This window comes from Canis lupus, chromosome 8 (assembly GCF_048164855.1).
Source record: "Canis lupus baileyi chromosome 8, mCanLup2.hap1, whole genome shotgun sequence".
Lineage (NCBI taxonomy): Eukaryota > Metazoa > Chordata > Mammalia > Carnivora > Canidae > Canis > Canis lupus.
The window spans coordinates 28,202,350-28,346,528 of NC_132845.1; the positions used below are offsets into that span (position 1 = coordinate 28,202,350).

Consider the following 144,179-nt stretch of genomic DNA (forward strand, 5'->3'; position numbering starts at 1 on the left):
CAAAAGTTTATATTTAGAGATCCAAAATTTATGCTTATCCTTAACACACTCGCTCCTCACTGTTGATGCAATGATGGCTGTATCCAATAATTCTCTGCGAACACATTTGTGGTGCACAATTTTATGGTGCATTCTATCTGTTAGAATTGCTCCTCTGATTCTAGTTAATCTTCAGGGGTAATCAAGACTTAGTATTAGACATAATTAAAAAAAAAAAGAACAAATTTACAATCAATGGACTTTTCCAAGTCCTTTACATTACTTTGGTTAATTTTTCCTGATGTTCAAATTAACTGTTTTTATGTCTACAGGAAGCACATGGTTCCATTTCTAGGAGGAGAAGCTCTCTTCCATTTAGGAGTTTTGAACTCATTTAAGGAATCAATACATAGTGGAACAACAGAAAGCGCCGAGGAAGCCATTGCTAGGCAGGCCCCACTAAGATGCCCTAGACATTAGTCTGATTGCTGAAAAAATCCAAGAAGTAAAATCAGTTGGGAACAATTTCATTCTCAAATGAATATCGTTTCTTTGGGGCACTAGTTTTGCTGGATAAAACTTTATTGACAGCTGTTCTCTAACAGTCCACAGTGCAACCAAATGGCTGGGAGAGTACTCAGGTTCATAACCCTTGTCTCTGATTCAATTTCAAAACCAAGTTTCTTGGCTGCTGTTTTGAAACTATGACAAAAGGTCAAATGAATCTCAGCGGTGGTCATGGAAAAATCACAACTCAAAAACAAGACTGAAAAAAAACATCTTGTGGAAATTCAGGAAGCCAGTGCTTTTAGGGGAGAAGTCCCAGCCTGAGGCTTGACGGGTGGATGGCGACCCAGGAGGAATGTGGGGCTGAGGTCTGTGTCACAACAATTTAAGTGCACTCTTGTTCACTGCTTCCTAAGAAAGGCGCCTTGCACCAGCTAGTTGTGAAGATTAGTGGGTAAATGTTTCAGTCAGCAGTAGTTGTGAGCTTCCAGAGCGTTTATGAACATTAACATGACATTGGGACAAAATGCTCTGAATGTTGTAATGTAGAATTTGGCAAGCCATTTAGTGGTTTAGAATGAATTTATTCAGTATCTACTTGTGTTGAGCACCCACTAAGTGCCAGGCATCGTGATACATGTGTGTACAAGGCACCTTCTAGCCTCGTGATGTTTACAGAAGTGCCCTAAGCCTGAAGTTCTTCCTCTAAGATGGTGCTAAAAAGAAACAAGAGGGGCACCTCGGTGGCTTAGTGATTGAGCCTCTGCCTTCAGCTCAGGTCGTGATCCCGCTCCTGGGATCGAGTCCCACATCGGGGGCCCCGCAGGGAGCCTGCTTCTCCCTCTGCCTGTGTCTCTGCCTCTCTCTCTCTGTCTCTCATGAATAAATAAATAGAATATTTTAAAAAGACAAAATATATTTTGTTATGGAAAATTTCAAACATATACAAGTAAAAAATGGTACAGTGGATCTCCCCCCCACCATCTACCGATCATCTAGGTTCAACAATTAGCAGTGTTACTTGATTATGCTATCCCTTTGTTCTATTTTTAAAAAAGTTACCACTAGCATGTATTATTTTTACATTAAAAAAATTAACATAATGAAAGTGATTTGCCCCAGTGCCCTCACAACCACGGGCTTGTTAGTCCAAACTTTAGTCCAGAACCAGGAGAAGGCTTCCTGGGCTAAGGAACATTAGCCAGTCTGCTCCTAAATTCTTTCAGCTGTGTAGCTAGAGGGATGGATAACTTTATCTGGATGCTATAAGACAATCCACAATTTAAAAAGCAACATCAAAGACTGCTCTGTAAGGGGGAATTTAATATGTTTGCTCTCCTCCACCCGTAGCTCCAGTCCATGTTTGTATTAAAGAACAGCTTGATTTCTCCTGCAGCTGATTTTTATCTCTGTATTAAGATTTACTTCATTTCCCAGCAGAGCCCAAAGCTAAGAAAACAGGGCCTTCCTCTTCAAATTGGTGTGTCTTGGGTTACCAGAGAGCTGCTGCCAGATGTGACCCATGGTCATAGCCGTCTGATGCATGTCTCATGACAGAGGTTTAGGGGATCTTCGAAAGTACGTAGATTCCCAGGCCCCCTTTGGGACAGATAGAGCGCTGAATTCTGAGGACTAACAGTGAGGACAACCTGCTCTCTGCGTGCATCCATTCATCTGCTCAACCGTCATTCATCCTACATTCTCGATCCCACCAGGCTCTGTGCCAGAGTTTGGGTTGTAAAGTGGAGCAGCACATGGCTTCTGACCTTCAGAAGCCTCTTAAATCTGGAAGTAAACTTTCAGGATTTATTCTGTTCTCTCTGCCAGGATTGCTCTTTCCTGTCTCGTCTACCTCTTCTTACTCATCATCCTTCAAAATTTAACCACAAGTCACCACGTCTGAGGAAAACACTTGCAATCAAGTGTTTCCTCTGCCAGGAACACCCTTCCTATCTTGTCCACCTATGCTTACTCATCCTGCAGAACTCGGGTCACCAGTACCCATCACCGTAGCCCCGCCTGACCCCTCAGATCCAAGCTGGTTACCGTGCTTATCAGATGGCATTACAGAGTCTTCCCTGTCTGCCCTCCTGTAGGCGGAGCGTTTGATTCTCTGGTTCCTACACAGTGTGTGGCCCATTTATTCACTGAATTAATGCATGATTAATGAATGATGACAGCATAATTTCTCTGAGTGTTATGCCACTTAGGGTGTCATAAGTGACTTCAAAGATAACTTCCGTGGCCATCAGCCCCTCTATCGCTGATTCTCAACCTCTCTGTATTCTTCCAAAACACAAATCTTAACTGAGAGGGCCCAAGGCTTTAAATAACAAGAGCCGATGTGTGTCTGGGGTCTCAGCTTTAAGTAGCTAACATGTATGGCTGGTCCCTTAGAAATAGATATTGATATTAATTTTGAAATCATTGCTTGACCCTTTCCATTTTAAATATTTTAAATATAAGAATTTGATAAAAAAGAAGAATTTGGAATTTACACATGTTGTCATGATATCTGTGTCCTGCTATGAAGTCTTTGGACAGTATGAATCATTGCAGGGCTTTTGTATGATCGCAGAACTCTTAAGAAAGGCTCACTAACCTAAGTCAGGTGAAGGATCATAATGTATAAGCAGTAGACCAGGAGACAGAGAACTTAGCTTCTATTTCCTTTCCAGGCCTTAGTTTTTTCATTTGTAGGAAAAGAAATTGGGTGAGTGCTTTCAAGGGCACTCTTTGGCTTTAAGCTCTAGGATTCTATAAATTAGGAAGCAAATATTTTCAGTAAATTGAAACAGAAAGTGAATTCTCTTAGGTGACTCAGTATCTTCTCTTCTTAAATAGCCATTGAAACACTGGAAAATATTTTGATATTCTTTTTTTCTGTGGCTAATCTTTTCTGTGAATTGAGACATTTACAGGTAACAGGAATGGGGGGAGGAAAGTCATTGTGGGAAATTGTCTTCAAAAGAAAATTCCAATGTCCATTGTTTTTCTGGATTCTTTTTGGCAAAGATATCTTGATTCTAACTGCCATTGCATATTTTGAATTTAATCCAATGGCGGAGGAGATTCCATTCTTATTTATAACTCTTGTGCTGACAGCTCCCCTTATGGGTGGGAACCAGACTTTCTAGAGCCACTCTTGGTGCCTGAGCTTCTGGCATGTGGCAGCCCCAAAGGCTCCTGTGACCCTGCCTGCACCAGGACCATTGTAGGTACCACTGCCTTCCCAGCAATAGGACGGCCACAGAACTTCTTTGTAGTACAGTTCAAGTTTCTGTTTAACATTAATCATTCTGCTAAGTGGAATCAGGTACTACTGGTTGAGAAATATCTTCTCAATTTAGATTTACATCAAATATCAGAATGGGAGAGGTAAGAAGTGACCTCAAAAGAAAAGTAGAATTATAACTACCAAGAGTTATTATATGCTCACCATATGCTAAGTCTTAATTCCTCACACAATATTGTTATATGCCCCATTTTATAAATGAAGAAATTGAGGCCCAGAGAAATTAGTATCTAGTCTAGGATTACACCTTGTACCAAATTGGTGCTCAGATCTAGAATATCTGACTCCATAGTCTGTGCACATAACCGCTATACTATACCCACTTAAGAGCCAGGTGGGATGCAATCAGAACTGGGAGACAGTTTTGAGCAGAATCACTGATGTAAGATTTTTTAATGGATTCCAAAATGATAAAATAAGCTAATCTCCAGCATGTCTCTTGAGTTAGTCACAAGAGATATTTTGGATAATAGAGAAATAGAAGTCTTTGCTAAATAAAGGATCAACTTAAGAAACGTCTACTAGGATACAGGATGCAATTAATTCAGGAGCAATTAAGAAGTGTATTAGTTATGATAGATGACTTCAGCTGTTACAACGAATGCTCCCACATCTCAATGGCTTAGCACAACAAACATTTATTCCTCTCGGTGCAGTGTGGTCAGTGGGCAGGCTCTGCTCCACACAGCCATCCAAGGCAGGATCAGGACTAGAGTGAGGTGAAGAGGGCACTTGCCTCAGGTGCAAAATTTAAGGGTGTGCAAAAAAATGTGGAAATCACTGTAAATAATATTTTAATGCAATATTTAAAAAAATTAATGCAAAAATGCATGATAAAGTATCAAAATTTTAAGTTAAGACAGAATCCAACGGAGCTGGGATGAGGGTGAGGGGATTGAGCTGAGTCACACAGGCTAACTGAAGATGAAAATCCAACTAAAGGTAAAGTGACTTTTACTCAGAAAATGTAGATTCATAGGTGTGAGCAAAACAGAAGGATGCATTGTGCCTAGACTCATAGTAAAGGAAAAAAGAGGGTCCCTAGAGCAGTTAGCTGGGGGTGAGGGGGTGGGGGTCAGGCCAACATTGCATTTTCTCATCAGTCCAGGCAAGAGATGGAGATAGAACATAAGGTTATAGACTGCAGTGAGCTCAGCTTCTGCAGCCCTGAGATCCTAAGGAATTGGGTTTGCCCCTTCAGACTGGGAGCAACAGCTCTTCTACTTGGCCTCCGTTGGTGGCTGCCCTGAAAAAATAGCCCTAAAGAGCCTTTTGTGTAGGGCTCTAAGTGAGGTAGTCACTCTTTCCATGGAAAGCAATGAGGCTGACAATGTACAAATCACTCAGTAACCATTTGAAATTATATTGCTAAGAACCAATCATTAGCTTACATTTCGGGTAATAGTTATACCCAAATGTAAACTCTTAAACTACAGATCTGTTGCCTCAAATGGCTTTTAATGCAGGACCAAAAGACTTCCATTCATTTGAAGCACAGTCTGCTGGTCTAGAGAGAACTTGGTTGTAAAGTGGCATATGCCGGCGGGCGTGGGCCTCAAGAGAGGGTATGCTGCTCCAGACAGGTGCTCTCACCAGCCACGGCCACGTGACTGTATTTCATTTTCTTCATGTTGCTTCTCACACTCTGACATTTCCTTACTTAGTTGTTAACTCCTTTACGTCTGTTCTCACAGCAGACCCAGCACGTGTGAATACAGACGGACCCTGATTTACTAGGGTTGGACTTCATGAGTTTTTGACGTTATAATAGTGCTTAAGTGGTGTGCCCTCAGCAGAAACTATACTCGGAATTTTAACTGTTGATTTTTTCCTTGGCTAGTGATATGTGGTGTAATACTCTCGCACGATGCCGGGTAGGGGCGACCACAGCTCCCGGTCAGCCCCCTGATCCTGAGGGTAAATAGCCAACACACTTAAAACCGTTCTGTACCCATGTAACCGTTCTGTTTTTCATTTTCAGGACAGTATTTAGCGAATTACATGAGACAGTCAACAGTTTATTAAACAATAGGCTCTGTGTGGGGTGATTTTGTCCAACTGGAGGCTAATGTAAGTGTTCTGAGCTTGTTTGAGGTACATTAGGCTAAGCTATGCTGCTCAGTAGGTTAGGAGTATGAAATGCATTTGCACCTTATGATATTCTCAACTTGCAGTGAGTTTATTGGGCCATAACCCCATTATAGGTCGAGGAGGAGCTGTACGAGGAGACCAGGGACCTTGTCTTTCTTGTTTGTCCCAGTACTTTCACACAGAGAAAAGTGCCTGGCACACAGCAGGTGCTCAATAAATGCTGGAAAGAATACATTAGAGCCAATCTATTGGTTCTGCCTGGACTCCTTTGTCTTCAAGAAATTCTATCACGGTGATTAGCACAGAACATACACTTAATACATGACAACCGTAATTATTGTTATTGCGGGGTTACAAATTGCCCCCAAAGGGAAGGATAATGACAGTACCACATTCAAGCTTCTCCTACAATAAAAGAAGCCCAGTTTAGATTATGCCATTATAACAAGTTTTGCATGTATAATAACTCCACTTCAATAAACTCTCATATTTCAAAGCCACACATTTTCTAGGACTTTCTATGATTCTTGATAGACAATGGACATGAAAAGAGTTCTGGAAACAGGTCCCAGGGCAGCTTTTGTAAATATTAAATACTCAACATTAGTGGATCATTTTGCACACACAAGCACACATATATACATATACAGGATAAGTAGATAGATATGCATGTAAATACAGAAATAAAGGTATAACTATAAATGTGTATAAGTTTCCTGAGTCTTATGACTCAACACATGACATTAGCATTCACAGCAGAGTTCTTGCCCATCAATTTCTACATCATCAAGAAGCCCTTATCAGCTAAATGGCTTTGAGTAATTTATGACTCAAATTCAGGCAACTGCCACTGATTCAATATTTTAATGACATATATTGAAATCCATGCATTTCTTCAGAGCACCTGAGTGACCCAGTTAGTTAAGGGATTGACTCTTGGTTTTGTCTCAAGTCATGATCTTGGGGTCGTGAGATTGAGCCCCTCATTGGGTTCCATGCTGAGCGTGGAACTTGCTTAAGATTCTCTCTCTCCCTCTCTTCTGCCCCTCCCCTCACTTGTGCTCTCTCTCTCTCTCTTTCAAAAAAAATACATCTATTTCTTCAAACTGATTACACTGTTAGATATTGGGACATATCACTCTATCTAGTAGCATTACTCATCAGTTGATATGATCGATTTCTAACAATCCACAATAAGTTCATACTGTATTGATTCAGAGCTAATTCTACATTTTAACATTCTCCACATCTTAATATTTTAACATTCCCTACATTTTAACATCTCTGAAATCAAGATGTCTTTATAAGCAACATCTGATAAGTATAGCTATTTTTTTTCTTAAAAGCTGCTATTAAAATAATGGTGTGTCTTCCCATCAATGGCAACTTAGAATCAAGGAAATGTGGTATTTATAAGAAACATGACAGACAGGTTTATAATCTTAACATATTAAGAACTCATAAAAAATGATAACATAACAAAAACAGTAAAATCTTGAGAGATAAATGGGCAAAGGACATGAATCTTCCATCCACCTAAGAAAAATGTTACTAACCAGTACATATAAACAACCTTACCAGAACTCAAATAAATGCCAATGGAAACTACATTTCTGTCTTTCAGATTAGCACAGAATAAATTCTTAAAAATCCAGATCTATTTTGAGTGAGATAGAATGGGTACCCACATCAAATGCTGATGGATAAATTGGTACAAATTTCTGAAAAGCATTTTGGCTGAATATATTAAAATTCTTAAAGTGGTCATACCCTATTTATTCTTCTAGGCATGTTTTACAAGACAGTAATCAGAAAGAGGTAAAAATGTTTTCATGAAGGATAATAAGTGGAAAAAAGTCAAGATTCTAAATTTACAGACTATAAATTCTTACTATTGTCAGAATTCAGGAAAAAATGGTTATAATAAAATATCTTAAGATGTTAATTGGTGATTTTATTCCTGTTCCTTTACACTTGCATGTACTTTACAAAGAAAATGTGTGTTATTTTAATAACCAGAAAAAGATTTAAAAGCAAAAGGAAAAAAAAAATGACCACAGGATATTCTGACAGAATTTCTATTTCTTCCCAAAGGAAGAGAAGGAAATTTGCTTACCATGAAGTTTGTCCTTGTAGGAGACTTACACAGCAAAAATTATGTATGGGGGTCTTTTATGTATTTGTGTGGCATGGTGCACAAGATAAAATATTTTAAGATTTGGTAGATTTAGATGACATAAAAGTCTTGATCTTTGAATTTTAAATTTTGGGGCACACTGTTTTGGAGTTTGTTATTCTTATTATTCGACCCTTTTGAAAAACACTGGCACCTCATTGGTTAAACTTACTCTGTTAAGCATTGTCTTCCTGGATAAGGAAGTTTTCAATGTCCTCGCTGAAGACAGTGTTAGTCAGCTTTTTATTATCTCTTCCAAATAATAGTCGGATACAGTTAGCATCATGTAAATATTTATTTATCCAAAAATCCAACAGAGACTCTATCCTGCAAATTAAGTTATGTAATAAGAACATCGCAAGATTTCTTTTCAGTAGTACTCCTATGTCCAATTCAATACTGTCTGAGAATGGAACTGCATCTCCCAGAGGACTTTGGCTTTTTCTTTTCCTCCCTGCCACTATGGCCTCATCTCTAATCTTGAAATTATAATTTTGTTTACATATTCTTTATATATCAGCAACAAAATATAGCATGGCTTGGCTTATACCTTTGATATCAGAATGAAAACAACCAGTTAAAATTGATACTTAATTTATATATGATATTTCTTCTATATTTTAATAACTTCCTTCTTGTTATATCTATGGTTTGATGTGTTTACAGTTTGGGGATTTTATTTAGATGTGCTGATATAATGGATATCAGGCCCTCAAGTATCTAGTTAGGCTTCGTGGGGCTTGTGGGGTAGATATATTATCAGTATTTAAAGATTTCCTTCACCATCTGAAAGTAGTGTTCCCATCAAATGTTTTTGAAGCCAAGAGGTGAAGAAGCAATTGCCATTAACTTTATGGAGAAAATGTTGAGCCTTCTCACACTCCAAAATAACCTCTCTTGGGCTTTTCTGATACTTTAGGTCACATGTTGTTAATGATCAAACGAAGAATATTGAGAAAAAGCACAAATGCTCACTGACGTCTTTCAAAGCTCTGGTGGCTGGATGCTGAGATGTTGAGTGTAGTTCCTGGAGAACTTGATGGCGCCACTCTTGCTACCAGGAGTGAATGCAGCCTCTAGGAGGACTTTCTGCTGAACAAACCCTGAAAGCTATTTTTCCTTTTGCCTTTTTTTTTCCATATATATCTGTATAGTTTAAGGTGATGACTATCATCCAATGTAAGTTTATTGAGTGTGTGTCTTTAGCCAGAGAGAGTTCTAGACATTGGGATATAGTGAGATACAAGGCATAGCCTTTGCTCCCTGAGTAGAAGGGAAATTGGACACTCTGTGAGCATAGAAGAGAAGGGGGGGGGGAGAGAAGGGGGTTTCCATTAACTGTCTATCCCACAGTAATCTCAGTTTCTCTTCTCCTTACCTCATGTTCTTATTCTCAAACTCTAGCCAAGTGGGTTTCTCATTCAGTGGGTCTAAAGTGAGAGAACTGGAACTAGATTTTTTTAAAAGCTCTCCTTGATAATTCTCATACATGGTCAAGTGTGGGAACCACCCTATGTATAAACAGCAGTAGTGATCTCACATGGAAGTGGGAGATATTGTCAAAAGGCAAAAGACAAATGTTTCTTTGAATCATCTTTCCTCATAACATCTTGCTGCTGTTAGAATTTTGGTTGAGAATATGAAATCATCGATGGTATTATCTCTAATTCTGTTTGTATAGATAAGGCTCTTCTGTTGCTTTTCTGGATGATTCTTGACTTTCATAAATCAGTGAATCCACAGTCAGCTGAAGTTATTTCTTTTGCTCTCATGTGAAATTACCTTCTTAGGAAAATAATGCTGTAATCCGGCTTCTTACTGTTCACCTTGTTGGTGCAACCCTGGAACTCTTCTCTTTAATAGCTCCATAAGTGTGCTATGCTTTCTTGCCTCTGGGCCTTTGCACATGCTATTTCTGTCCCCTTTTATTGGCTCATTCACAGGTATCAGTGTGGAAAGACACTTTTTATACATACAAGGTCTCAAAAGATGTAATCCATGCATCCTGTCATAGAAAGTTATTGGGGTTGAGTAAAACAAAAAAAGAGGAAGACAAGACTTTGGAAACAGCTAGCTAAGGAATAACTGCCAAGAAAGGAAATCCTTCAATGACTCTGTGCTGAGGGATGCAGAAATCCAGAAGGGAGAGCTCTAGGGGAAAGACAGAAAAAAAGAGCTCTTGAATAATAAATAGACAAACATTTGACAGATTTGATGGAGCAATTAGTCACATAGAAAACTTTGCAAATGAAAAAAGAAAGTGAAATAGAAAGTTGTTGATAAAGGAAAATATAATTCTGTGTACTCCTTGACTCAGTAGTGAATAATATTTACATCATCATTGTAATATGGCCATTAACTATTTCTTCTACCACAAATTGTCATGTGGCTTTATTGAAGCAAGAAGAGAGGAGAACTGAGTGTGTGGGCTTTGGTAGTGTAAGGGTGTTAAATCCTCTTTCAATGCAAAATGTCAAAAAGGAAGATATAACCTTGATAAATAAAGAAGTTACTATACATATCAGAAAATAATATGGAAAAAGTACCAGTAGAAATGGCTGTAGGAATTCAAAGTAGTCACCTAAGTCAAGGTAGGGTGGGAGATAGGGCGTTTGTACAGGGAACTATATTGTTGCTGCTTCTGTCAAAGTATTTTATACATTTAGAATATTTGTATCATTGTTGTTTGGGAAGTACCTTTATTGCTTTGACTTAAGCAACTACCACGGGTCTGGCAAAGTGTTTAGCTCTTTAAGAGAAGTCATAAAACATGATTCTGACATCCGAAGAACCTGGGTCACTTGGGAGGATATAAGCTATACTCATATATAAAAAACATTTTAAAGAAAAAGGTGTGGCTAAATCTTAGAAGAGGCACAGGAAGTTTTACATTCAAATTATATGCACCTTAATGTCTGTAAAAGTGTGTAAAGCAAAAAGTGCTGTGGAACTTAATATTTTTTCTCTTACTCTCAGGACAATAAGAATGAATCGCTCTATCGGCTCCTTCCTAAGGGTTTACAAATTTGATCCCATGAAGCCTCACTGAAAGCAGGACCATATTGAAGCACTACCTAAACCCTGCTTTGCAAGTGTAATGGTTGCCTTTGCAGTCTTCCATCTTGGCTCCATGAAAAAAAAAAGAGGAAGAAGAAGAAGGGGAAAGAGAAGGAGAGGAGAAGAAGGAGAAGAAGGAGAGGTTAACTGCTTACTTTGTACCAGTTGACACTTTTTTCTTATAAGATGAACATTGGGTTCCTGTTCCCTTTTGCCCAGTCACTGTCCTAAAGGAAGCTGCAGGGACTACTGACAAAGAACAAAGCAAATAAGAAAATCAAAACAAAAGGATATGAAAAATGGAGGGCAAAAAAGGGAAAAAAGAATACAAATATTATGTTTTCAGATCTTTGGGGGCAGTTTCACCAATGTATTTCTTGCCATTGTTACATGTTTTACTTGGACATCCTGTCACTTCCTCTGTGCCCTTTGCCACAGAAGCATTTGTGAGGAAGGTTAGAATCACTGAAGAAGCTGTTTATGTGGCATGTTCCTTGGGCAAGAGATTGATATTGTGGTCCTCTGAAAAGTGTTAAATTGCAGCTGACATTTAAGCCTACTCAGATTAGAAGGTGTCAAATGTTCCTCTTGAACTAAGGAGAAGGAAGAAATCGATCTCACAGATCCACTAAGGCGTACGCTTTGGATGTTTTTTTCTCAATGAAACTGAGTGTCTCGGGTTTTGAAGCCTAAGAATTATCTGCCTCTTTAGACTAGTAGATTTCGAAGGTAATTCATGCTTATTAAATAGATCTTGGAAAAAAAAGAAATATCCAGAAGAAAGTTACCTGTTCTTAGGATCACACTGTTTAGAGTGGATAACCGTTAATTTTTAAAGTCATATATATATGTCATATTTATGTGAAAAAGAAGTGTCATATTGTGTGCATATGGTTTGCTATCATGCTTTTCTTCCACTGACAATCTGGTCCACTTTTTTTTGGTTCTAGATTAAGTTGCCAAGAATTTGGGGTACATTTCCAGGCCTGCAGGGAACAAGACAAAGCCTTAAAGATACCCAGTTGGTGTTTATCTAGACCTAAAAACCTGTGGGATTCAGTTTCCACCGAGACAAATTATTCTATTGGCTAGTCATTTAATTAAAATAAATAGGACATATATTAAAAAACTTAAAAGTTTGGTGTTTTTTATTTATATGCAACTTTATCTCGGAAAGGTTTATGCTTGTTAAATATTAGATACTCAATATTATTATCCATATCATTAAGCATCTTCATGAAATATTTTAAGTATTTTTATTATGAATATATTTATATGTTATATATGTAACAATATATATAAAACAGAATTTATTAACCATTTTAAGTGTACAATCTGTAGCATTAAGCATATTTACACTGTTGTACAAACATCAACATTATCCATCTTTAGAACCTTTTCATCTTCCCCCAAACTCTGTACAAGAAAAAGCAACTCCCCATTCTCTCTCTCCACGGCCCTGGCAACCCCCAGTCTACTTTTTTTTCTCATGATTTGACTACTCTAGGTATAAGGGAAATCATGCATTGGTCCTTATGGGACTGGCATGTTTCATTTAGCATAATGTTTTCAAGGTTCATCAGCGTCTTGGTATTCTTGGTATATGTCAGAATTTCCCTTTTTAAAGGCTGAATGATATTCCGTATCATGTGTAGGCTGCATTTTATTTTATCCATTCATTTGCTGAATAAAAAAATTAAGTTTATCAATTACTCATGTTTGAACTTTTTCTTCCTTCGGCATCTGTGGCAGACCTGGCCGGTGATGACTGTTTGGGGGCCCCTTCCCGTGGTACAGAGTTGCTGGACCACAGCGCCAAGACAGGAACTCAACTTCCCCATCCCCTTTATGTCCGGGTGGGCTCACTGACTTAGGTATTGCCAACAATATAGGAGAAAATGTGGCTCATCATTTCTGAACTGAGGGGCATGATCTTCTAAATACCTGCTGGCAGCCTGGCACCAGGGCAACTTTGAAACTATGTATGGGTGGCTGAGCCACACAGTGGAAATAGCCTGGGTCCCAGAGTCTCCCCTTTCAGGAGGGTCTCCCTACTAGGAATTACACTGGATTTTGCATGAGTGAGAGTTTTATATTTAATCCACTGAGATTTAGGGGCTGTTTGTCCACCCCATCTAATAGAGATTCTAAGTCCCATCTCACTCAAGATTCTCCCCCCTTTCCAATTCTTCTTTCTCACTATCCGTTGCTGATTATTTCCTCTGCCTTTGCCCCTGCTTTTCAGCTCCTGAGTCACATGTACTCTGCTTCTTGAACGGTGTCTCTATCAACACTTTCCTTCCTAAACACTCTGTTATGATTTAGTTTGAGCAAAGACAGACCGAGGGGTAGGTTAAGCCAGTTGAGAGCCTAGGATGCTAATCTATCAGCAGTGCTTAAAGTCCATTCTCAGGAGAATTCGGCATGGGTTGAAAGGAGTACGTTGAAAAGCCTTTGGAATGAGGGCTGAGACCTTGACAGCAGACGGTCACTAAACTGCCTTAGGAAGCAGGTGGGCTCTGGGTAATGCAGGGCCTTGCATTTGCCGAGTGGCGATTAGCACTGAGCCTCTTCTCTAAGCAAATGTTGAGCAAATATGAGAAAATATCAGTTTGTAGGAGAGGGAAATAATTATCCTACTCAGATTTCCCACATGTCTGAGTCTGGCTCTGAGTTCAGGCCACCAACTTTTCTTGCTATTTCTGGACTATTACATTTGATTCCAAATGTTCCTTCTGCCATTTATCCTCCTCACTGCTGCTGGAGTGATCTTTCTGAAGCACGACTCTGGTCATGTTATCTTTGCTGTAAAGCTCTGAGGCTGCTCATTGCCGAGGGTAGATGTTTTCACAATGGAGCTGGCCCCCCAGCCACCAAGAAGAGAGCAGGAGAGAAAAATCACTTAACCATTCATTGCAGGCGGTGATGTCACCATTCCAAATCATGAGCTCACAACAGAGAACGAGGCTATCGTGGAAGACCTGAATCGGATATGCCTAGCTGTAGCTCATCTCTGTGTCTTTTTTTGCTCAGACTGTCCCTTCTTCCAGAATTCCAGAAGAATATGCACTCATCTTGCTAGTCTCAGCTCGAGGGTTATCTTTTCTATGAAATCTTTCCTGACAAGCCCCTCAACCCGCACTATCTGTTCCTTCCTGTCTTCTCTCCCTCTCCAAATTCAGGCAGTAGTTGGGAGGTAGAAGTTTCTCCCTCTTTAACCAGGGTCCCATGACAGCGTGAGAATAGTTACTGTAACAGCGGCATTTTAAAGGAAGCCATATGTTCTGGACACTGAGGGTGCTTGGCAGCTGCACGGTGCTCCACGCCTTACGCAGCAGAGACATTGTTCATAATTGCTGCCCCTGGACCCTGAGACCCTGGGGTGTGGAGGATGGGCAACAGGCCTGTCTGGTGGGCTAAACACAAGAGTTTGAATGTCTCCTTTGGGCAGAGGAATGCCCATTTATCTTTTCCTCTTCCTGAATCCCCTTCTTCATTGGGGTGCTATCAATCATCCTTTGGTTAGGAAAAATAAATTAAATGTCTTACAGTGAGTTTACCTTGCAATTGGAGCAAAATAGAGGAAGATCATTCTTGTACAGGAAATCTCTTTGCCATTAAAAATGTGACCCAATGACTTATCTGATCTGAAAGTGGTTGGTCTGAAGTTTGTAGCCAAAATGGTTACTTAAAAGATAGTTTGGGCCAGAACACTTGAAGAGCCCCCACCACCTGCTGCCTTTGCTAATGTTTAATAAGTGTCAGGCCAGCAGGCCTGGATCTAGGAGCTCTGGAGATGGAAGGTGAATGCAACTATTAGCATCATTTTGAGTTGCCTGAGTTTAATTCCACTAAACAGTCCTTCTAAAATTGTGGCTTTTTTGAGGATTTCTCACCAAAGAAGATAGCTAGAATAACGCCTGTGCATGGTCTCTGCTTACTTTGGGTTCCACCACTACCTTTGCCCTCTAGCCATACTCCTTTCTTATTAAACAAACAACTGTGCAGCTTGCATGCAGATCTGGTCCTGTGGCCCACTACTGAAAAAAGATGTTTACTCTCTTGCTTGAGTTGAGGGTTTCTGATTTGTTTGCTTTTTGGGAGGTTTTTGGTGGAAGTGGTCAGTACAGATAGCATGGCCAAATGATTCTTCTTTAAAAAAAACAAAAAACAAGAAACAACTTTCTTCTTTTAATAGCAGTTTTCGGTTTACGGTAAAATTGGAAGGAAGGTTCTTAGGGTTTCCATCTCTCTACTTACATTACCCATCTGTTTTTGCATTCTGTCTACTTTATCTGTGAGACCCTTAGCATATTATACTCATAGTTGTATTATACTCATAGTTGTTTTTAAATTCCAGCCTCCCTGCATATCTGAATCTGGCTCAGAAGCTGTCTCTTTAAATTTTGGTTTTGCCTTTTAGTATGCCTTGTAGTTTTTCACGATTGCCAGACATGATGTATCAGGGAAAAGGAGCTGCTATAAACGGGTTTTTAGTAATGTGGTGGTGAAGTGCAAGACGAGGGGAAGCCTATCGTCCTGTGATCAGGCCTCAGTTTTTCAGTGACCTTATACCTCTGGACTGTGAACTTCACAAGTGATCCTCAGTATTTTCTCTCCCCCCTTAGGTGGGACAGGATGGGTAGAGTGGGCTGGGGTTGGGTATCTTCCTTCAACCACATGGAAGGCTAGAGCCGGCTGGAGTTAGATATGTCCCTTTCTTCAGGCCAGGTAGGTTCTGATAATACCCCAGCAGGTTAGGCTCTGGTTAATTAGTTTCGCCTGGGTGTAGGCCTTGTTAAGAAGAACCGAGTGCTGTGGCATATTTCAAAATTGTTCCTTTTCTCACATCCCTGCCTGAAGCAGAAGGGGATCTTTAGTCTTGGAAGGTGATGGAGCTGCTAGAGCTAAATCTTACAATATTGCAGGGCAGTAGTGGTGGCGGTGGGGCATGATTAGGACCCTCTGGCATTTATCACTCCGGGCACTGTCTGCACTGAGCCTTCAGCACTTTGTCACTTACCAGCCCGGTTTTCCAACCCTGGCACTGGTGAGTTTGATCTGGTAAGCCAGGACCCCCTGTGTTTGCTGGTCTGTCCTTCCAAATGTGAGGGCCATAGCTTGCCCTGTGTTCTCCCCTCTTTTATGGATCCAAGAAGACTTGTTGATTTTTTTTTTTTCAGTCTGTTCAGCTTTTAACTTGTCGTTAGGTTACAATGGCAACTTTCAAGCTCCTTATATGCAGAACTGGAAACTGGAACTCCTCCCAAATGGTTCTTTATTTCTACAGAGAAGTCCTTGGGACCTCGCAGGAAAAATCTTATATTTGCAAAATCTCCTTCACCTCTTTTCCTACCATCAGCAAGTTAATTCACCAACATACTGAACATTTTTACCACGGGAATGGGAAATACACCAGGGTATCTGGACTCTTCCCCCTAACTCATACCCTTGAAAAATGGCTGAGTGGATCATAGCACTCTTTTTCTCTGAGCCCTGAATCCTCAACACAAAGCCCAGGAACTACCAGTAGACTAGTAGTAAAACTAGTAAAACCCTTGTTTATTTTTTAAGAAACAAATTAAGACCCTTGTGCTATCCATGCTCCTGGCTACATGCCAGTCACTGAATATACAAAGGAGAAGAGCACATAATCTTCTCATTCGAGGTCACTACACTGTGGTGGATAAAATAAATTTAATAGCCCCTTACCTCCATCCTACCTCTACTGCATTTTGTTGTTGTTGTTGTTGTTTTTAAAGATTTTATTTGTTTATTCATGAGAGATACAGAAAGAGAGGCAGAGACAGAAGCAGGCTCCCTGAGGGAAGCCCGATGTGGGACTTGATCCCAGGACCCCGGGATCACGACTTGAGCCAAAGGCAGATGCTCAGTCACTGGGCCACCCAGGCATCCCATACTTCCTGTTTTTGAGAAATCCATATAATGTGGATAACTTTTACTTTTATGGTGAAAGGTAAAAAAGCTAAGACCCCTTTTTTAATATTCTCAAGTCTTAACCCTCTCTGCTGAAAGGTCTGAGATTGAAATGTGTTAAATTATAAAGTCTCATAATTTGTGTTTGTTTTTCTCCCAATTCTGGTTTAATTACTCCTGGTCTTAAAAAAAAAAAAAATAGTAGGGCTGCATGCTTCAGTAGGAAAAGATTTAAATTTCCTCTTTGTGGCTGGTAAAATAGGCCACCTGCCCCGAATGGGATTTTTTTCCCTTGACACTTACACTGACAGGCAGCCACAAAATTTCCTTCCTCAAAATCCTCAGTTGGTAAATGTTGTGAGTTGGAGCACACAACTGGCAAGTGAAGAGGGACTTGTCCAGTCTTTTGCCCTGCAGTTCTGGAAGTAGAAGTCAGCGAGCCTCTGCTCTGAGATTTCAGAGGCCTGGGAGGGCCCTTCACTCTTCCTGCCCAAATCTGACTACAGTTGCTTTGATGAGGGTGATGAGCTTCTCAGTCAACAATCAGAGATAAAAAAAAAAAAGAAAAGAAAAGAAAAAAAAATAATCAGAGATGAAGCTTGAGAAGCCAGTGATCCCAGAATAAAAGCTTTTGTTTTTACTCTGAGGTGTAAAAGAAGTCAGGAGGCAGAGCAATGAGGAGAAAGTGGGCCAGTGAGGAGAAGGGGAAATGGGGATTTCCCAGCAAGAAGATTCTGAATACGGATGGGATGGGGCTGGGGGGCCGGGTGGGGGTAGAACTTCTGCGGCTCCCTCACTATGTTCACTCAGTTTTGTCTTTCACTAACGCCGAGAAAAGACGCTTGGCAGGGAGATGCCTTGGGTATCTTCCAAGCAACTCCAACACTGAGCCTCTTGTTATCTTCTTGTCCCCATCGCATACAGATTGTTCTTTCCTGCCTAGAAAGGGAGCAGATTCCTGAAGGCTCTTGATAAACCAGGAAAGAACAGAGAGCCTGGGTAATTCAGCTGGTTCCACCCTTTGCTCAGAAAGGCCATTCCTTTGAGCAGCAGGTTCATTTTCTGCTTTCTGAGGAAACTCCATAGCCAAGACAGGAAAATATCCCATACATTTCTTCTGAAATAGAGCATTGTGTGGAATGGTTGACAGCATGCCGGCTTTCTGGGCCATTCTTGGCTGCCATTGGCTAAGGACTCAGGGAGCTGGACGCCTCATTGCTTTTAGGCCACTGCAGTTTCTCTCAGGCCCTGAGGTGCAATGAAAGCTGGCTGCTTCTCTAATTACTTCCTTATGCCCTCCACACCTTTTCAAGGATTAAGGAACCATTTCCTTTCCTAGTTTTAACTCACTTCAGAGTTATTCATTATTTGGTTAGAATAGTGAATGGTTTTCTAGGTTAGGTGGTGTTGGGTTAATGTAGTGTTGTTTCTTAACGTTGGTGTCCAGAAGATACGAGTTCAACTGTAGCTTCTGTAATTTCTTAACTGGACGACCCTCATCCAGTTCATGGCCTCTCTGACTTAGAGTGCCATTGTCTCTACAATGGAAGCATCAATACCTAACTCTTTGGGTGGTGAAAAATAATGGGAACCTATGTGTACTTAGTGTACATACATGACAGTATTATTTCACTGAATGTTCTAATTTTTAAAATGCTACAGCTAAATGGTGAGTAAATGGCTGCCCTAAGGATAAGAAAGACAACAATAATAAGGTATGGAACATTACATTTTGCCACTTTACATACTTTTTAAATTAAATTAAATTAAATTAAATTATTTTCTTAGAAAATTTTTAAAAATTCAATTTAGTTATTATTAGTTTCTGGAGTAGAACTTAGTGATTCATCAGTTGCATATAATACCAGTGCTCATCACATCACGTGCCCTCCTTAATGTCCATCACTCAGTTACCATCCCACCCCCCTCACCTCCAGCAACCTTCAGTTTGTTTCCTAGAGTTAAGAGTCTCTTATGGTTTGCCTCCCTTTCTGTTTTTATCTTATTTCATTTTTCTTTCCCTTCCCCTATGTTCAGCTGTTTTATTTATTAAATTCCACATATGAGTGATATCATATGGTTTTTGCTTTTCTCTGACTTATTTCACTTAGCATAAGACCCTCTAGTTCCATCCACATCATTGCAAATGGCAAGAGTTCATTATTTTTGATGGCCGAGTAATATTCCATTGTATATTTTATTTTTTTATTATTTATTTATTTATTATTTTACCAACCTGGTGAGTTTGGCAAAGCAGATATTTTTTCCTATCAATTTACTGACCTTTATATTTCCTCCCCATGCAATCAGACATGCATCTTAATACATTTTCACACACACTACCTTTTAAAAAAATTCTCCTTTGTCCTCTTTTGTTTGCCATTTCTCAAAGATTACTATCATTCACTATCTTATTCCAGTGTCTTGAAAACCATTATTTCTTACATTTTATCCAATTTGTTTATTTTAAATAGGAGAGTAAATCTGTTCCTTGTTACTCCATCTTTGTTGGAAGCACCACAAGTCCCTGTGACTCAATCTTCCATAGTAAATATTGATCCTTCAGACAAATAGAATGCAGTAGAAATGAACTTCCTGAGAGACAATTTTCCATGGGACTCTTGCATTTCATTATTTCTTCTAAGCAGAAGCACTGACCACATTTGTCCTAGATTAATTTTTTTTTTTGAAATTTAGATAGAGAGATTATGGAGGGGAGGGGAAGAGGGAAAAGGAGAGAGAGAATCTCAAGTCAACACCATGCTGAGCATGGAACCCAATGTTAGGCTCAATCCCATGACCCTGAAATCAGGACCCGAGCCAAAATCAAAAGAAGGACGCTGAACTGACTGTGCCACTCAGGCACCCCCCAGATGAACTTTTGAAGGATATTTGAATAATGAACTGTCTTAGAAGATAGAAGAGTATCTCCTTCTGAAGGAAAGGGCAGGTATGCTTAAGGTCTTGGAAAATAGAGATAGCGCGATAGCGTCTCTCTCCAGAACAAATGACGAGCATGCTTCCTGTCCAGTAAAATCTATTTGGGGTTTTCTAAGCTCAGTGCTCTTCTGAAATACAACCTAGTGTGTAAAAAGTTGCCACTGGCCTTCTTTGCAACACCTGTGGGAATTGGAATTCAAGGAATCAGTGAAAGAAAAATGCTTTTTCTCTGTCTACTGCTGTTGCTACAAGTAATGAACTGTCTTTTGTCTCTGACCCAGGATTTTGGTGCCTCTGTTAGCATCCATGGAACTGTAGCAGGCCAACTTGTTAGCTTGCAAGCAATGTAGAGTCTCCTACCCTTCACAGCTCTTGACAGATAAGATAGAACAGGCTAGGTTAAAAAGCAATCCAACTTCTGTCTTGCTTTCTCCCTTGAGGCAAATGCCTTGGGAGTCCTAAGTCAATATGTTCTGTGTTTGGCTACCTTGAAGCCACTCAGCTGGAAAGATCACCTGGAGTGTCTACATTACATTTGAGTTCCTGAAGGGGCTCCAGCTGTTCCAATCTCCAGCTCACTGAGTCTTCTTAGCCTAGGTACCAGTCACATGAGCAACTAGGGCTTCAGATCATTCTGTATACCAGCCTTTGAGACATACAGCTAAATGAGGCAGGTAGAGTTGTGCCCATAGCCCTGGCTAATTTGCAAATTAGTGGACCAAGAAATGCTGTTGTTATTTTAAACCACTGAATTTTGGGATATTTATTGTGTAAGGCTGGTTAACTAAATCATTGTTTATAGCATCCTTCTTGCTCTTCTGGATAGTGTGCTTTTCCGAAAGATGTTTAAAGAGGTTCTTGTGTAGTAAATTTCTGAGGTCTTATATTCCAGAAAGGATATTTGGTTTTCTGTCTTTTAAATAACACCCTGAGGGGTGCCTAGGTGGCTCAGTTGGTTAAGCAACTGCCTTGGGCTCAGCTCATGATCCCAGGACCGCATCTGGCTTCCTGCTCAGGGGGAAATCTGCTTCTCCCTCTGCTCCTCCTCTTTCTCGTGCTCTTCCTCTCTCTCTTTCTCAAGTAAATAAATAAAATCTTTGAAAATAAATAAATAGGGATTCCTCGGTGGCTCAGAAGTTTGGCGCCTGCCTTCCGCCCAGGGCGCGATCCTGGAGTCGCGGGATCGAGTCCCACGTCGGGCTCCTTGCATGGAGCCTGCTTCTCCCTCTGCCTGTGTCTCCACTTCTCTCTCTATGTGTCTATCATGAATAAATAAATAAATCTTTAAAAAAAAAAAAAGAAAGAAAATAAATAAATAAATAATATCTTGGTTGGTTGTGAAAGTATAAACCTAAAATTCTTTTTCTTCTTAAAAGGATCTATTGTTTTCTTGCACCCAGGTTACTGTTGTAAAATCTGACATTAATTTTATACCTATTTCTTTATGGGTGACCTGTAGTTTGTGTCAGCAATATTGGAGAATTTTTTTGTTCTTTCATTTTTTCACTTTTTTTTTCACATTTTTCACATAGGATGTTTTTTCTTATTTATATCATTTTATACTTTTTGAGCCCTTTCATTTCAAGATTTCAGGCCTTTCTCTAATTCTGAGGAATTCTTGTCTTTATTCCCTCAAATGTTTTACTTTTTGTTGTCTTTCTCTCTTACTCTGTGACTCTCATGTAAATGTTGATTCTTCTAATTCTATCATGTCTCTTACTAAATTTTTAAAAATTATTTTCCACAACTTTACTTCTTCTCAGTGCTCTCATAGATTTCTTCTCATCTTCCAGCTCACTAACTTGTTCTTTATTTTACCATGTATTGAGGCCTTTATTTCGAACCTTATATCTCTATTATAGTATTTAAAATTTTATGTTTCTACTACACTATTTCCATGTGGCTATAACATATAACTGCTTGTTCTTTGTGTTATTAATATCTCTCTCATCGTTTTGAAGATTATTCTAATACTTACCTTAAATCTTTTATCTCTATTTAGGTTATTTATTTATTTATTTATTTTAAAGATTTTATTTATTTATTCATGAGACACACACACACACACACACACACACACACACACAGAGGCAGAGACACAGGCAGAGGGGAGAAGCAGGCTCCATGCAGGGAGCCTGATGTGGGACTTGATCCCGGGACTCCAGGATCAGGCCCTGGGCTGAAGGTGGTGCTAAACCGCTGAGCCACCCAGGTGCCCCAGGTCTTATATTTTCAAAACACAGACCTTCCAATTTGTTTCTTTTTTTTTTTAAGGTCAAAAAATGTATATTTAGATGTATAGCGGGTTGGACTCAGTTTAGGTGATCCCAATTTTGTTGGCAACATCCAAAGCATCATAATCAGGAGCCAGTCGAACATATGCTTTCTTCTCTCCATCAGGCCTGATCAAGGTGTTGACCTTGGCCATATCAATGTCATAGAGCTTCTTCACAGCCTGTTTGATCTGGTGCTTATTGGCCTTGACATCCACAATGAACATGAGTGTGTTGTTGTCTTCTATTTCTTCATGGCTGACTCAGTAGTCAGGGGGAACTTGATGATGGCATAGTGATCAAGCTCGTTTCTCCTGGGGGCATTCTTTCAAGGATATTTGGGCTGCCTTTGGAGACGTATGGTCTTGGGGTCGTGGGAATGTAGGTGACGTAGGGATCTTCTTTCTTTTGTGACTGTGCATGCCTTTCAGCACCGCTTTCTTAGCTTTCAGAGCCTTTGCTTTGGCTTCAGCTTTGGGAGGGGCAGGGGCTTCCTTCTTCGCCTTTGGCGCCATCTTCGTGATAGGGCTCAATTTGTTCCTTAATGTGGGTATTAGATGTCCTACAAGTGTACCCATGAGCTCATATTCTCCTGGGAGTATTAATTAGTTTTCATAGAAAGGCTAAATTCTAGGTTAACTTTGATCTTTGTGGTAAGTTTTAGGAATAGGGGTTGGGTGGGAACATTATCCCAGGAGGTCTAATTGGAAATGTGGGAAAATTAGTTCTTGGAGATGTGGTTCATTCTAGCCAAGCTGACACATTGCAAAGTCACCACAACCTCAGCATACGGAAAGGGAGGAACGGAAAGTGTAGAGGGAACTCTCAGGAGTCTCTGTTCTGTCTGCATCTGTTGTTACTCACTTCTTCTCTAGCTGGGCTCTGGCACTGCCCTATTGTTTCTGGCCAGTAATGCAATGATTTGGCTGATTTTTTTGCTCTGCAGTGGCAATACAGCAAACTGAAGTAGCCCTTCTAATGCAACAAGGGAAGGGAGAAAAGAAGACAACTCCAATTTGTGTCCTCAGCTCTATTCTTAGCCATGTTTTCCAGCTCTCTTCAAGCCTTGAATAATGCTTTTCTACCCTCCCCTCCATGCCCCTCTCCACCTTCATCATCTTCGTTACCTGCAACACAATTGCCTCCCAGCTGGGCCTTTGCCCAGTTCTCACACTAGTGTTTGGCTCCATCCTCATTGTCACATGTGTGGTGACATCAAGGCTGGTGGGGGAAAAGCTAGCAACCCATGTATTTGCTATATCAGCTAGAATTACATATGAAATGTAGATTTTGAAGTTCCTTACAAAAATTATTGAAGTAATATAAAGAAATGATAAAAGAAATCATCGACTTTGTTGGTCATATTGCTTAGTTTTACTGGAGATTTGTTTGTCATAATTCTTTTCTGACAAATCTTTCTGAAGAGAAAGAGGCAAATGAGATCTTGCTTTGAATTATTAGGGTTTTTAAAGAGCTGTGTATTTATGGCCCAGGTTCCAGAGTAGAAATGTATTTAAGGAAAGGTGTTTGTCTCAATTGCTCCTCACGATAATAAGGGAAGGCTATACCATGGCCAACATCTGCTCTTATTATTCTGGAATATTATTCATCTATCCAGTTGTTCCCTTTGGGTCCATAAATTGCAGCAGTATTTCCTTAGAAGCCAAAAGAAAAATAAATCCTTCCTGTATCTTTAGTTTCTAATCTGGTCTTATGACTGGTTAGAATAACTGGCAGCATCTGGTATGGCCAACACATTTCTGTGTGTCTTTGAGATGGATTTTCCAGTGCACTGAACTACTAAGCCACATGAAGTTTAGACAAACAATATGGATGAAATTTTATTCTTATTTGGACATAATAGAATTTAAACTCCCACAAATGACCAAAATTAAATTCTACTATTTAACACAGAATACCAAGATTAATGGTGTCTTAAATTTTTTTTTTTTAATTTTTGAGCAGCTGACAACTCAGTATCTGGATCTTTCTCAGAAATCACAGAGCATGTTGGTCAAATAATTATTACAGAAATTCTCCTAAATCAAGTAAAACGAGAGGGGGAGAAAGAGAGAGAGAAAGGAGAGAGAGAAGAGGAGATGTCAATACTCTTATTTGTAAATGCTCTTATTATGAACTATTTTTGGAAGATAAACCTATTGAGGGCAGGCCAGATACTATGCTCCTTCATTGCCTTATGACACCTGGAAGACTGAATAATCAAGATTGAGAAAAGAACAAGAAAACTATCTTAATACCTTAAACTTCACCAAGAAGTTGCCAGGTAGGAGAGGACAAACGCAGTGACTGATCTTCCTGACAAAATGACAGTGTCTTGACAATGGCTATGAAAGCTTGATGACCCTTAACATCTTGTGGAACAAAGGAGTCAGTAAAACAAGGTGAAAATGTTAAAGGGGGAATATAAGAAACACAAAAGAAAGATGACAAGATGACAAGTTAAACATAATCCACAGAATAAGAAACGTCAGAAGACTCCTCCGCAGTACACCTACAAACACCTGCCCTTTTGTTAATACATAAAAGAGAGCCTCTCGCTGTAACCCCTTCACTTCCTTGGTAGGGGGAATCCAGATGCCTAGGCAGCGTGACATACCTGGTGGAAAAGATCTTATGGGGGCAGCTGTCTGGGCCTTGCATCCAGCAATCTGTATTTTATTTGTTATCCCCAAATCCTGGGGATAACTTTATTGCTCTACTCACAAAGTCTCAAAGGCATTAGTGGATTAAAGTAGACATGTTCACTGAATGATCCATGTATGTGTTGGGGAAGGATGATGGGGGACCTGAAAACTACTCTGAACTAACATTTGAAGAGAGAAGAGAATAATCAGTCACTTGTGATATTCTTTTTTTTAATCACATGAGGTCTGATTGAAAATTTCAGTCTGCAGTCACAGATCTCTGAGGACCTTTGATGTCTGTGACCCGGCAACAGTGGAGTATTCTCTATGTTCCCACATAGTTCACCCATTTGCCTGTCCTTAAATCCACCATAAAGGGACAGGCCTTTTATTCAAGCATTATTTCTATCTAGTGATAAATAATTGTACTAAGGTGAATAAGACAATGGAATACAAAAAAATAGTACGAAAGTTATTCATATCAGTTTTCTAAGAGCAGAACTGCTATTGTTGATGAATGAGGATCGGAGGAAAGGAAATTCCTCAATGAAGAGTTGAAAGAAAGAGATGAGTTTGGAGCGGGAGGGCAGCAATTATCTTAACAAATATTGTTTGTGTAATCATTGTTTTTCATTTTCTGGATATCGGATGCAGAAGATTGAGTTGATGATTTCCTCAATTCACAACATATTATCATCACTGGCTAAAGCAATAAAAGCCTCTTTTATTTAAAAAATTTTCCATTTTATTTCTATTCCTCATTCCCATTCCACTTCCCCGCAGTAACCATTCTAGTATATTGAATGTGTATTTTTCCCCATATGTTCTTGCAAAATGGATATGGCTTTGTGTACATTTAATAATGTATGTTAATAAATAACATCATGTTTTATATTTCTATTTTTTATATGCAGCGCTGTATATTTAAGGTTCACCCATGTCATTTTGTAAAAATTAGTGCCTAGATTCTAACCACCACACAATGTGTACATTTTCCTTATGATAAATTTACTTCATGATATATAATTTTCCCTATGCACTCTCCCAGGTATGTGCACCAGATTTCCTCTGGTTACGTCACCCCAGAGATACTGAAGTCACGACCCTACAGGACCTGTGTGAGAATCTTTTCAGATTCTATAATTCTATTCCAGCAGTAGAATTGCTGGTGTTAAAGTTAGAATATATTTGAAACACTCCTGTTTTTTTGGGGGGGGTACAACTTTTTCTTGCATGTGAGGTTGAATAAATGGGGTGATCAAACATTAAAGGAGATGCCCAAGGTCACTAATAAGAAGTAAACCTTTCTCTTCTGATCTCAGGGATTTTCTCTATTCTTTGCACCACATCTCAGTCCATCCACAAAGTTGTCCTATCTTGACACTAGAGAGTGGGTTAGATTTCCTGTGGGCAACCTAGCCACAGAGCTAGGGTGGTGCTATGGGATATACAAGTTCCCTGTTGGGGACGCCTGGGTGACTCAGCGGTTGAGCATCTGCCTTCAGCTCAGGATGTGATTTCAGATCTGGAATCGAGTCCCACAAGGAGCCTGCTTCTCCCTCTGCCTATGTCTCTGCCTCTCTGTGTTTCTCATGAATAAATAAATAAAAATCTTAAACAAAACCAAACAAAAAAACAAATTCCCTGTTGGCTAATGGCAATGCTAGTGATCTTCTTTAACTGTTTTCTGGTGTACTAGAAATAGTGCCTCTGTGTTAAAATCAGGGACAATCAAATGCATGCAACTTGCTGGCAGAGGTCTTAGAGGTGAATTTCTAAGATGACAGACTTTTGAAGATCTGTTAAGGAAAGGATGGAGAAGCTTTGAATTAGTGCCCCTTGTATGTGAAACATGGAAAGCTTGATACCATGGGTTTGTGGAAAGAGAAACTGGGTTTAAGTCTGCTGGGAAAAGAAAATATTGCAAAACTACCTTGCAATTGCTTTCTCAAGAATATTTTATAAATACTTAATGATAAACAATCTGAGTGTTAACACAATGGTATTTTGCAACTCACTCAATTATACGTATATCATTTTGTTTGTTTTTAATGTTGTTTCACCCAATGCCCACAAATTCTTCTGTTACTGTCACGTGGCAGCCCCAGTGACCACATTGCAATACCTCTCCTATCAATGCGAAGTTCTCAGTCACCAAGAAAGCCTGATACAGTCATTCCAGACATTCTTACACAGACATTTCTGTCTTTTACAGGGGCTTTGAACTTTGATGCTAAATCAGTGTCCTCTTAGAAGAGAGAATGTATTCTATAATTCACAGTGGAAATTTACTCCACCAAGAGCAGTGATTGAATCTCAACTTGGGGTGAGGGAGAGGGAGATCCCTCTTACAGTCTGCTGGGAGGCAGGTGCATGTTTGGGAAGTGGGAAGATTTGAACACTGTAAGCCTTTACCTGGGAGATTCTCATCCCCTCTCCCACCATTTTTGATCCATACAATTACCACATGACCCCATAACATTCAGGGCAATTTCCTCCATGACTTTTTGGACAATCAGCCCCTTATAGACAGTAACAGTGTTATCGTTCACTTGAGCAAATGCCCTTTGCCTGTAAGACGGGCATTAGGACACTGGATTAAGTGATAAGCCATATTAGAATTTTTGAAGAAAAATTCTCTGAGGTTCCCTCTATTGCCATTACATTTTTGTTTTTCAAAAAGTAGCAAAATATATTGGACCATAGCATAGTCCACTGGAAAAACTGAACTAATTTTAGGCCAGAGGCCTGGGTTTTAACTGTGCTCTGTGGTGTATACAGTCTTATTAGTAATATGATCACTCTTTGAGGCTTTAGTTGGACTAGAGAAATGGCAAGATCTTGTCCAGTTCATAAATTATTGAACTACTAAACCTACAGAAAAAGCAAACTACAATGGGAATTTAGAATATTATGACTCTTTTTGCCTTAATTTTCTAATTTTTTGAATCAAGAACAGAAAGTACTGTTTCCTTTCATCTTAACACATTTTTCTTCTGGTTAATCTTCTCCAGAACAAAACTATTAACACATATGGAAGCTCTACACTAAGAAGCAGGCTAGGCACGGATATGTACTTCTGGCCCTGTTGTTGGATAGCCTAAGCAGAGAAGGGAATCTCCTTGAGAAAGACTCTTTGGAGAATAACGGTTTTCATGCATTAGAGATCAGAATTATACAGATTGCTATTCCCTCCATCCTGTAGAGTTGCTGATTCAGTAAATCTGGGATGGAGTCTGAAAATATGCATTTCCAACAAGAGCTCGCCAAGGTGAAGCTGACGTTGCCGGTCAGGGACCACCTTTGAAGAACCACTGTTATAGAACATCATTTGCCCAGTGTTGAGGCAGTGATCTGAATCTCTCCATGTCAGCCTCACCCTTTATGGGTTGAGATGATGCCTCAACCTTCTGTTTTGGATTCTAGAAGATTCTGTTTTCCAACAATAATCACCACACACACACACACACACACACACACACACACACACTCCAGCAAGACAGAAAATGGAGAACAGGGCAAACACATATGGTCACTCAATTTCTCTCTTCTTCACTTCATGACCCAAACTGTAGACAGTCTGGTTCCTATAATTGGTCTAAAATAATAAAAAGATTGATATATTTTGAATGATACACCATCACTTTTCAGCAGAATCCAATAGAGAAAGAGCACCAGAGTTCAGATATGATTTCCCTTTCTCTCTGGAGTAGCTGATATTTATCCAGTATTTTCTGATTACCATGAAATTTGTTATTCACTCTCCTGTAATAGCTCATGTAACCCTTGAGATAATCCCACTGGGTAGGTGATATTTTTATCTCCATTTTATAGATGGGGAAGCTACCATTTGGAGAAGCAAAGTGATTCACCCGAGGTTGCTCAAAAAAGAAGCGGTGGAATTAGTGTGCTGTACTCTACTGCCTCCAACTGTAGAATCCTGGAAAACCATGACACACATTCTTTGCTGTTTACGTCCTGTAAAATGGGCCTATCTCCCAGGGGTAATGGGGAGATGAATAACATAATAGACTTACTAAGTGCAACAGAGAAAGGATGTGGTTACCAAATATTAACTTTTGAAATATTTTAGATGTTACTTTCTTTTTCCACACAAATCAAATGCTATGTTGAGTAAGTTTATTATTATCTGTTTTACTCTTTTGGCATGTCTGGTCCTTAAAGAATTAGTTTTATGCCCTTTCCTTCAAAATGGTCATGCATTTTGGGGCACTTGGGTGGCATCATGGGTGAGGTGTCCGACTCTTGATTTCTGCTTGGGTCATGATCTATGTCATGGGTGGTGGGATTGAGCTCGCATAGAGTTCCTGCTCAGCAGGAGTTGGCTTGGAGATTCTTTCCCTTGGCCCTTCCTCCAACTCGCACACAAGATTTCTCATAAATAAATAAATAAATAAATAAATAAATAAATAAATAAATAAAATCTTTTTTAAAATGGTCATGCATTCCCTTTCTCTTGCTGACATTCAAAGAAACTACTCAAAAATTATTTTATTTCTCATGTGTGACCTTAAAGGCAGATGTTTTGGTGCCATCAGCAATTGGCGTAAAGAGAACTCTCTTAGGATTTGAGTTCCAGCCCGGGCTCTGCTGCTACTCACCGTGATTCTGACAGTCTTTGAATCCTGCATTTACGTCTGATGGGGTTGGGTTTGATCAGAGGGACTCGAGTTTTGCTCACCATAGTGTAGGATGGTGGATTTTCACATTCACAGACCCAGGTTTGAGTGAAACCTGTTAATGCTTCACAAGGATGCAAACCAAACGCGGTTGCAGACACTCGTTTTCTAATTGCAACAACTAGAATAATTAGCCCATGTTGGTTATCTTACTCACCCTGTCATAGATAAGATAGACCAAAAGTTATGAGCAATCTAAGGCAAGCTGACGGTAATCACACCTCTTTACTCCTAATCAGGAAAGCACGTCGGAATGCAAGCATGATGTATTACCTGAAATCTAATCTATTTTTTAAAGAATAAATCATTTCCACATGGCAACACATTATTATTAATGATCAATTATTGGTGATAGAATTCACACCTGATCACTATCTCTTTGGTTGAGAACCATGGGATTAGATGATTTTCAGACCTCTTCCAAAACAAACATGTCATTTATAGTCTTGGAACTTTTATCCAATAGACCTTCACAGTGGTCTTTCCGGATTCACTGCTTTGAAGATGAGTTACATGGCACAATTACTTCTAAGTTGTGTCCAGTTTGCTGAAAGAAAAAAAAAGGTGTTGTAGCAGTTCCTTGAAAAGACAGCCCTGAGAGGAAAATAAAATTGCTGCCTGAATCACTTCTCCTGCAGAATCCTGAAAGTCATGGAAAATGTCAGGTTGACTGGTGCCTGCTGGCTTCTGAAGATTCCTGTCATCTGACGCATGGCCTCAGCCCTGGAATAGAGGAAATAATGGAGCCCACTGACCTTAGGTGCCCAAATCTCCCAATGGGAAATCTTTTAGGTCCAACCTGTCTGCTTTTACTTTTATATTCAGCGTTTCTCCTCACTTATTTATTTATGCGCTTTGGGATTCATTTATTTTCCCTTTGGGATTCCTTAAAGACTGCCTAGGGAATTTTTAGAAAACATTTTAATCTCCATAAGGACAATGCAATATTTGTGTTACAATTTCCCTTTTAAACATTCTAATCACTTAGTATTTACCCTATTTATCCTGGCACAAAGTCTTCAAAAACAGGATATTCTCCTTAAGTCCCATTTTAACTATAATGTGGCAAATCACAAGCAAGCTTTTCTAATTTTTTTATATGGGAGTCTTGGAATTTCCACAGCTTACGTTCTGAGCCAAAAAAAATAGAGAAATTGAAAGCAGGGAATTTTTGAATTCAGCTGATTTACTTCACATTACTTTTTTGCAGATACATTTGTTTAACAGGGCTGTGAATTTTCAGTGTGATTTGGAAATGGAAAGTTTTATGAAATCAGAGGAAAAAGTGGTAAAAATAGTGTGCGTCTGACAATACCAATCTCAGGAAAAGGTGATGCCAAAGTTATTTACAAGGCTGCCCTGGACAGCTACTGGTACAGGAAGACCAAAAAAGGGCTGGGGTTGAGTTGAATTGAAACTTTTGAAAGTAGGCACTGTGCTAGAGTAAAAATAACACCAAACATAAAATCAGGAAGCTTAAGTGCCAGCCCTGGTTTTCCTATTACCTAGCTGTGTGCCTTCAAGCAGATCAGCTAACTTCTCTGACCCTCAGTTTTCTTTTACGTCTAATGAGAAAAAAAAATAGTTGTCCTGCATGTTTAGAATTGTCAGGAGGCTCACATGGGACAAAGTATATTGAATTTTAGAAATTATAGGGGTTGCCTGTGTGGCTCAGTCGGTTAGGTGGCTGCCTTTGGCTCAGGTCATGATCTTGGGATCCTAGGATCGAGCCCCATGTCAGGCTCCCTGCTCAGCAGAGAGTATGCTTCTCCCTCTGTTCCCCTTTCCCACTTGCTTAACAGTTCTTTAACTCTCAATATGACTCTGTCTTATTGTTCCTACGTAGGATGTTCCAGACTCACCCTCACCTCCTGTGCCCCTCTTTTGCACCATTGTCCTCGTCTGGCAAACTCCCAACTGGTTTAACCAGCATTATACTTTTGTAGAACCTGCACTGCTCTAGCTTAGCTGGCTGGGGCAAAAGCAGTGACTTCTTAAGATATTTATTTAGGTGTGTGACTTCTTAAGATATTTATTTCACACTATTTTCCACATTTAAGGCTACTAACAATATTTAAAAATATGTGTATATGTATACTGAAGAAAGGGGAAAGAAGAAGAGAAACTTCTGAAAGAAATTCACTGTTATTCAAATGGTTTGTACTTCTACTTGGTGTTTGCTTTCCTTCCCTGCTGATCGTTTCTTTGTCTCCTTACTCTAGAATGGAAACTCCATGAAAGTAGGGATATCATTGGCTTCATCACCACTGTATTCCTGGCACCTAGAACCGTGCTTGGCACATAAGACACTCAATAAATATTCATTTTGTAGAAAAAGAAAAAATATTCATTTTGTCACCAACCTTAGCTGTGGAGGGGAAATAGACATGCCCATGTTCAGGGATACAAATACAAACATAGGGAAATGAGTAAATCCTAGAGCCTGGAGCCTCAGCCGAAAGCAGAAAGTCTATCCAAAGCATAAAAAAGCAATAGCAATGACCTAAAACCATGAAGTAACATTTCTATGAAGTTTCTGCAAAGGAATATGTGCTTTGCAAGATGACCAGTGTTGGTTTGCTGTGAGTCATTCTGCCTAGAGCCTGACCAATATTTGGCCACCAGATATTTGGCCAATTTATCGGTGGTTCCTTAGTTAGTTATTCTTAGCTGAGAAATCATAATGATGAAAGGGAAGGACTTTGAGACTACCTGTCCTGCCCCATTCTTCTTTGCAGGTGAAAAAACTTGGACCTTAAAAGTTAAGACTGTGGTCCTAGATTACCTTTTTATTTACAGAAGAGAAGCAAGAATCCAGTTGTCTCTCCTCCTGACTACTTTTTTCTTCACAGTACTCTGTAAATGTCCAAATGTCTTTCAAACAGTTCAACAGTGCAGTGCTGTGCTACAGTTTTTGAAATGGCACTGGGTTCCAAAAGAAAATTTTATGTGTTATTTATGAATATTGGAACTTTAATTTAGCACAGAAATTTAAAATATTTCAAAGGGAGATTTCCAAAGGTATTATGCTTTGGGGGAAAGGTATTCATGTTCTAGTTAAATGGCAGAAAAAATTTTATTTGTTTTCCATACAAAACTCTGATCATTGGAAGTTAAGAGATCATCCCCAAATTAAATAGTTAATAGATCTAACACATTTTAGAGTTATTTCTCTCTTATATTTGTCTCTTTTATCTTTCCCATGTGTTTATTTGTCCCTATTTACCACAATCTCATAAAATGTCCTCTCCAAGCCTCCTCTCACAATGTAAACAGATGTTTTGCAATCATTCCAGAATGAGAGGAACCCTGAATATTTTCATCTCCTCATTCCTTAGTGTTGGCCATGTTGCAAGTGAAGAATGGAGTTGGATTCATTTGGGGCCAGGAGATGTGGTGGGCTGGTCTCACAGGCTGGCTGCCAAGGAAATCCCCTTTAGGGCTGACTGGAAGCAGTCATACGAACATGGGTGGGAACTGTGTTTTGATGCTCAGGGGCTCCATTAATTTTTTTAAAGGTTTTATTTATTGATTTGAGGGACTGAGCACGCACATGTGTGGGGGGAGGGGCAGAGAGAGAGGGATAAGCAGGCTCCCCATTGAGCAGGGAAACCAATGTAGAGTTCCATCCCAGAATCCTGGGATTATGACCTGAGCTGAAGGCAGAAGCTAAAACGACTGAGCTACCCAGGTGCCCCTAATTTTTTTTCTAAGTTCTGACAAGCATCAAAGAGAATTCCTCTTTTAACATTAGATCTTGGGCCTCTAGGAGAGAATCTGGATAAAGTGTTCCTGTATGTCCTGAATGTCTACTCATTCCCCTCCTTCTTGTACACTTGCAGCAGAAGGTGTGTTTAAACTTCAAAAATGGCTCTGAAAGTAGTATTGAGAAGCTTATACTCATCAGCTTGGGAAGAAGTGGGCACAGTCTCCTGGATCACCTGTCATATTCATTGTGTCAAACTGCAGTTAAACTCAGGAGCTTCTGGGTCCTCTAAGTGACAATGTCAAGGGGAAGGTATGTCTTTCAACCAACAGCAAGACTGAGGTGCCTTGGTGTGGTGCAGCGAGTAGAGCACTGAGGGTGAGGAGAGCCGGGTTTAAGACTCAGCCCACTGTCTATGTGATCTTGGTCACTAAACTCTGAGCCTCAGCTTTCTGATCAACACTGTGAAGACAAAAGAGCCACCTCACTCCTCTCATAGGGTTGCTGGGAGGCTCACAGACAATAATCTCAAAACACTTAGGGAAACTATTCAGGGAAAGAGTTATATGAATGGGAAGTACTATTATATATCGGAATGAAATGCCCTGAATTATTGCCTCGGTAATTAATTATCTGTGGAAACGATAATACCCAGCAGCCCAGAAAGCATGTGCTTCTTATTTATTCTTATCTCGTTATAGGCACTTGGGGCAGCCAAAGGATCAGACCAGGTAATATGTAAAAATAGGCAAGACTTCGACATCCAAAGTGTTAAAATTTGCTTAGAAAACAAAGCTGATGCTGGAAATCATAAGTAAGGGAACAATTTCAAGGCCAGGTGTTTAAGAAGGCCAGAAACGGGGATTAGCAGCGTAGGGGAGGTCATGCCAAACAGGAGAACTGGAAGATACGAAGGTACCCTTGTCCATATGAAGTGCTGAACTTGAAAACATGTGACACTCAAAGATAAATGGTTAAAATTCTGAATTCTACTAAATAAATTTACAAAAGGGGAAGAATAATAATTCCTATAGTGGCAGACTTTTTTCTATTATTTTATGTAATAATTCAGTGGTAGGTTGAACATTCAGTTAAGTCGCTCTATCAGGTACATATGTATTATTAAATAGACATTTTTTACTCCTAATGATGAGTAGTATTTTTCTCAAAATTCCAGAAAGCCACAGTAAATCCGTGGTGAAGTAGGCTTTTAACCAGTGATTCTTCCTATACTTTGCTTTCCAGAAAATTTCAAACTTCCATTAGCTTGCTAAAATACAATTTATTTCCTAATTACAGAGAAGAGGTAAATAAACGGCCCCTCTTCTGTGTCACTAGTTGAACTATGTGAAAGTTCTTTACAGATACTGTGTAGTTCTTCATTTTCATGTAGGAACTGAGTCTGTGGCTTCATTTATATGTTCCCAGTGTTAGCACAGTGTCTGTGCAGTAGTTCCTCAATAAACTTTTGTAAATTGAAGTAGGAAATTGTGACAGGCACTGATAATCACCTACTCATCATCCATTCTTCCCTGTTTCTTATGAACAGCATCCTGATTTATTTGGGGGCAACAATGTATTCAGTTAAAATATTCAATCTCTCACCTTTTCATTGAGCTGTAAGAGGTCACCGCCTGGAACTTACTGAAAGCCCTTTAAAAGGGGATAAACTCCACTGACTTTGTCCTCTTGCCTTCATTTTTTTCTTATTTTCCTGCTTGAAATAGAGATGTAATGTTTGGAGAGGGAGCAGCCATCTTAGGCTCATGACAATTATCCACATGCCGATAATCAGAACCAACTAGAATCAATCTTGGTCTTTGATATTTTCAAGTAGCTGATTTGGACTTGAACTGCTTTGCCTTGAACCTCACATGAGTTTTGCCACTGTCAAAGATTTCTGTTACATAGAACCTAACGAAATCTTAAACATAGATACTTTGATTCTTAATGTGGGGAGAAGTTGACATGATAGGATGTACTGAAGTGGTTTGTCACTTTCCCAATCCCATTTTGATATGCCTTCCTGAAAGTGAATTGCTCTTTCTCTCACCTGGGTGAGAACTGCTGTCACAATGAGCCACTGTTACTACTGGGAACATCACTTCCCTTAGATGTGTTAAGTCACCTAAGAAAAGAAGTTAAGAAACTGCTCCAGGGAGGCCCATAATAAATTACTTATTTGAAAGTCGTGAAGAGTTGGAGTTTCTACAAACTCAGTAATTATTAAAATAGGCTGAAAGAAGTATGCCTGAAGCATCACAGAGTCCAACAAGAGAAGCATCAGAAGATGCTTACAATTTTCATATGGACAATGAAGGGATTGATGAAATTAGGCTAGAAAGGATGGATAGCTCTGCCCACAATTAAAAAATCCTAACAGTGGGGGCACCTTTGTGGCCATCTGATTGAATATCTTACATAAGGCAAAACTTGACCTCTACCACATTGTTAGGAGACATCATCCAACCTTGCTTGACTACTTCCAATGACTAGGAGTTGGTGAATTCGTGTGGTGACCCATTTCATTGTTGAAAAGATTTGATAACTGGAAAGTCCTTTTTTTCCAGTGAGCTCAATGGAGCTGTATTTTAATGTTATTACACGCCATATATATATGTATTTATTTAAAGTACTTTATGTATTTATTTAAAGAGTTTTCACATGATCCCTTTTGGTTTGATAGTCATAAATATCATATGAATCACTTCAGATGGTACCATTACTCCTATTTGAGCATGTGTAAGCAAGTGCAGAGAGGCTATCTATACTTGCGTAAGGTTTAACAATTCCTGAGCAGAGTAGCTGGATTTGAGCTCAGGACCATTGGGCTGTGAGTCAAATTCTCTTTCAAATTGTAATTATCCATTCAATATTGATTTACTTAGCCCCTACTATCTACTGGTCACTGTTAAGTGCTGAAGCTCTCGTGATGGAAGTACACACATATTCCTGGCCTTCCTACAGTTAATAATCTAGTAACCACATACTAACGTGTGCCACTTTTAGCCCCTGATATAAAGTAACAAGTATATTCGGTTCCTTCGCATATCAGTCATTTAGTCATCACCTAACTTCATAGGTGTCTCTTATCCAAACAAAACATACTATTCCTTCAATGGCTTCCTACCAGATCAAGGATTTTGGAGCTGTCTACCATCCTCATCACTTTACTCTGGATAGTCTCTACTTTTGTTTCTCGTGTAAGAAATGGCGTCCTGAATCAGACACTTCAGCTCTCAGTATGGTCCTGGATGGCCTCAGGTGATAAGAAGGTTGAATGCTATGAGCTTATTGTATCTATTTTGGTTTCTTGTCGCAACGTTGGCTTGTGTTCACTTTATGGATCATTGAAATCACCAGTTTTTCCTCCAGGTTATGGTCAAGTCAACTTTCCTCCATCCTGTACTCAAGTATTTGATGTCTTAATTTAAATACTAGATTTTATGTATTCCTTTTAAAGTTCGTTTCACCATCCTTTCAGGTCTTCTTGTATCTTAATTCTGTCTTTTCTAAGGTTAACTATCTTTTCCAATCTTCTATCATGAATAAATTAGATAATCATGTCTTCTGTGTTACTGATAAAAATGTTGAACTGAACAGTTTCAAAGACAAAACACAGTAACACTATCCAGGCAGATTAGTCCCAATCTGTTATGCTTACGCTTGCAACTCTATTCATTCATTCCACAAAATTTAATGAATGCCTAAAGATGAAAAACAAAAAAAAACTGTTTCAGTTTGTAAGTTGGGAAAGATAGGCATGTTAACAGAAAAATGTAACATGACAAGTGCTCTGCTACCAGTGTACATTAGTGTAGAGAGGCCATAGAAGAGAGCAATCAATTCAACCTGAAAGAAGTGGGTGGGACCTCAAACGGTGTGCAACTCGACGATATAATGAGGGACTTTATTGAATATTTTGTTGGAAGCACTACGAACTAATTCAATAGATGAAGTATTTCTTCAATGTTCAAAACTTGGAATCATATCCAAACTGAGAACTGAATTTATTTACCATGACTTGGTCTTTGGGATCCCATTTTAGATCCTATTAGTCACTTGTTTTTGTACTTTAGAAAAATGCATTAAAATTCCTTAATCCCCTTTAGATTTCTTCTGAAGTTAAGTAGTCAACATAAATGGTTCAGATCATCTTCTATGATGCCAACTTTGTAAGGACCACTAGGTTACTGGCCTACCAGCTAATTTTGCCTGAAGCCACTTTTCTGATCTCTACATATTTGGTAAGTGAAATCACAATATCAGAGCCTGAGAATAACTTCTCCCACTTCTCGCACTTCTTTTTCTTTCCTTGTTCATTAATGAGTCCATCTTCATCAGTATCCAGGAGGATGTCCGGAAATCTCTCCAGCCATGTAAGGACAGGTGCAGTTTCTAAACCTTAGTTCTGCCTTTGCTACACAGCACTGGCTATTATTATACACATCCCCCCAAGTCAATGAGCTTGGGTATTTTCTTGTAGAATCCAACTTTTTCTCATGCAGTATTTACATATGACTGCTAGCATTTTGAAAGTCTCTTTTCTAAATTTTAATTTACAGGATTTATGACTGTACCTTTATTGTATCTGCTAAGTGTAAAACCATACATTAGGTACTGGGAAGGCAGAGGTAGATACAATGATGTACAAGAACTGGTCCAGTCGTTAAAAAAAAAAAAAACCTGATGATCCAATGAAGGAAGTAGACCAGCACGTGTATAATACAAGGAAGTGGCTATTTGGTTTCTTTCTGATTAGCAAGCATTTTACAAAGACTTGAGTTCTGTGTGTGCAAGGCTACACCAGTCATTTTTAAAACAGCTTTAAAAAAATACTTTCACTTGGCAGGGTGGGAACAGCATCAAATTGGTTATCATCACCTCTCATATAACAATACCAAAGTATTTTTCATATTTCAGCTGTGTCTATGGTCCAGTCCAAGAGATTTACCATTTCAGATGAATTCCATACATTTATATTTAAGTTTGCGAAAGACTTTCAGTTACCAAGCAATTGAACCAAAAGATTGGTAACTTTTCTGAAACAAAAGGGAAAAATTATTTCTCTTGTTTTACTAACACCCTTTTACTTTCCACTCCAGAAATCATTTCAGCAAGTTGATGTTTGTTGTCAAAAGAGTTATTTTTATTAGTATCTTTATGAATAGAGAAAATAAAACTAAGAAGTTATATGATCTCCCTTTTAAAAAATAACTCATCAAGAGATAAAAACTTTTCTTTTTTTGTAAGTGAATAATTTGACCCCATTTTAGAATTCGCAAATATGCCTTAATGGAGAAAAACCAGTTCATATTACATAGTGGCTATTTAGCCATTTCAAAATCCAGAGTGTAATTTATTATTCTCTCCCACACACTCTCTCTCTTTCCCCTTTCTATCTTTGTCTCTTTCTCCCCTCTCTCTCGCTTTTCATTTATCCTGAAATAAACATTATTCTGAAAGGAGAATTACCTTGTACTTTTTCTTGCAAAGATATCCTTTTGGAGTTAAAATCAGGAAAAACTTTTTATCCCTTAGAAGTGTTTCATTTTCCAGGGCAGAGAGAGTAGTTTGAGTCCTGAGAGCAAATGAAGGGGTTAATCCTGGACTTGGCTGGGTGTCAGTTAAGCTTTTTTTCTGGCTCTGCTCCGGGTTTCCCCTTGAAGGGATTTCCCTCCGCCCTGTGCCTCTGCAACAAGACCCTTTATAAAGAGCAGACTTTCCATTTCACTCCTCATCGAGCCTCACTGGCTTTACAGGCGAAAGCCTGTTCCAGGGCACTTTCAGGTGGGACAAGGGTTTTGGGGACCACTATGTTCTCATCACGGCAGCAACTAAAAATGCCTAGGAAGATGGTCGTGATCTTTGGAGCCTCAAATATACTTTGGATGGTGTTTGCTGTTTGTAAGTTCTCTTTGATCTGTTCCAAATGCTCACATTCCATTTCAGCTGATTTTGGCTGCAGTCAGTTGTGCTATGGTAGTGAAGACAGGCACTTGGATTTTTAAGCCGTGGGAAAACTTAAAGTAACATGTAATGGGCTATTGAGTATTGCTATGTACCATTGTGCTGTTATAGTTGGAGCTGCAAATTGATGTTTTTTGGGTATCTTTTTTCAGTGTCAAATAGAGAATTGGATTCTATCTCTAGGGAGGTCTATCTCCTCAGTTTCTTATACTTGATAATGAGCTTAAATGGAGCAAATACTGAAACAACTTTCATAAAGGGGCGTGAGGGTCAGGACAGAGTTCTCCATGATTCCACACCTCTGGCAGTCACTCCAGTGCTTTTTGGCTGCCTTGCAGTTAGTTCAAAATTTAGGAAAGAAATATCAGCCAGATTGTATTTTGGACATTACACTAGAATAGAGCAGAGGGAGTGGAATGCTAAACAAAGTTCTCTCTTCTTTTTGCCTCTCCAGCTCAAGCTTCGAAAATGGAGATCTTCCTTGAACCCAGAGTCGCTGCTCAGATTGGTGATGTCATTTCTCTGACTTGCAGTACGACGGGCTGTGAGACCCCATCTTTCTCTTGGAGAACCCAGATAGACAGTCCACTGAATGGGAAAGTGAAGAATGAGGGGAACAATTCCACGTTGACCATGGACCCTGTTAGCTTCAACAATGAACATGCTTACTTGTGTACAGCGACTTGTGGATCGAAGAAACTGGAAAAAGGCATTCAAGTGGAGATTTATTGTGAGTACTGCAGAGGCTCTTTGATTTGTTTTTCAATTTTGCATTAAAATAAGTTTTTTTAGAAAACGTATTTTTAAAGGAAAAAAAATTAAAGGATATTCATGTCCAGATTCTTGGTTAGAGGACATACTGCCCCCAGAAAGTTAAGACCGCTGAGTCTAGCACTAGAAAAGGAATCTAAACCTTGGCTTTTACTTCTGACTCTGCCATAAACATAGTGACCAAGGGTAAGACTCAATGTCTCTGGGCTTTTCTTTCCTTAGCTGTAAAATGAAGATTTCTGAAGTTTTAAATCTTCTTTTTCAAACATTTCTATTTGATTCTATCCTTACATGTTTACTTGGTCATCTATGCCTAAATGATTTATGAATTCCATTCTTCAGGGATTTTCCACTTACTTATTCTTACGCAATTTTGTGCTTAAAATCAGCCTAAGTAGGGGATCTATAATTTAGTAATAGGGCTCTGTACAAGAGTTTTTCCTTAGACATAAGGAAAGTATCTGCAAACATTTCATTCGTTTGACTTCGGCACAGATACATTTAGGAAGGTTGTTTTTGTTTTTGGTGTCATTAAGCCTTAATGCTCAACCTCAAGGTTATTGGTGCAATGAATTAGATTTGCCTCACGAATGTTAATAAACATCCCTAGTTTGCCATTCTACTAAAATGCATGCCAATCCATCTTGATCCAAGCTTACAAAGTTAGCAAGAGGAATAAAGAACCAACCTGTAATAAAAATCTTGCCTTTGCTTACTGATGACTTCTTTTTAGAAAAACAAAATAAAATTAAATTTTAAAAATTTGAAAAAAAAAAAAACCCCGGAATTCTTTATGGCCATCTCTTCACGAAGACCTCATTTGATTATAATTATTTTGGTTTCCTTCTGCTATGGTGGAGCTCTGCTTTGCCCAGCATCTGTAATTGATTCTTCAATAAGCCTCATGTGTTGCTAATGCGTACCAAGAAACCGTGCCTGGCCGGCTGCTTTCAATTATACCCGTTGTACATGCATAGTTTGTCTGCGCAGCCTCCTGAGTGCCTTGAAAGGCCCCCTTATGTAAATACAGGGAAAAGTAGCAAGTTCTTATATTACTTGACAGCAAACTATGTGGACTATGGGCACATTTCTTACAGAATATGAGAGCGAGAAATTATTGCTATAAAAATGAAAAATACTGTTTTTTCACAGAGTAAAGCATTTCCAGTTCCCTTGCCTTTGCTCTCAAGTATCAAATAGTTGAAGATTTAAAAAAGAGGAATAAAGACACTTCTGGCTTTAATTGTCTTTCCTGAAGTTTTTGCTTAAGAATATCTGTCTCTCATTATGTTTAACAATCCTGTCTCCGTTCCACATTTGATTGTAATATTCTTTAGAGCTGGGACTTTTGTGTTCTTATTACACGGAGTCCTGAATCCAGCCAATTGTTACCTTCATGACAGTTTGTAATGAAAAGGTAGCCCTTGCAAAGGAAGCGATTGAAATAGCATGTTCCCTGTCACCTTGGCACTGGAAGGTTCAAGTGGAGTGCTGGTTAGGATGCTGAGTTGGGCATTGCAGGAGGCAAATCTCCCTTCTAGAATTTGAAGATTGCACAGGCGTACCTTCCTGGTGGATGAATTCCTATCAGGGGCATCATTTTCCAGAACCAATTATTTAATATCGCTCTTTTCATTTCTTAGCATATGGTGCACAGTAGCTGTTCTTTGCAATGACATTCCGAGCCTCAGTTTCCTTATTTGTAAAGTGGTCATATCTCTGTCCTAAGATAAGGGAATGTGATGTAATGTAAATCTTCAATAGCAGTACAGAATAATAGAAATCCTGAGTGAAATCCCAGACTTGCCATTTACTAGTTGTGTGAGCTTTGGCCAGTTATGTAAATGTGCTATGTTTTCATATCTGTGAAATGTGTTTTCCATGTCTTAGAATTAAAATAAAATTATTAATGTTAAATGAATAGCACAGTAGTGGGCACGTGTAAGTTTTCAATAAACATTCATTTCTTCTCCTTTCCTTTACTTGAATAATATGCAACCCTTAGTACATCTGGGATCAGTGCTGAAGAACTCTCTAAAAGGTGATTGATTCCGGTTTGTGAACCCACCCAAACCCATAAAAGGCTATTTATTTATTTATGTATCTTTTTTATTTTATTTTTAAAAAGATTTTATTTATTTATTCATGAGGGACACACAGAGAGAGGCAGAGACATAGGCAGAGGGAGAAGTAGGCTCCACATGGGAGCCAGCTTGAGCCAAAGGCGGACACTCAACTCAGGCATCCCAAAAAGGCTATTCAAATAATGAATTACGACTGTAATAACAGAAACATTGCATTGCACTGAATTATATTACATGAACAGAAAGCCCACTCACATGTATTTGCTTGACCTTTGCAGCTTTCCCTAAGGACCCAGAGATCCAACTGAGTGGCCCCCTAGAAGTTGGGAAGCCAGTCACAGTCACGTGTTTGGTCCGTGATGTTTACCCATTTGACAGGCTGGAGATGAATTTGCTGAATGGCAATGATCTCCTACAGAGTAAGGACTTTCTAGAGCCTATGGAGAAGAAGTCCCTGGAGACCAAGAGTTTGGAGGTAACCTTCACTCCTACCAATGAGGATATTGGGAAAGGTCTTGTTTGCCGAGCACAATTACACATGGATGAAATTGACTTTGAGCCCAAAGAAAGGGAGACTACCAAAGAGCTACAAGTCTACAGTAAGTACCTGTGTGGTGTAGTCTAGTCTTTGTGGTAATCGAGTCTTGGACGAATACGGCAGTAAACTTAGCAACTAAAGTCAGGAAGGCACTTGTTTATCGTTTTTACTCCGTTTTTATTCAAGAACATAATATTTGTCAACAGCATTATTCAGTGAAAAGAGTACTGGATTCGGATTGAGAGGACTACTGGCTCCATTAACCGTGTGAACTCTGGTCACTTAATTTCCCTATTTCCCGACCTATCAGAGGGGAGTGCTAATACCAAACTGACTTGGTAGTAGGAAGTAGGCTCAAATTAGAAAATGTTTTTAATCGTGTTTTGCAAACTCTTGTGCCCTGAAATATCAAGTTATAGAGATTTTACAAGGTGAGCATTTGTTCTGTGTGTGCATGCGTGCATGTGCACACATGTGAATGTGCTCACACGTACACATGTGCATTGGGTGGGAAAGTGGAGGTGATGTTTGATTGCCTCCACATTTCCTGAGAAGGGCAGGGATTTGAGGCAGGCTTGTAGTCCCAGAATCATGTAGGAGTAGATTCACTGTACTCCATTCTAGACTGAAACGCTGTGTTTTGGTTTGGACACTACATTTAAAAGGAGTATTGCCAACTATAGTGTGTTTAGCTGAAAGAGAATGAGATGGAAAAGCTTTTATCAATATTTTGAAAAGCACAGTCAAGATAGGGGGTATTTTTCCTAGAGAATATAAAACTTGGAAGAGAGAGCTATCATTACTATTTGAAAGACAGGCATGTGGAATAGGGATTTGATTTATTCTGTAACAGCAGAGGATGAACTATGGCCATTGAGTGAAATTTATTTACAAAGAGGAAGGTTTCAGTTCAATCGTTCTAATAATTAGAGCTGTCCCCAAATCAAATGGACTATTTTGTAAAGCGGCAATTCCTTCAACGGAAGTGTTGAAGCCAACTTAAATGAGCACTTGGCAAAGATACCAAGAAGACTTCTACTTTATCTGGGAGACTGAACCACATTATTCTAAGGGTCTTTCTTAATTTCGGAGTATCTGTGGCCATCTGAAAACACCAACCATCAAAAAAGTAACTCACTCAGATTAGTCAGAAATTGGATTGACTGAGTTTTATGACCCCACAATGCTGATTTGATCCTAACTGGACAGAGTAAGTTTGTCACATTTGTGAAAACATATGAATATAGCCTGTGAGAGAACTACGTTATCCTTGTTGGATCAAGGTGATGCCTAGTAGTTACTAATCTTGTGCTCTCCTGCCTTTTTAGTCTCACCCAGGAACACATTTATCTCTGTGACTCCCTCTATGAGGCTGCAAGAAGGCGGTTCTGTGACAATGACATGTGCCAGTGAAGGCCTACCACCTCCACAGATTTTCTGGAGCAAAAAATTAGATAATGGGAATCTACAGCTCCTCTCTGGGAATGCAACTCTCACTTTAATTGCTATGAGGCTGGAAGATTCTGGAACATATGTCTGTGAAGGTGTCAATGAAGTCGGGAAGGATGGAAAAGAGGTGGAATTAATCGTTCAAGGTAAGTAGACTGTGAGAAAGGAATGATAAAGGTGTTATAAGTGGGGTTTGCCCAATAGCACAACAACTTCAATGCCAACATGGCTTCCTTGAGTTTTATTGATGACCCATCTGATGTCATGTCCTTTAGCAAATTGAGTATTCAACTAACTCCTACTTCTCAGCAGTCTTTCCTCCCAGAGCTCACATGGCTCTTCGCCATCTCTTACCATTTCTTCCCCGCCTCATGCTTCGACCTTCTCTTTTCCTTCCACCCCCTGAATATTCACATTCTCAAGTTATCACATCTGTTCTCATCTCTGCTCACTCTGGACTCCCAGTATTTGGGTCACTATATGCTGTTTACTCTCAAATTCATGTTCCCATTCCATATCACCAAAACCTGTCATTTCTTCCTCACAATGATCCTCAGAATTTGTCCTCAGTTTTTCATCTCTCTTGCCATTGCCTTAGTTTATCATCTCTGACTTGCACTCTTGCAAGATGTTTTTAGATAACAGCATTCACTGAACACCAGCTATATGTCAGGCACTTTATATATGTTAGCTGTAATCTTCAAGAAAAAACTAATAAGAGTATTTTTTACTCATTTTACAGAAGACAGCATATTGTCTCATGGAAATTAATAATGCTTCTATTGATAATATACCTAATATTTGCTGGGAATTCTACTTTCCACTTTATATATGTTGTCTTGTTAGTCTTTACCACTACCTTATGAAGTGAATAAGAACACAAGTTCAGCACAGTTCATAATTTGCTTTGAGTCAAATTGCTCACCAGGGTACTTACTATTACTTTAACACAGGCACATTTTAATCTAAAACTCTGTGACTTTTCAAATAAATAGCTAATTGTCTCCAAATGGCCATCCTGCTATCATTCTGTCCCCAAGATAGTCAATCCTATGTAATGCTAACAGAGTATATACCTAAAACAAAAAAGGGGCTCATTATATATTACTTCAACCAAACCCTAACTGCATGTAAATTAAAATTCACATTTCTTAAAATAAAACTCTTCATAATCTGGTCAGAAACTACTTTTGTAGCTTCATTGGTGTCCCTGTGCCTCTGTCCTTGTTGTTCCTTCTGCCTGGAGTGCCCTTCCTTTACCAGGCAAAGTCTTAGCCATCCTTCAAGACAAAGCTCATATTAGCCTTCCAATTTCAGCTTGTTGTTAGGCAAACCTGGTCATTCCTCCCTTTGTCTACACTCAACACTTCTTACCAAAGTTTATGTACTTCTGTTTATTTCAACACATATTAATTAAGAGCTTTTGTCCAAGAATCCAGGAATTGTGCCTGGTGCTAGGGGGCAGACACGAAAAAGCTATGGCTAGCAACCACCCTTGAAGAACTTATCCTATAGGGAGAAAAGACAAGCATGAAAGTAAATAATTTAAATATACTTTAGTAAGAGCCAAAAAATATATATATATATATCTATTTAAATATGTCTTTTCATTAAACTGCAAGCTCCTTAAAGTTAGGAATTGTGCGTGTGTTTTAATATTTGGGTGCTACCCCAAAATAGGTGCCCAGTAATTATTGATTGCATAAATTGTAAACACGAGCAACGCAAAATTTTAGAATATGAATACATACGGTTTTAATTTGGTTGGTTAAAACAATAAAATTGAAACTCAGCATTAGTAGATTAACTCTGTTGGGTGTTAGGTTACCATTCTCAAGAGACCAGGAAACTATTTGACTAATAAAATCATGGAAACTAATCACCCATCCTGGAATAAGTCTACCCCATAATAGACTAGATCCTATTTCAGTGTGAAAAGGAAATGCACTCTGGGCTTAGGCAGGGCTGTTTTGAATTTTGCATCATAGGACACTAACAACCTTAAGTATTAAAGAGAGAATTGAACCTTGAAAGAACTCTCCAGTTACCTGAGAATTACTCCACAGGGGCCACAAAATTTGCCTGGTAACATATGCAACCACTGGAAAAAATTATCTGAGAGCTCTTCCCAGGCAGGAAGTGGGTCTGTTTTCAAGTTCCCCATTCTCACACTAGCATATAAGGAACTGGGAAACTCTGGTTATTGTTCTGAATGCTCTCTCTTTTTCAAAGTCTAATAGCGTATCAGATCATTGAGGTAATTTGAGGAAAGCCCTCTCTGGAAGATACTACAATGTCACAGCGAGACAAACCAAAAAGAAAAATAACCTCTCCTGGCACAGAGAAGAAACCCGCAAAATGTGGTGTAATTGGATTACTTAGGTGTTGAGGTTTCTTTCCTCTGTTCAGTATGCTATCTATGGGGACAGTTGTAGTGATTTTCTCTGGAGTCTCATCTGTCCCTTTCAGGGCTGCCCAACCACTGGCAGTTTCTTCAGGGGATGAGGAATGGATATTTGAAATACCCTTTTTCCTCAAGACAGGAATCATCCCAAAGCAGCCTGTGTGTCCAGCAGGCATAGCACTGGCAGCCAAAAAGCTTCTCTGGATATTGAGACTTAGCAGTTTACCCTCCTATCTCAGTTTTCAACCTTTAAATTAATTGAAAGTATGTTTGTATTACATCAAACAAATTTTAAAGGTGCCTTGCATATCATTTTCATGTTTAGATTTTGACTTTGCTTTCAATTTGATTCTGTGTGCTCTCAATGGTATAAGTTTATATTGTTGGCACAGAAACTCTAAGTGCAGGTCCACTATGGGTATTGCATCTAACCAGAAGACATAGTTTTGTAGCTTTTTTCACAACCTCTCTTAGATCTTGCTTTATCTCCACATGAAGATGACTTGGTTTAGTTTTTCAAGCAACTGAAAAGCTGGGATCTCGAATCAGATCTGCCTGGCTTCAAGTCCTAATTTTACTACTTGTAAACTAGATAAAGTTAATTTAGTATTCCTGAGCCTAAATTTCCATAAGGAGAAATAGGACAAGGAGGGTGATGGGAGAAGAAGGAAGAGGAAGAGGAAGATAAAGAGAAGAAGCAGGAGAAAGTAAAAGAGAAGAATTCAGTCATGAGGATTAAATGAGATAATTAATACATGCAAAGTGTTTTACACAATGCTTCTACACTGGAACCTCTAACATTATTTGAGCTGTTGTCCACTATTACCAGGGATTTGATAAACTACAGCTGAGGAGAGACTGATTTATTGTCACAAAAAGATGCCAACTTCTATCATGACAAGTTTTTATCCGTGTTCATTCTGTTAAATGAATGAGACAATGAACTCTTGTGCGTTCATTCTTTAAAAATGTCTTTCAGGATGGTCCCAAGATGGAAAGGAATTATTTATTCTTGGCACAAATGTTAGCTAAAAAGACCACAGTTTGGAATGTGGAAGGAAGAAAAGAATCTTATCTTCTTTTTGTCTTGTTCTTTTTCCTCCAGAGAAACCATTCACTGTTGAGATCTCCCCAGGACCCCAGATTATCGCTCAGATCGGTGATTCAGTTGTGTTAACATGTGGTGTCACAGACTGCGAGTCCCCATCTTTCTCTTGGAGAACCCAGATAGATAGTCCTCTGAGTGGGACGGTGAAGGTTGAAGGGGCCAAGTCTACGCTGACCCTAAGCCCTGTGAATTTGGAGAATGAACATTCTTACCTGTGCACCGTGACCTGTGGACATAAGAAATTGGAAAAGGGAATTAAGGTGGACCTCTACTGTAAGTGGTTTTCAGAATTGTTTGCTGTTTTAGTGCCCTCAATTTTATTGAAAGAAACAGAATGCAGGTCTGATATGCAATGAGATCCATGTGTTTAGAAAGGGAATTTAGCACTGTGAACTGTTCCTAAGTCTCTGAACCAGAATTTTTAATGAAACTTAATTGGCCCAAGTCTGAAGTATATATTGCATATGCACACAGCGTCCACAGACCTTGGTTTGTAGATCATTAATCCTTCTGTCATCATGCACTTGAACGCATTACATGTTTACTGCTTCCCATCCCCTCTCTGTGCATAGAGGGTGCTCAGAAGTGGTCATGAAAAAGGAGTGGGGGTCAATGCCCATTCAGGTGACTGGATAGGGGTTACTACTGCTCAGGTATTTGAACAGCGGGGGAGGCTGGAGCCTATGGTTTTGAAGGCACATTTGGAAAGCTGGTTGGCAGAATGGGAAAAAACGAGGCAGTGGGGAGCAGGAGAAAGCCAAAACTGAAAACAGCTAGTTATATTGGCCCTCGGGGATGGCCAGTGGGAGCTGCCCAGGTGAAAAGCAGAACCGGGAATTAGCACTAGATCTTAAATTGATTATACACAGCATACATCCACTGCACTTTTTTCTTGCTGTTCCTGTCACCTTAATAAAAATCATTAGGAATCTCTATGAATTTGATATTGGTGGAATTCCTGTTTAAAATGAATGAAGGACAAAATATGCAAAGTGACCTGAAAATGGATTCCTTTAAGAGGGTTACTCTGCCTTATTTTGTTCAGTAGAACTCAAGAGAAAAATAGAACATTTTCTACCAGAAAACCTGCCCAAACTTGTGTTACCCATCAGGATTTTGTTCAGCATGAGTTAGAGTATGTCTGTAAAGGGATTTGAATCTCTCAAAATAAGGGTAAATTTTACTGTGGTATCATATTACCCAGAGTCCAGGATCTGCTGATGGAGGCACATTCCCAACAAAAATGAGAACCAGTGGTACACTCTTACTGCAACATGGAAATATTTGAAAATGTATCACTTTAACAACATTTTGCCTAAGGAAAAAGAATTTTAGCATTACTCTTACTCTTGATATCTATTTTAGTCTTATTTTTATTGGTTTGCCTAAGACCCTATAATTATTTAGAATCTAAATCCTACAGTTTTTTTTTTTGTCAACTACAAGCATTGTTTGAGAAATATTTAAAGTTTACTGTCTAAACCCGGCCCCTGGAAATTAAAATGTCTAAATTGAGAACTGCCCTGTGGATCTTCTTTGATACCTAAAGGCTTCACAGCTCTGTAAAACCAGACCTGAGTTCTGAGCTCAGAGAAATATGGGTTCTGATCTCAACTCAGTGGCTTAATAGATACAATGTCTAAGGAGAGTCTCTGAGCTTCTATGAGGTTTATAAGTTTTCCTAACTGTAAGTTCTTTATAAGTTTTCCTACTTGTAAATTAGGTTAAATGATACCCATTTTATCAGACTGTTTTGAAGACTGAGATAATGAATACTAAGAGACCAACAGACAGTTAATATTCAATACATCAGGGGAAATATTTAAAACATTTAAAATATATAATTACTAAATAAGATGGTGGAAACTCATGTTCCTTTCAAAAGACCAGTCCATGGCTGTCAGAAAGATTGCATCACTAAGAAGAGAAAAGTAGGAAGTATATTTATTTCTTAATTGATTCATGTATTAAGTATTTTTTGTTTATAACATTATTTATACTTATACATATTTATACTTAATATCATAAATATGTATACTTAATGTCATGATTTATATGTTGGTGATGATTCTATCCCAAATGAGTTAAAATTGTCATTTTGAGACCCTTGTATTTAATAGAGATTAGTTCCATTTTTCTTTTGGATGTTCACATATAAACATCATTTTTACATAATATTTGCAGCATTCCCTAGAGATCCAGAGGTTGAGATGAGTGGTCTACTAGTGGATGGAAACCCAGTCACTGTGAGCTGCGAGGTTCCTAATGTGTATCCTTCTGACCGACTGGAGATTGAATTATTTAAGGGGGAGACTATCATAGAAAGTAAAAGCTTTCTGGAGGACATGGACAAGAAATCTCTAGAAACTAAGAGTTTGGAAATGACCTTCATCCCCACCACAGAAGATACTGGAAAAGTTCTTGTTTGTCTGGCTAAGTTACATATTGATGAAATGGAATTTGAACCCAAACAAAGGCAGAGTACACAGACACTTTATGTTAATGGTAAGTACGCGTGTGATGTAGCCACAATTTAATATGGATTTCTTCTCACGTTTATCAGGCAATAGTTAACACAGGGTTAATAGAGAAAACCTCTGTGGAAAAAAAGTAACTGGGAAAGAAATTTTAAAGTAATTATTATAACAGCCCACTCCCAACACAGGAAACAATAATCACTTATTAGGTTATGATCGTATGAGTTGGCAAGTCTAGAAGGGGTCAGGTGGGCAGTTCTCTGCTGCCTGTGGTATCAAATGAACTCACTCATGCATTTTCAGTCAATTGGCAGGTAGGTAGGGGATGGCTGTCACAGATGGGCTCAGTCATATGTCTAGAGCCTTCTCTGGAGCTCTGGAGTGTCTGAGGCTCTCTTTCTCCACATGCTATGATTTGAAGGAAAGTGGAATAGGTTTAGTCACCAGAGTGGAGCTCTTCAAGTATTTGCTGCCGAAGTGAGCACTGGAGTGTGGCATTTCGAAGGGGTGGTAATGAAAGCAGGCTCAAGCTTGGGAGTCCCACAGTATTACTCCTTTCATGTTATACTGGTCAAAGCAAGTCACCAGACCAGCGAAGATGAGAGGGGTAGAAAAATAAACTCCACCTTCTCATAGGGGATTCAAATCTTTTTTGGTGCTAGCTAATATACCATAAATGCTGATAGGCATGGTCAACAATCATCCATGCTTCGCTAATAGGAGCTTATTCCTATTAGAAAACATCCTTGATGCATTCCTACTCTACTCTCTATCATTCTGTATCTGCTCTTAAAGTAAATGGGGACAAAAGCCCTTCCTTTGGTAAAGTTATCAACATTAGTAAACTATTCTGATCCATTGAATCCATAGCTCCATTTTGCAACATTATTAAAACTTTTTGGAACTCAGGGTACAAAGGGTCAAGCTAACAAGTGTCCTTACCTATTTAGTTGCCCCCAGGGATACAACCGTCGTGGTCAGCCCCTCCTCCATCGTGGAGGAAGGTAGTCCTGTGAACATGACCTGCTCTAGCGATGGCCTTCCAGCTCCGAACATCCTGTGGAGCAGGCGGCTAAGTAATGGGCGCCTGCAGTCTCTTTCTGAGGATCCAATTCTCACCTTAACTTCTGCAAAAATGGAAGATTCTGGTATTTATGTGTGTGAAGGGATTAACCAGGCTGGAATAAGCAGAAAAGAAGTAGAATTAATTATCCAAGGTAAGTAAAATGTGATTAATGAGTTATAATTTGTTAGTATTATTTTGGTCGCTACTGGTTTTGAACAAAATCCTCTCTGAAACCAAAATTTTTGCCAAAAACATCGATTGAGGGTTTTGAAGAGCTCATGATATTTCCTATGCTTGGCAAGCTCCTGGAATGGTACTTCCTCACAAACCATTCCATGTCTCTTATCCTAAAATTCCTTTAGCCTTGAGTGGAATGCTAGCTGCAGGAATGGTGCCAGAGTTCCAGTTGTACTTATGAGGCAAAGATTATGGTATTGAAATAAGGATAGGAAGTGAAATATATGTACCTGGAAATTAGTTAGGATTAAAGTCCCCTAATCCAGCTGAACCGGCTCTGAGGGGTACTCTCACAAGGCACATGCTAGCATTTGCTTAGAAGCCTAAGAAGACACTTTCACCTTTTGTAAATTTTGAGGCTAAAAGTAGAAGTGACCATGCCTCTGGGTCATCAACTTGATGCCATAGAACCACTAAATGGCTTTGGTTATCAGATCCAGACCCCCTCTCTCCAGGATGGAGAGCCAAGACCAAGAACAAAATAATTCCTAGTTGACAGGTTGAATTCACAGACTGTTTTGGGCGAAAGCTTGCAGTAATCAGTCGGGATTTCTCCCCACTCCTTCCCTTTGGGGGGTGGTTCAAGTTCCTTTTTTTCCCACTGGAGCTGTCATTTCCTCTCTTACCTCCTTGGTATTATTTCCACTAAGGTATTAGTGACTTTCTTGTTACCCCAGTTCAGTGATAATTTGTATTTCATAGAAACAACCTCAGAAGGGCAATGCTTGACTTTAAAGAAAGCCTTTAGGATGGATGTCCTGGTTCTATAGCTCTGTTTGGGGAAAGAATCTCAAATGGAGTCACAAAAATAGATGAACTTAGTGGGAATCTCACTTACGAATGATGGCAATACGATACTTTTTTTCATGGGTTATGCATTAATAGAAATGTTGCACATTAAATACTTAGCCCAGTGCCTGCCACTTAGTCAATGGCAGTTGTGGTTGTTAAGAATAGTAAGAAAACCATCTATGCATCACTTGATCCAGGAATCCAACTCAAAACTCAGAAGCCTACAAAGAACTTTGTACCTCAAAGAAACACTGTGCACAACATTGCGACAAAAAGAAATGTTTTCTTTTCCATGTTTGAATTCTATTGCTGTTTGTCAAAAACCATTTTGGGGGGCTAGTCTGGATAAAGACTTAGATTAAGGGACATGAGAGAAGTATAGACATGTCTTCTCTCATTAAAAACATGATCGTTTACAACAAACCTTGATTTCAGTATTTAACCCTGTAAAAATTTGATGCAAACAGTAAGCACAAATAGCTCCCTGACAGCTGACTGTTGCTGTCATTAAATTAATATGGAATTGGTTTATATTTCACCCAATCAGAGGTGCCTTTTAAATTCTCTTTACAGTTGCTCCGAAAGACATACAGCTTATAGCTTTTCCTTCTGAGAGTGTCAAGGAAGGAGACACTGTCATTATCTCCTGTACATGTGGAAATGTTCCAAAAACTTGGATAATCCTGAAGAAAAAAGCAGAGACGGGAGACACAGTGCTAAAGTCCAGAGATGGTGCATATACCATCCACAAGGTCCAGTTAGAGGATGCGGGAGTGTACGAATGTGAATCTAAAAATGAGGCTGGCTTGCAATTAAGAAGTTTAACCCTCGATGTTAAAGGTTAGTTAGTTTTCTGGTTTTGTTTTTGATTATTTTTACAATAGCCAGAGGTTTGGTGGATTGTAAAGAGTTTCTAGAATTAGGTGAATAAGTTGGCAACATGGAGCTCAATTCCACGTTGACTGTGGTTATTTCTCAAAGTTTCCTAAAATAATTGTGCACAGCTGCCCTATCCTATGGAGGTTAGCCAGGAAGTTGACATTAATCATTGGTGAGTTCAGGATTCCCATGTGCTTTTTTCAACATTGACAATTCATCATTGGTCTCTGAAGTCTTGCATTTCCTAAGCATTTAAACATACTTTCAAAACCTTTCCCTGGAGGTTATAAGGAAACTAAAGAAGTAGGATTGGCCGGGCAGCCCAGATGGCTCAGCGGTTTAGCACTGCCTTTGGCCCAGGGTGTGATCCTAGAGTCCCCGGATCAAGTCCCACATCAGGCTCCCTGTGTGGAGCCTGCTTCTCCCTCTGCCTGTGTCTCTGTCTCTCTCTGTGTCTCTCATGAATAAATAAATAAAATATTAAAAAAAAAAAGAAGTAGGATTGGTACATGGAAGAAGAAAGGTTCTATCCTTCTATCACAAGAGAATGCTATTCTCTAAACATGGAATAACTGCCTATTTTCTGGATTGATTCCTCTCAGGATAATAATTAGGAGTGGCAATCTTGATGCCAACCAACATAAAAGGATCTATAAGACTACAAAATTGCCTTCTTAAAAATCCAAACCCCTTGTCCATCCTACTCTATTCTGAGTAGGGAGTGGGGTGAGCAGTGGCCTCAGCAAAGAAATTCAGGGGCCCTTTAACTTCCTGACCCCTCTTGTGAATATACGGTAGGATCTGTTGATCTTATTGGTGTAAGCAGAATATGTTAGCCTTTGCTAACCAGTCTCCATGTCTTGGGTGCTAATGAGCTCTCACTGTGTGTTGGAAGTCACACTTGGAGTAAACAGGACTGCAAACAAATGTAACTCTTGGAACCTGTGGCCCTTGGCCACTGGAATTTGCAACCACCTGTCAGGTAAAGAAAATTTGAACTTAGGTCAGAAAACCAGTAAAAGTTTTACTCATCTGGCCAAATTTCTCAACATTGCAAGCCTTACCATATGTTGTGTCTTCACAGTATCTTCTTGAAACATGGCATTATCAATACATCTACCTAGAAATATAAAAGAAGGGGGAAAGTATCATGATTACATGTAAAACTTTTAGTCATCCACCTGCACTGATTTTCCTGAAAAGAGTTGATCTGGCCAATGAAATTACTGTGTCCAAAGAATGGAACACTTACCTTTTATCATGCCACTCAAAAGGACACTAGGGGGTGTGCAATTAGTGCTTCTAATGAAGTTGGGGGTAATTCTGTTTGGATGGAGATCTCAGTTATGACTAGGTTGAAATTAATTTATTCCTATTTCTTTTAATCTTTGATGCTTCTAATCCACTTTTAATTCAGCGTAGGCCCAGGAAATTGGACTTCTAACATTTCTGTAGTTAGAAGTTTGTAGTTAATGATTCTCTTTTAAAGACATATCGAAGCTTCTCTACTTACTTTTTAAATTCTCTCTTGCACACTGTCTCTTCTAATAGCTTTATTAAATAAGTAACACACATATTTGCTATTTTTCACTCATTACTTACATGAACTATCAAAGCATTTTAGACACTCAGCTAAGAAATTCAGGCTCCCAAACTATGGTGTAAAGTAACTGCGAATGAATGGAGACAAAAATTTAACATTTTTCCTTGGTATTTTGAACTAGCTTACCTTTCTATTTAGCTGAGTTTTAAAACTAATTTTGTTTTGCTTTGTTTTGGCTTGAATGTATTCCAATGATAGGAATGGTTGAGAGTCTTTTGGATTTTCATTGTTTATACAGCTAATAGAAAATAGTATTTGAAGGTTGCCCTGGTAACTGACTCAGCAGCAAATTTGTGTTTGACTGCAGATGCCTGAAGGAAAAACTGAAGGCAAAAGATTTATTATTTATTAAATTGAAAAGAAAACAATAGGAGTAGAAATATCATTGTCCAGCTTGTTGTCAATATTGATGCCTAACCATAGTTATGACAATGGATATCTCATTAAAATATAATGTTTATACTTTGAGTAGTTCTACTCTAGCAAGGGGAAGTAGAAAAATGAGACAGTTATTATGTTTAGGGTTAAGTGCTTTTTGATTTCAATAATTTGAAAAAATTGACTTCCCATCATCTGACCATCATGATCCTTTTCTATTTGGTTGATCTCCAGTGATTAGAAAATTCTAGAGGGAATGTAGTAAAAAAAAATTTATTGGGTGTCAACTAGTCTAAGCAATGAGTCAAGTACTGGCTATTCAGTGGTGAACCAAAAAGAAAATTGATAGGTGGCCTAATGTAATTTATAGTCTGGAAAAGGAGACCAAGGTTAATAGATAAACATACAAACAAATGTTTAATTACAAGTGGTGAAAAATCTACGAGAAAAAGTATAGTGAGTTATGAAAATATATGAGGGTTCCTAATTTAAGCTGGGGAAAATGTGGGTCAGAAAATGCCTTTGAGTAAGGAACATTCTAAATAAAATATGATACTATCCAAAGAACTTCAGCTTATCAAGAGATGATATAAATGCTGAAGAGGAATAACATAGGAAGAAACCCTACTTCAGAGATACAAAATGTAAAGTTTTCGATGTACCTCTGAAAAAGCTGTCAGCAAGAATTCTTTTTCTTATTATCCTATATCTATCATATATGGCATTTGACCATAATGGTTATACTTCACAAGGATGTTCTTGGAAAATAAATTAGTCATTTCAATTCACAGTTATCAGAGTCCTAGTTCTGTAGTGGATTTTTATATATTCCAAAGCAAACACTCTTCTTTAATTCTCACTTTTTAAATGAGCTCTAGAAAGTTGTGCCCTTGCTTCCATTCTACAATTGAACCTAATTCCATTTGGATCCAACTTTGCGTAAGTCAACAGCTGTCATCTTTAGACTCATCATGACCATAGCAACTGCCAATTGATTACTTGGATAATTCAGAGAAATACACATTTAAGGTCCTGCTGGCCCTTATCACGGCTTTGATTCATTCCAATCTTAGAAACTCTAGTTGTACTATTAAAATAAAACATGTAACTATTACTACAAAAAATTTTTTTGGTAATAGATGTTGACTGCATCCATTTTGTTGTTTTCCAGGAAGAGAAAATAACAAGGACTATTTTTCTCCAGAACTACTCGTGCTTTATTGTGCATCTTCCTTGATAATACCAGCCATTGGGATGATCATTTACTTTGCCAGAAGAGCCAACATGAAGGGGTCATACAGTCTTGTAGAAGCACAGAAATCAAAAGTGTAGCTAATGTTTGCAATGGTCAACTAGAGACACTATTTATCAGTCCAAATTCTTAATACTGCTCATCATTCCATGAGGGAAACAAACTAAGAGTCCAGACTTCCCTGAATGTAGTGAATTCTTGGAAAGAAATGGCTTCCTGTGCCCCATGCTGTGAGCAAGAGGCTAAAAGAAAACTTTCTGCCTGAAAAATAGGCACTGCCACTGAAATGTATTGACTGGAGTAGCTCCTTGATGTGTATATACAATAACATGATCTGTACATATGTAAAATAAATTTATGCCATAGGAGGATCACTTGGAATAACAGCACTCTATAGTTAGATCTTCAAAATATTTAAACAGTGTTGCCTCGGTTGGTCGTAACGGAATGCATCTTAAGAAAATTTAACATGAATATTGACTGGCAGCTAACCTATGTCATCTTCTTAATATTTTGTTTTCTTTAACAAAATTTTATTTTGGTAAAATTTATTTCATTGACAATAATTTCATGTTTTATGAAGATACCAAGGTTTATCTTTTTATGGGTAAATGATAAACCAACAAGGCACTAGGTTCACCTTCAGGTACTAAATACTTCAACCCATGGTATAATGGTTGACTGGATTTCTCTGGATGGTACTTACATGGTACGAAGATGTTTTATGATGTTGTTTATCAGACTTTTGTGTAACTTTTCCAATGTGGTCTAAAATGCAACTGCTTTTGATTTTCTTTTGTAAATGTTTAGGGGTTCTTTTTGTATAGTAAAGTGATAATATCCAGAATTAGAAGAATTGTGTGTTTATTTATTTTAAACTGCCTCCTTTCATCACAGCGTTTGAAACTCCAAGTTCCAAAAGTAAAGAGGTCAAACCCATAGAAATAACAAGTAGATACCTGAAGTGCGATCCTCAGAGTACTTTTATCAGAATCACCCTGAGAACTTGATAAAAATTCAGACTTTTTAGGCCATACTAATCTATTGAATTTAGATATCTTGTTTTGTGTCCTTGGAATCTGCAATTAAATTTTTTGCGATTAAATTAAAAAAATAGAATAAACAAAAAAGAGTGAATGCAGGTGAATGTGCACATGTCAGAGGGCAACAAATAAACACCTATGTACATACCCAGTAGGACTTGGAGACAGAGCATTATTGTTCCCACCAGAACTCATCTCATCACCTTTGCAGAGAAGTCAAGTCAGCTGTTTGCATCACTGCCAAGAAAGGGCCCTCTAATTAATAGACAGCTGTCCGTAAACCTTTTTCATTTTCCAGAAGGATGCCTGTCCATGACCTGCGACCTCACTGAGCCTTAGCCCTCACCTCATCAAAGTAGCCCAGGCCACTTATAAAATTCCTTTAGCAAGCGTTGAATTCTTTACTCCAGCAGTTCAATAATGATGTGAGGAAAAATAGTGATTCATTCTCCCCTAGAAAGCAGAGAGGTCCCCACCTCGTCTTCCTGATGTTGTTTAAGCACTTTTAAAGGGAAGTAACAGAAATGAGATTGAAGACAGGTTAAGAAAAGAGTCTTCTACCTTGACAGTAGGTGCCAGATCTTTGGGAAGAAGAGAAATTTTTACCTGACTCCTAGTCTCTGAAGTGAGTGTGATTTGTATTAGACACTACACTGCCAACTTTTTTTCTGGCTGACTGGTGAAGCACAGAAGGCACCTACCAGGGCTTTCCCCGCTCAAGTAGATATCCTTCATATTGTCTATAAATCTGAACATGAAATTAACTGACTCATTTGCCTAATATTCCAGTGGGAAGGAAGCAAAAAGTTGATTTGGGGAGGTACATAAGCACGTGCAGGGTGTTAGTGAACTTTCATTTCCCTCATAATGTTTCGTAGTCTAATTGTCTTAGAAATAGGTTCAGATCTTTGGTAGTATTGGTTCTCAGCTATCAGAACATTTTTTGAATTTCTGAGACTGGTAAGTTTGCCATCTCTCTCTGATACTGTGATAGTCAAACCAAGACTAATTGACAGGTTGAAAAAAAGTCTGGACAGTCTCACATCTTATAACCATACCAACATCTTTCCCACTCCGGGTGAATGGTATTGGGAAATTACAAAGGGACTGTGAGAATTTCTGGGGAAGGTAATAGTTAGGTCAATCACCTTATGCAACTAAAGAGTTTTAGTTTCCTTGCACACAAATGAAGAGTTTCTACCGGTAAACTCTGAGGTCCTTTTTAGCTCTCAAGCACAATATTATTTGAAAATTTACACATGTGCAATAGATAAATTTTTGTCACTTATTTTAGAGAAGCTTTTTGTGTTAAGCCAAACAAAGACCTAGGGATTTTCTATCTTTTGCTTACTCAACTTTAACAGAACAGGAGACCAAAAAATCAAACGTTTAAATTAATGCCAACATCAGGGAGCAGTTTCTGCAAAGATTTCATAATAGCCACTCTTCCCTGCAGAGGAAAGGGGCATTTACAATGTCTTTTGAAATGTCTTTTATTTTAGCCATAATGGTGATGAAAATTTCACTTCTGGAAAAAAAATGTATGCAGTGGCTTTTCAAGCTTTGTTGCAATTGAGGAATATGGTTTCTCTCAAAAGATTGCTCTGTAAGACTCACTTGAGAAAAGTACAATGAATTGAATGGAATCAAATGTCTGGGTTTTTAGTGAAGGACAATGCTATCTGGAGATAGTATGTTAATTGTTTTTGGTTCTTTCGTCATTTGGCAGGGACTCTTGGGGGTTTTGTGAAGAAAAGAAAGAGTTGATTCAGCGATTGAAAAAGCAATGGTTCAGTACTGAAAACGAATGAGCAGAAGACGCTGACTTTGTGGGGGCAAAAGGTGGAGGTGAATCACTCCTACGTTGAGTTGCGTTGTGAAGAATTTCAACTTTCTTAAATGAAAGTTTCAGTCTGCGAAAAGGAGGTTTAAAATCAGTTTGCAATTAAGAATGTTATTACTGGGACGCCTGGGTTGCTCAGTGGTTGAGCATCTACCTTCCGCTCGGGTCTTGATCCCGGGGTCCTGGGATCGAGTCCCGCATCAGGCTCATCACAGGGCGCCTGCTTCTCCCTCTGCCTGGGTCTCTATGTCTTTCTCTGTGTCTCTCATGAATAAATAAAATCTTAAAAAAAAAAAAAAAAGAATGTCATTACTTTCTTTAGTCCAACTTGCATGCAATTAAAATTTATTCAATTACCAGGATGTTGAATACTATCAGGCTGAAAACCCAAAAGAAGTAGTATTAAATACAGAACTTAGAAAAACGAACCCCTGGATGGGATGAGCACTGGGTGCTATACTACATGTTGGCAAATTGAATTTAAATTTAAAAAAAGAAATAAAAATGAATATTATTTGCTGGAATTCACATTTATTACTTAGAAATTTAGGAATAGTCACATGAAACCCACTTAAAAAGCAGCAGACTCAAGGAGTGGCTTTTTATGGGAGCTTTTGTCAGTGCTTTGCCAAGGTTTATGGACATTTTCTACATTGCCATGAAAATCACATTATTTTCCCAGGCAAAAAACTGAACCAACAAGTTCATTTTCCCTTGTGACAATCTCATAAAGGCCTGCTTCTCCTTGTTGGTTTGAGTTCCTCTTATTTAAGTGGTCTAGCTATCTTAGAGTCAACGCTTAATGTTACACACTTGGATTTCCCATGGCAGTGTCCTGGCCACATTTCTCAAACTCTCTTCATCATGGGAATTTCATAAGGACTCTTAAAATACAAAGTTGTGGACTCTAGCCCAGGCCCACTGAACTAAAATCTCTAAGGTGAGACTCGAAAAATCCAATTTAAAAAAAATGTATTTAAATTCAATTTAGTTAATATATACTGTATTATTAGTTTCAGAGTTAGAATTTAGTGATTCATTAATTGCATACAACACCCAGTGCTCATTACATCAAGTGCCCTCCTTAATGTCCATCATCCAATTACCCCATCCCTCCACCCACCTCTCCTTCGGCCACCCTCAGTTTGTTTCCTATAGTTAGGAATCTCTCATTGAAAAAATTTAAAATTTCAATAAATATCCGTGGTGATTCTTAGGTCTGCATTTGGGAAACATTTTCCCAATAAAACTATTTAGCTATTCAGTAGATTTTCATCCTCAGAAAGCATTGACTGAGCCTTGAATTTTGGAAGGGTTTCTGTTGTCTGAAACCATCTCTTCTCACCTTTTCTGGAAACTTCTATTATTCAAATACTTTTCCTGTCTTCAGCCTCCTATCTTTACTAGCTCTTATAAGAGTCTACTCTCTTCTACCTTAAAAAAACAAAAAACAAACAAACAAACAAAACCCAAAAAACTAACAAAAATTTTTTCTTAATTCCTGCACTTCCTGGTAGTTACAGCCTTATTTCATCTTTCCTTTCACAGCAGAATTCTAGAAGGGATAATCATAGAGCTTATGGCTTCTCAGTCCCTGTGCAACAAACTCCTATCTAGCTTCTGAATAGGCCCCTATCAAAGTCAGTACTAGTCTCTTAACTGATATAAATGGGCATAATTTTGAAAAATAAAACCAGCATGTTTTCATTTCTGATGATCTCTAATTCCTAATTGTCTCAAGGCTTCCTCACTCATTCATTCATTATCTGTGAAGGCAGAGAGAACCTAGGTGAGAAAGAAAGAATCATGGTTCAGTTTCAAATTTCAAGCCAGGTGCATCTGAAGCCAAAGGAAGACCATGGTTTTAGAAGGAAGATTAAGTAGAGAAAGTAAAGCCCTTCCCTGGATTCCAAAAATTCCCCTAACACAGCAAGAGGTTATAGTGTGGAGAAGACAGAGGATGTAAGGTAAGTCCCAGACATATAGTTGTGGAGAAAGCTGTCATAGAATTGAGAGGAGAAGCCAAGAAAGATAAAGGAATGGTGAGATATTAGACACGAATGTCCTTGCCATTCTCTGCTTTGGGATCAGATATTATAGGAGGGTCACTACTGCAGAATCACTCAAATAGGTTGGGGGAACCAGGAAAGCATAAGGGCTATGAGCTCCCTTTCCTAGAGGTTGAAGCTTCTCAGAGAAGACTTGGGTTCAGCAATCTCTCATGAGGTATGTGAGCAGAGGACTAGCATTGGAAGAGAGGGCTGAGGAGATCAGTGAACCAGAAGTGGCCTAGAACTGGAATGGGGGAAACATAAGGTGTGGGGTCATTAGGACCAGACACAACAGCAGATCTACAGGTCTCAGTAGTTAATAACATGATGCCTAAAAAAGACAGACAGGACAAGCTACATCAACTACACTGAGCAGGACAAGGGCATCCAGCAGACCTCTGGCCAGAAAGAACCAGCCAACAGCCAACAGCTTGGGCACCACAAGACTCCTACTGTCTTCATATGACTTCTGAGAAGAGAACAAAGAGCAGTATATAAGACTGAGTAAATATGAAACTATTTAAATGAAATGGGAATGCTTTCAATTATTAAACATTTTTTTTCTGATATCAGCAGAAATGGTGACTCAAGGGCAAAAGTAAATCAATATTAGATAATAAAGTTAACTTTTTTTGTACATAGGAATTATAGTATGAAAATCTCAGCTTTTTTATAGTACTAAGTGCAAAGAACAATTCAATCTCTTTTCAGCATTGATAGTTAACCATTTTTTAAATTCTTAAGCCTCTCTCCCTTTTGGATTCCATTACAGCACATTATATTGCTTTTCCTCCTATTTCTCTGGCTCTCCCTTTGCATTTTTTCCTACACAATCTTCTCTCTCATGGCCTTTGCATGTTGTTGTACTAGGGATTCCATAGTGACTTCCTTCTCATTTTAGATACTTTCCCCCAGTGACCTCAACCTTTTTGTGGTTTATATGGTCATGATTTCAAGTATACATTCCAAGACAATCAGTTTCCTGAGGTCCATTGGGCATCTTCAGTGATATCTCAGGAGCACCTTCATTTATAGTTCTTTATATTTCTGTCTTCCTATTCTATTATTGGGAGAGGGGTATTGAAATTTCCAACTATGATTTTGGATTTGTCTATTTATTTTCTCAGTTCTACCCATTTTGCTTCATATACTTTTAAGCTCTCTCATTAGGTGTAAAATTGTTTAGAATTAGTATGTCCTTTTGGTGACTTGATCTTTTAATTATTATGTATAAGCTCTCTCCCCTTGTAATAGTTTTTTGCTCTGAAATCTAATTGTCTCTATGAACCTAGCTATTCCATGTGTGTTTTAACTAGTATTAATTAGCATGTTATACTTTTTCTATCAATTTTTTTATCCATTTACTGTCAACCTATTTGTGTATTTATATTTAGAGTCCATTTATTGCATATGGTTGGCTCTGCTTTTATTGCCAGCATGGCAATCTCCTTCTAATTGGAATGTTGAGACTCTTTGTATTATTGTTAGTGATATGTGTAGTGATATGCTTTTAAATCCAACATTCTATCTTTTGTTTTTGATGTGTCTTGTCTGTTTTTTTAAGTTTAATTTTATTGTAGTAAGAACTCTTAACATCAAATCTGCCTTCTTAACAGACTGTAAAGTACGCAATACAATATTGTTAACTATAGGCACAGTGTTGTATAGCAGATCTCTAGAACTTATTTATTTTTCATTATTCACATTTTATACCCATGGGTTATCAACTCAGCATTTTTCCCTTGCTCCTGCCCCCGAGAATAACTGTTCTGTTCTCTGCTTCTATGAGTCTATTTTAGATATCTCATATAAATGGAGCCATGTAGTATGTTTTCCTGTGATTGGCTTATTTCACTTAGTATAATGTTGTCAAGGCTCATCCATGTCATCACCTATTGAAGGATTTCCTTCATTTTTAATATGAGTAATATTGCAGTGTATACCACATTTTCCGTACCCATACAGCTGGATATTTTTGAAGATGTATGCATAGTCTCAATCAAAAACAGGAAGGTTAATGATTAGCAGATTGGAAATTTTGGGAGGCCTCTGAAAGAAAAATCTATGAGAAAGATCTATAATTTAGGGTGCTTATAATTATGCTGTAGAAGGTGAAAGGAAACACCAAGGCCAATAAGGATAAAAGTGTAAAACCAAAAATCTATATGGATTATAATAAAATATTAGGACATTACAAGAGTGGGAAAATCCTCAGAGTTGCCACAGATAAAACATAGGTTATCTATAAAAGGGAAGAAAAATCAGATGGACAGTAGACTGACCTCAGACTTCTCATTAGCAATGCTAATACTATGAATAAAATAAAGCAATACCTTACAATAATAGTAACTAACACTTATTGAGCACTGTTTTAGGCATTTTCTTCATTTAATTAGCAGAACACTGTTATATAAGTACTATTATTCTCATTTTACAGATAAGTTGAGTAACTTGCTCAAGATCACATAGCTAGCAAATGACAAGGTGTGGAGTGGATGAAAGTGCACAGTGCTGAGTTAGAGTCCTGAATATATGTTCTTGCTGATAATAGCTAGTATCTCATCAGTTCTAATAATCTGTATATGTAATTCTGCTGTATTTAAGGTGCTATAGGGAATTAAAGCTTGAATCAGACACTAACCTGGACTCAGAAAATTAAAAACTTGAGTTAGGTTCTCTAAAGTCTGTAGTCAGGATGTGGTACACAAAAAATATTTCTAAAAAGCTTAAATAGTTCATGACTTATTTTCACCTTCTACTTTGGGGAGGCATAGTGGCTTTTCACTTATGAGAGGGATATGATGTTTTATTAAAATGAATATGATAATCATACATTGAATATGAAGATGTAATCTTCATACAAGACATGCAGATGGTATGTGAAGAACTAGCTTGGAAAAACTGAATTTGGGGATGATTTTCCTTAGTACTATATATGGAACACTAATATATACAACACACACTTCTCTGTTGGACCACTAGATTTTGATCAATATTTATTGATCAAATAAATAGATATTCTATTTATTTATTTATTTTTATTTACTTTTATTATTACTTACTATTATGGTGATGCCTTCCAACCATTCTTTGCTGAGTGGATCCTGAGACAGGAAAGTTTATAACTTGCACAGAGTAAGAGCTAAGATGGATAGAGTAATATCAAGGCATTATTTGTATTAGGTTGAACTATATGAATTTGTCAGTCAAAAACTGTCCAATATGAGCAATTTATATGGTTTAACTTGTACATTGCTATTAGGTTTATTTCAGTATTTCAGGTAATATATTACCTGAATATATTTCAGTATATTTTAGGTAATATACTGCAAAATTCTATGGTTTAACAATAATGGTTTTGTTATGTCTTCTGATTCTTGCACTGATTGGGTAAGTTTCACGGATTTGGATTTTTCTGCTTGAGACACCTCTGCTAGCAGGTCAGTCTTCTAAGGGCTCAGCTAGATGTGAATATTCAAACTAATTCACCACATGGCTGGTGGTTAGTGCCGCTGTCAGCTGGAAGCTCAGCTGTAACTGTCAAACACAGAACTTTGGGTCTTCCCTTTGTAGTATGGGTTTCCCACAACATGACCTGGACTTGGAAGCCCCAGACTATTATTTCCACTGCATTCTATTTGTCAAAACCAATTCACAGGGCGAGCCCAGCCAGCCCAGCTACTGAGATTGGAGATGAGATCCATTTTGTGATGTGTGTGGGAATATGTATCTATAGAGTGAAGCGGAAATATTGCGGACCATCTTTTTGGAGACTAGTTATTGCAAGAAAACCACATTTCTATGAGGAAAATGAGTGAGATGAGTCTGGGAAATTTTATTCTAACAAGGACACGCAATGTGACAGTGAATAGTATAACTGTGGATACTATTAATTCCTTAGTATGTGCCCAGAGAAATTATGATGCTCAAAAGGATTCTGTGACACAATAATCTCCAAAAACTTTGACCCATCACCTAAGATGAGTGATAATATGTATATTCACATAGTCATAATTCAAATTAATTTAATGCATAGGTAGAGATGAGAACTGAGAGGAAGAGAACACTAGCTCTGGCCAGGAGAAACTGAAGGATTCAGGCATGGCCCCATGGTGCTATTTGAGCCGTGCCATGAATCATTGCACAAGATGTAGACAAGTTGCTATGAGGAGAAGCAGATGTTCAAGGAGAAAGAATGAGCATAGGTATGGAGAAAGCAAAAGCCTGAGACTTCCATGTAGAGAAGAGTAAATTGGTCCATTTTGCAGAAGTATGGAGGAGGGAAAAAGAGTACAGTGAGCACTAAGGTTGGGGAAGTGAGGTGTAATAAATCATGAAAGGCCTTGAATGCTAAACTTGGGAGTTTGAGCTTTGTTCAAGGATAGGAGCCGATGAAAGGGACTAACGGGATCAGGAAGCTGGCACCTCATGTTTGTCTGGTATTTTCTCTCTATGCCTTTATCTCCTGACTATTCCCGGAGACTATCTTCCCAACTTCCTGCCTGTAGTAGTAATTTCCTTTCTGATTTAGTTCCAGGCCTGCCGCATTAGTGAGAAATAGAAGAGCCCCCTTTCTTATGCCACGCATGCATGCAACGCACTATTATTTAGCTATTAAAATAAAATTTTCAAAAAAGATCATTTAGCTAGTAAAATGACATTTTCTAAAAATATTTATCAGCATGAGGATAAAAGATCATGTTCCATTACAAAATAATAAAATGACCGATTAATAAAATCAGAATAAAAATTGTATATAAAATTCAGATGCATCATAAAAACCTGAACGTTATGTGTTCCTATGCACATATGCATATAGAGAGGAAAGGAAATGAAAGTTTTAGCATGGATAGTGGCATGATGGCTGTTCTTATTTTCTTGTTTGTACCATTCTCCATTTTCCAAATTAGAAGGTATCACAGTAATCGTCAGAGTAGTTATTGTCTAGTGTGTTAACCATAGCAATTAAGTCTCCAAACAGCAACCAAGTAAAAATAGCCTTCTACCTGAACTTGAGACTTGGAATTCCTAAAGACCTATAAATATTCAGGCCTTTGAAATCCAGACATGGGGTGAGGCAGCTGCTTTGGCCTTCTGAGCATGTGAATATTTGTTCTGAAGAGAATAAAAGGAGAGGAAAGTACTTGAGCAGCCTTTCACCACTAAGCGCCTCTGGAATTTCTAAATAAGGCCCTGAGACCTTGGGTGAAGGGAGAATGACATGAAGAGCCTGTACACCATCACTCCACACTATCATGGGGCTGGAGTCAGGAAGAACCGGGCCTTGACTGTGTGGTAAAATGCCATACTGAAGTGAAATATTGAGGTTTAAACCTCCAGGTATGGGGACGATTTGCTCTGCAACCCAGCACTGGGGCCTCCTGAAAATGTTGCCTCTCTGTCTCAAGAATCATTGGTTCATGCTCTTCCCAGTCTTGCCCAGTTTACTACTGTGGACATCTGATAGTTTGCATAAGCAGAAAAAGAAGGACTTACAGAAATCCGGAGAAAAGAGGAAAACTGTCATGTCATTATTTTAAATTACTGTGTTTGAGCAATTAGGTCATTAATTCAGTTGATTTGCTTAGAAGTTTCCAGCCAAATAGCTCTGGAATTTTATCTATATATCTGACATAAGAAAATTATCCTTTGTCTCTTCTGGGTTCACCCTTGCTACCACAGTCTGCTTTTTGGCCCTTCTTTCTAGCATGCAAAGGAGCATAAACTCCCCCAGGATTTATCTGAATAAATGTAGTTCTAATTTTTCAGGCTTTCCAAACAAGGTAGAGAAACTTTAGGAGTCTTAAAAAAAAAAAAAAAAAAAAAGCACTTTTATAGCTTTACTGGGAAGAGAAAAAAAGAAGCATGAATAATAGTAACAGAAAATCTGAAGGACTAGGTTTTTGTTTTTTGTTTTGTTTTTTTTCACTGTTTCCTTTTAAAGAACTATATCCTCAGGATCTAAGGATAATGGTAGCATAAACCAACTTGTTTCTTCTTAGTCAATAAATGAAGTTGAGGCCAACATTACTGAAATGCATTAGGGAATAAGGACCCTGGTCAATGATCCCACTACATTGCTCCAGGGCACATCTGCTTTTTCAGGCTGAACAAAGCAGGAGAACAAATCTGGTTGATGTCTATGGGACATTTTTTAATGGGAACTTATAAAAAGAACTGATGGATAATATTTGTTGGGAATTTGCTACATGCCTGTCCTGAATTAAGTATTTTCCATGAATTATTTTATTTAATACAACAGTCCAGCTAAGTACTGTTATCTGACCAACAGGTGAACCAAACTAGAAAATTTAAGTAATTTTCCCAAGGTCAGTAATAGATGAAGCTATGGTTGACTGCAGTTTGATTCTAGAACCTGCGCTGTTACTCTCTGTGCTGTGCTACCTTTAATTCATGGACATAAAATAGACTTCCACAGGCTTAGACATCTTTGAAGGACACATGGCAAGCAATCCAAAAAGAGAAATTTATCTTAGGTCCTTGGTTTTTTTGTTATGGGAAGGAAGAAGGGCTGATAATATTGTCCAGATAAATTTTTACTGCGTGTTAGTCTGAAGAGCATAAGAATCCTGGATTACTTATGCTAAATATCCAACTTTGTTCACTGGACAGTTACTTTCTTTCTGTTGAATTTAAAAGAAACATATGGGTTACTATGTTTAAACGGCCATCTGCCATCATAAGCAAATTCTTGAGGAAATTGCTTTGGACCTAAAGTACTGCACATGTTTGATCTTTATGTCTATTTGTACTTTTTGAATTTGGAAACTTTTAAATAAGGAGGTAAAAAGGTAGCAGGAAAGAAAATGAAAAAGCAAAAATAATGTTTTTTAAAAAAGCAAAATGAGAGCTTCATGGTGTTCTATACTAGTAAGAGTAAGAGAGAAAGAATTAAAGCTGCCCAAAGAGACCCAGCCTGATACCAAATTGGTGATATGGCACCAAATAGACAAAAAATGCAGTAAGGTACAGATAGTAAAAATATTTAGTTAAAACTGTGTTTAGCTGAGACATCATTTTGGAGAAGATGCTTGACTCAAATTTTTTGTGTGGTAGGCTAAAGAATGGCACCTCCACTCCCAAAAAATGTCCATGTCTTAATCCCTGGGACCTGTGACTATGTTACCTTATGTGGTAAAAGGCATTTTTCTGATAAAATTAGGGATCTTGAGATAGGGAGATTACTTTGGATTACTGAAGTGGATCCAATGCAGTCATAAGGATCCTTATAAGAGGGAGACGGGAGGGCCATGGAAGGAAGAGCCACAAGTTGAGGAATGCAGGTGGCTTGTAGAAGCTGTAAAAGGTAAGAACATGACTTCCCCCCGCCCCTGGAGCTCCTGGAAGCAAGCAGATGCCTTGATTTTAGGCCTGTAAAACCTGTTTTCTACTTCTCACCTCCAGATCTACAAAATAACAAATGTCTGTAGTTTTCAGCCATGTAGTTTATAATAATTTGGTACAGTACCAGTAGGAAATTACTGTATATGACTCAAAGAATTCTTAGGAAATGGAAAATGGGAAAAAGATCACAAACTCCTTAGTCATCTGCATCACCTCTCCTGTCTAGTCCACCACCAAAGCTCACTCACCCTTGCTCACTTTCTGAGCACTACTCCTTACCATCTAGCCCTGCTGACCCCCATCCCTCATACTCAAAGGACTGCAGATAATGTTTTCTTGATTCTTGCCCGTACTGCCTCTAGGGTAATTGGAGTGTGCTCCACACCTATCAGCAGACTAACATTTATAAAGTTCTTTTTCCCAACTTGGTTGGATCCATGTTATCTATAGATAAAAGGCCCCAGCTCTTCACAGTGGCATCTCAAGACCTTCTATCCCCCCCTCTTTCCCATTATGACACCACTAACTCTGCCTCCATGCCTGCTCACACTCTGACCTCTGCCTGCAATGCTTTCCTCTTTCTTGGTCATCCCAACATCCTAATGGGTAAGGAGAAAGTGTGGTAACATAGAAAATAGTGCTCTGGTAGAAGGATCCTTGTTTGGTAGAAAAATTGAAATCTTTTTTTCATATAAATTGTGAATTAACACATGCCTGATAATGGGAATAAGGGAAAGAAATGTAACATTAACGAAAGAGTGAAATGCAATAGAATTCCAGGTTAAAAGGGGAAAAATTAAAAAAAATGAATGAAAAATTGCTCTGTAAAATAAATAAACATAAATAAGAGGGAAGGGTTAAAGTTATATCTTTCATCACTCTAACTGTTCCAGACTGCTTAAGCCAAATGAACTATATGTAGCAATATACCATTTATAGAAAACAAATTTAAAACAGAGATGTAAAGAGGTAGAAAACAAAGAGGTGAGTGGGTAGGGATGTGAAGGGCAGTTTACAGAAGAGCAAAGCAAGATGACAAACATTTTTGAAAAGATGCTCCGACTCTGGTAGTCAGAGAAATACTAATTAAATAACAGTGAGATAGCAAACATTTCTACTGGATGGTAATGGTTGAAAATCGCTATAAAGGTATTGTTGGAAAGGATGTTGGAGCAACACAAACACTCTTCCTTTGCTGATCAAAATATTATACAACTCTTCAGATGGAGAACTAGAAATATCTATTAAAATTTTAAAAACATGTGTTCTTCAATTAAACAATTCCATTCTTGGGAATCTATTCCACAGAAATAAAAGTCTCTGGATACATAGTCATGTGAATAAAGATCTTTTATTGCAGCAGTGTTCATAGCAACAAAACACTGAAAATAAACTGAATGACCATCAACTGGGGATGAAAAATTATAAAACATCAAGAGGGGATATGATATAATAATTAAAAAGAAGAAATTAGAAATTCAAAGAGAATATGATAAAAATACAATTACAGTGGAAGACATGAATATACCACTCTCAGAACTGGTCATCTGTAATAGACAAAAAATGAACAAAATCATAGAGGAATTAAATAATTTTGTTGAAATAGATACAAATACAGAAACTCATAAGTACAGAGGATATGTTTAGTAGAATATTTAACTTCATTCTGGGGCTATCACAAAAATAAAAGCATCGGTCCATGAGGGCATATGTGTTTGGATATTTGTTGCAACTGTATTCATGGTGGAAAAAGCAATATATATACATGCCTGTGCACATTCTCATTCATCCATTCAGAAAGTGTGTCTTTACTGAAGTTCTGCTACATACTCTTTTCTGCACTAGACACTACGAAGTTTAATAAAGGGCCTCCACCATCAGAGAACTCTGGTTGTAGCTGAAGCGCCAAGGCGTATAGACATATAAGTTACACAAGAGCACCAAACAGAATATTTCAGACAGAGGATCCCATAAGCAAAGGCAGTGGCGGGGAGCTGTGCAAAAAAGGCAGGATGTGCTCTGGGGATGGGGAATGTTAGCAAAGATAAATAGAGCAAAGAATCATATCCCAATTACTAAAAAAAGACAGAAAGAACGAAATCACTAATTGCCACTAATTCTTGACTAATTCTAGTGAATGGAGGCAGATTGTCAAACAGTATTGAATGGGGAGCTTGACATGGACGTTGGTAAGATCCTAAAGCTTTAAAAATAAAAATGGACCAATAATAATTAGAATTTGAAAGGGGAAAGAAAGCTATGCCAAACTAAATTAGTTTTCATTTTTCATGAAGCTTCTAAATAAGGATGCAATAGATATGAGGAAATCAGAATTTTGGCAAGGGTTTGACAGTTTTTTGTTTTTGTTTTTGTTTTTTTAAATTTGGGGGCAGATGTGGAACAGTTAGAGAAAACTGATTGAATGATATAGAAAACATGTACTGGGTGAATGGTTCAGTTACCTACAGAAAGTTTCATATCTGGGGGAATCTGACCTGTGATGGACACACTGGGGTATCTTAATCAGTATGTGTGAAAAGGAATTTGCTACTAGATTGAAAAGTAAATTGATATGGATTTGAGGTTTCCCCTCGAATAATCTCTCTCATTCATGGGCACTCAGACAGGAGAGGAATGAACATTAAAATTAGCAGGAGAGCAGTGTGCATAATCCTTGAACCCTTGAACCTCAAGAACATGTCTGGATGTACCCCCAACAATCTGCTGTATATCTGTACATTGGGGCAGAGAGACTAGTTAAAGCTGCTGCCCTCAGGGTAAGAGGCATAACACTCTGATCCCAAGTTCATGACTCAGATCTGAGATCAGGGTGATTGAAGCAGGAAGTAGCTAGTACATTGATTCACAATCTGCATCATGGAAAAGGCTAGGTAAAAGCTGATTGTAAATAATATAAAACATGGTTCTAGTCCAAATTGGTCAGAACATAATTAGGACATTGTTTTAAAATTTTGTCCATCATCCTTTATTTTAAAAAGGCAGTAACTAAATGCAGCTAATTAAAAGGAAATCAATCAGGCTGGAGACAGTGACTAAAGGAACTGAGATGTTTAGATTAGAAAAATTTAGGGATATGAAATCTGCTATCAATGATTTGAAATCCTATTATAAAGAGTGGCAAAATAATAGAAAGAATATAGGGCTTTTTAACTCAGATAGGGGTCATACTCTTAAAGACTTTAGAATTCCTTTAAACCTCCTAGATTCTAGGAAATCTAAGGTAAGATTTTATAATAAATTAGGAGGGCTAGGTTCGGAACACCCTGGGCCCACCCCTCTGATATCAAAGCCAAAGAATAGAGTAGAGCCTAAATTGCTGGGGTCAGTGCCAGCAGGGTTTCCTGTAGTGGTAATTCTAATGAGGGCATCCAGAGGACAAGCCAAAGGGTTAGTTAACAAACAGGAAGACTGGGCAAATATGATGATGATGAGAAGACAAAACTGGAAAAAAAAAAAAGTGGCAAGTGGCAACTAGAGAAGCCAAAAAATCAGGATGTCATAATCACAAGGACTGAAGAAGAAGGAAAGTAAAATAATGGAGGTGGTGGTTGGGTGGGGTGATAGAGTGACAGAGCAAGAGTCAGGTTAGGACTATGATGACCTCAGGTCAAATCTTGTGATCACCATGACAAGGATGACTTGTGTTTGGCACAGAGTAAACACTCAACAAACATGAGATGTTATCATATGACACTTTGTCCTGATCAGTTGAGTTGGAATCAGATATTCAAAATGATGGAGACAGGCTAAATTAGGACCTGACCATGGAAGGTCACCCTAAGGAATATGCATGTTATTCTACAGGCAAAAAGAAACACAAAGTTATTTGAACTGGCAAGTGCTTTAGGACTATTTCTTGCTCAACATTACAAAGAGTAGAAGGGTTTTATAAGAAAGGAGGCAGAGACATTAGTTAAGCCTTTTCCAAAACAAATAAAAAAAGGAGTAATGATGGCCTTAACTACAAAGTGGTGGTTTGGAAATAGGGTATATAAGAAACAGCTTAAGATGGAAATCTAAAAGCACACTGCCTCATTGAATCACAGAGCTGGCTGTGTATGGGGTCAACATGATCAATAAAAAGATATATAATGACATAGTTACCCTTATTTTGGATATGACAAAGCAGATTGAGAATAATCAACCCCAGAATACTACTCACTCCAGCTGATCTTGAGCCAAGGGAGACTCTTTAACGACTGAAATCTCGAGCACCTGAAACACAAGCTTTGGTTCTTTCCATGGCTTCTTTCTTCATTCAAATGTATTAAAAGAGAAAGTTAGGGGATCCCTGGGTGGCTCAGCGGTTTGGTGCCTGCCTTTGGCCCAGGGCGCGATCCTGGAGACCCGGGATCGAATCCCACGTTGGGCTCCCGGTGCATGGAGCCTGCTTCTCCCTCTGCCTGTGTCTCTGCCTCTCTCTCTCTATCATAAATAAATAAATTAAAAAATAAATAAAAGAGAAAGTTAAATTAAAAATTCTGCTTGAATCTGAGCCAATCAAGTTCCAACCACAATAGAGGTAAGGGAAAAAAAAAGAAGTTCCTACAGAAGCTAAAGAAAGAGCGATTTTTTCAAGAGTGATCCAGTTTCAGGTGCTATAGAGTGGTAATATAAAGGACTGAAAAATGGCCAATTATTTAAAATCAAGGCACAGGGCCTATGAATTAATCTGTTAATATTAAAATCATGGGAAATAAGGTGAACATTTTAACCCACGGTGGTAAATAAAGTCCTAAAATCATTATTGAGATTTAGACAGATGGAATCCAAGATTAGAATATAATAAAGGAAGTAAAGGAAGGATATTTTTATGCACTGTAAAAGACACTCCCTTAACAGGGAAGGAAAGTTGGTCAAGAAGATACACATCTGAGTAGATATCCATGGACTTAACGGCAGAAGGATTTTGGAGAGTATTTGGATGAGTATAAAGTGAATAATAAGTAAGTAAATGCAGTGTGAGACTCATTCATTCATTTCCTCTTGTATTAAACATATTGTGTGTGATGTTAAGGAATAAAAGAGTCTTTTTTCTTAAGTCACTCAAAGCATACCAGAGACTCTAGAGAAAGTGTCCCAGAGATGGTGAGATATAGGTTGGGTCTTAAAAGATGGCTGAATGTTACCAAATGAAAGAGGCTAGGAGGAGCCCCTCAAGAAGGAGTTGAAGTTAAAAGAAATGGATGGAAAGGTTAGGGCTAAATCATTGGAACCACCAGCTCAGGACTCTTTTCCCCACCTTTCATCTCTGCTTCTCTTTATGGGCCAAATGTCTGCTCTCAGATAAGATTCTCCATAAAATACGAAGCCTGGTTGATGGAAGCTCTGGACTCAGTGGCTTATTGTCTTCTGATTCGAGAGGAGAGGCACTCTCTTCCTTTTTTTTTTTTTTAAGATTTTATTTATTTATTCATGAGAGACACAGAGAGAGGCAGAGACACAGGCAGTGAGAGAAGCAGGCTCCATGCAGGGAGCCCGACGTGGGACTCGATCCCGGGTCTCCAAGATCACACCCTGTGCCCAAGGCAGATGCCCAACCTCTGAGCCACCAAGTAATCCCCCACTGTCTTCCTTTACTGTTAGTTTGAAAATTCCTAGGAAGGAACCTAATCAATCCAGATTCAGCCCTCCCTTACTACTCTCCTAAAACAGAGAGGCAGAATCTTTTCATTCAATACACAACTCCCGGGAGAAATGTCTCTGGTCTCTGAAGGAATCGTGAGCAGGGATCTCCATTTATGTCTATTTCAATGGCACATTCAGGGTATTATAAGTGAATCAGTAAGATGAATCTTAGAAAAGATTGAAAGCAGATATTCTAGTTAAAAAGTTATTTTGGTATAAAATTCAGAAGTTAGTACAGTGTCCTATCAGGGCCAGAAGGATGGATATAAGAAACGTTAGAAAGAAGATTTGATAGAAGATAGTGATAGATTCAATGTGAAAAATGAGAGAAAAGTTAAAATAAAGGAAAATTCAAGGTTCTCAGATTTGGGCTTGACAAAGGAAAGATTGGGACAAGTCATTAAAATAGGAATTAAACAGGATTTAATTACAGGGATTATGTAAATAAAGATATCCAATACCCAATTGAATATATAGAGCAGAGTTAGGAAAGAAACCAGAGCTCAAAATATAAGCTGCAAGTCATTTGCACAAAATGGTATTTGAAGTCAGGGAGATATATGGGCTTACCCATCTCTTCCTGCCCTGATCACTCTATTTCACCCATTCTTACTCATCTTAAAGTATGTCAAGCTTGTTTCCACCTTGGATCTTTGCACTTCTTCCCACTACCTGGAATACCCTTCCTTTGGATCATGTTGTGGTTTGTTTTCTCACTTCCTTCTGAACTCTGCTTAAATTGGACCCCCTCCAAGAGGCCTTTCCAATGCTCTCTATACACAGGGGGTCTTCACAAAACCATGTACTATGACTCTTACCTTTTATCCTGTTTTATCTTTTCTTCACAGCACTTACTACTCCCTGAAATTACAGTGTGTATTTACTTACATGTTCGCCACTAGATCGTCCACTCCTTGAGGACAGGAGTGCAGTCTTGTGTTACAGCTGTATCTCCAGGCCCTAAAACAAGTGCTCAATAAAGATTTGTTGATTATGTGACTATATTAAATATAGTTCTTTCATTTTTGGTTTAAATATCTAGTGAACAATTAAGATGAGAAAATAAAAGAACTTTCAATTCTCTTCACTTTTGCCAAATGGGGTTTTGTTACATTTTACATTTTCAACTGCTAAACAGTACTGGGAAACATCTGGAAGAAGCAACCCATTTAGGCTGAGGAATGACTATGTGAATAACTTTTTGTTACTGTAGAGAATGCTAATGTCAAGTAGAACTTCCATGAACTTCTTATTTGGCTTTTTGCCCTTCAAATGAAAGGATATAGGGATTTTTTGCTTCCTCAGTTCACACTGGACTTCCTGTTTTCAGAAATGCTGAATTCATCCAGAAGTCTGCTCACTGAGCATTAGTAGATTAACTGCCTAAGCAGGGGATTTATTACAAGACTTCTAGATTTTATCAAATAGGGCTATCTAGTTCACTCCATGTGAAAATTTCCCAAAGTAACCTGTAATCAATTTATCTAAATCTAAATAATTATATGGCTCTTTCCAGAAAGATATATTTTACTTCATTGACATAGTTTTATATTTAATTTAAACATTTCCTAAGATGTGAGTTACTTTTTGTCAGTGTTAATGAACATTATAAAGGTAAGCACTAGAGTTTTTTGTTTTTTTGTTTGTTTGTTTGTTTTTTGTAGTAGGAGTGTTATATCGTTCTAAATATAAGTGCCTAATCCACTGTAAATTTGGGGGAAATGATACTCTTTTCTAAGTAAACTATAAAGTAATATGGGTGGATATTTCAATGGATCAGCAGCTTTTGAAGCTTATGTGAGTGTGTCTTGAAAACTATCTGGCTTGAGTCAGAAAGCCTTTGGGTCAGATCCTACTTCCACCTTTTTTTCTGTCATTGATATGTTGTCTATAGCTACCATGTTAACTGTTCATGATTTTTAGATACAAAGTGTTATTTTTTTTAATAAGAGTCATTATGGAAAATATTGGGAAAAATAACAAAGGATGAAGAATGTATTAAATTGTCAACCCCCAAATAACTAAAATTAGCCACTATTTATTCAATCATCAATCCATATAGCATCATATTGATGTTAAAATAATTTTACAACCTGAGTTTTCATTAAACATTATATCATATGTCTTTTCCTCTGCTGGTAAAAACAAGTTCTATACACATAAAAAAAAGGGTTTTTTGAGTGTAGTTGACACACGATGTTACATTGGTTTCAGGTGTATGACTTAGTGATTTGACAAGTTTATACATGATGCTATATTTACCCCAAGTAGAGCTCCTATCTGTCACCATACAACACTATTACAATATCACTGATCATTGACTATATTTCCTGTGCGTATCTTTTATTCTTGTGATTTATTCATTCCATAACTGGAAGTCTGTATCTCCCACTCCTCTTCACCCATTTTGTGTAAACATTTTTAAAGGTTATATAATATTCTGTGGCATATGTGTACCATAATATACTTGTACTGTCCCCTAATGTTTGACACTTAGGTTGTTTCTAAATTATAAATACTTTAACATCAGAAGAAATATTTATGCATAAAATTTTTCATCAAAAGTTCCTACTTATTTAAAAGAGATTAATAGGGATCCCTGGGTGGCGCAGTGATTGAGCGCCTGCCTTTGGCCCAGGGCGCGATCCTGGAGACCCGGGATCGAATCCCACGTCGGGCTCCCGATGCATGGTGCCTGCTTCTCCCTCTGCCTGTGTCTCTACCTCTCTCTCTCTGTGCGACTATCATAAATTAAAAAAAAAATAAAAAAAAATAAAAGAGATGAATAAATTAGAAGTACTAGGAGAAAATGTCTTGATACTTATTGCCAAACTGTTTTTCAGATAAGCTCTACTAAATTGTAATTTTATAAAGATTAGATGAGTGAACTCATCTCATCACATTGTCATCAAGACTATCATTCAATATACTTTTTTGGTAAATGTTATGGACAGCAATAATGTCTTATTGCAACTATATTTTGATTTATATATTTACAGAGAGAAACACTCTTATTATTTATAAATGGTATTGGTTTTTTGCCCATTTAGTTATGACAAACTTTTTTCTTATGGATTTTATAAGAGTTCTTTTTATTTATTTTTATTTTTATCTTTTTTTAAGTTTTTATTTATTTATTCATGAGAGACACACACAGAGAGAGAGGCAGAGACACAGGCAGAGGGAGAAGCAGGCTCCACACAGGGAACCCAACATGGGACTCCATCCCGGGTGTCCAGGATCAGGCCCTGGGCCAAATGTGGCACTAAACCGTGGAGCCACCCAGGCTGCCCAAGAATTCTTTTTATTAAGGATATTAACACTTTTACATTTTTTTTCTACAAAGTATTTCCCAATAAATTTTAGGCTGTGTCAATATCACTCCCTTTAGTAAAATAGAACGCTATGTATTAGTGTAGTTGTTATTCGAAAAATAAAGTTAGTCTTTATACTTCTCAAATGCAAAATTCTTCTTTTTGAAAGATTTTATTTATTTATTTGAGAGAGAGAGAGCACAAGTGAGGGAGGGGCTGGGAGGAGCAGAGGAGAGGGAGAAGCAGACTCTCCTCTGAGCAGGGAGCCAGAAGTGGGGCTCCCTTCCTAAGACCATGGACCTAAGCCAGAGCAGATGCTTAACTGCCTGAGCAACCCATATGCAAAATTCTTAGTTAAGAATTTAACTACAGGGATCCCTGGGTGGCGCAGCGGTTTAGCGCCTGCCTTTGGCCGAGGGCGCGATCCTGAAGAGCCGGGATCGAATCCCACGTCGGGCTCCCGGTGCATGGAGCCTGCTTCTCCCTCTGCCTATGTCTCTGCCTCTCTCTCTGTGACTATCACAAATAAATAAAAATTAAAAAAAAAAAAAGAATTTAACTACAGAGGTCCCTTAGGGCTCAGTCAGTTAAGCATCTGACTCATGATTTTGGCTTAGGTCAAGGTCTCAGGTTCAAGCTCCACACTGGGCTTGGAGCCTGCTTGGAATTCTCTCTCTTCCTCTGTCTCTCCTCTTTCTCTCATTCTCTCTCTCTCTGAAAAAAAAAAAAAAAGGAAGGAAGGAAAGAAGAAAGGAAGGAAGGAAAGAAAAGAATTTAACTGAGTTATTAGAAGCCAGATTAATTTTTAAATTGGTTAGCTAAGGGTATAGCCATTAACAGGGACATTGTTGTTCAATGAAACTCTTTCTTTTCCCACACAGATACAAAGATGCCCAATTTGAAAGAGTTTGAGGATGAGGGAGACTTAAGAATGAAAAGAAGCAATTTAACTCTATTCTGCAAAATAATGTGAAATACTAACTTCAAAGAGAAATACATACCTCACAATTTTTTTTTAAATACTGAACTTTTTTTAAAGATTTTATTTACTTATTCATGAGAGAGAGAGAGAGAGAGAGACAGACAGACAGACGGGGGAAGAAGCAAGCCCCATGCAGGGAGCCCGATGCGGGACTCGATCCTGGGACTCCAGGATCATGCCCTGAGCCAAAGGCAGATGCTCAACCACTGAGCCACCCAGGTGTCCCTACCTCACAAATTTTGAGTCAGTTAAGGCTATATTTCTATTTTTCCCAAATAGATATTTAGTATACATTCATGAAAATAAACATATTGGGAGGGAAAATTTTGAAGGGGCTCAATTCAGGGTGTCTACCTGGCTTGTTGTGTAGGACTTTGTGTGTCAACTCCTATCACTGACTGTCCTGCTGGGGCCTCCTAGGAGAACTCAATTATAAAACAATCATAAGGATATCAGTTTATGTCCCCCCACCCCCGCAAAAAAAAAATCCCATTGGGAAGTTAGAAGGTATTTTCAAGAGATCTAAACTATGAAGCTAAGGGACACTGAGTCTTGCCCATGGATAGAGTCTCTCTGAAGGTTTCAACTCCTTGTGTGTGTTTTCCCTAAACCTGGGATGAGCTATATTTAGCACACAGCCACCGGCTTTCCTTTTAACTTAACCACTTTAGTAAAATCTATACCCCCCCTGGGGGTGCCTTGGAGGACAAAGAGATGCGGCAGCAAAGGGAAATACAGCTGACTTCATGATTCCAAGACTCCAGGTTAGTCCTTTTGTTGCTCCTATAAAAGCAAGTAGCATCCTGCTGAAGGTTATTTAAGGGCGTCAGAGAGTGATCTGTGGCAACGTGAATGTGACTCAAGGAGAAGCACAGGCGTTAAGACATTTTGCTGTCTAGATATTTCTCTAGAAAAAGCTTTACTAATGAGTAGCTCTTCGGGGCACCTGGGTGGCTCAGTCGGTTGAGCATCTGCCTCAGCTCAGGTCATGATCCCAGAGTCCTGGGACGGAGCTTTGCATTGGGCCCTCTGCTCAGTGGGGAGTCTGCTTCTCCCCCTCCCTCTGCCTCTATGCTCTTCCTCACACACAAATAAATAAATAAAATCTTTTAAAAGATGAATATCTCCCTTTTCCCTACATACGCTGGTGAGAAGTCACTTTTAGTGATGGGAGAGCAGTGCGGGCTGGTGGAGATACTTGGGGCATGTGTGTTCATATACAGATAGAGAAAGCCTCTACATGTGCACAGGACTGTTAGCAAACTAACAGAAGTGGGTCATGGTGGCAAAGAGAAAGTCACTCTCACTTTTCCATAGATATCTCTGCATTGCTTGTGTGTGTGTGTGTGTGTATATATATATATATATATATGCACATATATACATTGTATATATGTATATATACAAATATGTTTTTCAACAATACGCATTTATTACTTTGTCAATTCAGAAGTATATAGTAAATTTAATAATGTATTCCCCCAGCTTCTTGTCGTCTTTTTAAACTTGTTTTTTATTTACAGAAGATTTTTATGCAGTATTTAAATTTTTCTTTGCAATGTCTTGCCTTGTATTTAAGCTTTCCCTATCCACTGATCAGATTGTTAGTGTATATCTACGTTTATGTGGGCTGCTTTCTGCCCGGTGCAAGGTAAAAAATGCAGTAAAATACCATCTGGGGTCTGTCAAGCAATGTATTCAAAAGCTCTTTAGGAAAGAGGATAAAATGAAAAAGATTTCAAGAAATGGACATTTGTGATTGTAACTAATGCGTGTTGGTGGTGCTCCCGTTGACCTTAGGGCCCCAGAGTACTGTGGGAGCCCGTGTTCCCGAAATGAAAGGTTTCAATTGTTTCAAAGGCACCTCAGAGAGTCCTTTGCCATACAGACGGAGACCCTCCTTGGCAGAAGTCTTCTCCTTTGCCCAAGCTACACTTAAGAAATTGGGATTAAGGTACCCAAGTCTAATTGCTTCTAAGCCCCCTGCCAACTCAACCTGTTTATTATCTAGTGCAGAAATCAAAGTAAAGGAGGAAACAGAACTCAGAAAGTCAGCATTAGAACATAAGAAAAACAATCTTGTGCCAACTATACATTCTGCAGAGTGACCTCCAGTTTCTCCAACCATATGCCTCATTGCAAAATTTATGAGACTTCCCAGATCAGAGGTCAAACATTTTCCTGTTACTGTTATAACCCTTCGTATCCTGCTTCTCTTGCCTTTTACCTTCCCTTCCCACAGCTTCCTCTCTACTTTTCTTTGTTTTGTTTTTTAAATTGGAACTTCCTTTTTCTTCTTTCTCTAGCCCTCTATCCCAAAGTCATTCTTCTCTGTCTGATTTTCTCTCCATGCCTTGTTTTTATTCTGGTTCTTACCCATCAAGTCCCCATCACCATCATCCTCACTCTTTTTCATATAAATTCCCTCCTCTAATATTCAAATTCTATTGTCAGTGTTTATATGATTGAACTCTCACGAAAATCAAATCTCATAGGTTTGTGTTGGATTGTAGGTTTGGTGATGCAGGCATTTTTCACCATTTTCCTATTAACTGGAAAGCGATTTGAGGAGCCAGTCCCATAGGCAGAGCTGAATTTCCTTCATTCACCATCTGAAAGATCTGATGATTATTTAGAATTATGAAACTTCTGGTTCTGAGAAATAGGCCTGGTCATCCCGTGGGAACCAACAGCCCCAGCAGATGATTAGTTTCGTTCTGTTTGATGACACACAAAAGTAGAATCATATTTGATATTATCAAATAGACATAGTTTGTGCCTAAAGGTATACATCATGACTTCCCTAAGTAATCAAAACAGTCATTTGTTTGAAAAAACTAGTTTGTTCTTTAATGATTTCATTATTTGACTGATTTTCCCATAATAGCTACTCTAGTCTATGTTTGCATACACATCCAAGTCAACCCAATTCTTACCTTCTTTGCCTTATCTGCTTTAAGAGCTTTGATAGATTGTCTCTAATGGATTTTTGCTCCTCGTCACATGGTGCTCCTTTTACCTTAAATATAGCATGATGAGTTTTATAAGGAAGGAGTCCCTCTATTTCCATCTATCCTCTCTTCCTCAAAACATAGTTGCCTTTTTTAAAAATTTTATCCATTAAACCTAAGCAAAACTGCCCTATTGTAGCTCCTTTTAAAACCAATCTTAGCACCTTGATGTAGCCAAGGGTTCACACAGACTATCACTCAGAGAAACCCTGTGGCAGGATAATACTGAGATACCAATCTGACTTTTTTAACCTTTATTTTTCCCTTTTCTTTGCCTTTGTTCATTTTTTTTTCACCTTTGTTCAATCTGATAACAGATTCCATTCTTTGCCCCAGAGGAGGTTTTTGACTGGGAATTTCTTTCTTACTTCCTAAGCCAAATTTCAAACCAGAAACCCCAAAATTAAATTTGGTTCACAGATATATTTTATTGAGTTCATATAGGACTTTTTAAAACCTGGGGTAACATGTAATAACTAGACATATTTCTTTTTTTTAAAGATCTTATTTATTTATTCATGAGAGACACACAGAGAGAGGCAGAGACATAGATGGAGGGAGAAATGGGCTCCTCGCCGGGAGCCTCATGTTGGACTCAAACCCAGGACCTCGGGATCATGACCTAAGCCAAAGGCAGATGCTCAACCATTGAGCCACCCAGGTGCCTCAATAACTAGACATATTTCACATAGAAATATGAATTTCTGACTTCTCTTGAAAATTGGATGATCTAGCCACACTGGGCTACTATTTTCATGTGGCCACAATCACTTAGAACCTCGTAGAGCTATAGTCTTACATAAGTCCCATACTTTCCATTTCTGCAGAGCTCTTCCCACTGTCCTTCTCTCTCTTATGTCAGTATGTCTTGCCCCCATCAGCATTGCTTGCCTCCTGGTTTAAATCCTTTAAGGTGATACTCTAGAAGAGAGACAACTTAAGAAAAGATCATTTTTATTCAGAGGTAGAGATGGTTATGGTGAAACATCATGTATTCAGCAAATATTCAATAAGTAAGCACATATGTGCCGAACAATTTTTCATGTGAAGATTAAAAACAATGAACACGATAGAAATGTTTCCTGCTTTTATGGAATTTCTATTCTAGTAGGTGATGGTGAGAGGCAAGTAGACTCATTAACAAAATAATTTCAAGAAGTAAAAGTATAGGAGATGATATATTTCATAATTTCATGTAGTGACAAATATTTGAAAGAAACAAAGCAAGGTGATGGAAAGGAGTGCAGTGATGGAAGAGGATGGGGTGGATGATAGGGCAGGGGTACTAATGTAGGTCAGGCATTGAGGGAAGGCATCTGAGCGATGATAAACCGGGAGCTGAATATGACCTTTCAGGTAGCACCAGCTTTGTGAAGAGCTTGGCAAGGAATAGTCTAAGCAGAGAAAACAGCAAGTACAAAAACCTTAAGGTGGGTGTGTGTTTGACATATTCAAGGAATTTCAGGCTAGTGTGGGTGGGGCTTAGACAAGAAGGGGCGATAAGGGAGCAGTTGTAGAGGCGAGTGAACATCAGATTTTGTAAAGCCTTGACATCCACAGTGGGGCATTTGGATCAGAATCTAATTGCTTCTGGAAATATTGGGAGATTATTAAACATGTTAGTAGTGTAATCTGATTTTCTTTTAAGTAACAAGGCTCTACAGTTTGCAGCTATTGTTGATTTTGTTTCTGTATTTATTTGGGAGAGAGAGTGAGGGAGAAAACAAGCAAGGAGAGTGGCAGAGGGAAATGGAGAAGCAGACTCCTCGCTGAGCAGGGAGCCTGATGTAGGGCTTGATCTCAAGACCTGAGATCATGACCTTAGCCAAAGGCAGATTCTTAACCTACTGAACCACCCAGGCGCCCCCATCTCCTTGATTTTCCTCATGGTTTTACCTCTAAGCAATTACCTATGCAATGTAGTTTAATGGTGTCTCATTAAATTTTATATAAAATAACTTCACTTGTGAATTAAGTCAATAAAATCTTCTTCACAGAGGGGTGCTGATCTGGCTCAATTGGTAGAGCATGTAACTCTTGATCTCCACGTTATGAGTTCAAGTCTGACATTGTATGTAGAGATTACTTTAAAAAAATAAAATCTTTTAAAAAAAATTTTTTTTAAAGAAATTTCCTCATAGGTATTTCTTCTTCCTATACAAAATGAGAAAAGTTAGGGTACCTGAAAGGTTCAGTCAGTTGAGCATCCAACTCTTGATTTCATCTCAGATCATGATCTCAGGGCGGTGAGATTGACCCCACATCGGACTCCGTGTGCTCAGTGTGAAGTCTGCTTGAAATTCTCTCCCTTCCCCTCTACCCCTCTCCCTACTCCCTCTGTCTCTAAATAAATAAATAAATAAATAAATAAATAAATAAATAAAATCTTTTTTAAAAAACAAAATGAGGAAAGTAGTTTTAAAAATAGCTTTTTTCCTCCACCCACAACAAATAAGGGCATAGCCTAATGTAATGTATTTCAGGAAATGACAACCAAGGGAAGATAAAATTCTTCAGCAAATACAAAAGCAGAGCTGTTTCTAATCTCAGAATACTTACTAATACCTCCAAATATTTAGAGAAATAAATAGAGTTGGATATCTTTATCTTTTTCCTCTCTTGATTAAGGAATAGTAGAAAGAGCTGCTGGGAATAAATAAGCAAAATTGAGAAATTACTAAGAGTTTCATGGCTTTCCTGGTGCCAGAAGATGAAAGTGGACTAATGTAAGCAGATTGTTCCATTCCATCCCCCTATCCAGTAATATGTTTAAGCAATGGGTGTTTGATATAAACTCTGGCCAGTAAGATGCAAGGGAGGAAATTTAAGGAAAGTTATTTACACAAGTGGATGGAAGAGCCAAGAAGCCAATATAGGGTGATGAGGCATCCCATAGGTTAGTATAGCAGAAGGCCACTATTGTCTCTCTGCTGGAAGGATGAAGTATTATCATAGTCCAGAAGCCACGGCCATCTAGCAGAGACTGGAATGTAGAGGGTCTTTCCACTGGGAGACTGGAGCAGCCATTACTGAAGCGCACTCAGCGGGAATGGAGAGAGACCCTGGCTTCTCTCCTTGTTCCTGTTCTATGATCTACTACAATGCCTCTCAGGTAAGTCCAGCTGACAGCTGGCTGCTAGGGGACCCTGGGAAGTGCGGCCTTCTGGAGTCAGTCCATCCATGATACAAGACAAAGCAATGGATAGGTAAGGATTGGATTTAAGAGTAAACAGGTGAAGACTTGGTGTGAGGAGAATTAGGACAAGCAAGGAATCATGGAGGATTCCAAGTTTCTTACTTCTGAATGTGAGCAAGTGTCATTGTCTGAGATGGGGAACATTGAAGAAGTAGCAGTTTGAGGAACTGAACTCAGAAGCCTTGATTTGTATGTTTGAAGTTTGAGATGTCTGTTAAATTCCTGTGTGAAGCTATCAAGTGTGTTCTAGTCGGTTCAATCCCAGCGGACTCCCCTGGATGAGTGAGAAAGGGGAGAAGAGAAGAGAAAGAGAGGCAAGCAAAAGAAAAAGAGAAAAGGGGAGCAAGAGAAACCCCAAGTGAGGGAACTTTAGGTGTCCCGGGGCAGGATGACCTAAGGCCTGGTTTCTCAGAGCACTGAGAAGAGAGCAGTGGGAAGGTGGCAAATCCCACTGAAGGAAATGGAAGTGGTGGCAGTTCATCAAAATATTTTATTTCCTGGAACCGAGACACGGAATCAGGTTAGATCTGAGGGGACCACACAGTAAAGGATGGTGGGTTCTCAGTGATCACTTGAGAGGACAAAGAAGCAGACACCACAGAGGCTCCTCCCCCCATATACTCTGTGGGCATGATAGCACTGCACAAAACTGAGATTATGGGATTTGAAAAGGAAGACATACAGAAATAACTAAAATCAAGTTGTCTGCCACTAGAAATATATGGAGATTCGGAGACAGAAATTTAGTCGTACTGGAACTCATCATCTCCTTTCCCTATGAGACAATTTGTGGGATATAAGATCCCCTGCAATGCCATTTCTGAACACTAATTTATTCAGTGTAGCTCAACCCATTGTTGGAGCTTTAACAAGATGGTGTAGAGGGGCTTTGGCTCTAAGAGTGTGAACCACTTTGAAATCTCCCCATAGTGTGAGATCCAGAAAAGAACAAGCCACACTGGTCATCCAGTCCAAGTCAATGAATCAAATACATGTATGGGGGCAAAAAACTTCCCAAAGACATGTATTTATTCTTGGAAACAGGGTAAACTAGTTCCATACATTAAAAAAGAAATATTTCCCCTACATGCAACAGAATCCATGCAGACCCCTGCCTACGAATGGGATACTCCTTACCATATGAGCAAAGGTGTTAGCTACACCCATTTGCTCATCATTTTAGCCATCATCTGGTTTCCAAGCTGTGTCCAGGGATGAATCTGAAAAAGAAATGAGCTCCTGTTTCAAATCCATCCACCTATCAAGGACCTGGCAGGAACTGCAGTTAACAGATTTTACCACTTTGGGCCAAATAACATATCTAGGCATATTCACATGCTGTGAGTTGAAGGAATATGCATTTAGGAGCTCTGTACATGCAATGCCCCCAGAAATGAATTGGGAAGAATTCTGTTCCTCCAGTTACATGTGGATGTGTACAGTTTTACTGTCTCTCACAGGGTTCAGCTGCAAAATGAAGAAGAGGGCAGAGGAAGGAAAAAGAGAAGTTATTTAAGTAGCATTTTGAGTTCGATCCTCTCATCTTAAAGCTATGAAGACAGAATTCTGGAAAGGTAAAGTTTCCAAAATCTCACAGTCGAATTCCCCTGGACCCGTAATATATATTCACACCTAGTCTGCTGCTGTCTTATTTTTAATATAAAAGTTGTTTCAGCAATGCAGCTTTGATAATCCAAACTATATAGTAAGATCTAGTATGAGTTTTTAGTAGACAACAAGACACTAACCATGTCTTTCATCTTTTTCATTATGTATACAAATATAACACATAAATATATTTGCAAATATATAAACCTCAACTCGTCAAAAGTGCAAAATATCATCTTCTCCTAATTTGGATTAGGAGGGAACTTGAGCTGTGGTAATATGTACATATGTGTCATAACATTAAAATGCTGATAAGTCAGCACAGTTTGGGGGCACATTTTTAATGCTGAATTGGGTAAATAACCTCCAAATCATGCTTGCTATCCAAAGCTGCGAGTGTAGGAATGAAGAACCATAAACAAAAAATAAACCATAATAGCTGTTAGGATCGAGATAATACTTTGTTCCCAAATATTCTGGCCATGTGTTCAGAGAATATAATCAGCTATCTAATTTTAAGGTTTAATTAGCTAAGTTTAGGCAAACTGTTGATTCTGAACTGCTACAGCAGAATGAGACAATCCATATGTTCTCTGTTCCTGGAATATGAGCATATATAAACAGATTTGTCTACAAGGGGGAAAACTCACAGATGACTGATAAATGAGTTTTGGCAGTGTCATGTTATCATAATTGGCAATCACAGGGGAAAATATTGACAACGCTAAGTACGGAACCCCTGGAAAGAGCGACTCAGAGTCTACCTCATACTGCAACTGTGGTTGAGCAGTGGAAGGTCTCTGGACTAGACAGATTTTGCATTGGGCCTTTCTGGGGGCACCTGGGTGGCTCAGTGGTTGAGCATCTGCCTTCAGCTCAGGGCGTGATCCCAGGGTCCTGGGATCAAGTCCCACATGGGGCTCCCCGCAGGGAGTCTGGTTCTCCCCCTGCCTGTGTCTCTGCACCTCTTTCTGTGTCTCTCATGAATAAATAAATAAACGCTTAATAAATAAACAAACAAATAAATAAATCAGGCCTTTCTGGATGGGAAAAGGGTAGTAAATGGAAGCAAAATTTTCTAGGAATGTGTCCAAAGCAAATGACTGTAGATGTGTGCGTGTGTTTTTCTTATTCTTGCTGTATATTTCTTTTTCTGAGCAGAGACTCTGTGTGTGTGTGTGTATGTGTGCGTGAGAGAGAGAGAGTTCTTCATGAATATTTATACACCAATGGAGAAAAGTGTCCTGCTACCCCAGAGCTATGAAGCTTATTTATCAAAATCTGGCATGAGGACTCTGCCATCTGTCTCGATTTGCTCTGAATCAGGACGCTTCTGACAGTGTGGAGGACCTGCTCTGAGGGCGCAGGGACAGAGAGGCAAAGAGCAGTGGTTCCTCCCAGAGCTGAAATTCCTAAATCATCCTCAGTGCCAGCACGGAGCTCATTCTACATCGCTCTGGAGACAAGTGGGAGATGACAGGATGCTCAAAATAGAAGCGCTGCTTACCTAGGTATTTGTGTCAAAATCCTGCTGGAGGACTGCCTGTTTTGTTTCTGTGGAACACTTGCTAAAATTCAGTTATCAAAGGCACAAGTCATTCTGATGGGCCTGCTGTGCCTGGGTCTCATGATTGAGTTATCGTTTTCGACCGGCAGTATCTATGCGTGAAAGGGAGCAAAACTTTCTCCTTTTACTCAGCAAACATCTTGGAGCATTTGCCATGTGCCAAGCACTATGCAAGTCCCAGGAACCAGGCTGAAGACATTTTGCGTCCACTCCCAGTTTAGTAGAAAAGAGAAACCTGAGAACAGCTAAGTTATAACACAACGAAGCTGATGCTATCAGTCGGAGCAACGTGCTTTGCTGGTCCCATGAAGAGACTGATGAACTTACCTGGGGTAGCTAGGAAAGGGTTTTCCGGAGAGCTGATATTTGAACTGAGTTTGGAGTGTAAGTACAAGTTTTCTAGATAGAAAAGTCAAAGAGAAGACATTCCAGCCAGGTTCCAAATCACACAGATCCCCAACAATCATGAGGGACCACTGAATCGATGCTATGGTTGGAATAAAAAGTCAATGGGGAAAATCTCAGAGGAATAATTTCTCACAGAAAGAACTTACTGGCTACATGTGCTTGGCTTTGCTGGGAGCTTTTCTCAGTTTCATACTAAAAAATGTTAGTCATCTTCCCCACAGATGCCAAATTCCTAATGCTAACCCCTCCATAGCACCCACCTCGATGCTGAGCAATTGCAGACTTTGAAATTAGACCTAGATATGAATCCCATATCTGCCACTTACTAGTGTGTGTATTTGGAAATTCTCCTTAAACCCCCTGAGTCTCGGCCTCCTCTTCGTGGACTTGCTGCAGTAAACGAATAAGTCATTATATATAAAGCACACAAGCACAGTAAATTGTCAACATTATGAGTTCAAGATCACAATGCCTTTCCCAAAAGGTTTTAAAGATACATTGAGAAGGGTATTTAAGTCTACAGCACAGTATACTTAAAAATTAAGTGCATTTTGTTTTTTACTTACAAGTTTGAACTCCTGAATTTAAAGACACGTCTTACATGATGTTTTTCTCCACCACTGTGCTGAGTGTGTTGAGCTGAATTAAATTTAGAATTTCAGAGAGTTCACTTCAAGGCATCAACATATTTTAACCACACTATTTTGGGGCCTTACTATGTTATCTTTTGCATAGAGCCCTAGTGGGAAGCTATCTGAAAAGCACATTATTAGTGGCACTTAGTGCTGAGGTATGCCACTATTAAAGGAATCTTAATGCCAGTCTAAGCCAAGTAAAGATTATGAAAGAGAACTCCAGCAATCTCTGTGGTCAGATATGCCCTCCATCCCAAGGTGTTTTCTTTCTCTTGTTACATCCAACTAGTAATTTATAACTCTACTTCTTTGTGAGTATAGACATCAGGGAAGGTAGATTAGAATGACTTGGATTAACAATCAACCCCAAAAGCTCAGTGGCTTAAAATAACAAAGATTTATTCCTTGTTTGTGTTTCATATCCATCTGGGGACAGTGGGATCAGGGTGACGGGATTCAGTTCATCCTAGTCATTTGGGGACTTAGGTTGATGGAACAGCCATTATCTTTATCTTAGAATTACTCATCGTCATGCACAGGGAAAGAAAGATCTGAGGGTCTTCTTATGGAAACTAAGTGTTCTTTTTTTTTTTTTTTTTTTTTTTGGTTCATAAACATTTTACATTTATTTTTTATTTATTTTTAATTTATTTTTTATTGGTGTTCAATTTACCAACATACAGAATAACCCCCAGTGCCTGTCACCCATTCACTCCCACCCCACACCTTCCTCCCCTTCTACCACCCCTAGTTCGTTTCCCAGAGTTAGCAGTCTTTATGTTCTGTCTCCCTTTCTGTTATTTCCCACACATTTCTTCTCCCTTCCCTTATATTCCCTTTCACTATTATTTATATTCCCCAAATGAATGAGAACATATAATGTTTGTCCTTCTCCGACTGACTTACTTCACTCAGCATAATACCCTCCAGTTCCAGCCATGTTGAAGCAAATGGTGGGTATTTGTCATTTCTAATAGCTGAGTAATATTCCATTGTATACATAAACCACATCTTCTTTATCCATTCATCTTTCGATGGACACCGAGGCTCCTTCCACAGTTTGGCTATCGTGGCCATTGCTGCTATAAACATCGGGGTGCAGGTGTCCCTGCGTTTCATTGCATCTGCATCTTTGGGGTAAATCCCCAACAGTGCAATTGCTGGGCCGTAGGGCAGGTCTATTTTTAACTCTTTGAGGAACCTCCACACAGTTTTCCAGAGTGGCTGCACCAGTTCACATTCCCACCAACAGTGTAAGATGGTTGCCTTTTCTCCGCATCCTCTCCAACATTTGTGGTTTCCTGCCTTGTTAATTTTCCCCATTCTCACTGGTGTGAGGTGGTATCTCATTGTGGTTTTGATTTGTATTTCCCTGATGGCAAGTGATGCAGAGCAGTTTCTCATGTGCATGTTGGCCATGTCTATGTCTTCCTCTGTGAGATTTCTGTTCATGTCTTTTGCCCATTTCATGATTGGATTGTTTGTTTCTTTGGTGTTGAGTTTAATAAGTTCTTTATAGATCTTGGAAACTAGCCCTTTATCTGATACATCATTTGCAAATATCTTCTCCCATTCTGTAGGTTGTCTTTGAGTTTTGTTGACTGTATCCTTTGCTGTGCAAAAGCTTCTTATCTTGATGAAGTCCCAATAGTTCATTTTTGCTTTTGTTTCTTTTGCCTTCGTGGATGTATCTTGCAAGAAGTTACTGTGGCCGAGTTCAAAAAGGGTGTTGCCTGTGTTCTCCTCTAGGATTTTGATGGAATCTTGTCTCACATTTAGATCTTTCATCCATTTTGAGTTTATCTTTGTGTATGGTGAGAGTGGTCTAGTTTCATTCTTCTGCATGTGGATGTCCAATTTTCCCAGCACCATTTATTGAAGAGACTGTCTTTCTTCCAATGGATAGTCTTTCCTCCTTTATCAAATATTAGTTGACCATAAAGTTCAGGGTCCACTTCTGGATTCTCTATTCTGTTCCACTGATCTATGTGTCTGTTTTTGTGCCAGTACCACACTGTCTTGATGACCACAGCTTTGTAGTACATCCTGAAATCTGGCATTGTGATGCCCCCAGATATGGTTTTCTTTTTTAAAATTCCCCTGGCTATTCGGGGTCTTTTCTGATTCCACACAAATCTTAAAATAATTTGTTTTAACTCTCTGAAGAAAGTCCATGGTATTTTGATAGGGATTGCATTAAATGTGTATATTGCCCTGGGTAACATTGACATTTTCCACAATATTAATTCTGCCAATCCATGAGCATGGAATATTTTTCCATCTCTTTGTGTCTTCCTCAATTTCTTTCAGAGTGTTCTATAGTTTTGAGGGTATAGATCCTTTACCTCTTTGGTTAGGTTTATTCCTAGGTATCTTATGCTTTTGGGTGCAATTGTAAATGGGATTGACTCCTTAATTTCTCTTTCTTCAGTCTCATTGTTAGTGTATAGAAATGCCACTGATTTCTGGGCATTGATTTTGTATCCTGCCACGCTACCGAATTGCTGTATGAGTTCTAGCAATCTTGGGGTGGAGACTTTTGGGTTTTCTATGTAGAGTATCATGTCATCGGCGAAGAGGGAGAGTTTGACTTCTTCTTTGCCAATTTGAATGCCTTTAATGTCTTTTTGTTGTCTGATTGCTGAGGCTAGGACTTCTAGTACTATGTTGAATAGCAGTGGTGAGAGTGGACATCCCTGTCTTGTTCCTGATCTTAGGGGAAAGGCTCCCAGTGCTTCCCCATTGAGAATGATATTTGCTGTGGGCTTTTCGTAGATGGCTTTTAAGATGTTGAGGAATGTTCCCTCTATCCCTACACTCTGAAGAGTTTTGATCAGGAATGCATGCTGTATTTTGTCAAATGCTTTCTCTGCATCTAATGAGAGGATCATATGGTTCTTGGTTTTTCTCTTGCTGATATGATGAATCACATTGATTGTTTTACGGGTGTTGAACCAGGCTTGTGTCCCGGGGATAAATCCTACTTGGTCATGGTGAATAATTTTCTTAATGTACTGTTGGATCCTATTGGCCAGTACCTTGTTGAGAATTTTTGCATCCATGTTCATCAGGGATATTGGTCTGTAATTCTCCTTTTTGGTTGGGTCTTTGTCTGGTTTTGGAATTAAGGTGATGCTGGCCTCATAGAACGAATTTGGAAGTACTCCATCTCTTTCTATCTTTCCAAACAGCTTTAGGAGAATAGGTATGGTCTCTTCTTTAAACTTTTGATAGAATTCCCCTGGGAAGCCATCTGGCCCTGGACTCTTGTGTCTTGGGAAGTTTTTGATGACTGCTTCAATTTCCTCCCTGGTTATTGGCCTGTTCAAGTTTTCTATTTCTTCCTGTTCCAGTTTTGGCATTTTGTGGCTTTCCAGGAATGCGTCCATTTCTTCTAGATTGCCTAATTTATTGGCGTATGGCTGTTCATAATTTTTTTTAAAATTGTTTGTATTTCCTTGGTGTTGGTAGTGATCTCTCCTTTCTCATTCATGATTTTATTAATTTGAGTCTTCTCTCTCTACTTTTTAATAAGGTTCGCTAATGGTTTATGTATCTTATTAATTCTTTCAAAGAACCAACTCCTGGTTCTGTTGATCTGTTCCACAGTTCTTCTGGTCTCGATTTCGTTGAGTTCTGCTCGAATCTTTATTAACTCTCTTCTTCTCCTGGGTGTAGGATCTATTTGCTGTTTTTTCTCTAGCTCCTTTATGTGTAAGGTTAGCTTTTGTATTTGAGTTCTTTCCAGTTTTTGAATGGATGCTTGTATTGCGATGTATTTCCCCCTTAGGACTGCTTTTGCTGCATCCCAAAGATTTTGAACGGTTGTATCTTCATTCTCATTAGTTTCCATGAATCTTTTTAATTCTTCCTTAATTTCCTGGTTGACCCTTTTATCCTTTAGCAGGATGGTCCTTAACCTCCACGTGTTTGAGGTCCTTCCAAACTTCTTGTTGTGATTTAGTTCTAATTTCAAGGCATTATGGTCTGAGAATATGCAGGAGACAATCCCAATCTTTTGGTATCGGTTCAGACCCGATTTGTGACCCAATATGTGGTCTATTCTGGAGAAAGTTCCATGTGCGCTTGAGAAGAATGTGTATTCAGTTGAGTTTGGATGTAAAGTTCTGTAGATATCTGTGAAATCCATCTGGTCCAGTGTATCATTTAAAGCTCTCGTTTCTTTGGAGATGTTGTGCTTAGAAGACCTATCGAGTATAGAAAGAGCTAGATTGAAGTCACCAAGTATAAGTGTATTATTATCTAAGTATTTCTTCACTTTGGTTAATAATTGATTGATATATTTGGCAGCTCCCACATTCGGGGCATATATATTGAGGATTGTTAAATCCTCTTGTTGGATAGATCCCTTAAGTATGATATAGTGTCCCTCTTCATCTCTCACTATAGTCTTCGGGGTAAATTTTAGTTTATCTGATATAAGGATGGCTACCCCGCTTTCTTTTGAGGACCATTTGAATGGTAAATGGTTCTCCAACCTTTTATTTTCAGGTTGTAGGTGTCCTTCTGTCTAAAATGAGTCTCTTGTAGACAGCCAATAGATGGGTCCTGCTTTTTTATCCAGTCTGAAACCCTGCGCCTTTTGATGGGGTCATTAAGCCCGTTCATGTTCAGAGTTACTATTGAGAGATATGAGTTTAGTGTCATCATGATATCTATTCAGTCCTTGTTTTTGTGGATTGTTCCACTGAACTTCTTCTTAAAGGGGAATTTTAAGAGTCCCCCTTAAAATTTCTTGCAGAGCTGGTTTGGAGGTCACATATTCTTCCAGTTCCTGCCTGTCTTGGAAGTTCTTTATCTCTCCTTCCATTTTGAATGAGAGCCTTGCTGGATAAAGTATTCTTGGTTGCATGTTCTTCTCATTTAGGACCCTGAGTATATCCTGCCAGCCCTTTCTGGCCTGCCAGGTCTCTGTGGAGAGGTCTGCTGTTACCCTAATACTCCTCCCCATAAAAGTCAGGTATTTCTTGTCTCTTGCTGCTTTAAGGATCTTCTCTTTATCTTTGGAATTTGCAAGCTTAACTATTAAATGTTGAGGTGTTGAACGGTTTTTATTGATTTTAGGGGGGGATCTCTCTATTTCCTGGATCTGAATGCCTGTTTCCCTTCCCAGATTAGGAAAGTTTTCAGCTAGAATTTGTTCAAATACATATTCTGGCCCTCTGGCCCTTTCGGCGCCCTCGGGAACACCAATTAAACGTAGGTTTTTCTTCCTCAGGCTGTCGTTTATTTCCCTTAATCTATCTTCATGGTCTTTTAATTGTTTGTCTCTTTTTTCCTCAGTTTCCCTCTTTGCTATCAACTTGTCTTCTATGTCACTCACTCGTTCTTCCACCTCGTTAACCCTCGTCGTTAGGACTTCTAGTTTGGATTGCATCTCATTCAATTGATTTTTAATTTCTGCCTGATTAGCTCTAAATTCTGCAGTCATGAAGTCTCTTGAGTCCTTTATGCTTTTTTCTAGAGCCACCAGTAGCTGTATAATAGTGCTTCTGAATTGGCTTTCTGACATTGAATTGTAATCCAGATTTTGTAACTCTGTGGGAGAGAGGACTGTTTCTGATTCTTTCTTTTGAGGTGAGGTTTTCCTTCTAGTCATTTTGCTCAGTGCAGAGTGGCCAAAAGCAAGTTGTATTGGGAAAAGGAGAAAAAGAGAGGAGAGAAAGAAGGAAAGAAAAGAGAAAGAGGAAAAAAACGAAAAAAAAAGAAGAAAAAGAGAAAGAAAAAGAAAGAAAGGAAAAAAAGGGGGTGGGGGAAGGAAACAAATCAAAAAGCAAAACAAAACAATAACAAAAAAAAAAAAAAAAAAAGAAAAAGAAAGAAAAAAAGAACCACGGGGGAGTATCTTCTGATTCTGTGTACTTTAAGTCCCTTGACTTCCCCTGGAACTTGTCCGTCTAGCTGGTGTTCTGGGGGAGGGGCCTGCTGAAAATCAGGGTGCTGATTTTCAGGTGTTAGCACTTGGGGGAGCTGCTCTGCCCCTGCCTGGTGCAGGGCTCAGTGGGGGTTGTTTACCCCGTGAGGCCGCAGGAGGAACAGCCCCAGTGGCGGGGCCAGCTCTGGAGCCCTGGATTCAGCCCCCGCAGTGACTCCGGAGCTCTCCTCTGCAGGGCCTGGAGGCTCCGGGGCGGGGCCGCTGATGTGCTCAGCTGGGGCAGGAGCGTCCTCGCTGTCCTGGGCCCTCCCGGCCTCTGCCTGTCCCGGGGGAGGCCGGATCCCGGGCTGTGTCCCGGCGCCCTGTGCTCCGGCGCTTGCGCTGTTGAATTCGCGCTCCCACCCCGCAGCCCCCTCGGCGGAGCCGCAGCCCGAGCCCCTCCAAACTGCTCCCGGCCGCGCAGCCCCCTCCGCACGGAGCCTCTTCCTCTGCCCGAGCCCCTCCGAGCTGCTCCCGCCCCGCAGCCCCCTCCGCGGAGCCGCCCCCCGAGCCCCCCGAGCTGCTCCCGCCCCGCAGCCCCCTCCGCGGAGCCTCTTCCTCTGCCCGAGCCCCCCCGAGCTGCTCCGGGTCCCGCCGTGCGCGCTGCAGCCCTTAGGGAGCTCGGCGCATCTCCCGGGGGGCCGGTGTCTGTTACTGTCCCGGGGAGCCCGAGGGCATCCCCGCCCTCCTGGGTCCTGCTCCACCTCCCTGGAGCCCCTTTCCCCCGGGAAGGTCGGTGCAGCTCCTGCTCCTCCGGGACGGGGCTCTCCTGTCCTGGGGACCCTCGCCCCGGCCTCAGCCCGGCTCCTCGCGGGGCCCCTCCCCCTTGGAGATCTTTGTTTCTTTACTTCTTTTTCCCCGTCTTCCTACCTTGGTAGAAGCGCAAACTCTTCTCACTGTAGCATTCCAGGTGTTCTCTCTTTAATTCTCAGGCCGAATTCGTAGATTTTCAGGATAATTTGAAGGTTTTCTAGGTAATTTGGTGGGGACAGGTGATTTGAGGACCCTACTCTTCTGCCATCTTGCCCCTCCTCTTCCCGAAACTAAGTGTTCTAATAATGACACATATCATTTTAGTCATAATTCACTGGGTAAAAGTGGTCACATGATTTCATACCTGCTAATAAAAGAATATAGAAGTGTAAGCTTACTATGCGTTTAGAATGGGGCCAAAGCAGAAATATTTGGTAAATAGTATTGATGACTGTCACTATCATTGAACCTGAAATGGAATCAATTTCCTTGGAATAATGAACAACTGAGTTTGGCCACTTCTGAGAATCTGTTTCTTAAACTACTTTGCATGGTTCCATATATTCCTTACATTGATTAAGTGAACAGATTTCCAAAAGACTTTGAATGTAAGTCAGAGGGAAATGAGGGCCACCTGAGATGAGCAGAGCAGGGACTATTTGGCCACGCTCTGCTAATGCTCCATTAAAGGTGATATGTTTCAGAGAATTGCCAATAGCTCCCTGAGGAACAATTCTTCAGATAACAAGCCTGGAAATAAAATACTGTCTGCTGTGCATTCACTGAATATGATGCACTAAAATAAATAAATAAATAAAATTAAAAACCCCCACCTCTTTGATAATTCAAAATACTTCCATTGCCACCTACACTGACTTATCAATAGTTTCCACCACTTTTCATATTCCTAAATACTTAATCTGTGAACATCAAGATTCTTTAAGTAGATCCTCTTAGAACTACCAAACAACTGAGCAGTAAAACAAAACACACATTGGTACCAGAAATATGAGAGAATGGGCAGCACCATAGAGGCAAGCTGGTATTCCACTAGGAAGAGGAAGACTGTGTTTAGAAAAAGTACTAGAAAGTGAAGAAATGCCAAAATTGGGAACTCTGTGCTTGCAGCTCAGCTTTGTAAAGACAATGAAATTGGGTTATATTTCCCCATTCTTCTCTTAGTGCAGACTAGAAACAGAATATTTGCCATTGGGATGCCTATTAGCTGTAGTCTCGAGAGTTTTGTCAAAATTTTCTGAAACAGCCATTTGTAGAGAGAGTTGGTGGCCTTAGGAACATTCTCAGTGTAGGATGGAGGTGGAGGATGGCCCAACTGAACTGCCCCATATCTATGCTCTTGTCAGTAGTTCAGTTCAAATGTAAGTGGGCCAGTGAAGACATACCAAACCAAAGTCAATGTCAGGAGAGTGTCCCTTGTTACTGAGTATTGGTGACTTTCTTGTAAGATAATTTGGTGTCACTAACATATTATACTTGCACATGAACATCTTTTTCTGAGTGCCTCTGACCTTTACTGCTTTAAAAGAATTATGATAATATTTTCATTATTTTTATTATTTTAATGATTTAGGAAAGTGACTTAATCCAGTATAGACTCTTGAGTGTGTGTGTGTGTGTGTGTGTGTGTGATATCAAACTGCAATATTTGTGAATGGAATGCTTTGCAACTCCTTTGTCCTTTGAAAGGGGACAAAGTTCAATGTTTTCATCGTGGTGTTTGTGAATTTTTTAAAAAACCCATGTCTGTGCTTAGACACTACTGTTTATTTTTTTATACCAACACAGCACATGATTTGGTGGGGGCAAAGCAGATGAGTTGGGAGGCAGTGAAGAGTATGTCACCACATACACAGAGAGAATTCACCAAAATGTGCTACTAAGTTATATATAATGATTTTATATATATTATATATTATTTAAGTATCAGATATTCAGGACTTTTTTAAAAAGTCTGCCTTGATTCTGTTATATAACTTTAAAACATTCCTCTTATTTTACGGTTATTTTTAATATGTGTTCTGACCTCAAACTATGTATTATGATGAAGCCTAATCAGCTGCAGTTAGCATGTTTTGTTCCAATAACAGAGACCAAAGAATTAGTCAAATGTGGTTCAGCTGCTACTGTTGCGTGATTAAAGTTTCTATGGCCCAAACATTTACCTGCCATTTGTTTTCTTTTTCAGGTTAGAATTAGAATAAATTTGTACTTTTAATCATTTGGGCCATTTGGGAAACTTATTCTTTTATATACTTTGCTTTATTAATAAGGGAAGTTGTAGAAAAATTAATTAGAGATTTTATTCACCTGTATTGATTTGTGAGAGAACCAGTGAGATGTTACATGGTTTGAAGAATTCAGAGTGGACACATACACAAGCAATCAACAATGCTGAAATGAAGGTGTTAAACTGATGCAAAATTGGCCAACAGCCCCAGGCAATCATTAACAACCATACCATTCGACAATCATATACATTAGTTTGGCTTTTCTACAATATACAGAGTAATTTTTTTCAGTAAATATTTCCTTATTTTATTGAATAAATAATTTAAATATTCTGAATTAGTACATGTCTGCAAATGTATGAGTGGCAATTTCAAAGGAAAACAAATTTCATAAATACCACATAGTAGGCAACATAAATATCTCTTTAAAGAATGAACAAATTTAGGGTGCCTGGATGGCTCAGGTGGTTGAGCATCTGACTCTTGGTTTTGGCTTGGGTTATCATCTCAGGGTTGTGAGATCTGCCCTAAGTGGGGCTCCTCATTCAATGGGGAGCCTGCTTGAGAGTCTCTCCTTCTCTCTCCCTCTGCCCTTCTCCACTGTGTGCTCATGTTCTCTCTCTGTAAAAATAAGTAAATAAATCTTAAAAAAAAAAAAAAGAATGAACAAGTTCAAATGCATAAGGAAATGCCAGTTACTTTTTTCTTCGTTTTCTAGGGGAGAGTAGATTCTTTCATGCAAAAGATAACACATAGGGACAAGTCAGGCATAACTACTGTGACAGCATAATGGTGACTGTTACTTGACTCAGATGCCTTCAGATCCCTTGTATGAATTTTGGGTATCCATCCCCCAGTTTCCACATGCTCTACTCTTAAAAGCTGGCATATGAACCCTTCTCCAGAGAGCTACACTTAGGCTACTGGGATCCCTTGTCCAGCTCCCCTGAAAACAAAAAGTTCCCAGCAGCCCGTAGCCAATAACTGCTCAGTGCAGAAATACGAAAACTCAGCTCTTTTGCCTCAAAGTGGTCAACTAGCTCTGGCAACTGGGAGACCAGAGGAGAGATGCAATGCAAAGCCAGTCATAGTAGGGATGTGGGGGGTAGATGGATGCAGAAGAAGGGCATGTGTAGCAAAGCACAGTTTTACCTCTCCCTCCCAAATGACTTACACTATCTGCATGATTTGTTTAAAAAAAATATATCAAACCGGAGCCATGGCTTTTTCAGAAATAGAAGTCAGATTTTTAAGGTCCTAAAGAATCAAGCAAGTTGAGAATGTACAGTTATCAGAATATTCAGATGATGAGTTGCCCAAGGGAAGAACTAAAGGAAATGATTGTTAAGAAGGTCAGGACTAGGGCAGCCTGGGTGGCTTAGCGGTTTAGCACTGCCTTCAGCCCAGGGCCTGATCCCGGAGACCCAGGATCAAGTCCCATGTCAGGCTCCCTGAATGGAGCCTGCTTCTCCCTCTGCCTGCTTCTCCCTCTACCTGTGTCTCTGCCTCTTTCTCTGTGTGTGTCTGTCATGAATAAATAAAATCTTAAAAAAAAAAAGAAGGTCAGGACTAACAAAGTAATTAATATTAACACACACACATTGAGAATGATCAGATGGGGCAGAGAAGCAGAAGTTCTGAAATTTAGAAGATATGGTTGTCAAATCAACAGCACTGAAATGAACTGGATTTTGAAGCTAGGTCATCCTTACATACTTGACGCCATAGCAGGACAGGTGCACAAATCTTGGGGTCAACTCCTGAAGATGAAAAGGATGTTGTACCATCTCCCACCTTTCAACTAATGAAGATTTGAATAACCACTGAATTGCTGGAGATGCAAAAGAAACTGCAGAGCCAGAATGGCTATGGAGTTTCACTATTTGTTGGTCCTTCACATTATAATTGTGTGACACAGATCCTCATGCAGGAACTAGTACAACACACTTCTTGTGAATTACTTTGTCTGATTGTATTTTTATCTAAACATATTTTTATTTATGGATTTAATTTAATTTTTTTTCCTGAACAAGCACATTAGCCCCTGAGTATCATAAAGACCAAGTAGTTACTAGTGAGAATTATGTTACTTGTGATAATCAGCTAATTTGTGTTTAAAATCATCTCATGCTTATAGCAGGCTTGAAAACAAAGATGCCAACATATGCAATCTTTAGAAACTAGACTCCTTTTCCAAATTGAAAGTATATATATGAGAGGTAAATATAACCAAGTTCAAGGTCTGTAAAGTTCAAATGAACAGGAGAAAACAATTAAAAATAGACCACACAGGAAGATAAAATGAGGGAAAAGAAACAGAAGGAAGGAAATATGCCTAAGAAAGGAATTACCATTGTTACGTGATGGAAAATAGAAAACAGAAAAATAGAAAATAAGAAATAAAAAATAAGAAGCTAAATAGAAAAATAAGAAATTTTGACCCTTATATGTAAGATTGAAGCCACATATAATTGGCATGAAGAAAACAACTCATAGAAGCTTACTAATACATACTAAAAATAGGAGTAGGCTATTTTTACACATATAAATAAGTTTAGAATGTCAATAACTGGTATTTATTAGATGAACTTTTTAAATGAATGGATTGAATAAATTTGGTAAAAACCTGGCCTCTGTATAAAACAGAAGCAAAAGCCATATTTGTAGCAAAATCTGTTTTGGGGGATATCCTGCCTTGTAACATTGAAAACTAGTTAAATAAACAAAAAAATAATGATCTACTAAGTAAATCAAGACAATACAAAATAAACTGGCAAAATAGACCAAATAGATTTCAAATATGCAGTTCATTATGAAGGAAATTTAGAATCCAAGAAGAAAGTATTCAAATTTTGAGGCTGCCAAGTTGATTTCAAGAGTTTATATCTTTTACCCATTCTATTAAAAATGAACAATATAATTTAAATGAAGAAATTAGCATTTTATGGTCTATGCATAATTTTAAATTTCAATATTTAGTTTTATGTCATCTTATTATTTCTTCATAAAATATATTTCTATAGAAGAGATGCAAAAACTGAACCCTCCTGGGTAGAAGTAAAAAGATAATAATCCTTGAGATTTTTGTCATGACTCACATCCTACAGTCTCAACATGTTTTTACAGGATTACAATATTCTTCTGTGAAGTACACCAGCTGTACTGCACATGGCATCTATATTAGCAGAAGAGATTTAGGAGAAGACATCACAACTCCCAATTTACATATGACACAAGGACCAACTCTCTAATCATGAGCATTACTTTCTTCTCTCACTTCTTAGTGGATGCCACATTACATTCTCTCTATTAGAATCAGAATCTCACCCCTCTCTGGTGTGAGTCTATTCAAATTGAGTTATCGAGAAATCTAATCATTTCATAGTTTATACTCAAAATCACGAATAAGTGTTCATTTTTATAAGCACATGCTGCCTCAGTAAGCAAAAATAAAGTCTATAATGGGCTAAGTATTGGGTTTTCTAGAAGTGGTAATGAGATCATTTGATGATCCCAGCCCTACCCTTTATGCAATCACAGAGTATCAAAGGCCTAGATAGCCAAGAGGCCTCAGGTTGGGGCAACATAAACATAGAGCAGAAGGAGGCTTGCAGGGTCTTTAAGAGAAAAGGAGCTAATCCTTTCATAAATATTAAAAAAAGTTTCATAAATATTATACTTTCACCAATATATTTAAAGGAGACAGAGTGACAATGATGATATAAATATGTCACTACTGTTTTTAGAAAGTGGTGTATTTAGAAACAGCAATAGAAATATTAATGAAGACAAAACCCATTAATCCTAGTATCCACATTGTAAATTAATAAAACCTATGAGCAAGTTCCTTTGAGCAAGCATCGAACCCCATTCCACAAAAGCTGCCTTATCCCAGCATTCTGTTCTTCATTCCTGTCTCTCCTCACCTCTCCTCAGCACTCACTTTCTTATTTCTGTTCTTTTGTCCTATTCTCCTCACTCTTTCCTTCTTGCCCTTTTCCTCTGAAACACAAATGTTTTCTACCATTCAACGTCAGCAGCTCTCAAGAAACACGTCCTTGTCACGTCTGAAATACCACTATACCTCAACTTCCTCAGCCACGATATGTACCCATCCTTACCCGTGGGACAGAGGTGGTACTTACTAAATTAACAGGACACATTTGAACACAGGCCACTTCACAAGAGATGCATGTAGCTTTAAAAAAATCTATTCAGCATCGTTTGCACCTGAATTCTTACCACTATCCTTAACCTTTCTTGTTTTATCTACTTCTTTTCTCTCTGCCTATGAAGAGGCCACTTTTTGTCTGTTTTCTCAATTTCTACTAGTGTATTTGAATGCTCATTTCCACTTAAAGGCAGTATAGCATAGTGGTTGAGAGTACGAACTCCGGAGCCAAAACTCATGGGTTCAAGCCCTGACTCCACACTTAGCACTGAGTGACTTCAGGCAAGTTACCTAGTGGCACCTATTTCATATAGCTATAGGGGGATTAAATGAATTAATATGTGTAAATCTATAAAACAATTCTCAGCACATAGGAAGCAAGACCCCTGTATATACTCATTGTTACATCCCAACTTAGGGATGTGGGATGTTAGGGATTTTAATACTACGGTAAGTCTGTGCACTAGGATAGAATTGTTCAAATGTAGACTCATGTAACCAGGATTCAGTGAGCAAGACTAAGACATCACTACATGATAGGACATGGAGCAGAATCTGTGCAAGGACCTGGAACTAGGCATGGGCTGAGGAGTGAGGCAGACTATTTCAAGAGTCAGAATGTATGATAAAAGACATTAAAGGACATGTGCGGGGCACATCCAGATTCTGGAGTCAACCAGAAAATCCAAATGAATAGTCATTCTGAAAAGGAGGGAGACAGTACTATCCTCAGACCAGCAGAAAAACAATTAACAACCCCAAGACTGGCAGGAAGTGAAAACAAAGATGAAACTTCAAAAATTGCTTGAGGCCTTGAAATAACAACTTTGGCCTGACCCATTGATGAAGAAGTGGTTGGAAAGGGCCCTAGGTCCAGAATCAGTGTTCTTTATAGTGTTCCAGTTCTGATATTGCTGTTAATTAGTTACAAGACCACGAGCAATACAAGCAATCATCCTGTGATGCAATTTCATGATTGATAAAGTCTCTTCCAACTGCAATGCAACTCATTCATTCAATAAGTGTGGCTGGGAAATGGTGCCTGCCAGCTCCTTTATTCTGGAAGAGGTATCTCCCTGAACACTGCCTCTCAGGGAAGCACTCCTAGGACAGCAAATAATCTCTGCCCTGTGTGTCCCAGGCATTTTTCAGGTGACTGTTTCCATACCATCTGCCTCCTAGGTTGTTGGCTGCCTTTTCTCCAGGAGCAGTGCAGTGCCCTCTGGCTCTTTCCCAACCAAGCCCGCTGACCTATGAAACTCCAGGCTTTAAGCATCCTTAGCTGTGAGAACTCGTGAAACTCAGTCCCTCTTGTTTTGGGGAAACACTCTCCTTGTGTGTTCCCCTGTGTGCTTTTCTTTCTCTCGCCTTTCTCCATTACCAGGGCTCCCTCCTTTTTGCAGCACCTGTGATCGGTTTCTCCCCCAAGCCATATCACCATATTTCTTACCTTCTTCAATGTTGCTTCTTTTCTCCTTTATTTGTGGAGTTAAAACTTGCCACATTCTGGCCAGGGACCAACACAGTTCACTACAGGACATCTGCTTTATTAGGCCATTACTTTCAGGAGCAGGAGACATAGCTGGCTTTTCTAATACACAGAAGAAGGCACAGAGACAGATAAAATGCCAAGACACACAGGAATTTATCCCACATGTAGGAACAAGATACGCCTGCCTGCAGCCAGAGATCTAAGTGAAACAGAAGTTAAGTAATACGTCTGATGGAGAATTTGAAGTAACAATCATAAGATTATTCACTGGGCTTGAGGAAAGAATAGAAGATATCAGTGAGACCTTCACCACAGAGATAAGAGTTAAGAAAGAATCAGAGTGGGACGCCTGGGTGGCTCAGCAGTTGAGCATCTGCCTGTGGCTCAGGGTGTGATTCCGTGGTCCTGGGATCGAGCCCCACATCAGGCTCCCTGCATGGAGCCTGCTTCTCCCTCTGCCTCTGTCTCTGCCTCTCTTTCTGTGTCTCTCATGAATAAGTAAATAAAATATAAAAAAAAAAGAATCAGAGAAGAAGAATACAATAAACAAGATTAGAAATAGGCTTGATACATTGAAGAACAGGCTGGAAGAAGCAAAGGAATGAATTTGTGATCCAGAAAACAAAATAATGGAAAATATTGAAACTGAACAAAAGAAATAAAGAATTATGCAACATGAGAATAGACTCAGGCAACTCAGTGACTCCATCCAAAGTAATAACATTCATATTACAGGAGGCCCTGAAGAAGAAGAGAAAGAAAAGGGGGCTGAGAATGTATTTCAAGAAATAACAGTGGAAAAGTTCCTTAATCTGAGGAAGGAAAGGCATCCAAATCCAGAGGCATAGAGATCTTGTCATCAAGATCAACAAAAACAGGCTAATTCTAAGACATATTGTAATTAAATTTGCAAAATACAGTCATAAAGGAAAAATCTTAAAAGGAGCAAGAAAAAAAAATCCTTAGCTTATAAGGGAAAACCCATAAGGGTAGCTGGAGATTTCTCAATAGAAATTTGGCAAGCCAGAACAGAGTGGCATGATAGATTCAAAGTGCTGAATAGGAAAAATCTGCAGCCAAGAATATTTTACTCATTCAGGATTGAAGAAAAGATAAAGAATTTCCCAGAAAAACAAAAACTAGAGGAGTTTGTGACCACAAAACCAGCCCTGCAGGAAATATTAAAGAGGATTCTTTGAATGCAGAGGGGAGACCAAAAGTGACAAAAAGAAAGGATCAGAGAAAATCTCCAGAAACAACAAAATAAGTAATAAAATGGCAATAAATACATATCAATCAATCATTACTTTGAATGTAAATGGACTAAACACTCTAATCAAAAGACATAGGGTGTCAGAATGGATAAAAAGAACAAGACCATCTATATGATCCATTTTAGACCTAAAGACATCTGCAGATTGAAAGTGAGGAGATGGAGAAACATTTATCATGCAAATGGTTGCCAAAAGAAAGTTGGAGTACCAATCCTTATGTCAGACAAACTAGGCTTTTTTGTATTGTTTTTATCCTGCTTTGGTATCAGAGCAGTACTAACTTCATGGAATGATTTTGAATGTGTTTCCTCTATTTCATTGTAAGATTTTGAAAAAGATTGTCATTATTTTTTTTTTTGAATGTTTGATAGAATTCACCAATGAAACCATGTGGTCTTGGGTTTTTCTGTGTTGGGAGATTTGTGATTCCCAACTCACCTTTCATTCTTGCTATTGGTCTAAAAAGATTTCCATTTTTTTGGAATCAAGATTCGTGACTCAATCATAGTAACTTGTGCTTTTTAGGAATTATTGTTTTTTTTTTTTTTCTAAGTTATCTGATTTGTTAGCATACAATTGTTTATAGTAATCTATTATCACAGTACGTATTTCTATGGTTATCTGTTGTATTGTTTTCCATTTCCCATTTTGGTTTTGAGTTGTATCTTTGTTTTTTTTTTCCTTTTTCCTTATATATTTTTTTTTAGAGAGAGAGTGCACAAGTGGTGGAGGGAGGGGCAGAGGTTGAGAGAGAATCCCAAACATGCTCCACACCAAGTATGGAGCCTAACTCAAGGCTTCCTCTCATGACCCTAAGGTCATGACCTGAGCTGAAATCGAGTTGTATGCCTAACTGACTGAGTCACCTAGGTGCCCCTTCTCTTTTATTTTCTTAGTTAATGTAGTTAAAGCATTGCCAATTTTGGTTTTTTTTTTGTGGGTTTGTTTTTGTTTTTGTTTTTTTTTGTAAAAACTAGTCATTACTTTTAATGTTATGTTGTTTATTCGGTCTTGATTTTATTTATTTCTGATTTTTTTCTTTGTTAATTCCTTCTTACTAAATTTCAGCTAAGTTTCTCCTTTTTCTAGTTCTTGGAGGTATAATTTTTTTCTTAACATAAGCATTTATAGCATATATCTTACTCTAACATCTGCTTTTGCTACAACCCCTACATTTTAGAATATTGTATTTTCTTGTTTTGAGACATATTTAATTTGCCTTTTGATTGTTTATTTGTCCTGTTGCTTGTGCAGTAATGTGTAATGTTTACATATTGGATATTTAATATTAAAAAAAAAAAGCATGGGTGGAGTGAATCAGGCCCTGAGCTGGGCACTAGGAATAGTTCAGTGAACAAGACAAACATTGTTCCTGCATCCCCAAAGCTTATGGTCTAATGGGAGGAACTGGACTCCATGTTTGAAGAATAGAGCCTATGATGGGGAATGGTGGGGGTAAGTGAACTGTTCTAGTCCAAGGAAGTTTTCCCTGAAAAAATGACATTCAAGCTGAGAACTAAATGATGAGTAGCATTTAGAACAATATGTCTCTAGGTAGGAAAAGCAACAAATAAAAAGGCCCCTTTTATTTGGAACAGGCTTGAGACTTTCTAAGGAATTAACGAAAGCCAGCCAAAAAGGAATTCAGAACAAGGAGGAATGGGAAGAAGTGAAGCTGGAAAACAATGGCATCCTGAGGGTTGCCATTAGCTCCCCAAGCTACCTTAAACAGATAGAAAAGGCAATGTGTCTGCTGCTTTATCTCATCTTCTAGAAAAGTCATCTGGCCTCACTTTCCAGGTCACTGTTCATAATAGAACTCTAGAAACACCATTGCTGGAGAGATGGACACAGGATGAGACTAGAGGATCTCAAAAAAGAATAATTGATTGGGTGCGGAAGACAGGGGATATGAATGATATAAAAATATTTTCTGAGGCTCCTATAAAATGAAGAATTATGTTTTATAAAAGTATTCATTCATATTAATTTATTCAACAAAACCTTTTCAATGCTTGATGTGTCTAAGGTATGGCTCTATCATAGCATGGTCATATTACATTAACTAACCTTTTTAAGAGTAGTAGCCACTGACCTAGTTTGAAGTCATATTAGAAATATGGATCACCAAACCTAGGACTAGAAGGGGGAAGTACAACAGCATTTTACCTACTATATCAATTTGACTGAATGGCAAGCAGCAGATGGATGGCCTGTACCAGATAGCTTCTGCTGCATAGATATTCTAAGAATAAAATATGCCTTCTTAAAATAAAATTTTTAAAAAGGTTAATGACTTCCAACTTTGGTCTCATTAATACCTAGATCTAACCAAAATGGGTTAGTCATGCTGAGGACTGATTGATGACTGATTTCAATTTGGACAGTTTCCATTTTAGTGAGTGGGACTCAGCAACATTTTATTTGGTGAAGACTATCAGACTAAATATTAATTTTTAATAGGGAAGATTAAAATAAATGTCTCCAACATCTGCTTATCAAGTGGAAATCAAAACTTCCAAGTATAAACCCAGTGTAATAGCTTGATCTTATGATGAGTTTCTAAAGGAGACTTTATGATCTTCCAATTGAGCCTTTGCTTCCAAGTTGATTCCAAGTGGCTGATTGGTCTCTTCAAGGCACGGAGCTGACTATGGCAGGTTGCATATTTGCCAGCAGCAGTTAACTAGATCAGCTATTGAATGGGAGCCACCTAAACCCTACATATAAGCCTTCTCCCCTTTCAACATGTCTACTCCACTGTGCTAGCCCAGGAGTGGCTGTTGACAGGGGCTAGATGATGTCCACTGGCTGGGTCTGTCTCTTTGGTTGTTTACTGCCTCTTCTATGACAGGTGATCTCTGTTAGGTGTTAATATGTAATAAAAAGATCTTCAAATTTCATATTCACTCCCTTAGGTCATCCACATGCCTCTCCTTTAGACTTTCTTATTCCTCATTTTCAAGTATTTCTTTTTCCAGGCCCTTAGGTATTCAGCTAAGCTAGTCATTATTATCCACGCATCTATATGTGTTCTTATTTGGGGCCACTTCTACACAAAGAAAGGTGTGCACTCCACAAAGGTCTGCCCAGTGGGAGGGTTTCCCCTGGCTGCTAAATGTTAGGGACCCCCTCTCAACAGGACTGTAGGGCTAGAGCAGTCCTTTTTTAGCTCATGTCCACACTTGGAGACAAAGTATCCATTAAGGCAGCATCTTATCTCTCTATCCACTGTGGCTGTGGATAAAAGGTAAGGTTAAGACCCATGCAACAGTGTTTAGTGACATATGGGTGTGAGACACTTAGTCATGTACTTATTTGTGCCCTCTGGCCCATTTTCATGGCTGCTTCCAGATATTCTATTGTACAGTGCATTGTTGCTGGGCCCACTTGATCTTATGAATTAATGTGTTTGACAAAATGCAACCTATGATGAGCAGCTCTGACCCATTGTTACTATTACCTCATGGTCAGATCTTCTGTCTTCAATATGCCTGGTTACATGCTTGGAGCTCTTTTCTGAACGGTATACAATTTCCCCTGCTCATGAGTAAAACAAAGATCTTTTATACTTGCATGTAGCCACTTTACAATTAACAATATTTCAATGTTTGGACAGTGTCGGTTTACCATTGAATTTTAATATTTGCACAATTAAACTCAGTTTCATAAGTGTCTAATGTTGTTTTCTCTCTTCTAATCTCCCCTTTCCAATCTCTTCACCTACCAACACCACCACCAATACCAGCATTACCAAATTTGCTAAAAGAAATTTAAAAAGTCTGGTTTTATCTTGAATTTATGCTTCAGCAGTTAGAAATTGATTTGTCATTTTATATTTAACATAGAAATTGTCATTTCAATTTGATGTTACTGGTTAGGTGGTGGTCTTTTTTCTTTTGGTATATGTCTAGTTTGATGGTTGCTATAACAACAAAGCAAAGAGCAGAAATCATAGATTTTTAACAGATTGCTGATGCTTATGAAAAGGCCTTATGGGGCAAACTTTCACCAAAAAACCCCTCATAGGCTTAATTATTTAAATTGTTGGGTATTTGTAGGAATATAGGCTGTGAATCTATTCCTGAAATGTGAAGGCAGTAATCAGTCTGTCACTAAAAGGCTGAGCACCCATTGCTCTATTCTAGGCTGATAATTTCTGAGTTGTTTTGTACGATTTGATGGAATTCCAGCGATTCAGTACTGATGGCTCCCTGTTTGTGTGGGATAGTCAGGATATCCCTAAGTGCTCCTGGAAGATTCTAACAGGATGAAATGAGAAGAGGAATTGTAAGCTTAAAAAAAAAAAAAAAAAAAGATTCTTCTAGTAAAGTAGGAACATAGAAAAGCTTAAAAATCACAACATAAAAAGAAGTTTCTTATTTTACAAAGACTCTGAGATTCTGTTCTAATTTCCCTATGCATGGGACAGAGCATAAAAAGATGTATAGGATTTGTATATTTGAAGAAAACATGATTTTTTTCAAGCAAAGAAATGGTGTTGGGCACTAATGTATCAGCGAGTCACTCATATGAAAGGCAAACCCCTTGATTTCTTGAGAGACTACTTTATGACCTTTTCATATCACTTAGACTTCAAAGTCATTTTTCTCTTTTCTATCAATTAGTGATAATAGAGATAAGGATTTTCTAGATATTGTAAAGCATGTTGGGTAACTAAATGTTTTATTTTGGTCAGTAATAGCATAGTTCCTGAAATGAATTTTACTAGGTTATCAGGTGTCTCTGGAAAATATTCCAAGGGCAAAAAAATTTGCCATTCACTTGCGAAAGAAAAACTATGAGGTCTTTACCTCCTATCTTCTATAGCGGCTGGCACACACTGAAAAAAGAAGCAAACTTAAAAATTATTGAATGTTCAAATTAGTGAGTTATTATTACAATATTAATAGTAGTGGAAAAGTTAGCACCTGGTAGCTCATCATGACTGATGACAGATCAAGCTTGCAATCTGGTGGTAGATGGGAGACATAGTTTATGGATAAAAGAGTAAGGAGAGGCACCTGGCTGGCTCAGTCAGGTGAGCATGCGATTCTTGACCTCAGGGTCCTAAGTTCAAGCCCCACACTGGGTGTAGAGATTACTTTTTTTTAAAAAAAAGTAAGGAGACATTTGGTAATTTTTATATCAGATCCTAAGATAAAATGGATATAGGTGGGCACATAATGAAGCTTAAGAGATATCTTTTAGTAATTTGCCAAATAACCAAGAATGTTTCCATATTTCTCAGTTCCAGCCTTTTCCTTAGACTTTGACATTGGAAAAGGCATCTTGCATTTCTACAGAATCTTCAAAGAACTGTTCAGCAAGGGAATGCTATACATTTAGAGAACACTAGAATTTTAAGCAGTAGAACAATAAGGTCAGATACATATTTCTGAAGGAAATGTAAAGGATGGATTGGAGAGAAAGCCAAAGACAGAGTAACCAGATAAAAGCCTACTTAGGAGGAAAAAAGACCCAAACCAAGAAGTTACAGTATTATTGCAGAGGGACAAATGGAAATAGGGGAAACAAGATGATTGTTTTTGAAAAGACAAAACGTCCATAGAAACTGCCAGAAAAATGAAATCAGCAATGAATTTCATATACCTAAGTTAGACACAAATGTGCAGAAGAGTATCATTGACCAAAGTGGAGAAAACAAAGGAAGAACATGTTTCCAGAAATACAAGTCTAAGGCATTTACGAGCTACTTACAATAGAAATGCCAAAAAATCACAAAATGCTAGAGCTCAGAAGACATCATAATCAGAGAAAGAGAGAATGGAAGAGGAGTGATACATGAGGTAAGGCAGCCAAGGTGCCTTACCTCACCTGTGGTGTGCCTTACCTGTGGAGTAGTGAGAGATGAGACCCAGCATAAAATGTGGAGGAAAGATCAACATTTTAGTGATATTTGGAAGATAAGGAGTTATAAAAAAAAAAAAAAGATGAAAATGTGTAAACAGAAAAGGAAGAGGGGACAGCCCAGGTGGCTCAGTGGTTGAGTGCCACCTTCAGCCCAGGGCCTGATCCTGGAGACCTTGGGTCCAGTCCCATGTCGGGCTCCCTGCAAGGAGTCTGCTTCTCCCTCTGCCTGTGTCTCTGCCTCTCTCTCTCTCTCTCTCTCTCTGTCTCTGTCTCTCATGAATAAATAAATAAAATCTTTATAAAAAAAAAGAAAAGGAAGAGATCAGAAGATGATGGTGCCATGGAAGTCAAAGTAAGAGAAAAAAAGATGCAAAAGGTATTATCAGAGGCAATATCAGCAGAAAAGGAAGAGAAGTTGCGGCTATTATTGTTTAGGAAATTAAGATCCCGACCCTCGTGGCCTTCGTACATAAGAAGCCAGCCTGATCCCAACATCTGTTAATTAGGAGTCCTTGGAAGGATACACTGAAGAAATGTATCAAGTGCTTATGGCCTGTACCAGCAAAGATCCTAAAAGAAGGCTATTAGTTGACCCTTGAACCACGTAGGAGTTAAGAACACTGACTCCCACATAGTCAAAGCTCTGTGTATCAATCAATATAGCTTTTGAATCCTCAAAAACTTAACTACTAATAGCCTGTGTTGACCAGAAGCCTTATCAATAACATAGTTGATTAACACATGTTTTGTATGTTATTATTCTTACAATAAAATAAGCTAGAAGAAAGAAACTGTTACTAAAGAAAGTCATAAGGAACAGATCGAAAAATCTGCATTTAATGGGATCTGCACAGTTCAAACCAGTATTGTTCAAAGGCCAACTGTAGTCAGAAGAATCAGTATTGGTTCTGCTAATACTCCTTCAAACCAATTTGTAGATACCTCATTCATAAACCTTTGGTAAAAGTGATATATATCTGTCTCCAGAAAACTACACACACACACACACACATGCACGCACACAATTTTGCTTGTCATTTCGAGGACAACCAGAATTCCAGAGACTCTCCTTCTACCAGTGGATCAGGGTTTAGATAATGAACTTCTGCTCTTCTGGGACATAAAATGACTTAGGTTTAGTGATTACTCCCTGAAAACTCACTGTTTCTCATTTTAATTATCTTTGCTTTTTTTCCAGCTCTATTCTCATTTATGCTTAAGTGATAAATTTTGCACAATATTTCCCTAATTATTGGTAATAACAAGCCAATGAAAGCACATAAGAATAACTTTTTTTCTTACTGTGCCTCATCTTCTAGTGGTACATTAGCCAGCAGTAATAATAGCTCAGCTCTCACAGTTGGGATTGGCTTCCAACTTAAAACTAATTACCACATTACAAAGGAATAGATGACTATAAGAACAAAGACAGAAGACACGCTGAGCATCACACCACATGCAAGGAAGGGTACAGAAGTGAACAGAGAGAATTGCTAAGGATAAAGTTTTAAATTTAACAATAAGTTGTGGGAAAGGCTTTTACCATGTTCATTAAAGTCAAAAGCTTTTCACGAACTTCTTATGTTGTTTCTCATATTAAAAATGTGATGCAGAGCCACTCGTGATACACATTTGCTAAGAATACACTAAATAACTAAAGTAAACAAAAAAATAACACTGATAGCTCCATCTGGCCAAAGCCTGACAGGCTAATCTCCCAAGAGTTAGGATGTTTGTTGGGTTGCTTGAGTGGGCTGGCCTATTATTCAAAGAAATGTACACATGAACAGGAGTGACCGTGGAAAGCTATACCACAGATGTCATATTACATGGGAAGAATTTTTAAAAATATCATTGCTTGGATCCCTCTACTCCAATTAGCTGGAATCACTGTGGGTGGGCCCATAAGGCAGAGTTTAATGAGGAGTCTGAGATGATGCTGTAGACTCCCTGCATCGACTTCGGATTTAAAGGCAGTCATTTTGATGGTCTCTGTGATTGGAGCCAGTCATTTGCCCTTTGGGGGAAATGGTAAAAATTCAATCTGACAGCCTTCTCTTCATAATAATTTGAAGATGTAGACTGTGGCCCATCTTACCAGCATGTCCTGTTATAAAGGTTATTTTAAAATAGAGCCTGTCTGTGAAACTCGGTCTATTTGCAGATAAGCAAAGTTTAATCTTTTTGCAACAAGTCTCAAACCGTATATGCAAATGGGCTAGATTTTGCCTATGAAAAGTAACCTGGACATTAGTTGATATTCAAATGACTCTGGGCTTTCTTAGTTTTCTCTTCCCTGCTTTGATTCTATCAATACCTAATAAATTCTCACCATAGGCTCTGTTTCCTATCATTTTTCATGACATACATTTTCCTTTATATTAGAAAAAATTATTGTGTTCAATCTTTATCCATTATTCAATATTTACTTTCCCTAAACTCTTTTTTCCTGATAGGTTTTTCACCTGCCTTCTTTCTCAGCTTCTGTCAATTGACATTTTTGTGTTTTTCATTATAGATTCCATCTTAAAAACATCTTATGGATTACAGTTAAGCATCTGTTCTACATACTTCATGTCTAAAACAATTCATTGAAAACTTATTTGTGTTCAGTTTGTGAAGGTCAAAGGAGTCTATGCTTTAGAGATGTTCAAAGAGTTGTTCAAGTGAAAAATAAAGTTGTAAATTAGAGAGAAGCCATTATTCTCCAGAGTAGCAGTCACCATATGAACCAATGGTTTGCAGGGAACCAAGCATACAGCTTGCAATTGATGACATTGATAATGGGTATAATTGAAGTATGTGTGTCACCAATTTAGGAGAGACATTGTTTTATTTTGTTTGTTCGTTTTAAAGATTTTATCTATGTATTTGAGATAGAGGAAGAGCACAGAGGGAGAGGGAGAGAGAGAGAGAAGTAGACTCCCTGCTGAGCAGAGAGCCTGATGTGGACTCCATCCCAGGACCCCGAGATCATGGCTTGAGCAGAAGGCAGATGCCTAACCCTCTGAGCTACCCAGGCACCCTAGGAGAAACATTGTAATGCGAAGAGCACCAGACTGGGAGTTGTGCAGTTGGATTTGGAATTCCAGTCTGCTGCTTCCTAGTGTGACCTTGGGCAAATTCTTAACCTTTCTGGGCACAACTGTTTGAAATGGTGACTAGAAATAGCTCTAGAGTTGAAGGCAGAGTTGCGGCTCAGCCATATCTCTTCCTCCTACGTACAGGCTTTGTGACTTAGATCAAGTTGCTTAGACTTTCTGTGCCCGTGGAGAATGACATCAATCTTACTTCACTGGTTTGTTGTGAGAAAAAAAAACTGAATGAGATAATAAATGGAATAAGAACTCAGTAAATGTTTAGAGTTATTTAAAGCATATCACTTTGTGGCAAACAGAGAATAATAATAAAAGAACATATTTAGAGTCGAAGAGAACTGAACAGCTGTGTAATTTCTGGTATGTTACTTACCTTCTCTGAATTTTCCTTTGGTTATCATGAGAATTTTGTAAAAGTATGTGTATAGACCACTTTCTTTGGTCTCATTGGTATGTAGGAATGAATGAGGTCAAATTAGGAGTGTATTTCACTAGCTCTTGCCCCCACCTGCTTGCTCTTTACAGCCTCTGTTCTTTATGGTGGCAGGGGTGCCATCTGCTCCTCTATCTTCCCTGGTTCACTTGCATCTAGGCAAGGATATCAAACTTCCTCTGACCATTGGCTTGTGAGCAGAAATGACATGTTTGGTATGACCACCTAACTTCTCCTAATACTCTCATCTTTTTGCCTACAAACTTTCTGGAAGTAATAGTGAATTTCTAAGAGTGCTAATGAACATATCCAGTCAGTTATCATGGGACATCCAACAGATCCCTCTGCTACTTCTAAAGCATCTACTACATGTCACCAGAGGGCTATTGTCACTTGCTGTGCATTTCTCCCTCGATGTGCTAAAACTATTCGTTGGATTATGCTAAGTAGGGGCATGCCTCTTTTCCCAATTCACATTACCCTGTACAGAGGACTACCAACATTTTGCTGAGCTTTAGTGGAAATGCTCTTTCTGTGCATACTCTACTGTACTCTCACCTGGCTCTCTCCCCTGACCCAGAAAGGGTCCACGGGCAAGACAGAAATCTAAGTGACACAGGAGTCTTTTGAGGTGTGAGTAAACTCAGAATCTCTCCCCTCTCCTGTTTTTGATAACCAAGCCTGGTGTTGGGTTCGGCACATAACATCTGGCTCTGTCTTTCCTTAGGATAAGTTGTTTTCCAGGAGGATCTTCAGCACCTTCATGAAAATAGATTTGCCTGAATCTATTGAGAACAGCTGCACTACATAAGTGGATGCTCTTAGTTTCAAGCTGAGCTATCCACTCACGCACAGAGTGTTATGTGTGTAAAATAGCCATCGGAACACCAGGAATTGACGTACAAGAAATGGCCATGTGGCAGTGGTGCGGACAGTCACAGGTAATATAGCTTGGGTAGTAAATTTCTTTTTCTTATTTCCAAGATTTAGAAGCTCATTTTCCTCCTCCTTACCTTCCTTACTTCTCATTCTTTTGTTTCATTATTGTCAGGGAGTTTGATTCATTTTATTTTTCTGCAGAAAAATGTAGCTCTTCCTGGCTGCTAGGTTGGATTTATTTTTATATCTGATAAGAATCAGGTCAAAGAAGATGGTCTCAGAATGTCTCATATCCGGACCAACTCACTCACTAAGATTTTAAACTTTGTTCTTTTAAAATGTTGATAAACACAAGATCAGGGCGTTTTCTTTCAGTTTTCATCAGATCTGAATCTTTAGATTTTTTTGAATTCCATGAATCAGGGGAACTTCCCAAGAAAAATGGGAGCTTTTGAGGCTACAAGGATTTTAAAAAGATTTTGATCTTTCTTTCAACATACCCTTTAAGGAATTTGATGTGTGGAAGCTTCACTTCGTTGACTTATTACTATTAAGGTGAATTGTTTCATTTCATTTAGACAATCCAAAGGGGAATTTTTTCTGCCACTTTTAAGTGATAAAAATCTAAAAGCAATTTGTTCCAGTATAATAAGGATTTGGGTGTTACTTTTTCCTGTTTTAAGAGAATAAACAACTCCATTCACAAACTGCCATTCAATTAAACTGTTAATATCAATGGAATTTGAAACTGAGTAATAATAATAGTGATATAATGTTACTTTTCCTGACACTTTTTGAACTACTTTCTTGATTGGAAGTTTCATTGCAAAATGAAAGCCTAAAGAATGAACTTTTTTAAAGAGAAGAAAATTTATTTAACCAGAATGCCTTATGTGTAAAAAAAAAAAAAAAAGAAGCTGAAGCCCAGAGAGTTTACATTATTTACCCAAAGACACAAAGTTAGTTGATGAAAACCCTAATTGCCTAGTTTCTATTAATTAGTACAAAAAATAGTTGTTTAAAATAGGCATAGATTTATGTTGTAAACATTTATATTCAGGCAACACGTAGCAGGAAATTTGCAAACATTGCACATATGGTGTGAATATGTACTAAGCCTAGGCCACCTTTTTTTTTTTTTTGTCACATTGTTGTTACAGTGGCAATAATTTCTTCCTCTTGATAAAGATGAGTTACGAAAGGGAAAGAGGTAAAAGTTGTAAGATAAGAACAATGTCAAAACTTGCATTTAGGACAGAAGTGCTAGGAAGCTGTTCAAACATGAAGATGCTGTCCTATTTTTAGAGACTCCCAAAGGACACATGATGTTGACTTTATGGCTTCAGTGCTTCACACCACCCAATGAAGAACATTCACAATTCTTTCTGACTTTATGGCTGCAAGTTGCACTTTTTACAGCAGCAGAAGCATCAGCCTCCTTACCAAATGTGGATATTCAATTGAAAGCTGAAATCATCCTAGACCAAGGTAAGAAACAAGCTTTAATGAGAAAAAGGGAATGTTACAATTACCATAGCAAGAGTGATGCCATTTATTTGGGGACAGTGTTCTGTAGGGATAGAGAATCATAAATTTTCCCCCTTGTTTTCTCCTCCCCTAACTGCATTGGCATTTCCTGAGCATCCAATAAACACTCTTATTTATGGAATGCTGTATCAGACATCTTTTGTGCACTATTTCAGATCCTCCAGCCTCACCTCTCATTCCAGCCACCTCTATGGCCACCTGTCCAAGGTCTGCTTCAGCCAGTTCGGCGCAGGAGCAAACTTTCTCCCTGTGTGCCTCTCACTACCTGCCTTGTTTCTCTGCCAACTTCAGGTAGGAACACCTATGGAAACCTGCTCAATTCTTCTATCAGTCAGGGTTCAATCAGAGGAGAACCATCAGGAAGTTTTATAGACATTTCCATTTGTTATAAGGATTTGACCTTATACAAGGAATTGACCGTATGGATGCTGTAAGGCTGTTATTCTCCTATCAGGGGTAATATTTTACTGTGTCTTTCTTCCTCATTAATCTGTAAGTTCAACAAAGGCAAGATCTTCACCATGTTGTTGATATATTCATTAATGCATCTTCACCACTGAGAAAGCTGCCTGATAAATAAATACTTGTTAACTAAATGCTTTAAAATGTGTGAATTGATAAACTGGTCTGAAGATCACAACTTGAGGCAGAAATATGCCCTAATTTAAAAAGGGTATATAGTCAACCCCTGAACAATGCAGGGGTTAGGGATGCTGATCTGGTCGAGTCAAAAATCCATGCAAAACTTTTGATTGTCCCAAAACTTAACTACTAATAGCCAACTGTTGACCAGAGCCTTCCTGATAACATAGACAGCTGATTAACATATTTTCTGTTTTATGTATTATATAATGTATTCTTACAAGAAAGTAAACTAGAGAAAATAGTTATGAAGAAAATAATAAGGAAGAGAAAATACATTTATAGAACTGTATTGTAAAAAAAATTCATGTATAAGTTCAAACCCATGTTATTCAAGGGTCAACTATATACAGAGGTTCTCCAAGGGAAAACTGGAACTGTTCCTCCTTAACATTTTTAGAAGCAATCTGGAAACAGAGAACAGAGAGCAATTTTCTGGATTCTCAGAAGACATGTAACTCTTCCTCAGAAATTGAAAACCAATGGAAATGAATAATATGAAAGTTTTAATGCTGCATATGCAAGAAAATCAGCACGATTTTTCCATATGGACAAATGCCAGATAGTACAACAGAGAAAAACATTGCAAACATAAAGGTTCACTGGCCATTAAAGAGGGAACAAAAGTTGGTATAGATTCAGTGAACAATGTATTATTCTAGCATACTGTTCTATGAGAAAGGCAAACCCAATGCTAAACTTAGGAAGGAAGTTGGAAACCGTAATGTTGTTGGTAAGCTACTTGAATTGTTTTGCTTTCTCTTTGGAACAAAAGCTTAGTCATGGAGTCGTGGTCTGTTTGGCATTATTCTGGTACCTTGTGGTACATTCAGCAGGTATGTAGAACCAGAGACTTATGCTTGACCAGAGGATATATCCTCAGATGTGGTCAGATCTGATTATTCCAGTCTCCCATGTACATGCTGGCTCACCCTCTCTTGATGATGGTGCCTATATGGTACCTAATTTATAATGTATTTGAAGCATATTTTCATTGATTTATGGTGGCTCAAGAATAGTTTTCTGTATCAAATATAAATTTGGTTTTTGGGCATAGGTATGGTCACTGCTGAGAATTTTCTAGATGGTGAAAGAGAAGGAAGAGAAAGGAGGAGGTTGAGGAGGAAGATGAGGAGGGAGTTGAGGAGAAAGAGGAGAAATTTTATATTCATTGTGCTCTTTTTAGGCGTCAGAAACTATGCTAAAAATGTGACATTTATTATTCTGTGATGTTCTCTACAAGGCATCTATGTGATTATTTATATCCAGTTTACAGATGAGGAGGCAAAGCTTAGACAGCTGCAGAAACCTACTTAAGGTGAGATAATAATAATTATATAATATAATAATATAATTATAATATAATATAATATAATAATAATTATGGAACAGAGACTCAAACACAAGTAGTCTGTTTTCAAAACCTGTTCTCTTAAACATTCATCTTGTCAATATTGAAAGTTCAAAAATTAAGCAAAAATATAGATTGATATAACAAACACCAAAAACAAACATGCATTAATTCATTGTTTTTTTTTTAAACTTTTTTTAAAAATTTTTATTTATTTATGATAGTCACACAGAGAGAGAGAGAGAGAGAGGCGGAGACATAAGCAGAGGGAGAAGCAGGCTCCATGCACCAGGAGCCCGATATGGGATTCGATCCCGGGTCTCCAGGATCGCGCCCTGGGCCAAAGGCAGGAGCTAAACCGCTGCGCCACCCAGGGATCCCTAATTCATTGTTTTTGAAAAATCTTAGACCACTCTTTTTTTTTTTTAAAGATGTTATTTATTTATTTGGGAGATAGAGAATGAGTAGGAGGTGGAGAGCAGAGAGAGAGAGAGAGAGTGAGAAGTAGACTCTCCACTGAGCAGGAACCCCGATGTGGGGTTCCATCCCAGGACTTGGAGATCATGACCTGAGCCAAAGGCAGGCACTTGACCGACTGACCCACCAAGGTGCCCCCCCTTAGACCACTTTTGGTTCAAACATGTTTGTGTGCGTCCCCTTTTCTTTCTTCTCCCCTTCTGGGTCTCCAATTGCATGTATGTTAGACCATCTCTATTACACCACAATTCCTAATATTTTGTTCATTTTCTAAAATCCCTTTTGTCTGTCTTCCTTGGTTTAAATCATTTCTATTAACTTATTCTTTCACATCCAGTTGCATCCTAACTGCAAGTGAATGTCTCCTCAGAAAGTTTCCTAACACCACACTCATCAGCAGGCACTACCAAGTCTCTTAGTTGGAACTTGAAATTAAATCCATTTGCCATTGGGGGCATCTGGGTGGCTCAGTGGTTGAGCATCTGCCTTTGGCTCAGGTAGTGATCTGGGGGTCCTGGGATTGAGTCCCGCATCAGGCTCCCCACAAGGAGCCTGCTTCTCCCTCTGGTATGTTTTTTTGTCTCTCTGAGTGCCTCTCATAAATAAATAAATAAATAAAATCTTTAAATAAAATCCATTTGCTATCTCAGACACTTGTCTTATAATTGTGACTACAACTCAGAATATTTCTTAGGCACTGGCGTCAATAGGTACTAAAAACTTCTCAAATTATGTGATATCAGAGATAACTGATTTTTATTTGCATATGCCCAATCTCATTGAAAAAATGTAAAATATTAATATAGTAGTAATAAAAGCTCCCATTTATCAAAATTACGGATCAGGCACTATATAAGTTTCTTTACATATTTTAAAATCTATATAATCTTTATAATAATCTTGTTTTAGAACTAGGGGTGGTAGAAGGGGAGGAGGGTGGGGGGTGGGAGTGAATGGGTGACGGGCACTGGGGGTTATTCTGTATGTTAGTAAATTGAACACCAATAAAAAATTAAAAAAAAAAAAAGAAAACCACAAAAAAAAATAATAATCTTGTTTTAGTATCATTACAGCCACTTTTTTACAGATGAGAAATTTTTTAATAGATTTCAACTAACTTTCTTAAGGCCACCCAGACCTCAGATATTAACTGCAGTCTATTTTAACCATCATGATGTTCTAGCTTCTAAAAATTTAGGAGACATGGTGATGATTTTCCAGATCATTTCTTCAGGGCTTACACACTCATCCTCCAGCTGCTAGAGCAATCAGCTACTGATCACTCATAATTGCCTCTTCCTCTGGGTACTGTCTCGCCCAGGGTTCTTCCCCTCGGGGAGTGGCCAAGGACCAATGACTACCTCTTTGCCTTAATCCACTCCATCTCTGAAGGGCTACCCAGCTCCACAGCTCCTCATAAGATTGACTGAGGCCTCAGCTCAACCACATTCCTAGTTAATTTTCCTTTCTGCCGAGTCTTGATTTTTTCTCTGACTTGTAAGTATATCTCCTAAGAACACCCCTCCCAAAACCCAAAAAAGCATCTGTTATGGACTGAATGTTTGTGTTTTTCCAAAATTCATATGTTGAAGGCTTAACCCCCAATGTGATGGTATCTGGAGATTGGGTCTTTGGGAGGTAATTAGATCTAGATGCAGTCATGAAGGAGGAATCCTCATGCTGGGATTAGTGTCCTTATAAGGTGAGACACCAGAAAGGGTGCTCTCTCTCTCTCTCTTTCCTTCTCTTTCCCTATGAAAAGACATAGTGGGAAGGCAGCCATCTGCAAGCCAGGAAGAAAGCTCTCACCAGAACCCAATTGTGCTGTCACCCTAATCTCAAATCTCCAGCCTCCAGAACTGTGAGAAAATAAATTTCTGTTGTTTAGGCCACCGAGTCTATGGTATTTCGGTATGGCAGCCCGAGATGACTAATATAGGTCTGTTTTCAGACAGCACTATCTAGGATATACCCACTTGATATCATAAATCTTGCTCTTCTAAGTAGAATAAACTATTAAAAATAGTAGAAAAAGTAATTATACCTTATATGTCATAAAATATCAATTTAAAGTAACAAAGAAGTCTTTCTTAGCCATTTTATAATAACATGGGTTAACCTCTTGTCCCCTACCCTGTCCTCTTGCTCTTTTTAAAAAAAAAAATACCCTTTTATTAAAAAAAACTTATGATGTAATATTTTGCGTGTACAAAATAAACTACGTAACATGTATTTAAATTGTAAAGCAAAATAATAATATAAATAACTATTGGGAAGCCTGGGTGGCTCAGTGGTTGAACATCTGCCTTTGGCTCAGAATGTGATCCTGTGGTCCTGGGATTGAGTTCCACATCGGGATCCCTGCATGGAGCCTGCTTCTCCCTCTGTCTGTGTCTCTGCCTCTCTCTCTCTTTGTCTCTCGTGAATAAATAAATAAAAATTTTTTAAAAATAATAAAGTAAAATAAACAGCTGTTAATCTGTTATCCACCCTCAGGATTTTGATATTACCAATATCATTGAAGATACTTTTTTTCTTTCCTGATCCTATTGCCTTGTCTCTTTCTTGTCTAGATAGAGTTAGCTACTGTCTTGAGGCTTGGGTTTACTTGTAGTCTTTCTTTGGTTCACACACACACACTCACACAAAATTTTTTGTTTTTGAAGTTCATAAAAGTGACGTATCGCACTGTACTAATTGCTATCACCATGGCCTCACTAGAATGTAGGCTCTGTGAGAACAAGGACATTCATCTGTTTTGTTCACTGATATATCACAAGTGGACACAACAGGGCCTGGCAAATGGTAGGAATTCAACAAATATTTGTTAGCTGAACAAAGGAAAATCTGACTCTTCTGAATCATTTCTATTCTTCTCTTCCTATCTGAAGTTTGACAGTTAAGTTTAGTTGTTTAACTGATTGGATGCCGATTGTCAGATGCTCTTTTTAGTAGCTTACTATCCTCCCTAATATAGATGTTTCAGTGGCCTGTGTGTGAAATAAGTTGTTGTAAATAAACCTACTTCTATTAGTGTGATTTTTCTTCCTGCTTATCTCTGCTGTTTCATTATAATTAGCCCAAGCCAGAAATAATTCTTCAGTACAATGAATTTTGCCATAGTCACTGAAGTTTCCAGGATAAGACAACAATGTGGATTTCCTCCCTTCTGCTGCTAAATCTCAGATTCTCTTATGAAAGAAGACTTATTTAACCCAACAGCTCAGTGGTTCAGAGATGTGACCAAATTTTAGAATTATTAGGGTCTTGTAATACATATATACTATTTTCTGATGTGCCATCATTGGCATACTTTATGCATCTTTTATGTAATTTATACTGCATAATTTCCTAGAGTCACATTTTTGCTTACACAGAGAGATCTTCAGAGATTTTTTGGTTAATATGTATTTTCTTTATTTGTTTATTATACATTTATCTTTTCTTCTTTTTACTGGCATGAAGCTTTGCTGGAAGTCCTGTGTGATAAAACCTTCCACATATGGAATGTTACCAACATTTGCTAAGGCATTTAACTTTAAAGACATTTGGATACCATGCAAAGTTGTTTCATGAGAGAATTGTGCAGTGTAGGAGAAAAGCTGTTTTGTGATTAGAGAAGGGATTATTTTTGTTTTTGTTTCTGCTTTTTACTGAAATAAGGAGAAGAATCTCTGGTGTTTTATAGTGTTGTCATGGACTTCTATTCATTGGCAAGGTATTCTGGTACACTGGGCTTCACAAAGCTGGAAATTCCCTGAGGAATCTCCAGGAAAGCTGAATGCTATCTAAAGGAGAAAAAAAAAAAAAAAAAAAACAAGAAAAAAACAAAAAACAAATTGAAACCAGGGAGCATAACATGAGGGAAAAGAACCTAGCAAAGTAGAACTTTAGAACATTTTCTAAAGGTTCACATGAGTTTGAAAGATATAACAATATTAGCTCTTGGACATAAATATACATATTGTTTGTTCTCACTGTTGCTTTTTCTTAGTCTATAATCAATGAGCAAGTGTCTCTTGAATACTCATATTTGCTTAGCACTGCTTGAGACACGGTTGGGTATTCTAAAGAATAGTCAATATAAGCCCTGCCCATCAAGAGCCTAAAACTGAGTGGGAGGAATTAAACCAATACACTTAAGCCACAAGGCAAAGCAAGATGCTACTTAATTACTATGAGTGCTAAATTATGAGGTACAGATTATTAGTACTGTCGATTTAGGTGAGAAAAGACACGTGGGAGCAGGGGGCAGGCTCTCAGTGCTCCAGTAATAGTCTAGTTCCCATCCCAGTGGTGGTCACCTGGGTGTTCTCTTTACAATCATTTATTAAACTGTACATATAAGTTTTATTTACTTTTGCTCATAATTCACAATAAAAATGATAAAGGAGAGAAGGAGAAGGAGATGAATAGAGCCTGGGGTCACTGGGACAAAAATCTGTGGAAGAATAGGACTTCGGGTGTGCTTTAGAACTGGCCCACAGGAGAGAGCAGATCATACAAATGCAAGTGTAGCATGGTCATGGGGGGGTGGGGTGCATGTAGGTTGCAGAGAGGGAGGGAACCTACCAGAGAGGACCTGGAGTCTGGGGCGGGGGTGGTTGGGAGATGCAGTGACTAAAATAAAGCTGTGCAGTGGGAGAGTCGGGGGTTAGAAGGCTACAGGAGAGAACTTGGAGATGGAGGCAGAGGAGGTTAGCCTCTGTGCAGTAGACCTCTAAACGTTGTGGAGTTTAAATGAGGTGACTGATGAAGAAAGAATTTAAGAAACATTTAGTATGGCTGCGCCCTGGTTTTTGGATTAAAATGGGATAGAAGCTGGGGTAAGGAAGGGAAGCGGAAGTTGAATCACTCCCAAGATGAGGGCCACCTGTCAGTCTCGCTGGAGAGGTGGAAGGAGATGTGGGAAACACTGCAGGGGAGGAACGTGCCCCCTGGGCAGCTGACAGGATGAGGGGACACGCAGGATAACTTAAAGTCCTATCTTACAAGGCCAGGGAAATGACGGTGCCAGTGGTAGTTGGTGGAAGTAGCTGGTTAAAAGAGAAGGAAATTTTAGGCTTTCTAACATAGAATTTGCAGTGAGAATGACAGCTAGGCAGTAGCAATCTGGAGACAGATCAAAGACAGACATGTAGAGAGATTTTTGTAAGCATTTTCTAGTTTAAGATAACACAACAACCAGAGAGGAATCCACAGCTTGCGTTATATAACCTATCACAAAGCACCTGAGCAATGCTTCTCTCACATCGTGAGACAAGGCTAAAATTCAAAGTAATTTCCCCTCCCTGAATAAGATAGTTGTGCACCAATATTTCTGTCCTTTTCCATTTCTGATATTTCTTTAAATAGTTCAAAAGCAAGACCTGTATATTCTATCGGAGGAAAAAAGCAGATTTTCCAGCTGATGGTGATTTCTATCGAAGATGAGCTGTCTTTATCACCTTTTGAATCTTTTTGATAATGTGTCTTTTGAACAAATTTAGAGAATTAAACTATAGAATTGCAAATCTACAAAACTCCAAAGGGCAGATAGAATCAGAGGCAGATTTTGATTCAATAAAAAAAAAAAAGCACTTTCTAAAAATGTGAACTACCCATAAATGGAAAAAGCTAATTATATTCCCTCTTCTGGAAATATTTTAGCAAAAGCCTGACTCTCTGTAGAGATTCTATATATAGGATTTTTACTTTGAGTCGATGATTGAGCTAAAAGACCTCTACAACACTTTTTATACTTATTCCCTTCCTCTCGCATATTGAGGGTAGGTGAGAAAAGGTTTAAATAATACCAGTGAATTTGTTCATTTATTCATCTAACCATTTTCTGCACTCTTCCCATGAGCCAGGCACTGGGCTAGGCCCTAGGGATGCAACAGTGAAACAGACACTGATCAGGGCTTCAGTGTATACTCTAATAAGGGATATGGCAAATAGAATGCCACCATAGAAGTAATACTTGGAACTCTGGGAGTACAACGTTCCCTCTTGATGGGTTAAAGAAGGCTTTAGGAGTAAACAACATATAATCAGAAACATCAGATGTTACACTTTAATCAGATTGTGGAAGACAGAAGAGGCTTAAGTTACTTCCCTGAGGATACTTGCCCAGTATGCACTATCTGAACACAAAAATTTTGTAGGTAAGTTTATTGTCAGAAAACAAAGCCTTGTAGAAGATCTTTTAATACAACAATGTAAACTGCAGTCTCAGACATGTTTTGGGTTTGCAGAAAACCTAAATCCAATGGAGACTGAAATATTTAAAACTTTAGATAAAATCCTTATGCAGTGGGATCATATTGTGGAGTATTAATTGTTTTCCCTCATATTACCTTTACCCTGCATCTCCTCTATCCAGGCTGCTAGATTGGAGTGTTCCACTGCCCCCAAAAAGAAGAGCGAGGAAGAAGGCAAGGGGAAGGAGTTGCAGCACAACCAGAAAATAAAGACATCAAATTCTTGGCAGGCTATCTAGCAGGGGCGGTTGTATAAATGGAGGAAGACAGTTGCAGCCTAAGATGGTCCTACTGAGGGGATTTTTGCAATAGAAACTAAGTTGTTACAGGAAAATAAAATTATTTTCTTAAATTCTCAGATTTGTGATCTGAAAACTTCACACTCAGTACTCAATATGTAGGAGGAATTTGATGGTTAATGCACCCAAATAATAATTTAAGTGAAAATTACAGCTACCAATAAATTACAGGTTTATTTTGAAGGAAGAAGTGATGTTTTACAAAGTTCTGTATTTCATTTGGGCCTTGCACACTCCTTAAAAGAGGATAGAGGAGTCAAAACTATTCCAAAACTCAAGGTTGTTTTTGCAAAATGAAAATTTGAAATGCTTGTGAAAAAGATGGGTCAAAGTCAATTAAGAATTTTATCTTCCTCCTTTAGAGAAATAAATGAATGCAGAAAAATACAAAATAAGGGAAATCAGTTCATGGAGGGAAGGAATTTAGATTTAGATTTTAGATTTTGATCACCCACTATATGCCAGGCTTCGTAACAGGAACACAACATGTAATCACCCTAACCCTCTCAACAACCCTGTAAAATAGATTAAATTATCCTCTTGTTGCAGATGAACAAAAAAAAAAAAAAAAAAGACTGAGACTCAGTGGCAGAGCCAAGATTTAAATTCATGCTTATCTGATTACGGAGCCAAGGTTTTCTTGTAAATAAAGATGAAAGATCCAAAGAATAATACACATCCTGAGATCAAAGTTGCCACATTATCAATGCCGAAAAGTTATTCACAATATGATAATACTAAGAGAAGCTATCAGAAAGAACCATGAAGCAAAGGACATAAGAGATAGGGGAGAAAAGAGAGAAAGCAAGCTGGTATTTATTGATGTCTACTATGGGTCCGGAACTGAACTAGAGTCATAATATTCATCTAACCCTCACAGCAGGCAGGATCTCATTGACCAGCCATTCTGTGCAGATCATTCTGCAATAATAGTTTTAGGAAATATGTATATGCAAAGTATTAAGAAGGAAGTGCTTGGCTTTAGCATATCTATTCTGAATAATAAGAGCTAAGACTAATTGAATGCATATTATGTGTTAGGTACTATTTTGAATACTTCTATGTATGAATTCATTTAATGCTCATAAAAATCCCATGAGGGGGATATAATTATTATAGGCCTCTATATAATGCCTCTCAATGCACAGTTAATGACCAAGAACCTGGGGCTCAGAAGTTTGCATCATTTGCTCAAATCACATAGCTAGGAAGTAATGGAGCCAGGCTATCACCTCAAGCAACTGGTTTCAGAGTCCAAGGTGCATTACTGATGCCCACAATCCCTCTTGGTCATTCATCCAAGAACAGTGTGTCTACCGTATCCATTTGTCTGCATTATGCTCTCTGAGGCACAGAGAAAAGCACAAGATGTATTCTCTGCCCCAGCTTATACATTAAACTATCTGGTTTAGTCTACATTTGAAATGTGTGTGTGTGTGTAATTATTCTGATCCCCTCCCCAAATTCCATTTTTGTGATTATCTAAGGCCATCTGAATGGTGTTCATGAAATAAGACCAGTGTAGGTCCCAGCACAAGACTTGTGTACATATTTTCTAATCTATTTAACATGAGTTTTGAAGATTCACTGGGAACTGAGGATAATCCAGGTGACTAAAAACAGTAGTATAGCTTCCTAAAAAAAGAAAGAAAACATCTTTGGTAACTGCTTTTCTTCTATGGATGATATAGTATTTGGGATATGTCATTTAAAACAACAAATATAAGCAGCTAACTGAGAAAGGAAACGAACAACATAAGAAAGTACATCTTTTATTTCATGTTCTTAAAGATTGATTTATTGATTTGAAAGAGATATAGGGGGGCAATGGAAGAGGGAGAACAAACTCCCCACAGAGCAGGGAGCCCAGCTCCATACAGGACTTGATCCCAGGACCCCAGGATCATGACCTGAGCTGAAGGCAGATGGCTAACTGACTGAGCCACCCAGGTGACCCAGAGCGTAAATCTTTTAAAGCCCTGCTCTAATGATGGTCTCATGGCTTCAATATTTTCCACAAGGGAGAAAGAGAAATTCTTTTCTGTTAGTGAGTAGAGAAGACATAAACTAATGGCTTGAGCAGAAAAAAAAAAAATGAAGCTACTGGACAGTTTCTAAAGAAGTTAAGAGAAATATAGCTAACCTTAGCTCCAATAAGGAATAGTTTGGTAAACAGTGTTGAGGGCCCAGCAAACTAAAAAAAATAATAAAATTACAGAGGAGACAATTGTATGATTGGGAAATTTTTTTCCTTTACAATTTAGCTGTCTGGATAGAATAGCAGCAAAAGTATTTTTTAGGGTTTCCAGCGTCGGGGCTTTCTCAGGTAGGGTGGGTCCCTGGCAAAGAGGCAGAAGAGTTGCATAAGCTATTAGGATAATACTATTTACACAATTAACAATAAAATCCAGGCTGAGTATAAAAGGTCAAGAAGTAATAGAATACAATAGGGGTAGTCTTAAAGACCTGGAAGTTTCTGTGAAATCAAACACAAATTCTCTTCCCTTTCATCCTTTCCGCAGTTGAAACATAGAGGTCATATAAATTCCCTCTTACACAAAAAAAAAACCACCAATGCTTCTTGATACCAACCAAATGCCTACCACAAATTACTATAATTTGTAAAGAATGCTAAGTGAGCTTATCAAAATGAGAATTTATTTACATCAAATTCAATGAAAACTTTGGTATATCAATAGAGTGTCCAGTGAAATTGAAGAAGTCGTCTGGCTAAGGTCCCCTAACAAAAATACCTGAGAAAAGCAAAACTCTGTGTACAAAAAGAAGCAGAGAATTTCTTTAACTATCAAGATAAATGTCTCAGTGAGCTACTTCTTTTTCCAGATCTAGCAGAAAAAGGCTAATCTTTAAAGTCAGATATTTTGGCAACAGTGACCGTGGGCCAGTTTCTTTAATTCTCCAAGCAGGAGTAATCTTCTAAGAGTGTACAATTCAGTTTGTAGAGCACTTTACCCAATGCCTGTCCTATGTTAGGTTCAATAAATATTTTACTAAATTCCTACATTAAGCTAGCAAAAGAAACTTGATTATAGACTAGTGATTTTTAAAAACACAGGTCATGTTACACAATTAACAATTTCTTTTTAAACTTTAAAATTACAAATTGCAAAATAAAAGAATGGAGTAGATGTTGATTACCAAACATAGTAATAAAATAATGCCTCTCAGGACACCTGGCTGGTTGAGCGTCTGCCTTTGGCTCAAGTCGTGATCCCAGGGTCTGGTCGTTCATCACACTCTCTGCAAGGAGCCTTCTTCTCCCTCTGCCTATGTCTCTGCCTCTCTCTGTGTGTCTCTTGTGAATGAATGAATGAATGAATGAATGTAAAAAATCTTAAAAAAATAATGCCTCTCAAAAGGTTTTCTTGTAAAGTTTGCATGAATTTGAATAAAAAAGCTCACAATAAAAGAAAAGAAAGCTGTATCCAGTGGCAGGCTTATGATATAAAATATGATGTTTTGGGCAGCCCGGGTGGCTCATCGGTTTAGCGCTGCCTTTGGCCCAGGACCTGATCCTGGAGACCCCGGATCCAGTCCCGCGGCGGGCTCCCTGCATGGAGCCTGCTTCTCCCTCTGCCTATATGTCTCTGCCTCTCTCTCTCTCTCTGTGTGTGTGTGTGTCTCTCATGAATAAATAAATAAAATCTTTTAAAAAAAGAAATATGATGTTTTAAGGACAAAATTTGGATATGAAAAACCTAATTTGCTTTAATTTTTAACTGCTTCATTTTGCCAGGTCATAAAGAAACATTTAGCCAGAGCCCGGCAAACCACGGGTTTAAATTCAAACCATTCATTTTTCCCCCAAAATATTCCTTGGGATTATTTCAAATTTCCAAGAAAGAGTTTATAGGATATACCTACCTTAATAAATTCTTCTGATGAATTACAGTCTAGAATTTTTCTAAGGTTATATCAGCCTTGCATCCTTGAGATAATCTAACTCGAACATGATGTATCATGATCATTTTTTACATTGTACATTGACAGTTTTCGTTCGCTGATTTTGCATAGAATTCTTAAATCTACGTTCATAAGTTAAATTGACCTGTAATTTTCCTTTCTCATACAATCCTTGTCTGGTTGTTATCAAGGTTATATTGAACTCACAATACAGTAGGGAATGGAATGTTCCTTCTTTTTTTATTTTCTCAAAGAGTTTGCAAAAGATAGAATAATCTTTGCCTTGAAAATTTGGTATGATATTCCAGTAAAATAATCTGAGATTGATGTTTTCTTGAGGGAGACACACAATTACTTTGTTAGTGTTTTTAATAGTTATTGAAGGGATCCCTGGGTGGCGCAGCGGTTTGGCGCCTGCCTTTGGCCCAGGGCGCGATCCTGGTAGACCCTGGATCGAATCCCACGTCGGGCTCCCGGTGCATGGAGCCTGCTTCTCCCTCTGCCTGTGTCTCTGCTTCTCTCTCTCTCTCTCTCTGTGACTATCTAAAAAAAAAAAAAAAATAGTTATTGAACTATTTCTTAAGGTTCACATATTTTTCTAAATTTTCAAACTTATTAGTATAAATCAACTGAAGTATCATTTTCTTATCTTTTAAAAATTTTCTTGGATATGAAGTTGTCTTCTTTTTCCATTGTTGACATTATTTATTTGTGCCAACTTTAGTTTCCTTTATCAACCTTTCTAGAGGTTTGTCTATTTTAAGTCTTTTCAACGATCCAACTTTTGACTTCGCAGATCCTATTCATTATATCTTGTGTTTTCTAAACCACTAATTCTTTTCCTGACTTTATTCTTTCTTAAAATATTTGTTTTTCTTCTGTTCCTCTTCTAACTTTTTAGGCTTTATTTGTTATTTCTTAATGTGAACATTTAAAAGCTATATTTTTTCTCTAAAAAATACTTTTATTGGTCTTTTATGTTTTGATGTGGAATATTTTTATTATTTATAGTTATAAATACTTATAATACACATCTTAATTTCTCCTTTCCAAGTATATATATAAGAATTTTTTTTTGCTGGTCATTTATTGTTGACTTTTAATTTAGTTAAGTTATATCTAGTAAACATATTTTGAAAACAGTTTGAAATTTGTCAACCTTTGCTTCAAGGCCTAGATGGTAGTTAGTTTTTGTAAATGATCGTTGATAGATATCTAAGCAGGTATATCCAGCAAATCAATAGTTACAAAAGTTACCTTACCTTCTAGTGAAGGAAGACAAGAGCTAGACAAAGAGACAGGTAAAATATAGGGTATATTAGATAAGAGAGTCCTTTGCAGAAACGTGAAGCAAAATAAGGGAACAGCAGGACGAGGATGGCCTCACTGGTAAGGAATCATGTGAGCAGAGCCCTGAGCACCTGGAGGATGTCAGCCATGCTCATATCTAAGGGAAGAAGAGCCTTCCTGGAAGGAGGAGATAGCAGTCTGCTTGGTGGGTTCAAAGAACAGCACAGATCCCAGATCCCGTGTGGCTGAAGCAGGGTTACTGAGGCAGAGAGTGGTAGAGTATGAGGTCAGGGAATGAGGGCAAGACCAGATCATTTAGGGACTTCTAGGACACCTGAAGGATTGTATGTTTTTTCCTTTTTGTTCCATTCTACCCCTCAGGTAGAGCTCTCTGAACTCTGTCACACTTGATATTCTTGTCTTTTTCCATCCCTTAAGAACAGTGGACATTTCTTATCCTCTTTTGTATCCTGAGCATCTAACACAGTGCTAGACAGAAGGGGCCTAATGTTTGTGGAATGCTAAGTGATTGCTCAAAGACTTTGCTAGGGAAGAAGAGCAAAATACATAGGGGCTTAACCTACTGCATGTAAAAGAGAGATGCTAACTCACCCAGTGTCCAGTGGAGTGTGTCTGTCCTAGTCAACATATTTTATAATGACTGAGAAACAGAAAATATGACGTGAAAATATACAGTTACTCATTACAAGGCTCAGAGAAAAAAAATAAATGGCTCTAAAATGCTGATATTTACTGGTATTTCATGAGTATATTTTAAAGATTTATTTATTTATATTAGAGAGAGAGAGAAATCCCAAGTGAGTGGGGGAAAGGGCGGAGGGAGAACTTCTTCAGGCACACTCCCCACTGAGTGCAAAGTCCTACATGGGGCTTGATCTCACGACCCTGAGAGAGCCAAAAATCAAGAGTCAGAATCTTACCTGACTGAGCCTCCCAGGTGCCTCAGTCTTTCATATGTATTTAAACAAAGGTATCAAGAAAGTTAGAAGTTATTTTTTTAAATAGCTTTTTAATAATAGGGTGGCATTAGGGTGATTCATGGCAAGTGGTAGTTAAATATTACTGCAACAGATCCGGAACAAACCCCAATTTCCACATGATATATGGTTATATGCAATGCTATATGGATATTTATCAGATCTAGCAATTGTCCAGTGCTTGTTCCCTTCTATCTAGTATCCCTGCAAAAAAGAAGGAGGGAGGAGGAGGAAGAGGAGGAGGAGGAGGAGGAGGAGGAGGAGGAGAGGCGGAGAAGAGGAGAGGAGGAGGAGGAGAAGAAGGAGAAGGAGGAGGAGAAGGGGAAGGAGGAGGAGAAGGAGGAGGAGAAGAGGAGGAGAGGAGGAGGAAGAGGAGGAGAAGGAGAAGGAGGAGGAGGAGAAGGAGAGGAAGAAGAAAGAGAAGGAGAAGAAGGAGAAGAGGAGGAGGGGAAAGAAAATCGACAGGCCCTAAAATTTTTTTAATTGTTGGAGAGAGGGGAGTCCAGAGTATGGCTGACAGCTATTTTAAATGAAGGACACTCGGGATCCCTGGGTGGCGCAGCGGTTTGGCGCCTGCCTTTGGCCCAGGGCGCGATCCTGGAAACCCGGGATCGAATCCCACGTCGGGCTCCCGGTGCATGGAGCCTGCTTCTCCCTCTGCCTGTGTCTCTGCCTCTCTCTCTCTCTCTCTCTCTCTCTCTGTGTGTGACTATCATAAATAAATAAATAAATAAATAAATAAATAAATAAATAAATAAATAAATAAATAAATAATAAATAAAAATTAAAAAAAAATAAATGAAGGACACTCAGTGGAGCATTTAATCCGTAAATCGGTCCTGTTGTGAGCCACACTGCTGCCAGAATGGTAGTGAGCTGAATGTACAGTCAGAGTCAAATTACAAAGAAAAATCTGCATTCTCTCCAGATAATGTCTTGCCGTCTCCAATAACCTCTTTCTCAACCCTCGCATCGCCATTGCAACCAGAGCGGGGTGGGGTGGGGTGGGGTGGGGGAGAAGTAGAAGGTTTCCTTGTTAGAAGTCATTTCGTCCCTTTTCAGAACTCCAGACTGTCCCACTGGGGGTTGGAGGCTGAGGGCAAATCACAAGCTGTACAATGTCCCCCTTGCAGTACCTTGGTCCCTCTCCACGTGTCCTCCCTAACCCACCTGGATACACAGGTAAAACTGGGTTTGGGCACCTGGGTGGCTCAGTCGGTTAAGCGTCTGCCTTTGGCTCAGGTCGTCGTCATGGGATCAAGTCCTGCATCAGGCTTCTTGCTCAGCGAGGAGCCTGCTCCTCCCACTGCTCCCTGTTCCGGCTCTCTCTTGCTATCTCTGCCTCTCTCTCAAATAAATAAAAGAAAATCTTTTTTTTTTTTTTTTTAAATGGGTTTAAGTAAGCCTCAAGGAGAATCTTGAAAGAGCAAAATTACAATGGAGCAAATTATAGCAATCAATTATATGCATTTTAATGAACCTCAGGTGATTTTTTTCCCCAGCATTACCTCCATTTACTTCCACGACTCCTCTGGGAATTACTGGCATCTTTGGCCTTCTGCAAAGAGTAGGGAAATTACAGAGCCCTACGCAGGGCGATGTTTTTCATTAACCAGAATCTGAGTAGGATAGGAAACACTAGTTAAGAATATGAGCTTTGGAGTCAACTGACCCAGCGTTGAATGTTGTCCCTTTACTGTGTGAAGAAATTTCTTAATCTGAGTTCCTAGCTTCGTTATCAGTTAATTAAGGATAATAATGCCTATTTTGTAGGGTTTTTTGAGAGTATTAAGATACATATAAAGAATGTTCTGTAGAAGGTGATGCATGTTATATTGTAAATGGTCAAGAAATGGGAGATGCTAATATTATTGTTACTATGACATTTTATTCACTCAATTAGAGGTTATTAATTTTTAATCCAGAAGTTGTACTGATTGTACTCTAAATTTGTGACCACAAATCTCAAATGGTTTAAAACACTATCAGACCATTCCAACTCATTTCCAACTCATAATGCTAAATTCACTACCCCCTTCCAAGTTAGCTATTTCATAACATCCTCTCTTCTCAAATCTCTAGTCTCTCTCTCTCTCTCTCTCTCTCTCTCACACACACACACACTCACACCCAGCTGGTACTCATACTCAGACCTTAGATCATAGAGACAACAGGGCAATTGATGAGGACTGCTCTCCTTCCCACTACGAAATCCACTCACTTGCCTACATCCCTGTTCATGGACTTTGCCTTCCTTCCTTTTTCAGTAGAAGAAATGTCCTTGCTCCTCAGGCTCCCCATCCCCTAAGCTTGGCGCACATTCTCTCTAGTCTTCCCAAGGACCTCACTCTTGTCTTGTATGTTGGCTATGTCTTCTCTCACAGGATTCCAATCCTGCTGTGACCCGTGGCTCTGGCAGGCCCTCCGTCCTTCTCTAGTTACATTATCCCCCTGAATGATTTCTCCCAGCCCCAGACCTTTAAATATCACCTGTTCTTTAATGACTCATCACAGTACATATTGCCAATATCCATGTTATTGCTCAGGTCCCAAACCCAGAAGCCCACATCCAATCTGTCCGCAAGCCCTGTCCAGCTCACTGGCAATCTCCAAATGCATCTTAAGGCTAGTTACCTTTTCGCAACCTCCATTGCTACCATGTGATCAAACCACCATCATTTCTCTCTTGATCAGGGTTTCTCAACCTTGGCACTGGTGACACTTTGATCAGATAATTCTTTGTCATGAGGGGCTGTGCACGGTAGGTCTTTTAATAGCATCTCTGACCTCTAGCCACTACATGCCCCACTCCATAGTTGTAACAACCAAAAATCTCTTCCAACTGTGACAAGTGTCCCCTGGGGAAGCCAGGGGTGCAAAAACACTCTCGACTGAGAACCACTGGTCTAGATCATTGCCAGCAATCTCTGCATTGGTCTCCTCACTTCACCATCGCCCTTCTAAAATCTGCACCCCAGATTGATCTTATTAAGGACATAAATCATAACATCTCCAGCCCCAGCTTAAACATTTCAGTGGCGTCCTTTGCTCTTAGAGCACAGTTCAAGCTTCTGACATTCTTTCCTTCTACTCTCATCATCTGTCACTGCCTTACACTCACTCTGGCATTCTTGCTGTCTCAGACTTGCCAGGCTTCTTCCCATTTCAGGGTCTGTGCTTCAAATGTTTCCCTCTGTTTGAAATTCTTCTCTTTCCACAGATCATGCAAAGTTACATTTCATCATTCAAGCAGCACCTCAAATGTCTCCCTCCAGCTTTCCCTGAACCCCCAGCCAAAGAAGTCCCCTAAAGCTGCTCTCCATCAATTACTCTATCTTCTTTTTCAGCACTAAAACTCTATTTTTATTTTTTTGTTTGGTTTTTACTTACTTATTGTCTGCCTGCTAAAATGCCAACTCCACGAGAGGAGAGGATTTATGTCTCGTTCACAACTGTATCCTTTTCAACAAATTATTGAAAAGTCCAGAATAAGCTTTTGGAAATTATTAACTCACAATGGTTGGCTAATTGGCTGAGTATGTGATCTTCCTACCGGTTTTGGAGCTGCAGCTAGAAACGTGAATAATGAGATGTGGCTTCTGCCCTCAAGGAGCTTGGTCCAGTCGAGGCTTCAGAGAAGGGAAAACGTAATAACAATACAAAATGGTAAGCACTATAATGGAGAAGCCTGGGGGCTGTAACAGTATTGAGGGCAGAGGCCCCTAACTCAGACCTGGGGCAGCCAGACACTTCCTAGTAAGCGTGGCATGAATGAGTGAGTCAAGAGGGGTAAGCTGGAGTTAGCTGAGTGAGTAGGTGTTAGGGGCTGAATTGTGTCCCCTCCCCAATTCATGTGGTAAAGTCCTACCCCCCAGTACCTCAGAATGTGACTCATTTTGGAGATAGGGCCTTTGAAGAGGTGATTAAGTTAAAATGAGGCCTTTAGGGTGGCCTGAATCCACTCTGACTAGTGTTATAGGGAAGAAGTTTAGACACACGGAGAGACCATGTGAGGGATGCACAGAGGAGGCGGACATCTGCAAGCTGAGGAGAGAAGCCTCAGAAGAAGCAACCCTGTTGACACCTTGAATCTCAGACTTCTAGCTTCTGGAACTGTGAGAAAATAAGTTTCTGTTGTTGAAGCCACCCAGTGTATGGTAGTTTGTTAAGGCAGCCTGAGCAGACTAGCACAGTGGGGTAGGAGAGGGAAGTGTGCTGAAGGAATGAAAGGCAGCTGAGTGTAGAGTGCTAAGGTGGGTGGTGGCAAGAGAAGAAGCTGGAGAGATAAGCAAGGGTGAACTCATGAAGCCTATAGAGGAGTTTTAGCACTGTGGTGAAGGGTCTCAGGAACGTTGCAAAACTACAGGCGGGAGGCTAAGGTGATCAGATTTGCCTGTGAGAGAAAGAACTTCAGTGGCACCAGCATGAATAGGTTTCAGGAAGGCAATCCCAGAGACCCTGAAGGAAACAAAGAGGCCTACAGCTTTGGAGTCAAACAGACCAATGCTTTGATCCTGACTCTGCTATTTAAAAGCCCAATGAGGGGATCCCTGTGTGTCTCAGCAGTTTAGCACCTGCCTTTGGCCCAGGGCGCGGTCCTGGAGTCCTGGGATCGAGTCCCGAGTTGGGCTCCCAGCATGGAGCCTGCTGCTCCCTCTGCCTATGTCTCTGCCTCTCTCTCTCTCTCTCTCTATCATAAATAAATTTTTAAAAATCTTAAAAAAAAAAAAGCCCGATGACCTTGGGCTAGTTCTTGCCCTCTTTAGCTTCTACTTCCCCATTTGTTAATTTAGGCATAATAATTTTTACCCCATGGGGTGATTTGAGGATTAAATAAAACAGCATATGTAAAACAATTGGCATAGTACCTGATACATGGTAAGCAATGGTTGGTAGCTATTAAAATGTCTAAGGCAGTTATAGTAGACCTGGAAAAAAATGGACAAGTTTGAGAGATCTTAAGATAGATAAGATAATCTGGAAATTTTGGCAATTAATTTTATGTCTGGGAGTAAGGGAAAAGATGAAATCGAAAAGAGTTTCCAGACTTTTGACTGGGGAGGCTTTGTATTTCCATGTCAATTCACCCAAATAGGGAACATAGGGAGATGAAGCAGGGAGGAAATGAGGATGAATTTTAATTTTGGATACATAGTGTTCAAGGGATCCCTGGTATATTTAAGAAGAGTTGTGTCATAGATAGTTGGATATAGGATCTTAGGTTCAGGAAAGAGGTGTGGCCTAAAGACGTAGACTAGATCAATGAGACTATCCAGACTAAGTATGCAGAGTGAGAAGAGGAGCAGAAGGTAGGTAGAACCCAGGACATAGCCCAGGCAGGAGAGGAGATAGGGTTGGAGGTTGGAAATAAAGCCAGGGAAATGAGAAAAATAGAGATAAGCCAAAAGAGAAAAGAAGTTTGAAAAGACAGCAGTCAACAGAAATGTCCCTGCAGTCAACAGTACAAAAGCCAAAGAGAAATCAAGCGAGGTAAGGATCAAGACATACCCTAAGGAGTGGGTAATGTCTAGACATCAGGCAGGACTTGGGAAAGGATGGTTTCATGGAGCAATAGGGGTACAACCCTACTGTAATGGGGCAGAGTAAATGAGAGCTGAAAAAGTGAATACTGTGAACTTCATGAAGGAAAAGAGAGAAGACTACCTGTCAAAGGAAAACCTTTTTACTCCTTCAGACTTCATAACTGAAATTTCCGCCATTTTAACTTCCTTTGACCCAGGGGTTCCTAGCCTTGGGTCCATAGGCTGCTTCAGGTGGTTTATGAATAGAATTTAAGAGGTCTCTGTATTTAGATAGGAGGAAAAAGTACAACTTTGATTTCGCTAGCCTGAAATTTAGCATTTTCATCAGTTATGAATGTAGGCAAAAACTACAAAAGATTAGCACTACCTGTGACTGTCAAAAACATATTTTCATATCATATTACGGGTGTCACAGATTTCTCAAAATATCACTTACACTCATCACTTTTATGAAATTATGGTAGTTATCAAATCTACTGCTAGATCTCATTAACAAACCATTTAAACATATTTTGAAAACTGTATTTAAATGTAATTAGTTTTCTTTGTAATCTTACGTATTTTACTTTGTTTTTTATAAACATGATTCTGAGAAGGTGTCCTTAGGCTTCCCTAGATGTTAAAAGGGTCTTTGGCACAAAAAGGTTAAGACTTCCTGCTAGTCCATTATGTAGTCATGTACTGACTCCGTCATCACCAACTTTTGGTTTCTATGTGGTGCTGCTCTTATTTTGTTTGATACGTTACAATTATCCCAAATGTTCCCCCAGGCAAGATAGCCATGTGTCTCTCTGCACTTTTCTGTAGATCTGATCACCTGCCAGTCTTTTGTCTTTTCACCTGGTCATCAAAAAACCTCTTGTTTTGGAGAAGGTAAAATTAGTTCGGGCGGCCAGGGTGGCTCAGCAGTTTAGTGCTGCCTTTAGCCCAGGGCCTGATCCTGGAGACCTGGGATCGAGTCCCACGTTGGGCTCCCTGCATGGAGGCTGCTTCTCTCTCTGCCTGTGTCTCTGCCTCTCTATGTGTGTGTCTCTCATTAATAAAACCTTTTAAAAAAAAATTGGCTCAAGTATGTGTTCACTTGTTCACTTGCCATTGACAAACATTACTGAGCACAAGGTACTATGCTACCACTTGAGGGTGCAGCAGGTACCTCCAAGAGGTATTTATAGGAATTTATAGGAATTTATAGTTTGGGGAGTGGTCAAAAAAGAGGAGAGGCAGACTGAGGTACAAAGAGTTACTAGACAATGTGGAAGTTGCTTCATTAGGATATATAGAGGTTTATGGTACATGAGTTGCCAGGGGAAGACTTCATGCAGGAGGTGACATTGAAAGTAAAGAAAATGCCATTAAAGGGCTGAATTTGCTGAGACTGGATAAGTAATGTTCATGAGCCATTAACTCAGTTTTCTAAAAATCTTGGACCATTAAACATAATGGAGTAAAAGACATTTGCATCTTGGTGTATAGATTTGATAACCATATTTGATCGGCGCTGAGAACAAAAATTGAGGAAAGAAGTGAATATTTAGGATATTTTCTTCCCTCTATGCATTTGTACAGAGAAATAATATTCATAATCACCACAGATGAAAATATTAGGGAAACATTAACTTGAAAAGCATTTTGATATGAAGAATTGTCAGTTTTTCCTAGATGAGTGCATGACACCTGCTGGCCAAATTATATAATTTTTCTCTCCAAAGGAATGGTGAGTAATAAAGCTAATTAATTTTAATTAACTCTGTTTCTCTACCAAAGGAATTACATATTAGACTCAGGCTTTCCTTTAATGATCAGCAAGGGGGAGGTTTTTCTGAATGGTAAATGTGGTCCTTGTTTTGTTTATCTAGCTTAAAAAGATCAAGAAGTTCAAAGAATTTAAATATTTAATGCAATTCTTTAACAGTGAGTTAACTAAGATTTGGAGAGAAGTCAGGCCTCACTCAAGGTCACATGCTAGTGGATTGGCCATTTGATACTAGAGCCCTTGTTTCTGTTCTCCATTCCCAGAATAGTCAAGATATTCCAGGGCAAGGGTTTAGGTTAACTTCTCTTCTATCTCTCATTATTGGACTCCGTTTTTCATAAGTTTTACCGCCAATGACATTACTAATATTTTGTATGAGTCTTTTATTTCTTCTTCTTGGCTAATTGCTGTGATTAGGACTTCCCAATACTACGTTGAATAAAAGTGAGGAGAGTGGGCATCCTTTTCTTATTCCTGATCTTGGAGAAAAAGCTTTAAACCTTTCACATAAATAAATAAATAAATAAATAAATAAATAAATAAATTAATAAATTAATAAATAAACCTTTCACCAATGAGTATGATGTTAGCTGTGGCCTTGTCATTTATGTCCTTTTTCATGCTGAGGTACACTCCCTACATATGCACTTTGTTGAGAGTTTTTATCATAAATGGATGTTCAATTTTGTCAAATGTTTACTTTTTTTGAAAAAAAAAAAAAAGCCTGGTTTATTGAGGCAAACTTTACATGAAATAAAACTCACCAATTTTAAGGGTATGATTTAATGAATTTTGATATATTTAGTCACATCACCACCACCACCACACACAAGATCTAGAATGTTCCTATCAGGCCCCAAATTTCCTTCATGCCATTTGTACAGTCAAATCCCCCCTCCTACCCCCAGGCCTCAGTAAGCACTGGTCAATTTTTTTCTACGGTTTTGCCTTTTCCAGAATGTCATATACATGGAATCTTTTGTGTCTCTCTTCTTTTACTTGGTTTAACTGATTTGAGATTCAGTCTTTTTTTATTTTTTTATTTTTTTTATTTTTATTTTTATTTTTTTTGAGATTCAGTCTTGTTGCTGCATGTATCAGAAGTCTGTTCCTTTTTTTTTTTTTTTTTTTTTTGATTTTTTAAAAAGATTTTATTTATTTCTTTTTTTTTTTTTTTTTTTTTTTTTTTTTTTTTATTGGTGTTCAATTTACTAACATACAGAATAATACCCAGTGCCCGTCACCATTCACTCCCACCCCCCGCCCTCCTCCCCTTCTACCACCCCTAGTTCGTTTCCCAGAGTTAGCAGTCTTTACGTTCTGTCTCCCTTTCTGATATTTCCCACACATTTCTTCTCCCTTCCCCTATATTCCCTTTCACTATTATTTATATTCCCCAAATGAATGAGAACATATAATGTTTGTCCTTCTCCGACTGACTTACTTCACTCAGCATAATACCCTCCAGTTCCATCCACGTTGAAGCAAATGGTGGGTATTTGTCATTTCTAATAGCTGAGTAATATTCCATTGTATACATAAACCACATCTTCTTTATCCATTCATCTCTCGTTGGACACCGAGGCTCCTTCCACAGTTTGGCTATAGTGGCCATTGCTGCTAGAAACATCGGGGTGCAGGTGTCCCGGCGTTTCATTGCATTTGTATCTTTGGGGTAAATCCCCAACAGTGCAATTGCTGGGTCGTAGGGCAGGTATATTTTTAACTGTTTGAGGAACCTCCACACAGTTTTCCAGAGTGGCTGCACCAGTTCACATTCCCACCAACAGTGTAAGAGTGTTCCCTTTTCTCCGCATCCTCTCCAACATTTGTTGTTTCCTGCCTTGTTAATTTTCCCCATTCTCACTGGTGTGAGGTGGTATCTCATTGTAGTTTTGATTTGTATTTCCCTGATGGCAAGTGATGCAGAGCATTTTCTCATATGCATGTTGGCCATGTCTATGTCTTCCTCTGTGAAATTTCTGTTCATGTCTTTTGCCCATTTCATGATTGGATTGTTTGTTTCTTTGGTGTTGAGTTTAATAAGTTCTTTATAGATCTTGGAAACTAGCCCTTTATCTGATATGTCATTTGCAAATATCTTCTCCCATTCTGTAGGTTGTCTTTGAGTTTTGTTGACTGTATCCTTTGCTGTGCAAAAGCTTCTTATCTTGATGAAGTCCCAATAGTTCATTTTTGCTTTTGTTTCTTTTGCCTTCGTGGATGTATCTTGCAAGAAGTTACTATGGCCGAGTTCAAAAAGGGTGTTGCCTGTGTTCTCCTCTAGGATTTTGATGGAATCTTGTCTCACATTTAGATCTTTCATCCATTTTGAGTTTATCTTTGTGTATGGTGAAAGAGAGTGGTCTAGTTTCATTCTTCTGCATGTGGATGTCCAATTTTCCCAGCACCATTTATTGAAGAGACTGTCTTTCTTCCAATGGATAGTCTTTCCTCCTTTATCGAATATTAGTTGCCCATAAAGTTCAGGGTCCACTTCTGGATTCTCTATTCTGTTCCACTGATCTATGTGTCTGTTTTTGTGCCAGTACCACACTGTCTTGATGACCACAGCTTTGTAGTACAACCTGAAATCTGGCATTGTGATGCCCCCAGATATGGTTTTCTTTTTTAAAATTCCCCTGGCTATTCGGGGTCTTTTCTGATTCCACACAAATCTTAAAATAATTTGTTCTAACTCTCTGAAGAAAGTCCATGGTATTTTGATAGGGATTGCATTAAACGTGTATATTGCCCTGGGTAACATTGACATTTTCACAATATTAATTCTGCCAATCCATGAGCATGGAATATTTTTCCATCTCTTTGTGTCTTCCTCAATTTCTTTCAGAAGTGTTCTATAGTTTTGAGGGTATAGATCCTTTACATCTTTGGTGAGGTTTATTCCTAGGTATCTTATGCTTTTGGGTGCAATTGTAAATGGGATTGACTCCTTAATTTCTCTTTCTTCAGTCTCATTGTTAGTGTATAGAAATGCCACTGACTTCTGGGCATTGATTTTGTATCCTGCCACGCTACCGAATTGCTGTATGAGTTCTAGCAATCTTGGGGTGGAGACTTTTGGGTTTTCTATGTAGAGTATCATGTCATCGGCGAAGAGAGAGAGTTTGACTTCTTCTTTGCCAATTTGAATGCCTTTAATGTCTTTTTGTTGTCTGATTGCTGAGGCTAGGACTTCCAGTACTATGTTGAATAGCAGTGGTGAGAGTGGACATCCCTGTCTTGTTCCTGATCTTAGGGGAAAGGCTCCCAGTGCTTCCCCATTGAGAATGATATTTGCTGTGGGCTTTTCATAGATGGCTTTTAAGATGTCGAGGAATGTTCCCTCTATCCCTACACTCTGAAGAGTTTTAATCAGGAATGGATGCTGTATTTTGTCAAATGCTTTCTCTGCATCCAATGAGAGGATCATATGGTTCTTGGTTTTTCTCTTGCTGATATGATGAATCACATTGATTGTTTTACGGGTGTTGAACCAGCCTTGTGTCCCAGGGATAAATCCTACTTGGTCATGGTGAATAATTTTCTTAATGTACTGTTGGATCCTATTGGCCAGTATCTTGTTGAGAATTTTTGCATCCATGTTCATCAGGGATATTGGTCTGTAATTCTCCTTTTTGGCGGGGTCTTTGTCTGGCTTTGGAATTAAGGTGATGCTGGCTTCATAGAACGAATTTGGAAGTACTCCATCTCTTTCTATCTTTCCAAACAGCTTTAGGAGAATAGGTATGATTTCTTCTTTAAACGTTTGATAAAATTCTCCTGGGAAGCCATCTGGCCCTGGACTCTTGTGTCTTGGGAGGTTTTTGATGACTGCTTCAATTTCCTCCCTGGTTATTGGCCTGTTCAGGTTTTCTATTTCTTCCTGTTCCAGTTTTGGTAGTTTGTGGCTTTCCAGGAATGCGTCCATTTCTTCTAGATTGCCTAATTTATTGGCGTATAGCTGTTCATAATATGTTTTTAAAATCGTTTGTATTTCCTTGGTGTTGGTAGTGATCTCTCCTTTCTCATTCATGATTTTATTAATTTGAGTCTTCTCTCTCTTCTTTTTAATAAGGCTGGCTAATGGTTTATCTATCTTATTAATTCTTTCAAAGAACCAACTCCTGGTTCTGTTGATCTGTTCCACAGTTCTTCTGGTCTCGATTTCGTTGAGTTCTGCTCGAATCTTTATTAACTCCCTTTTTCTCTTGGGTGTAGGATCTATTTGCTGTTTTTTCTCTAGCTCCTTTATGTGTAAGGTTAGCTTTTGTATTTGAGTTCTTTCCAGTTTTTGAATGGATGCTTGTATTGCGATGTATTTCCCCCTTAGGACTGCTTTTGCTGCATCCCAAAGATTTTGAACGGTTGTATCTTCATTCTCATTAGTTTCCATGAATCTTTTTAATTCTTCCTTAATTTCCTGGTTGACCCTTTTATCTTTTAGCAGGATGGTCCTTAACCTCCATGTGTTTGAGGTCCTTCCAAACTTCTTGTTGTGATTTAGTTCTAATTTCAAGGCATTATGGTCCGAGAATATGCAGGGGACAATCCCAATCTTTTGGTATCGGTTCAGACCCGATTTGTGACCCAATATGTGGTCTATTCTGGAGAAAGTTCCATGTGCGCTTGAGAAGAATGTGTATTCAGTTGAGTTTGGATGTAAAGTTCTGTAGATATCTGTGAAATCCATCTGGTCCAGTGTATCATTTAAAGCTCTCGTTTCTTTGGAGATGTTTTGCTTAGAAGACCTATCGAGTATAGAAAGAGCTAGATTGAAGTCACCAAGTATAAGTGTATTATTATCTAAGTATTTCTTCACTTTGGTTAATAATTGATTTATATATTTGGCAGCTCCCACATTCGGAGCATATATATTGAGGATTGTTAAGTCCTCTTGTTGAATAGATCCTTTAAGTATGATATAGTGTCCCTCTTCATCTCTCACTACAGTCTTTGGGGTAAATT

General features: G+C 38.7%; 1 protein-coding gene and 3 long non-coding RNA genes across 6 annotated transcripts; 2 read left to right on the forward strand and 2 right to left on the reverse strand.

Annotated features, from left to right (window-relative positions):
* Positions 1 to 29,907: 29,907 nt before the first annotated feature.
* On the reverse strand, positions 29,908 to 37,118 carry LOC140638047 (uncharacterized). Its single transcript, XR_012035162.1, has 2 exons — positions 34,912 to 37,118; positions 29,908 to 30,147 (listed from the first exon to the last, which is right to left on the reverse strand). It is a non-coding gene; the product is annotated as an uncharacterized lncRNA (long non-coding RNA).
* Positions 33,601 to 57,170, forward strand: VCAM1 (vascular cell adhesion molecule 1). 3 transcript variants are annotated; one of them, XM_072834710.1, is made up of 9 exons: positions 33,601 to 33,618; positions 39,731 to 40,006; positions 42,410 to 42,730; positions 43,998 to 44,264; positions 47,628 to 47,903; positions 49,815 to 50,135; positions 51,058 to 51,324; positions 52,776 to 53,042; positions 56,234 to 57,170. In XM_072834710.1, the coding sequence occupies exons 2-9, from the start codon at positions 39,745 to 39,747 to the stop codon at positions 56,392 to 56,394; spliced, it is 2,142 nt and encodes a 713-aa protein (XP_072690811.1). In that variant the 5' UTR covers positions 33,601 to 33,618; positions 39,731 to 39,744; the 3' UTR covers positions 56,395 to 57,170. The 3 variants fall into 3 exon arrangements, with proteins under 3 accessions (XP_072690811.1, XP_072690809.1, XP_072690810.1); XM_072834708.1 differs by lacking the exon at positions 33,601 to 33,618 and adding an exon at positions 38,954 to 39,213; XM_072834709.1 differs by lacking the exons at positions 33,601 to 33,618; positions 52,776 to 53,042 and adding an exon at positions 39,000 to 39,213.
* On the reverse strand, positions 54,117 to 89,011 carry LOC140638048 (uncharacterized). Its single transcript, XR_012035163.1, has 4 exons — positions 88,918 to 89,011; positions 85,906 to 85,988; positions 59,355 to 59,482; positions 54,117 to 54,201 (listed from the first exon to the last, which is right to left on the reverse strand). It is a non-coding gene; the product is annotated as an uncharacterized lncRNA (long non-coding RNA).
* LOC140638049 (uncharacterized) lies at positions 86,226 to 117,100 on the forward strand. Its single transcript, XR_012035164.1, has 4 exons — positions 86,226 to 86,342; positions 114,993 to 115,206; positions 116,450 to 116,632; positions 116,848 to 117,100. It is a non-coding gene; the product is annotated as an uncharacterized lncRNA (long non-coding RNA).
* The last annotated feature ends 27,079 nt before the right edge of the window (positions 117,101 to 144,179 follow it).

Coding starts and splice junctions, on each gene's coding strand:
- VCAM1 (XM_072834708.1), top strand. CDS start 39,123: ATGTTCTCATCACGGCAGCAACTAAAAATGCCTAGGAAGATGGTCGTG. Junction 40,007..42,409: donor CATTCAAGTGGAGATTTATT/GTGAGTACTGCA, acceptor TGACCTTTGCAG/CTTTCCCTAAGGACCCAGAG. Junction 53,043..56,233: donor TTTAACCCTCGATGTTAAAG/GTTAGTTAGTTT, acceptor GTTGTTTTCCAG/GAAGAGAAAATAACAAGGAC.